The sequence below is a fragment of the Vicia villosa genome, linkage group LG1 (genome assembly GCF_029867415.1).
Source record: "Vicia villosa cultivar HV-30 ecotype Madison, WI linkage group LG1, Vvil1.0, whole genome shotgun sequence".
Lineage (NCBI taxonomy): Eukaryota > Viridiplantae > Streptophyta > Magnoliopsida > Fabales > Fabaceae > Vicia > Vicia villosa.
Genome location: NC_081180.1, coordinates 243,894,588 through 244,038,766, shown reverse-complemented (window position 1 = coordinate 244,038,766; position 144,179 = coordinate 243,894,588). Strand labels below are relative to the sequence as shown.

General features: G+C 36.3%; 3 protein-coding genes and 1 long non-coding RNA gene across 4 annotated transcripts in view; 2 read left to right on the top strand and 2 right to left on the bottom strand.

The window, feature by feature from the left end:
* Positions 1-49,598: 49,598 nt before the first annotated feature.
* Positions 49,599-51,026, bottom strand: LOC131598159 (uncharacterized). The gene has a single exon (XM_058870789.1). The coding sequence runs from the start codon at positions 51,024-51,026 to the stop codon at positions 49,599-49,601; it is 1,428 nt and encodes a 475-aa protein (XP_058726772.1).
* Positions 51,027-81,905: 30,879 nt separating this feature from the next.
* LOC131645061 (MADS-box transcription factor 23-like) lies at positions 81,906-132,500 on the top strand. The gene is made up of 8 exons (XM_058915715.1): positions 81,906-82,087; positions 131,204-131,282; positions 131,372-131,433; positions 131,580-131,679; positions 131,767-131,808; positions 131,897-131,980; positions 132,093-132,247; positions 132,333-132,500. Exons 1-8 carry the CDS (start codon positions 81,906-81,908, stop codon positions 132,349-132,351), a joined length of 723 nt encoding a protein of 240 aa, XP_058771698.1. The 3' UTR covers positions 132,352-132,500.
* Positions 132,501-135,606: 3,106 nt separating this feature from the next.
* On the bottom strand, positions 135,607-141,141 carry LOC131645058 (oligopeptide transporter 4-like). Its single transcript, XM_058915714.1, has 6 exons — positions 140,450-141,141; positions 139,466-139,563; positions 137,468-138,034; positions 136,879-137,131; positions 136,599-136,781; positions 135,607-136,505 (listed from the first exon to the last, which is right to left on the bottom strand). Exons 1-6 carry the CDS (start codon positions 140,972-140,974, stop codon positions 135,888-135,890), a joined length of 2,244 nt encoding a protein of 747 aa, XP_058771697.1. The 5' UTR covers positions 140,975-141,141; the 3' UTR covers positions 135,607-135,887.
* Positions 141,142-143,643: 2,502 nt separating this feature from the next.
* LOC131645060 (uncharacterized) overlaps positions 143,644-144,179 on the top strand; it is a 1,383-nt gene continuing 847 nt past the window's right edge. Inside the window, exon 1 of the long non-coding RNA XR_009296868.1 lies at positions 143,644-144,044. This is a non-coding gene — a long non-coding RNA (uncharacterized LOC131645060). The remainder of the gene's footprint in view (positions 144,045-144,179) is intronic.

The following is a 144,179-nucleotide window of genomic DNA, read 5'->3' as shown; positions in this document are numbered from 1 at the left end:
AAACGGTATCGAGAGGATACGTGATTGTATTAATCATGAATAAGTTCATATATATAATCATTAGAGTACATATGAAGCAAACTAATGAACACTAATCTTGACACAGTTTTACCAAACCGTTTTTAAACCCGAAGTTATTGTCTTTAATTTCTTTTCATGCTATTTATTTTTCATGATATTAAAAACATTCAAAACCTTAACTCAAAATACACTGAGCTGTAGAACGGCGATAATATCGCATCAATCCCTGAGGAGACGATACTAAGAATACTTATCCTAAACATTCTAACAAAATGGCGCCGTTGCCGGGGATTGGCGTTAAGATATTATAAGCATAGCAATAGTTTTTGTGTGTTTTGAGTATAAATATTATTATTATTACCTAGTCTTTGCTCACTTTTTGGTTAGTGTTTCAGCTCTGGTTTATGCGTGGGAGTGTCCCAGCAGATCAACTTCTTTTTGATCAAGAAATTGAAAGAACCGCAAGGAGATTGAACAGTAAAACCAGAAGAAGAAGGAAACTAGCCAAAGAACGAAGATTAGCCCAAGAAGCTACTACTTCATCAGCACCACAAGTTATAGAAGAAGAGATGGAAGGGCATGGAGAACAGGATCCACCACCGCCACCACCACCACCTCCTAGAGCACCATGTGCTAATAGTCCAAGAAGAGCAGCCCAGTTTGCAAGAAATGACAACAATGCAAGAAATTCTGAAATGAAGACTGGCATTCTTCAACTACTTTATGCTAGTCCCTTTGCAGGACTTGATCATGAGGACCCATATACACACTTGACAAAGTTCTATGAAATTGCCGGAGCAGTCGGAGCACCTGAAAGAGAGGAAGAGCAAGTGTTTAAAAGATTATTTCCTCACTCATTGATTGGTAAAGCAAAGGATTGGTACCTTGATCAACCTACTCAAACCATGACAAATTGGAATGAGTTAGAAGAAAAGTTTCTTGATAGGTTCTTTCCTCAGTCAAGGTTGCTTGAAGCAAAAACAGCAATTTCAGTGTTCTCTCAAGGTGTGAATGAAACTCTTAATGAAGCATGGGAAAGGTATAAGTCAATGTTGAGAAAATGTCCGAGTCATGGCTTTGATGAACTCACCCAGATTCACATTTTTCGTAATGGCTTACAACCACAACCGAAGCTTCTTTTAGATGCTACAGCTGGAGGTTCCTTAATGGCTAAGACAGCGGAGGAGGCAATAGAGATAATTGAGAAAATGGCCAGAAATGATCATCAGGTGCAACATAACCGAGGAGTTGTTCAAAAGAAACCGGGGCTTATTGAACTAGGAACCAATGATGCTATTCTTGCTCAGAACAAGCTTCTATCTCAACAAGTGGAGGAGCTTACAAAACAAATGGCAAGGTTACCTCAACAACTCAAGGAATTACATGATCCTAACAAGAACAAACAAGTCGCTTCGTGTGAGCTTTGTAGTGGAGACCACCCTACCGGATATTGTCCACCGGTGAATGAAGTAAATTATATGGCGAATCAAAATCAAGGAGGTTATCAACAAAGACAAGCTCCTTTCCAAAACCAAGGTGGATACCAACAAAGGCCTAATGCACCGCAATATGGCCAAGGGTGGAGACAAGATAATTATCAACAAAGACAAAGTCCTTATCAACAACAACCACCTTCTCAAGACAAGCCTTCAAAGTTGGAGGAGACTCTAAATCAATTCATGCAAGCATCAATGGCGAATCAAAAGAGTAATGAAGCGGCAATAAATAATTTAGAGACTCAAGTCGGCCAACTTGCAAAACAATTAGCCGAGAAGCAAATCGGACCATCATTCACGGCGAACACTCAAACCAATCCTAAGGAGCATTGCAAAGCGGTTGTAACTAGGAGTGGGAGGGTGCTTGAAAGTGAAGTGGAGAAGGAGGTTGAGGAGGAGGAAGTTAGGATAGAAAAGGAGAAAGAGGTAGAAAGTGAAGTAGAACCAAAGAAAAATGAGGGAGTCTTAGTTGAAAATGAGAGTGAAGAAAAAAGTGAGGAAGAAAAAGAAAAAAATAGAGAGAAAAAGAGAAAGATTAAAGAAGGAAAGAAGAAAGTTATGAGTCCTCCCGTTCGTAATTTACCTTATCCTCATGCTCCCTCAAAGAAAGATAATGAGAGGCAATATGCTCGTTTTCTTGACATATTTAGGCAATTACAAATTAATATTCCTTTTGGTGAAGCTTTAGAGCAAATGCCAAAATATGCCAAGTTTATGAAGGACATTCTCACAAAGAAAAGAAGTTACACTGAGCCCGAAACGGTTGTCCTAGATGCTAAATGTAGTGCCATCATTCAAAGTACTTTACCAAGGAAGGAAAGAGATCCAGGAAGAGTTACTTTGCCGGTTACTATTGGTGACATTCATATTGGAAGAGGTTTGGTTGACACGGGTTCAAGTATCAATTTGATTCCTTTATCCATGGTTAAGAGGTTAGGCATTGTTGATATGAAAAATACAAGAATGACACTTCAATTAGCCGATAAGTCTACAACTATGCCTTTTGGGATAGCGGAAGATTTATTGGTGAAAGTTGATAAGTTCTTTTTTCCCGTTGATTTTGTTGTCATTGATATTGAGGAAGATGTTGATACCCCATTGATACTAGGAAGACCTTTTATGAAGACGGCAAGGATGATGATAGACATTGATGATGGTTTGATGAAATTGAGGTTCCAAGATGAGGAAGTGTGTTTTGATCTCTCGGAAGCAATGAAACATCCAAATGATACAAGTGATTGTTTTAGAATTGATGCTATGGAGGAAGTTATCATGCAAGTTGAAAGTCGAGCTCATGTGTTCAATCCTCTTGAGAAAACATTAACCAAAGCTCTTGATGTTCTCAATGAAGAAGAAGAAAAAGAGATTGAAGAGTGTTTGCGAGATCTTGATGCTTTTGAAGAGATAAGTCCTTTTGAAGCAAAGATGGAGGAGTTGAAAGATGAGCCAAAGGTGGAAGAAACCAAATTAGAATTGAAGATGTTACCGCCCCATTTGAAATATGTTTTTCTTGAAGAAGGTGGTAAGAAGCCGGTGATAATTAGTGGTTCATTGTCTAAGGAGGAAGAGAAATTAATTCATGTGTTGAAAGCTGACAAGGAGGCGATAGGATGGGTTCTTTCCGATCTAAAAGGAATTAGTCCGGCCTATTGTATGCATAAAATTATGATGGAGGAGGATTTTAAACCGGTGGCTCAACCTCAACGCCGGTTGAATCCTACAATGAAAGAAGTTGTAAGAAAGGAAGTGGTGAAACTATTGGAAGCCGGAATGATTTATCCTATTTCCGATAGTGCATGGGTGAGTCCAGTCCAAGTGGTACCAAATAAAGGAGGAATGACCGTGATCACAAATGACAAGAATGAGTTGATTCCGACAAGGACCGTGACGGGTTGGAGGATGTGTATTGATTACCGAAAGCTTAACCAAGCTACTAGGAAAGATCACTTCCCTTTACCTTTTATGGACCAAATGTTGGAAAGGTTATCGGGTCAAGAGTTCTATTGTTTCTTGGATGGCTATTCTGGATACAACCAAATTTCGGTCAATCCGGAAGATCAAGAGAAAACGGCGTTCACTTGTCCTTTTGGAATTTTTGCTTATAGGCGAATGCCGTTTGGATTGTGTAATGCACCGGCCACTTTCCAAAGATGTATGCAAGCTATCTTCTTGGACTTCATAGAAAAGACAATGGAAGTTTTCATGGATGACTTCTCCGTTTTTGGAGCCTCATTTGATCTTTGTTTGAAGAATTTGGATGCCGTGTTGAAAAGATGTGTTGAAACCAACTTGGTCCTCAATTGGGAAAAATGCAATTTCATGGTTACCGAAGGCATAGTTCTTGGTCACAAAGTTTCTTCCAAAGGAATTGAAGTCGATCGAGCAAAAGTGGAGGTTATTGAAAAGTTGCCACCGCCAACAAATGTCAAAGGGATTAGAAGCTTCTTAGGCCATGCGGGATTCTATAGAAGATTTATCAAGGACTTCTCAAAGATTGCAAAGCCTTTGAGCAACTTGCTCAACAAAGATAAGTCTTTTGTTTTTGATAATGCATGCCTTTTAGCTTTTAATGAATTGAAACAAAGATTGACCACCGCACCCATAATCATAGCGCCCGATTGGAAACTTGACTTTGAACTAATGTGTGACGCTAGTGATTATGTGGTAGGAGCGGTGTTGGGTCAAAGAAAAGGAAAAAATTTTCATGCTATACATTATGCTAGTAAGGTTCTTAATGAAGCACAAATTAATTATGCAACAACCGAAAAAGAGCTACTAGCTATTGTATATGCATTAGAAAAATTTAGGTCCTACTTAATTGGTTCGAAAGTTGTTGTTTACACTGACCATGCAGCAATAAAGTATTTGCTTACCAAGCCGGATTCAAAGCAAAGGCTCATCAGGTGGATATTGTTGCTACAAGAATTCCACTTAGAGATTAGAGACAAGAAAGGAGCGGAAAACTTGGTGGCGGATCATTTGTCAAGGTTGGTGAATGAAGAGGTAACGAACAAAGAAGAAGAGGTTTTGGAATCATTCCCGGATGAAAAGTTGTTCATGGTGGAAGAAAGGCCGTGGTTTGCTGACATGGCTAATCACAAGGCATCGGGTTGGATGCCGGAAGATTGGAGTAAAAGTGCAACAAAGAAGTTCCTTCATGATGCCAAATTCTATGTGTGGGATGATCCATACTTGTTCAAAATTGGTGTGGATGGTGTGTTAAGGAGATGTGTGACAAGGGAAGAAGCAATGAGAATCTTGTGGCATTGTCATAACTCACCTTATGGTGGGCACTATGGTGGACAAAGAACGACGGCAAAAGTTCTTCAATCCGGGTTCTATTGGCCGACGTTATTCAAAGATGCCTACTTGCATGCACAAAGTTGTGACAATTGTCAAAGAAGTGGTGGAGTGAGCAAAAGGAATGAAATGCCATTGACAAACATGTTAGAAGTGGAAGTGTTCGATTGTTGGGGAATAGACTTTGTAGGACCATTTCCTTCGTCTTTTGGGTGTGAGTATATTTTGGTTGCGATTGATTATGTTTCAAAGTGGGTGGAAGCATTAGCGTGTTCAAAGGCGGATGGAAAGACCGTGATCAAGTTCTTGAAGAAAAACATTTTCACAAGGTTTGGAACACCAAGGGTTCTCATTAGTGATGGTGGCTCACATTTTTGCAACACACAACTTGAAAAAGTCTTACAACAATATGGTGTGAAGCACAAAGTAACAACAGCCTATCATCCACAAGCTAATGGTCAAGCCGAAGTTTCCAACCGAGAAATCAAAAGAATCTTGGAAAAAACAGTTTCTTCGTCAAGAAAGGATTGGTCACAGAAGTTGGATGATGCTTTATGGGCTTACCGTACGGCATACAAGGCACCGATTGGTTTTACTCCGTTTCAAATGGTTTACGGGAAGAGTTGTCATCTACCCGTAGAATTGGAGCATAAGGCATTTTGGGCCTTGAAGTTGCTTAATTTTGATCCTAAGGCAAGTGGTGAAATAAGAAGATTGCAATTGCTTGAGATGGAAGAATTGCGATTACAAGCCTATGAATCCAACAAAATTTACAAGGAGAAAGTGAAGGGGTATCATGATAAAAAGATTGTGGAGAAGGAGTTCAAAGAAGGCCAAATGGTTCTATTGTTCAATTCAAGGTTGAAGTTGTTTCCGGGCAAATTGAAATCCAAATGGTCGGGTCCGTTCCGAATCAAAGAAGTAAAAGACTATGGAGCGGTTGTGCTTGAAAATCCGACAACAAATGAAAGTTGGACCGTGAATGGCCAAAGACTCAAGCCGTATCTTGGTGGTGAAGTCGATCGAAATTCGGAATCCGTTCCGATTTTTGATCCATAAAGCCGCCTCGGACCGTCGAGCTAACCGACGTTAAACAAAGCGCTAGTTGGGAGGCACCCCAACATTGTAAGTATTCTCTGTTTTATGTGTTTTGGGACATTTGAAAAGTCGGTGGAGAAAGAATCGAGTGGAACAGACTGAGAAAAAACCAGAAAAATGCTGTTTTCTGTCATCCGCTCAGCGGACCCCCTCCGCTGAGCGGACCTGCTAAAAACCAGAAAAAAAAAGAGGCCCAATGGACCAAACCGGTCCAAAGGCCCACTTAAGAAAGAAGTCTGTGGCTGAGCGGGTTCAGAACCCTAACTCACCACAATTGTGAAACTCACTTGCCTCCACTTGCTCTCTTCTCTATCTCCACCATTTTCAAACCTTCAAGTCTCAATTTCTTTTCTATCAACTGCTGTATCTTGTTCTCTTCAGTTCCAGACAAGGTATGTGGTGTTTAATGTTGCAATTTTCTGTTTAAAGTATATTAGGGTTGCATAGATATGTTTCTTTTAGGAATCAGTGTGATTTAGTAGTAGAATTAAGAATAGATTGTGTATTAGGTTTGATTTTAGTAAGAAATTCTGTTTAGGTTTTAGATTTAGGTTAGATTAAATTGTAAATGTTAGGGTTCCTTGAATTGGATGTTAATATTCTTGTTTTCCATTGCTTATGTGCTTGCTTCCTTGTGCTTGAAAGGGGTTTGAAACCCCATGGTTGTTCCTGGCGCAGACCTCTGTTCTGTAGAATTTTTGATTTTCTGCGCAGGTCCGCTGAGCGGACCCCCTCCGCTGAGCGGACCCTGCTGAGTGCAGAATCTCAGTTCTGTTATCTGTGTTTGATGCAATGGTTTAGGGCCTGGTTTAACACTACCAATGGACATGTAATATGCTATAAATGTTGCTTTTGACGATGTTTGTTCGATGTTGTGTTGTTTTTTGTAGATGTCGTCAAGAAGTGATCGGGGAAAGCGAGCTAGGCAATTGACCGGTTCAAGCTCAGGAGCTGCTCCGCAACCACCCTTCGATTCACATAGGTTTCTAGGTCCAGAGCAGCAGGCAAGGTTTGAGAAATTGGTTGGTCGGAAGATTTGGCCAGAAAAGGTGTTTGACCTCCCACATAGAGGTAACTTTTATCAGTTTCTGGATAATATTGCGGAACGCCATTGGGAAGCTCTGATCTCTCCAGATACTCAAATCAATGCGGACCTCGTGCGTGAGTTTTATGCCAATGCGATTCCGATTGAGGGAAGGGTGTACACTTACACGTCCTATGTGAGAGGTAGGGGCATTTCTTTTTCAAGGGATGCAATTAACACTTTTTTGGGAAGACCGTCTCCTCGTGCTGCAGGTGAGAAGTGTGAGTATGCAAGGAAAAAGGCTGCAAAGACTTGGGATATGCAGGAGATTGCTGATCTGTTATCCTTTGAGCGCCGAGGGTTCACTCTTAACCCTTCCGGTTATATTCAGAAGATGGACAGGAAGAATATGACTCAAATGGCACAGTTGTACACAGTCTTCCTCCTGAACAATGTCATGCCGAGGAGCCACACATCTGACCTAACCATTGACATGTCTTGTCTTTTGTTTTGGATTATGACAGGTGGAGAGGTGGATGTGGCTCAAATCATTTTTGAGGAGATTAGGATTGTGGCTTCAAGTGGTACCAAGTCAGGGACAAAGCCTTCTGCTCAGCTTGGTTTTCCAAGTTTGATTATGGGACTATGTAGGAAAGCAGGTGTGGAGTTTCCTAATGTTGCAAGTATGAAATCCACTAGTGTTGTGGACACCGGGTATGTGCATAGGCATTGCTCTCCCAAGCTAGGTGTCCAGCAGCATCCTCAGCCACAGAACATGGCTCCTCTTGCTGGTGGTAGGTATAATGAAGAATTAGCTTGCAGGTACAATTGGGCGTATTTTGATGCCAACAGAAGATCGCAGGCGATGATTCATGATTCTCTGTGCAAGCTCTATCGCCACCAAGTCAACCCGGCGGATGTTCCCTCTTTTCCTACTAATGAGGATTATGAGGCTCATTGTGCATGGCCTGCGGAGAGGCCATTTTTCAGAGAGGGGGATGGTGAAGAGGAAGAAGAGGAAGGAGATGGTGTGGAGCAGGACGATGAGGAAGATTGAAGATATTCAGTGTTTACTTTTGTATTATTGTTATTTACTTTTATGTTGTTGAACTAGTAGCATAATTTCCTATTGTTTTTGTTAGTAACTACTTTTGTGCCATCCATATGAGGATGAGGTTTGTTGTACTTTGGTGGCCGTGGGTGCCACCCGAACATATTTTGTAGGCAACTTATGCCTTTGTTGATTAAGTATTTTGTTTAAGTAATGTGTGCTTGTGTGGGCAAGTTATGCCCTTGTTGTTATAATATTGTGTTTTAGTAGTAGAATAGTGTACATATATTATATGTTAAGGTGTATATAATTTTTTTTGTGTTTGTCTTGGAATAGAAGTGATGCTCGAAAGAAGAAAAAGTGATAAGGTGTGTCAACATCAAATACTTTGGATGGTGATGATGAGATTCTTGATGATGTTCATACCAAGGTAAGTATTTTGTTGCTTTGTAGATTATAAGGTGACTATGAACTAAGGGCTTTACACAAAGTTTTTGTCACATTGCATTTTAGAAATTTTGTTTGTGTTTGAATCAGAATTAGGACAAAACTAGATAAGTGAGTGGACTTCCATTGTGTACAAAAATAAGAGTGTTCTAGTGATTGATGTTAACTCAAATGATTCATGTTTAATCTTGCTTTGTATGAGACATTAGAGCTTAGAAGGGATCGAGGCAATTTTTTTTTAGTAGTATGAGAAAAACCACCTTAAACAAGGCTACCCGTGAGTGTGTGATCTTTTGTAACCAATTTTGAGCCTAAATTTTTGTTTTGTCAAGTGACTCAAAGGAAAACACAATGAATTTTGATAAAGAGAAGTGATTCGCTTGACAATTTCTTTGGTAAACACTTAACCCAATAGTACTTGAACCTTGAATGGAAAGCATTGATGTCTTTATAGATGTAAATGTTTAAAGTTGGGGAGAGATGTTTCTTAAAGAGAAAGAAAAGAAAGAAAATGGTGGTGCAATGCATTCTTTGAAAAAGGAAAATCAATGAAAATTTTTTTTTTGAGAAAGAATGAGCAAATGATAAAGGAAAAGAAAAAAAAATGTGTTAATGGTCTAAAGAAAAGGAAAGAATGCATTGTATGGTGAAAAAACAAAAGGGTAAAATATTATTAGTGTTGTACATAAATAATGCTTTCCATGATCATTCGCCCTTTTTGTTTCAATGGCCGTGTACATATAATATCACTTGTTTGGAACCCAGGCCAAGTTACAACCAAATGAAGTCCTCAGTGATCTTTGTCTCTATTGTCTCGTGTACATAGTATAGATGAATATATGAATTGTTTTGGATGTGCATCATTACTAGTGAGTGTGATTTGTCCTTTTTGCTATCATGGCAATTGTCCTTCAACTATTTTTGTGAAGTGAAACATAGGTGATTCATTCATGAACATTATCTCTTTAATGCAATTGTGTTGAAAGTTTGTGTTCAGAAAGTGGTTCATAGTCATGTTAGAATCTTGTACAAGCAAGGAAGACTTATCTTGTAGGTATGTAACTCAAGTTTGAACCATTCAATTGATGTTACTAACCTCATGTGATTCGATGATGTATGTTTTTGAGCTAGCTTTGTTCGAGGACAAACAAAGATCAAAGTTGGGGAGAGTTGTTAGAATCCCATTTGTGCATAGTTTGTATATAAGTTTTGTGGTATTTCTGAAACTCTTGTGCCAAATTTGATTACTTATTGATATAATAGTATGTAAATAAATAACTTTATGTTTATTTTCTAAATTAAGTTAGTTTATTAACTCTTGTTATGTTTTCTTTAGGTTTTAACAATTTTTGGACAAGATGGAATGAGAAGAATGATCAAAACAAGCTTGCAATGAGGATGGAATGCAAAAAGAAGAATTTTTGTGCAAGGAGGTCCGCTCAGCGGAGTCCAAGCGGACCCAGGCAGGGATGCAGCAATTTTTTCCATCAGCAAGTCCGCTCAGCGGAGCTGAAGCAGACATGGGCAGAGAAGAGCAGAAAATTTACCTCCGCTCAGCGGACCCTCTCCGCTCAGCGGACCTTGAAGACAAAACAGATATTTTTACTGCTCCGCTCAGCGGACCTACTTTTTCAACTTTTGTTCCTAGCCACATAAAATTGAAAAAAAAAGTGGTTTTGGAGAGTTCATATCATAACACTCACTGGAAAGAATAGTTAGGGCAAGAGAAGAAGAAAAAAACCATTTTTCTTAAGAGAAAATCAAGATTTCCAAACATCTTTCTTTGATCTTCTTGAGTTTGATGTCACTAAATCTTGGTTTGTTGCTTGTTGTTGAAGCTTCCATGGATATGGAGGGCTAAGTTTCATCTTGTGTCAAGATTAGAGGTAGTTAGTTTGTAAATATGTACTTTCTTTGATCTATTATGTATGAACTTGGTTAATGATTAATACATGGTGAATATCTTGTTATTTATGTTTCATTTGTTGTTTTGGATCATTATTGAGAGATATGTTTCAAAGCTAGATCTAAAAGATATTCATCTATCAATAAACAAACTCTAGATATAGATTTGTGAGTTGATAATCACAAGTATCAAGCTTTTAAGATTATCATGTTGATTGTCGGCATGAGAGATCATCTGACGGTGAATATGATAATAATCACGATATTGCTTTAGAGATAAACGGTATCGAGAGGATACGTGATTGTATTAATCATGAATAAGTTCATATATATAATCATTAGAGTACATATGAAGCAAACTAATGAACACTAATCTTGACACAGTTTTACCAAACCGTTTTTAAACCCGAAGTTATTGTCTTTAATTTCTTTTCATGCTATTTATTTTTCATGATATTAAAAACATTCAAAACCTTAACTCAAAATACACTGAGCTGTAGAACGGCGATAATATCGCATCAATCCCTGAGGAGACGATACTAAGAATACTTATCCTAAACATTCTAACATGGAGTCACGATAATTGAGTCACATATCTAATCCCGGTATTCAGTTCAGAAACAACCATGGCAATGAAGTCACGACGATGAAGTCACGGCAATCGAGCCACGACAATACAACAATGGAGTCATGACAATAGAGTCACTACAATTAATTCACTTCACATCCAGATGGCATCTATCAGATGGCATCTTTAAGCCTGTCTCATACATCTTTTCTAACACTTGGACGACATCTTTAAGCCTGTCTCATATTTCTATTTATTTGAATTTTATTCATTTAAATTGCAAATAAATCAAGTAAAATATCAAAAATACAAATTAAATTGTGAGGCTTTGGTTTGGATCATATAAAGGCCCAGGAAACTCATTAAGGACCATAAAATTTCGTGGTGCATGGTTTCAATAATTATTTTATTTATTCCTTGATTTTATTCAATTTAAATCAATGAAAAATAAAATAAATATCTAATTGATGCATGATTATATTTTTTCGATCAATAGGCATTCTTGGAACTCAAGCAAGTCATTCATATTTGATTGAAATAATATTTGGATGAAAATAGCAAGTTATTATGAGATTTTCAAATCAAATATTTTGCAATATTTCCAAATATTCAAACACATAATTATTTCCAAGTTTAATTGACCTAATGGGTTCTCTATAGATACCACAATGTAATCAGAACAAGGTTCACGAATTTTGAGCCTCCAAAACACATTCCACGATTTCAAAGTTTCCAAAGAGCTAGGGCATACGAGGTTTAAAATTCCAGCCACTCTCAGACAAAACCAATCACTCTATCATTCTCTTAAGGTATTAAGAGGTAGGTATCACTCAAAAGAAAGTCCTTTGATTCGTTATAATAGACATATCATATGCATCTATGTTGTTCATATGTTTGATTTCGTATACTGTGAACTATGGTGTTTTAACGTGGTTTGAATACATCAGCATGTTCCTATAGTAATTAAGAACAGGTATGAACCACCACATGGGGCCATGAACGTGAGAATCTCAAACTGCCATTGTTAGGGCAAGATTGCTTGTGTGTTTCATTCTCGAGTTACAGAGGGTTTTGGCCCAAACTAATCACACCAGAGGATTCGTATCATTCAAATTAGTAGGTCTGGGTTCCGTTTGCGTTTTGTTTGATCGTGTTTGCAGGTGATTGAAACATATGGCGCTAGCTGCGGAAAAATCCGCAAGAAAAATTGCAGCGATTTTCGTAAGAAAATCTGCAGGTGCTCTGGTGGAAGACAATGAACAGTATCTTGAACCTTGGCCTCACGCGTGGAACGTTTCTAGTGGCTAGTCAAAATCCAGTGCCTCTCTCCTCTTGTGTGTCCATTCAGCACTCGTTGGTCAGCCTTTCAACGGTCCTCTTCCCTTCTCTCATTGGCTCACGCAAAACGACAGGGACCCACATCTTGACTTTTCTTTTGAATTCCTATTCTTATTTATTTTTTATATATATTTTATTAAAGATATGTTATTGTTGATTGATACGCACAACTTAATTGGCAAGGCATTACATGGATAAAGTGCAAAACCCAGGTTCGAACCTGGTTGAAGACAATAATTTTTACACTTGCTGACTTCGCCGATTCAGTGCTATACACCTACGCAAGGCTACTGTGCGTCTTCTTCCAGCCACCATCGGATCTCCAACGTTTCAGATCCAACACACAGGATCATGCGGTTGCACCATGGACCATCATGAAGCTCTCACACCGAATCCCAGCTAAGTTTCTTTAATTTTTATTATTATTTTCAATTACATAAACCTTTTTTCTTTATTTCTTTTTTTCTTAGTTTTATTTATTTAACTTATTTTATTTAAACATTTATTATTATTATAATAATTCCATGTAGCCTTTTAATTCGTTTAATCGAAAGCTCGAGTTTTCTCATAAACATTAAAAATAATTGTTTCTAACAATAAAAATTATTATGTTTATATGTACTTTCAACTAATTAATTAGATAATTATTTTAGGTTAATTTAATGCCTTAAACCCCGATTTCATCATGATCACTAATCACTGTTATTGGTAGGTGTTATCCACTAACGCGTTTTAAGCCTTATAAACCCTTTTGGTCACAATAAGTTTTCTTTTAAGGTTTATAGATCATTCGTACACTAAAAATTCGTTTCTTTTGTGCAAATTTTCAGGGTTACCCCAGTATCCTCCGATTACGCGCCATATCGGATCAAAAGCTAAGTTTTTAACTCTTTTCCTATTTAAATATTATTTCACTTTTATTTTTGCCTTTTGCCCAAAATAGGGTTTGCTTCGAATAGTCAATGAATCCCTCATACACTCACCCCATTATTTTCTGTTAATCCTCAGATGATCAGAGTCAATCAAGGGTTCGAGGAAGATCAAGGCTCACGATCAAGATGATAAAACTAATTATTGATTCCTCTTATTCTTCCGCCTGTTAATTTCCCCCATCCCCGCAGGTGTTTATTGTAATAGCGTAGGAAATTTTATTTCTGCTTTTACTTTAATGGCGTGGTTAGTAATTTAGGGAGTGATAACCATGAATTGAACGTAGATCAACTAATTACAAGATAAATATAATCGAACCTAATCATGTGATTGTTGCACCCACACACCTTTAGAGTAATTCCTCTTGTTGCCTGTTGCCTTATTAATTGGTTGCCTTAATTTTGTTGCTTAAAAATAGTCAAGTCCCTCGATTCCGAGGATACCTAAAGCAATGTTGCCTTCAAAGTTATTGAAACTCCCTCGAGGTTGCCTCAGTAAAGATAATTGTCCCAATTGCTAAGGTATCCTCGCATGATGCCTGAAATATTAAATGACTATTATATCCTTCCCTTAGACTACCTGCCTTCTTTATGGCATGGGACAGTCTTATGGCGAACGATTATTCACGATGACCCTTAAACATCCAATTGAAAGACTTCCTGCCCTCTTATGGTGTGGATAGACCCTTTCGCCTGAAAAGCTAAAAGAACAAATTTTCAAACTTAGGGTAATTGCTACTAATTGCTTGCTCAATTCAAATTTAAAATTCAAATTACTTTTCACACCTCTTTTCAAAATCAAATTCAAAAAGACTACGCTTATTTACAAGCTAAAATTCTTCTTCGAAAATCTCTTTCAAACAAATCAAACATTTTAAACAAAGTGAGCTAAGCAATTAAGAGCCCATGGATAACCATGGATGCAAAGGGTGCCTTACACCTTCCCTTTGTATAACTTACCCCCCGAACTCAAAATCTTTCAAAGGTTTTCCCTGTTCTTTTAGCCTTTCCTAATTGGATAAAATAAAAGTCGGTGACGACTCTTGCTATCTGCACATTTCAAATAAAGTCAGTTCACCGTATTACATGTTATAACTGTAAAGTACTTGATATATGTGCAACACATTGCGATGTGATTTTCATGTCACAAATTTGTGACATGGTTTTCACGCTGCAAATAAGTTGTCACACGCTCTCCTACGGTGTATTCAGCCACGTCGCAAAAAACCTGTTGTGGCATGATTTTTCACGTTGTGACGTGAATATCACGTCGCTAATGAGCTTCTTTTTTGGAGTGTGCCTTTTGCATCACAGATATGGATCCAACTTGTTCCTTCAAACAAATTAACTCTGTTTTATTTCTTTTTCTTATAGATTGAATCTCTTACAATCTTAAAAAAGATATTGCAGAGTTTCATGGAATACACTGAAATTCCATATTTATGATATCATGTCGATATCTTTGAATTTGGAGAAATAACAAATTCTTCGAGGAGAGATTTCAACCCCCGTATAAGTCGATGGAAACAATCATGCATATGGTGAGAGAGATTGAGAATGGGAACCATATTCAAAATATTGGTTTGGTGTCGAGAACAGAGATCAGACAAACTCACTAACAACGTCTTAATACAATTGAATTAATCTCAATTGTGGTGATTCTTATAAAAGTTCTAAAACTCCATGGCTGGTTGCAAACGTTTATTCTGAGACACTTCGTAGAGTGGGGGTGAAAAGTTATGCTTAAAAAATTGGTGTGTGTGTGTGTGTGTGTGATGCTCTCATTGCTGAAACATGGGTGATGTTACATGGCCTGGAGTTAGTTTGGATAGACGATTTACAAATCTAGTGTTTGAGAGTGACTCTAAAATCTTGATAGATATGACGAATCAAAAGAGTTTGGATGATCAAAATTTTCCAAACTTAGTTCGTAGAATTAAAAAAATTACTCAAAAGAATTAACATATCAAATTGAACCATACTTGGTGTGAAGACCACCAGTGTACAAATTGATTAGTCAATTATAAGCTTAATTTGAACAATAACTCGTCATTATTCCATCTCCCCGACGAATGAGTTGAGTTTCTTGTTTTAGTTTATGATATATTTGAATTCATATTTCCTATTAGGGACGGACCTACACCATAGCTTGTGTAGGCATAAGCCCCCACTAAATATTTCAAACCCGCAAAACATATATGATATTATATATTTGTGTTATGTACATATTTATACATATTGATATTTATAGTTGTTATATTTTGTTGTATTAGGCTATAAATGATTTCTAAAAAATTAATGAATAGTTAATTTTAATAACAAAAATACTAAAACACTTCTATTTACTACATTCAATGGAGTTAAATTAAATAAATTAAGGTATATTAATAAAAATATAACTAATGATGTATTTATAATTTAATATGATAACTTTTTTAAGCTAAAAAAATATCGATTTGACCTTTTTTTTATGAACAAAATGATATTTTTATATCTCAAAATGTTATTTGTTATATTTTTAATTATATAAATTTATATAATTTTGCTCCCACTACATATTATTTCTGGGTCCGGACCTGTTTCCTATCCCAATTAGAATTTCTGGTTGGATTTCTTGTTTTTTCTCTAAGTCATTATACTCTCTTTTATAAAAATAAAAATAAAAAGTTAAACCTCTTTCTTAAGAGAAGCTTGAATAAACACCCTTTCTCTCTTATAAATCAATTGAATATATAATTTAAGTATTTCTCAAAAAAGAGAAGTGTAATTATTTACTCTGATAAGTTTTATATCACAATTTGCAGTGATCCTCGTACTAGAATAAGCCACAAATTAAAAGTAATTGGCTCCTTATCTATAAGAGACAATTCCTTCACAATTATTTACCATTATCATATTGCATTTGGTAATGTGAAGTCTAATTTTCTAACGGTTTATAATGGCAACAATTAAGGTACACCTATAGTATAAAAAACTCAACTAAGGTACATACTAGTATATTATAATAATATAAAATAATATTATATAACATAATTTAGATGTTAAATTAATCTGGAAATGTGGTTGAGTTGTTTAACTAATTATGGTAGCATATACTACTTATCAATGAGTGTTGATGATTGACATCTGGTTTCCCTTAGTTGGAGACGTTATGTCTAAGGCTTTCTTTATTCTATCGTTCATTAATTAATACAAAGTGGTTGAGTTGAGTGCACTTTGAATATAAATTAACAAAGTCCTTTGATTGTTTAAGGAAACAAGATATCCTCATTGGGCACATGAAAAATCTTTATCACGTGGGCTACAACCAATCAAAACCATGAGTTTCCAAAGACATGTTCATGCTAAATGGGAGAAGTATAAAAATAGGGTAATTGTTTGGGTTTAACTTTAGTAATAATGGTTATAAGATTCTCTTTATTTATCAAAAGAAGAATGAAAAATATGAAGTTTTGATGTCAAATGAGACTTACTAAAAATTCTCACATAGACACATTAGTTGAAAATGAGTAAGGGTGATTTTATAAGAAACTCACTAATTTATTCAAACTTATATGCTAAGTAACTAAAATAGGGCGGTGTTAAAACGGTGGTACTCCCTTAAATCAAGCTTTTAAACTAATCAATCCAAACATCTTCTTAAATTTGTAGAATAACTCAATCTTCAATGGTTTTGTAAAAATATCTGCAATTTGTTCTTCGATGGGACAATACTCTATCACCAATTCTTTCTCAGCTATCAACTCTCTTATCTTGTGAATTCAAATATCAATATACTTGGAACATCAATGAAAAATCAGATTCTTACCCAATGCAATATCTGACTTGTTGTCACAAGATATCTTTGTAGGACTATTCTACTTCTAATGTATCACTTTTAAAATTCTTCTCATCCATACTACTCGAGTAGCACAACTGGTTATTTCTTCGAAGACCATGAAATTGCACCTGTGCCCGAAAGAAATGTGCATATGACGTGATTTTTCTTGTTTCTATATCTCCAGTCCAATCACTATATGTGTATCCAACAAGCTCCATGTCATTATTGCTAGCATAAAAAATTCCATCAGTTAGTGTGCCTTTAATATAACGAAGAATCCTCTTAGCTACTTGCAAATGGCTAACACATGGTTCTTCCATGAATCTGCTAAGTAAACCAACTTCATATACTATATTTGGTCTTGTACCAGACAAAGTACAAATACAATGGTGAGATTGATCGCTTTAAACAAGGTTGGTAGCAAAATGATACATGCGAAAACTAGGTATTGATTACTTTGAGGTATTAAATCCTGTTGCAAGATTGGATACACTTCAAAGGGTTATTTTATCTCAACTCAGAATTGTCAAAAAATACATCAAATGGATGTTAAGTCTGCATTCCTCAATGGTAATCTAGAAGAAAATGTGTATGTTGATCAGCCTGTAGGATATGTAGTCAAAGTAAAGGAAGATAAAATCTATAGATTGAAGAAAGCATTATATAGCTTGAAGCACGTGCCTAGAGCCTGGTATACGAATATTGATTCTTATTTTGTGCAGAATGCTCTTTAGAGATGTCCGTTTGAGCACACGTTATATATATCAAATACATTGATCTTTGAGATGTCTTTATTGTGAGCCTATATGTTGATGATTTGATTTTCACTATAAATAATTCAGAGATGCTTACAAAATTTAGTGAGGCTATGATTAGACATTTTGAAATGAGAGATCTAGGCTTAATGGCCTATTTTCTTGGCATTAAGTTCATTCAACAAAGTGATGGTATTTTCATTTTCAAAAAAAATATGTAGGTGATATTTTGTAGAAGTTCAAGATGAAGCATTCAAAGCCAATTTACACGCATATGGAAGAAAAGTTAAAATTAACAAGAGAAAATGGTGGCAAGAGGGTAGACTCAACCCAATATAAAATTTTGATCGGAAGTCTAAGATATTTGATTGCCACAAGACCAGATATATTATATGGAGTTGGTTTACTTAGAAGATTCATAGAAGAACCATGTGTTATCCATTTGCAAGGGGCTAATATTATTATTCGTTATATCAAAGGTACTCTGACTGATGGAATTTTTTATGCTAGTAATAATAACGTGGAGCTTGTTGGATACACAGATAGTAATCGATTGGAGATATAGAAACAAGAAAAAGCACGTAAAGGTACATATTTTTTTGGGCACATGTGCAATTTCACGGTCTTCAATGAAATAACCAGTTGTTGTGTTTTCTACTGTTGAAGCTGAATATATTGCATTCAACGGTTGTGCTACTTAAACAATATGGATGATAAGAATTTTAGAAGTGATACATCAGAAACAGAGTAGTCCTACAGAGATATATCATGCCAACAAGTCATCTAATGCACTGAGTAAGAATCTGATTTTTCATGGAAGTTCCAAGCATATTGGTATTCAATTTCATAAGATAAGAGAGTTGATATATGAGAAATAAATGGTGATCTAGTATTGTTCCACCGAAGAAAAAAATTGCATATATTTTTACAAAATAAGAATCAATCTTCTTATATTAAGCTCTTGGTGCTTACTTCAAGACATATAATGATCTCCTCAATTTATAGACTTTATCTTCCTTTCCTGTGACTATGTATCCTTTAGGTTGCTCAACATACACTTCTTCTTCTAGATTACCATTTAGGATTGCAGACTTAACATCCATTTGATGTATTTCCCAACAATTTTGAGCTAAAATCGAAATAAGCATTCGAATTGTATCCAACCTTGCAACAGAAGCAAATACCTTAAAGCACCCGATACCTGGTTTTTGCTTGTATCCTTTTGCCACCAATCTTGCTTTAAAGCGATCAATATCACCATTGGATTTGAAATTTTTCCTGTACACCAATTCACTCCTATAGTTTTTTTTGGTACTAATTCTATCAGCTTCCATGGTTTATTCTTCTTAATTACATGGATTTCTTCATTCATGGCTTTTCTCCAATTTTCAACACTCGAGGTCTCTTCAAAAAGTAATGGTCCACAATCTACAAATAAAGAAAAGTTAATAATCTCTTCATCAGATGGTTTATTATCATCACCCAAAACGCAATATTGCAATCTGAATGGTAATATACGCGACCTTGTTTGCTGGATGTTTTTGGCTCATCAAGTGCTGGATTATGTTCATTCTCCTCTTTATAATCATATTAAGTCATTATTGGATAATTTTGTGACTTTAAGGAACAATCCCATATTCAACCTTCATCAAAAGTCACATCTCGAATGATAATCACCTTTTGTGTCTCTGGATTATAAAGTTTATAAGCCTTTGTGTTAGAACTGTAGCCAACAAAGATACATCTCTCTTATTTGTCATGTAACTTCTTTCTTAGTTGATTTGGTACATGAGCATATGAAATACATTCGAAAACTTTAAGGTTTCAGATTGAAGGTCTTCTTCCACTCTAAGCTCCTTCAAGAGTCTTTTCTTGAACATTTTTCGTTGGATACCTGTTCAAAATATAATTTGTAGTAGCCAGTACTTAGGCCCAATTTTTTGTGGCATTTGGTTGGCTTTTAGCATGCATCTCACCATATCCATGATTGTTCTATTCTTTCTTTCAGCAGCTCCATTTTGTTGAGGTGTGTATCTTGTTGTTAATTGATGCTCGATCCCATGTTATTCAAAGAAACTTATACCAGTGAGGTATTCTTGACCTTTGTCTGTTCTTAATGCTTTGATTCTTCAACCACTTTATTTTTCTACAAATTCCTTGAAAGTCTTGAAGGCATCACACCTTTTCTAGTCAGTGGCCAGTGTAAAGTTCAATCACTGACTATGCATGCGCTGGATTAAAGATAACTCCTATCATAAGAAAACAATCAAAAACTGCTTTGGAAAGAGTAATTGCTTTTGGAACTGTTTCCTAATTAATCGGTTGACCATTGAACAAGACCAAAGACCGTCGTTACTACCTATGATCTCAAATGGCTATAAATTAGCATCTTCGCAGCAGGCTTCAGAGATCAAATCTCTCAAGATATGTTTCATGTGTGTTCGTGTTGGGTGTGTGCAGGTTTGGTATTATGATGGGTTCATTTAGCAAAACATGTCCAGAAAAACACAAGGTGGAGATATCATGGGTCTCTACTGTAACACCCCACTTTCCCAACTTAGATATTCATAATAAAAATACACAGTTTATATCAGAGTATACTAGTAGGATGTCACATCTTCCAAAAACTCATAACATTTAAGTTCATTTTATTACTCCATTCATTCATAAAAGAATTTCTTACACAGCGGAAATATCATTTATTCAGTTTCATAGCACTACGGCTTAAAATAGCAATATCCTCCACAAATTCGTGGTCCAACAAAATATGAAGGTAAGATACGTAACAAATTAAACAAAGTAAAACATAACAAATTCCCAATCCCATGTTACGTATCAGAGCGACTCCTAAGACTCGATCGAGCAACAACTCTACATCCAAGCACTACTCAGGTACCTGAATATCTGTACTCCCGAAGAAGCACAGACACAACAACAGAAAGGGGTGAGAATTACATTCAATAAATACACGGTGAATTATCACATGCTAAGGAGTAGTATCTACACATATATACAATTATAGATCACACATCAATTCTCACACACAACATCATCAACAACACCATTCACAACATCAACAATACTATTCACAAAATCGACATTCAAATATATGAAATGCGATGCAACCAACGACATCTATATGCATGTGGTACCAACGGAGCATAAGCCCCCATCATAATGCCAGTTAAAAGGGCAACAACAAGGCATAAGCCTTCAGCATCAGAGCATAAGCCCTCAACAACAAGGCGTAAGCCTTCAGCAACAGAGCATAAGCCCTCATCAATGTATGTATGCAACATGGACGCACAATCAACAACAATCGTACCATACAAGGCATAAACCTTCAACAACATCGACATTGGTCATACGACCTACAACTCAAAATGTCCACATATCAGGACGAAACAACTCAAAACAATCAACTCTGGCCATCGGCCTACAACTCATATCAACAAATCAACGACATCGAAAATCAACAACATATCACAACAATACCATTAGCCAACAACAACATAATTCGATTACCAACACATTATTTAACGGCTTACTAGTCCATCATTATAACATATATGTACAGTACATCATTCATCAAGCAATAAAATCATGATTTAAAATTAATTTAAATTTACATCTCATTTCATCATTTACACATAGGTTATCTCGTAAGGTTCATCACGCTCGAAATGGCACTAAAAACGGAGTTACGGATCAAAAGTTACGCATCATTGAACTTTCGAAGAAAATCACAAAACAGAATTTTTACACACAGAAGCCATACGCGTATGGCACCTCCCATACGCGTATCACCCAAACCCATACGCGTATCAGTCATCCCATACGCGAATCAACAGAACTAAATTTACACTGAAAATTCCCATACGCGTATCAACAGACCCATACGCGTATGGCCTCATCCCATACGCGTATGCCAGAATTCCATACACAAAACGCCAGTATTTCTCCAAAAATATGCAATTTCGCACCAGTACTTTTTCCACTCGTTTTCACTCATAACAGGCTATGATTTTAAGTCTAAAACAACACTTTTTCACCTATTATCTCATACCTTTCATCTAGATTCATTAACCTATTCTTCTACATTCATTGTACATGATAACAACTCACTTTCTCCTCATCAATTAAACCTATATTTTCAGATTTGGGTTTTTAAGAGAAGAACACAACAACACATCAATTGACACAATACTCATATCACATTCATCAATCAAATCAGAATTTCACACAGATTCAATCAGAGATGACATCAAGCACACACAAAATCAATTAACATTCATTAATCAAACATCAAACCAAGAAATGATTATACACAAATCAATTCCAATTCATTCCTATAGAGGGGAAGGAACCCTCACTACCCTTTCATGTTTTAATCACCATTTAAAGAACCCATTCTCCCCCCTTACCTTAATTTTGAGCTTTGATCCTTCAACAATGGTGGAAGCCTTCCTTCTCTCTTGCCCTAGCCTCTTTCTATGTTTCTACGTTCTTCACAAATTAGCCAAAAACTTCCATATTCCTTCTATTTTCTTTATTTTATTAATCTCATACTAATCCTTAATATTGCTAATGGGCTTACTACACACCCTCCTAATTACTAATCACATACTTGGCCCAATTAACTAATTAACCATATTAATATATTATAGCTAATTACTAAACTAATAATAATATCGCATCATACCAAATAATACACAAACACACCACAAAATAATTAAGAATAAAAATATAACTAGTATTATTTCTAATATTTATTCTCCGGTTAACTGACTAATTAATCCAACTTAACCTCAAAACTCCAAACGACGAATCAATCCAATACGCCTCTTAGAATAATACTAATGAATCCCAACTTCGACCATTCCAATAAAATAATTCCTTAACTAATCTAATTAAATAACTAATCAAATTTAGGGCGTTGCAATTCTCCCCCACTTAGAATGTTTTTGTCCTCGAAAACGCACCAAAAGGAACGAGTCCATATACAACTCTCTCATCCACTCCTCACGCCTTCAGATCCATCCCTTGCCAAAAGGTCAAACATACACTACCCTTACTAAGGTAACTTTCTTGTTTTAGGCATCTACCGCAATTCCCAAGTTTGAATACAACACTCTCATCAGATTCAAACCACATCGCGGTTTCTACACTTCTTAACATACAAAGTATCATAAACGACCATTCCAACACATCGAATGGAAAAATCTCTCACTTATTTTAATCAACTACTAATGGTTATCTCAAGCACTCCTTTGTCTATGCACCCAAACTTTCAATAATTCTTCCAGAGATTAAATAACTCTCTTCCTCAGATCATCTGTCTACCGTTCATAAGAAGAATTCCCTCTGACTTAGTACTAATACAATCTGTGCTCCTTACCAAAACGTCAATTATAAATCCCGTATTTCAATCGAACACAATACTTTACAGAATATCACAACTTTCATAACCTTGCTGATATACTACCCATTAACTTTCTCCATCACATTCAACCGTGGAAACAATAGTTCATCAAATTATAATACATCTTCATCACCTCTATACTAGCAGTTTCAACCTTCAGAATGTTATTCTAATTAACTCAAAATTCGACGATATCCAATCTGAATTTGTTCTCACTAAACAACATACCAAGTAAACGATTCATTAACCCGGTCTCAAATCCTTTAGTCTTATCCAAACAATTCAAATTCACGACTTCACACATACAATTCTTATAGCAACATACCTATCTGATCTCATAATTCGAAATCCTCCAATTGCATGTCTCTGTACATGAAATAAATAACATGTCTATCACAGTGACTCTCATCACATCACTTCTTTACTCATGGAAACAAACATTAAAAACATTTTCTCACATCCTTTCACAATATCTTTATTTTCTTTACAATCATGAACTTAACTCCCAACAATCACCTGAATCAACACATGCGACCGGTATCATAACGTATATCGCATTATCCTTGACGTGTACGGACGCAACTATACCAAACATCACTACATCAATCTTAATTCATTCCTTAAATCTCAACAATAACATACATGAAATCTCATGAAGTCAAAACGTCACATCACTGCACCCACAACGCAATGACAATGGCATCCGCATTTTCGATCATACCAAAGCACCGTATAAACCTTCAAAAACATCCAATCCATTTAAACAGCAAATAATCATTTCCTTCCATGGAACATATTTTTATCAAAAAGTTCTCTGCGCTAGCTTTCCAACGCCTCGAACGACACCCAAAACGGATACTCAAAACTCAAGTTATGAATTTTCGAAGTTTTCAAAAATCATCCATAACATAGTTACGGGTTTGACATCTAGTTGACTCAAAACCCAACCAAAACTCTTCTTTGATTCCCCAAACTCTTATTTTAACTTAGTTAAACATATTAGGAACTATAGGGAACATAAGAACACAGTTTCATTCCGATCGATTCTTTCCCAAATTCCCAAAAACTCACTTCTCATCTCCAGCGTTAGTATCTAAACGACTCTTTATGAATCTATCCGTCTCTTCTCCATCAACATCGTTGTTTCCCACGCTTCACAACTCAATTCTCCCTTCCACAACCTCCTTACAACTGGAATCACCCGTTACTTATCAACATCTTCATCTTTCATGATGCCAAGATTACAATCCTTTTCATAATCTTCTTTATACCCTCGAGTCTCGACTTGACCTGTTCAACACACCTGCAACCTTCAACAATCATATATAAAATTCCAATGACAAGACTCTACAACACTCCACCATTCTCAAATTATAACATCACGCTTCATAATAATTCCACACGACTAACTCTACGAATAATACGCAGTCCTGAAAACATCGTAACTATCTGAGCTTCATCTTTTCAGACTCATCCCAACCGTTTAGCGACTATTCCTTCTAGACAAGAATCCGCATCTATTCATCAGAACAATCCGTAAGCACTTGGCTCAACTACAACCATCCTCCGATCCCACAATTTAAGACGAAAGACACGTCTATCCCATCCAACATAATCTCGTATGCTATCAACAAGAGACTAAGGGTGATCAGTTCCTTAATTTCTTAATAGACATCCGAAAACCATGATGGGGAACAAACCGTCTTTACCAACTACAATAGAGTTCAACCGCGCACCAACGGTAATTCCACACGCAACATCTCAGAGAAGCAAAAGCTTCTCCCCCACTTATTTTAGACTCATCCTCCTGCAATGTTAGAAGTAAGACAGAAGAAGTACCGATAGTGTTTTCACACAGATATCGCATACACACAACACGACTCTACAGACTCAACAACCTGGCCGGACGGACCGACTTGCTCTGATACCAATTGTAACACCCCACTTTCCCAACTTAGATATTTATAATAAAAATACACAGTTTATATCAGAGTATACTAGTAGGATGTCATATCTTCCAAAAACTCATAACATTTAAGTTCATTTTATTACTCCATTCATTCATAAAAGAATTTCTTACACAGCGGAAATATCAATTATTCAGTTTCATAGCACTACGGCTTAAAATAACAATATCCTCCACAAATTCGTGGTCCAACAAAATATGAAGGTAAGATACGTAACAAATTAAACAAAGTAAAACATAACAAATTCCCAATCCCGTGTTACGTATCAGAGCGACTCCTAAGACTCGATCGAGCAACAACTCTACATCCAAGCACTACTCAGGTACCTGAATATCTGTACTCCCGAAGAAGCACAGACACAACAACAGAAAGGGGTGAGAATTACATTCAATAAATACACGGTGAATTATCACATGCTAAGGAGTAGTATCTACACATATATACAATTATAGATCACACATCAATTCTCACACACAACATCATCAACAACACCATTCACAACATCAACAATACTATTCGACATTCAAATATATGAAATGCGATGCAACCAACGACATCTATATGCATGTGGTACCAACGGAGCATAAGCCCCCATCATAATGCCAGTTAAAAGGGCAACAACAAGGCATAAGCCTTCAGCATCAGAGCATAAGCCCTCAACAACAAGGCGTAAGCCTTCAGCAATAGAGCATAAGCCCTCATCAATGTATGTATGCAACATGGACGCACAATCAACAACAATCGTACCATACAAGGCATAAGCCTTCAACAACATCGACATTGGTCATACGACCTACAACTCAAAATGTCCACATATCAGGACGAATCAACTCTGGCCATCGGCCTACAACTCATATCAACAAATCAACAACATCAAAAATCAACAACATATCACAACAATACCATTAGCCAACAACAACATAATTCGATTACCAAAACATTATTTAACGGCTTACTAGTCCATCATTATAACATATATGTACAGTACATCATTCATCAAGCAATAAAATCATAATTTAAAATTAATTTAAATTTACATCTCATTTCATCATTTACACATAGGTTATCTCGTAAGGTTCATCACGCTCGAAACGGCACTAAAAACGGAGTTACGGATCAAAAGTTACGCATCATTGAACTTTCGAAGAAAATCACAAAACAGAATTTTTACACACAGAAGCCATATGCGTATGGCACCTCCCATACGCGTATCACCCAAACCCATACGCGTATCAGTCATCCCATACGCGAATCAACAGAACTAAATTTACACTGAAAATTCCCATACGCGTATCAACAGACCCATACGCGTATGGCCTCATCCCATACGCGTATGCCAGAATTCCATACGCAAAACACCAGTATTTCTCCAAAAATATGCAATTTCGCACCAGTACTTTTTCCACTCGTTTTCACTCATAACAGGCTATGATTTTAAGTCTAAAACAACACTTTTTCACCTATTATCTCATACCTTTCATCTAGATTCATTAACCTATTCTTCTACATTCATTGTACATGATAACAACTCACTTTCTCCTCATCAATTAAACCTATATTTTCAGATTTGGGTTTTTAAGAGAAGAACACAACAACACATCAACTGACACAATACTCATATCACATTCATCAATCAAATCAGAATTTCACACAGATTCAATCAGAGATGACATCAAGCACACACAAAATCAATTAACATTCATTAATCAAACATCAAACCAAGAAAAGATTATACACAAATCAATTCCAATTCATTCCTATAGAGGGGAAGGAACCCTCACTACCCTTTCATGTTTTAATCACCATTTAAAGAACCCATTCTCCCCCCTTACCTTAATTTTGAGCTTTGATCCTTCAACAATGGTGGAAGCCTTCCTTCTCTCTTGCCCTAGCCTCTTTCTCTGTTTCTACGTTCTTCACAAATTAGCCAAAAACATCCATATTCCTTCTATTTTCTTTATTTTATTAATCTCATACTAATCCTTAATATTGCTAATGGGCTTACTACACACCCTCCTAATTACTAATCACATACTTGGCCCAATTAACTAATTAACCATATTAATATATTATAGCTAATTACTAAACTAATAATAATATCGCATCATACCAAATAATACACAAACACACCACAAAATAATTAAGAATAAAAATATAACTAGTATTATTTCTAATATTTATTCTCCGGTTAACTGACTAATTAATCCAACTTAACCTCAAAACTCCAAACGACGAATCAATTCAATACGCCTCTTAGAATAATACTAATGAATCCTAACTTCGACCATTCCAATAAAATAATTCCTTAACTAATCTAATTAAATAACTAATTAAATTCGGGGCGTTACATCTACCAGTGGTGTTACAGCAATAACAACAAGAATGTTCCTCCTTATTCAGCCTTCAATAATAGGGTCATTCTAGTTGTGATTTGTGATATGAGTTGTGAATACAATTGTGATTTGTGTTCTGAGTTATGAGGAAGGATGGCAGAAACTCATTCAAGCTTCATCTTAGACCTCGAGCTAGAAGGAGTGGGTTTTCATATTGTCACCAATAGTCCTCGTAGACAAAGGCCATCATCCATCGTCCTCCTCATGTACGAGTGTTGCATGAAGGTGTTCAACTGCAAAGATATGACATTGGTTCAAGCTTTGTCATATTATGGCTAAAAAGGGGGAGAGATGGTACATAGCATGCTGATTTTGCTACTGTCAAAAGAAACAAAGAAAGATCTAAAGATAGAGTGAATTGAAGATGTTATGATGTGGTTAAGCAGTGAAGAACAGAAGACCCAATTCTGAGAAAGAAAAAGACTGTTCTTCTTGATGTCTTGATAGTTGAAGAATCTGCTCTTGATCTTAAATTTATTGTAAATGTAAGTTTTAGCCAAAATAAGCCAAAGGGGGAGATTATTGATGTTCTGCTCTGTAGAATTGTCTTATTGGCATCCATGCTTGGCTAAAACATAATAGCAGCTGAATGTAATATTGTATAAGTATTGCAAATATGAAAAGAACAAAACAGGTACTAACGCAAGATGTTATATGGAATGTCATGACTTCAACCATGACATCGCGCCTGCAGAATTGAGGAAGAAAGATTCAGTTTGATTTAAAACAGATACAGAATATTCTATGAGAATATTATGTAATCCTATGTGGCGCATATTTAAAGGTCAAAGAGTCAAGTCAGAATATTGAAGAATCAAATTTGAAGATTGAAGATTCTTAGGAGATAAATTAGGAAACTTATGATTAAAGACCTTATTTGTAACAGAAAAGAGTGATGTGATTTGTAAGCCCAAGTCCAACTGGGATCAGGTTATAAATAGAAACCTTTATAACCTAATTTTGTGTGCTGATAGCCAGAGCTAGGAAGATGTAGTCTCTAGGGTTAGCCGTGTATGTGAACCACCCGGTGTGTGGGATGGTCACTGATTTGTGCCTCAAAGCCTGTAGGTGAGAGGTTTATTTTAATCACTCAGAAGTTGTGAAGCAATGAGTGATGTTTTATTCTTGAAGAAAGCTTGTAAGCAACTTCAAGTTAACGTTGTGTTTATTTATGTTTAAAGTGTTGGGAATTAGGCTATTGACGCAGTGGCTGAGTTGTTGACTGCTAGACATCATTGCTATGATTGGGAGTTGAATGGAGATATTCCATATCTAGGGAGAACCTAGCTAGAGATTGCATTGGGTAGGGTTTAAGTGAGAAGTTGTAAACTGGGGAGTTTAGCTTCAAATCAAGACTACTAATAGTGGATTTCCTTCCTGGCTTGGTTGCCCCCAGAGTAGGTTAGTTAGAACCGAACTGGGTGAACAATTCTCTGTGTTGTTTATGTTTCTGCATTGTTTATTTTTTTTGTTCAGTTTGGATGTCATAACTTCGTGGATGACATTAGTGTGTTGCTTAATGACTGTGTTATCACAGAACCTCTGCAAAGCAGATTTATTTGTGTTAACTGAACTAACATGATCCCAGCACTCATGGACTTCTGCATGCAAGAAGTAATCAAAATTTGGGGGATCTGTATGTACTGCCTCAGCTAAGCTGATGACAGAAAAGGTGTCCTGACATTGTGTATGACATTCTGAGTCTGTCTTACCTAAATTTTCAAATGGTATCAGAGCAGGCATCCTGTCTGTTTCTAGATGAGATCCATAAGGGATACTTTCTTGTTGCTGAAGGTAGAAAATTGTTTGAACGGTCCTGTTCATATTGTATGGTCCCTAGAAGTGGAGGATGGACCTATGTGTGGTAGACTAAACCAATCTGACCAAAACAGGTGTACTCTCTTAGCAAGAGAAGATGGTGTTGCTGGATCCAAGAATATCCAAAGGCTTCATGTGGGAGTGAAGAATTTGTATTGCTCTATTTAGCATATAGCAAAGTACAGAAGAAGAGTATCAAAAACCTTCATGCGGGAGTGAAGTTAGTTATAAGGTAATCTTTGTGCTTATTTTTTTGGGTCAGAATATTGGTTAGGTCTCGTTGTGTTGCTTGGAGAAGAAGCAAGCATATTGTTGGATTGTTCAGCTTCAGTCCTTGGGTGTCATGCTTACCACCGGTTCGTGGAGCAAGCATTGTGTAATCTCTGTTGATATATGACTACTTTCCGCTACATAGCATCTGATGCAAAATCCTGTTTTTGAAAGAAGATGTCTAGGGTTATATGGTTTTCAACAGAGTTTGTAAGCAGATTTTTCAACTTTAGTGCAAGTGTCAAAGATACTTGGGATCTCTCTCAAGTACACTCATAACGACATGGTTATTAAGGTTGAAAAGGTTCAATTGATCATTGTTCCTCATATTCGTCTACAAAGTTGTTTGATGATCTTCAAGATTGTCAAGTGTTGTATGTTCCAAGGAAAAGGAACTGATGGTATACTGGTATGCAACTACCAGTTGAAGAACATAAGTTCTGGTACTAAACTAATGTAGTGTGAGTACATTCGTTTGGAACCTACTCCTGATCTGGGAGAAGAGACATCTGCCTTGTGTGTTGATTGGTCAGAATGCAATCAACTGAACCTTCCATCCCAATTGTTAGTTTATTTCGGGCATATATATGGGAATGTGGGAGTAAAGCTCAGTGCAAGTAAAAGGATTCATTCAGGTTTTTTTTAAGACCTATATGAGAATTCAAGATGAGCTTATATCTGGTATTTTCTTCTGATCAAAGGAACTAGATATGTGGAATGTTTTCTTAACCATAGAACAGTTAGTGGTGAAAACTGAATACTGTGTCTCTTTCGCAGTGAAATATGGTTTTGAATATTGTGTGATGACTTAAGGGAATCAGATTACTGTGAAGAATCTGAGTTGGTTTCAAGTGTTATGTCATAACTGAATCCATTCCAGAAACCTTGTTGAGGGAATCTCCTCGGTAGGTACAGATTGTGACATCCATTATCTCAAAATTAGAATGAAAGTCTGAAGAAGAGTTTATTGAGATATGATATATATTATCCCTTAATCATGACTGATGTGTAGCTGAGTTGATGGTGTGTGTCGTGCCTTCTCTGTCTTTCCTCAAGTGTCATAAAAAAAGAATGATGAGTGTGAGATCCTAAAAGCCTTAATGATGTCATAACAGATGTTGAAACTTCATTGCCAAGAAGAATGCTCTTATGTATAAAGAAGAAATCAGTTAGAAGGATCTGGTGTGAGCAGTAAATTCTATCTGAGTGTCTAATAGGTGCTTTGATGGGAGACTTAGTACTTATTGAATGTACAGCCTGAATACAAGACTCATATACTCTGTCGAGAGCTGAGTATGTGTATAAAGTATCCATGGTCTGGTTTGAACTATGTATCAATTATAGTTATGTGTTATCTTCTCTTAAGCATTAAGAAGGGAGATGGTTGGTTGGTGAGTTGATTCAAGCAGAAGTAACATATAAGAGGTGATAAATATCTTGATGGGAGCTGGATATTAACATCTATTATGTGATAATTTGAAGAAGAATATGGATATAATGCCTTGTCTATTACATCACAACTCTTGAAGACACCAGTAAAGATTAGGTTCAGACCTATCTGTTGAAGACATGTTTAGGGCTATTCAGAAGTTTCTTCTATTTCAAGGTACAAGAAGTGGCAATCTGGATCTTGTGTAGCAAGCAAACTAAGGATTCCAAACTTGGAAAGTGTGGAAAGTTCCAAATGAAGAATGCTTCAAGGGTAAGGAAAATCATTCAAAACATCCGTATGTTGTAATTCTCAGGGGGAGTATGAAGCAAGACATCAACCAGTGTAGGTAAAGGAACACTCAGAGGAATGGATGAGATTTTAAGTCTGATAAACTAATGTCTTGTGGGATGTCACAACACCACTATATGTGAAGGAAGAAGAAGCAATATTAATGTCTGAAGTGACAGTTCTGACTTAATGTGGATTAGAATGGGTAGATTCTGATCTTGGTGATTGTAACATGTTCTGGCAATACGTGTTTACTTTCATGTTGAAGACTTCATTAGTGAGTATGACTATGAAGACAGATGTTTGGTGATATGATCAACATAGCTGAAGATAAAAGAGGATTCTTCTAGTTCTATCAAGGAGGATTATAAATTATCTTGGCAGACCGTGAGCTGATTGAAACATGGCAGGGTTATGATCAACAGAGAAAGAAGTGGCAGTTCTTTATGTTGTGTCTGTGGCAACCTTTTCTATGAAAACATCTAGTGTCAAAGGGTCATCAGTTGATAATTTCAGGTGAAGATAAAGTGGTAGACTTGAATCTATTGCAGAAAGAGAAGTGGAGTTAGTGGAATGTACTGAACAACTCAGCTGTATTCTAATGCTATACAAGACGTTATAACGTCTAATTTCTGATGTAAGTAACATTTGTAGAGGAACAAATTTGCTATAGTGAGTGTGTTCAGCAGGATTGTTGAACAGAGAGTGCGACTCTTGAAGATATGAAGATGTGTCTTATATTTTCCATTCATCATTTCAAGCTTATTCCATTGGGGAAGCTCAGACTATCTCAGATAGGGGGAGTGACTTCTTAGTTCAAGATATAATTCTAGAAAATTATCTTGGTCTGTTATACTCTACCATCATAATGAAAATGTTCCAAGTCAGCAGAAGCTTTTTCAACTCAGTTAGAGGGAGTTTCTTATGAAAAGGTTTATATAACAAGTTGTAGCATTACGTTCAGTTATCTGGGAATGGTTGAATCCAACCATGTGCATCTGGTATCCACAATTCTTTATCTGGTCTAGTGACTGCATGCTCCAACAGGTGGTGGAAGGCTCTTCACAGTTGCAGTAAACAGTCTAAAGGTGATCACAACAACAGAAGTCTATGACTACTGAGTCGGTAGAGTAAGTGGGAGGTCTACTACTTGGTTCATAGGAGGATTTGTCAAAGTCTCCTAAAACAATCTTAAGCGGTGTGCTTAAGGGATGAAAGAGGGACAATGTCTGAGAGGATGTCATGACATAGTTAAAGACATTGATTCTTCAGGGTCAAACAAGGAAAACTGCATTGGGTTTATCTCTACTAGTCAGTGGCCGGTGTAAAGTTCAACCACTGACTATGCATGCGCTGGATTAAAGATAACTCCTATTAGAAGAAAATAGTCAAAAATTGCTTTGGAAAGAGTAATTGCTTTTGGAACTGTTTCCTAATTAATCGGTTGACCATTGAGCAAGACCAAAGACCGTCGTTACTACCTATGATCTCAAATGGCTATAAATTAGCATCTTCGCAGCAAGCTTCCGAGATCAAATCTCTCAAGATGTGTTTCGTGTGTGTTCGTGTTGGGTGTGTGCAGGTTTGGTATTATGATGGGTTCGTTTACCAAAACCTGTCCCGAAAAACACAAGGTGGAGATATCATGTGTCTCTACCAGTGGTGTTACAGCAATAACAACAAGAATGTTCCTCCTTATTCAGCCTTCAATAATAGGGTCATTCTAGTTGTGATTTGTGATCTGAGTTGTGAACACAATTGTGATTTGTGTTCTGAGTTACAAGGAAGGATGGCAGAAACTCATTCAAGCTTCATCTTAGACCTCGAGCTAGAAGGAGTGGGTTTTCATATTGTCACCAATAGTCCTCGTAGACAAAGGCCATCATCCATCGTCCTCCTCATGTACGAGTGTTGCATGAAGGTGTTGAACTACAAAGGTATAACATTGGTTCAAGCTTTGTCATATTATGGCTAAAAAGGGTGAGAGATGGTACATAGCATGCTGATTTTGCTACTGTCAAAAGAAACAAAGAAAGATCTAAAGATAGAGTGAATTGAAGATGTTATGATGTGGTTAAGCAGTGAAGAACAGAAGACCCAATTCTGAGAAAGAAAAAGACTGTTCTTCTTGATGTCTTGATAGTTGAAGAATCTGCTCTTGATCTTAAATTTATTGTAAATGTAAGTTTTAGCCAAAATAAGCCAAAGGGGGAGATTATTGATGTTCTGCTCTGTAGAATTGTCTTATTGGCATCCATGCTTGGCTAAAACATAATAGCAGCTGAATGTAATATTGTATAAGTATTGCAAATATGAAAAGAACAAAACAGGTACTAACGCAAGATGTTATATGGAATGTCATGACTTCAACCATGACATCGCGCCTGCAGAATTGAGGAAGAAAGATTCAGTTTGATTTAAAACAGATACAGAATATTCTATGAGAATATTATGTAATCCTATGTGGCGCATATTTAAAGGTCAAAGAGTCAAGTCAGAATATTGAAGAATCAAATTTGAAGATTGAAGATTCTTAGGAGATAAATTAGGAAACTTATGATTAAAGACCTTATTTGTAACAGAAAAGAGTGATGTGATTTGTAAGCCCAAGTCCAACTGGGATCAGGTTATAAATAGAAACCTTTATAACCTAATTTTGTGTGCTGATAGCCAGAGCTAGGAAGATGTAGTCTCTAGGGTTAGCCGTGTATGTGAACCACCCGGTGTGTGGGATGGTCACTGATTTGTGCCTCAAAGCCTGTAGGTGAGAGGTTTATTTTAATCACTCAGAAGTTGTGAAGCAATGAGTGATGTTTTATTCTTGAAGAAAGCTTGTAAGCAACTTCAAGTTAACGTTGTGTTTATTTATGTTTAAAGTGTTGGGAATTAGGCTATTGACGCAGTGGCTGAGTTGTTGACTGCTAGACATCATTGCTATGATTGGGAGTTGAATGGAGATATTCCATATCTAGGGAGAACCTAGCTAGAGATTGCATTGGGTAGGGTTTAAGTGAGAAGTTGTAAACTGGGGAGTTTAGCTTCAAATCAAGACTACTAATAGTGGATTTCCTTCCTGGCTTGGTTGCCCCCAGAGTAGGTTAGTTAGAACCGAACTGGGTGAACAATTCTCTGTGTTGTTTATGTTTCTGCATTGTTTATTTTTTTTGTTCAGTTTGGATGTCATAACTTCGTGGATGACATTAGTGTGTTGCTTAATGACTGTGTTATCACAGAACCTCTGCAAAGCAGATTTATTTGTGTTAACTGAACTAACATGATCCCAGCACTCATGGACTTCTGCATGCAAGAAGTAATCAAAATTTGGGGGATCTGTATGTACTGCCTCAGCTAAGCTGATGACAGAAAAGGTGTCCTGACATTGTGTATGACATTCTGAGTCTGTCTTACCTAAATTTTCAAATGGTATCAGAGCAGGCATCCTGTCTGTTTCTAGATGAGATCCATAAGGGATACTTTCTTGTTGCTGAAGGTAGAAAATTGTTTGAACGGTCCTGTTCATATTGTATGGTCCCTAGAAGTGGAGGATGGACCTATGTGTGGTAGACTAAACCAATCTGACCAAAACAGGTGTACTCTCTTAGCAAGAGAAGATGGTGTTGCTGGATCCAAGAATATCCAAAGGCTTCATGTGGGAGTGAAGAATTTGTATTGCTCTATTTAGCATATAGCAAAGTACAGAAGAAGAGTATCAAAAACCTTCATGCGGGAGTGAAGTTAGTTATAAGGTAATCTTTGTGCTTATTTTTTTGGGTCAGAATATTGGTTAGGTCTCGTTGTGTTGCTTGGAGAAGAAGCAAGCATATTGTTGGATTGTTCAGCTTCAGTCCTTGGGTGTCATGCTTACCACCGGTTCGTGGAGCAAGCATTGTGTAATCTCTGTTGATATATGACTACTTTCCGCTACATAGCATCTGATGCAAAATCCTGTTTTTGAAAGAAGATGTCTAGGGTTATATGGTTTTCAACAGAGTTTGTAAGCAGATTTTTCAACTTTAGTGCAAGTGTCAAAGATACTTGGGATCTCTCTCAAGTACACTCATAACGACATGGTTATTAAGGTTGAAAAGGTTCAATTGATCATTGTTCCTCATATTCGTCTACAAAGTTGTTTGATGATCTTCAAGATTGTCAAGTGTTGTATGTTCCAAGGAAAAGGAACTGATGGTATACTGGTATGCAACTACCAGTTGAAGAACATAAGTTCTGGTACTAAACTAATGTAGTGTGAGTACATTCGTTTGGAACCTACTCCTGATCTGGGAGAAGAGACATCTGCCTTGTGTGTTGATTGGTCAGAATGCAATCAACTGAACCTTCCATCCCAATTGTTAGTTTATTTCGGGCATATATATGGGAATGTGGGAGTAAAGCTCAGTGCAAGTAAAAGGATTCATTCAGGTTTTTTTTAAGACCTATATGAGAATTCAAGATGAGCTTATATCTGGTATTTTCTTCTGATCAAAGGAACTAGATATGTGGAATGTTTTCTTAACCATAGAACAGTTAGTGGTGAAAACTGAATACTGTGTCTCTTTCGCAGTGAAATATGGTTTTGAATATTGTGTGATGACTTAAGGGAATCAGATTACTGTGAAGAATCTGAGTTGGTTTCAAGTGTTATGTCATAACTGAATCCATTCCAGAAACCTTGTTGAGGGAATCTCCTCGGTAGGTACAGATTGTGACATCCATTATCTCAAAATTAGAATGAAAGTCTGAAGAAGAGTTTATTGAGATATGATATATATTATCCCTTAATCATGACTGATGTGTAGCTGAGTTGATGGTGTGTGTCGTGCCTTCTCTGTCTTTCCTCAAGTGTCATAAAAAAAGAATGATGAGTGTGAGATCCTAAAAGCCTTAATGATGTCATAACAGATGTTGAAACTTCATTGCCAAGAAGAATGCTCTTATGTATAAAGAAGAAATCAGTTAGAAGGATCTGGTGTGAGCAGTAAATTCTATCTGAGTGTCTAATAGGTGCTTTGATGGGAGACTTAGTACTTATTGAATGTACAGCCTGAATACAAGACTCATATACTCTGTCGAGAGCTGAGTATGTGTATAAAGTATCCATGGTCTGGTTTGAACTATGTATCAATTATAGTTATGTGTTATCTTCTCTTAAGCATTAAGAAGGGAGATGGTTGGCTGGTGAGTTGATTCAAGCAGAAGTAACATATAAGAGGTGATAAATATCTTGATGGGAGCTGGATATTAACATCTATTATGTGATAATTTGAAGAAGAATATGGATATAATGCCTTGTCTATTACATCACAACTCTTGAAGACACCAGTAAAGATTAGGTTCAGACCTATCTGTTGAAGACATGTTTAGGGCTATTCAGAAGTTTCTTCTATTTCAAGGTACAAGAAGTGGCAATCTGGATCTTGTGTAGCAAGCAAACTAAGGAATCCAAACTTGGAAAGTGTGGAAAGTTCCAAATGAAGAATGCTTCAAGGGTAAGGAAAATCATTCAAAACATCCGTATGTTGTAATTCTCAGGGGGAGTATGAAGCAAGACATCAACCAGTGTAGGTAAAGGAACACTCAGAGGAATGGATGAGATTTTAAGTCTGATAAACTAATGTCTTGTGGGATGTCACAACACCACTATATGTGAAGGAAGAAGAAGCAATATTAATGTCTGAAGTGACAGTTCTGACTTAATGTGGATTAGAATGGGTAGATTCTGATCTTGGTGATTGTAACATGTTCTGGCAATACGTGTTTACTTTCATGTTGAAGACTTCATTAGTGAGTATGACTATGAAGACAGATGTTTGGTGATATGATCAACATAGCTGAAGATAAAAGAGGATTCTTCTAGTTCTATCAAGGAGGATTATAAATTATCTTGGCAGACCGTGAGCTGATTGAAACATGGCAGGGTTATGATCAACAGAGAAAGAAGTGGCAGTTCTTTATGTTGTGTCTGTGGCAACCTTTTCTATGAAAACATCTAGTGTCAAAGGGTCATCAGTTGATAATTTCAGGTGAAGATAAAGTGGTAGACTTGAATCTATTGCAGAAAGAGAAGTGGAGTTAGTGGAATGTACTGAACAACTCAGCTGTATTCTAATGCTATACAAGACGTTATAACGTCTAATTTCTGATGTAAGTAACATTTGTAGAGGAACAAATTTGCTATAGTGAGTGTGTTCAGCAGGATTGTTGAACAGAGAGTGCGACTCTTGAAGATATGAAGATGTGTCTTATATTTTCCATTCATCATTTCAAGCTTATTCCATTGGGGAAGCTCAGACTATCTCAGATAGGGGGAGTGACTTCTTAGTTCAAGATATAATTCTAGAAAATTATCTTGGTCTGTTATACTCTACCATCATAATGAAAATGTTCCAAGTCAGCAGAAGCTTTTTCAACTCAGTTAGAGGGAGTTTCTTATGAAAAGGTTTATATAACAAGTTGTAGCATTACGTTCAGTTATCTGGGAATGGTTGAATCCAACCATGTGCATCTGGTATCCACAATTCTTTATCTGGTCTAGTGACTGCATGCTCCAACAGGTGGTGGAAGGCTCTTCACAGTTGCAGTAAACAGTCTAAAGGTGATCACAACAACAGAAGTCTATGACTACTGAGTCGGTAGAGTAAGTGGGAGGTCTACTACTTGGTTCATAGGAGGATTTGTCAAAGTCTCCTAAAACAATCTTAAGCGGTGTGCTTAAGGGATGAAAGAGGGACAATGTCTGATAGGATGTCATGACATAGTTAAAGACATTGATTCTTCAGGGTCAAACAAGGAAAACTGCATTGGGTTTATCTCTACTAGTCAGTGGCCGGTGTAAAGTTCAACCACTGACTATGCATGCGCTGGATTAAAGATAACTCCTATTAGAAGAAAATAGTCCAAAATTGCTTTGGAAAGAGTAATTGCTTTTGGAACTGTTTCCTAATTAATCGGTTGACCATTGAGCAAGACCAAAGACCGTCGTTACTACCTATGATCTCAAATGGCTATAAATTAGCATCTTCGCAGCAAGCTTCCGAGATCAAATCTCTCAAGATGTGTTTCGTGTGTGTTCGTGTTGGGTGTGTGCAGGTTTGGTATTATGATGGGTTCGTTTACCAAAACCTGTCCCGAAAAACACAAGGTGGAGATATCATGTGTCTCTACCAGTGGTGTTACAGCAATAACAACAAGAATGTTCCTCCTTATTCAGCCTTCAATAATAGGGTCATTCTAGTTGTGATTTGTGATCTGAGTTGTGAACACAATTGTGATTTGTGTTCTGAGTTACAAGGAAGGATGGCAGAAACTCATTCAAGCTTCATCTTAGACCTCGAGCTAGAAGGAGTGGGTTTTCATATTGTCACCAATAGTCCTCGTAGACAAAGGCCATCATCCATCGTCCTCCTCATGTACGAGTGTTGCATGAAGGTGTTGAACTACAAAGGTATAACATTGGTTCAAGCTTTGTCATATTATGGCTAAAAAGGGTGAGAGATGGTACATAGCATGCTGATTTTGCTACTGTCAAAAGAAATAAAGAAAGATCTGAAGACAGAGTGAATTGAAGGTGTTATGATGTGGTTAAGCAGTGAAGAACAGAAGACCCAATTCTGAGAATGAAAAAGACTGTTCTTCCTGATGTCTTGAAAGCTGAAGCAGCTGCTCTTGATCTTCAATTTATTGTAAATGTAAGTTTTAGCCAAAATAAGCCAAAGGGGGAGATTGTTGATGTTCTGCTCTGTAGAATTGTCTTATTGGAATCCATGCTTGGCTAAAACATAATAGCAGCTGAATGTAATATTGTATAAGTCTTGCAAATATGAAAAGAACAAAACAGGTACTAAAGCAGGATGTTATATGGAATGTCATGACTTCAACCATGACATCGCGCCTGCAGAACTGAGGAAGAAAGATTCAGTTTGATTTAAAACAGATACATAATATTCTATGAGAATATTATGTAATCCTATGTGGCGCATATTTAAAGGTCAAAGAATCAAGTTAGAATATTGAAGAATCAAATCTGAAGAATTGAAGATTCAACGGTTTCTAATTTAGGAGATAAATTAGGAAACTTATGATTAAAGACCTTATTTGTAACAGTAAGGAGTGCTGCGATTTGTAAGCCCAAATCCAATTGGGATCAGGTTATAAATAGAAACCTTTGTAACCTAATTTTGTGTGCTGATAGCCAGAGCTAGGAAGATGTAGTCTCTAGGGTTAGCCGTGTATGTGAACCACCCGGTGTGTGGGATGGTCACTGATTTGTGCCTCAAATCCTGTAGGTGAGAGGTTTATTTTAATCACTCAGAAGCTGTGAAGCAATGAGTGAAGTTTTGTTCTTGAAGAAATCTTGTAAGCAACTTCAAGTTAACGTTGTGTTTAAAGTGTTGGGAATTAGGCTGTTGACACAGTGGCTGAGTTGTTGACTGCTAGACATCATTGCTATGATTAGGAGTGGAATGGAGATATTCCATATCTAGGGAGAACCTAGGTAGATATTGCATTGGGTAGAGTTTAAGTGAGAAGTTGTAAACGGGGGAGTTTAGCTTCAAATTAAGACTACTGATAGTGGATTTCCTTCTTGGCTTGGTTGCCCCCAGAGTAGGTTAGTTAGAACCGAACTGGGTGAACAATTCTCTGTGTTGTTTATGTTTCTGCATTGTTTATTTGTTTGTTCAGTTTGGATGTCATAACTTCGTGGATGACATTAGTGTGTTGCTTAATGACTGTGCTATCAAAGAACCTCTGCAAAGCAGATTTATTTGTGTTAACTGAACTAACATGATCCCAGCACTCATGGACTTCTGCACGCAAGAAGTAATCAAAATTTGGGGGATCTGTATGTACTGCCTCAGCTAAGCTGATTACAGAAAAGGTATCGTGACATTGTGTATGACATTCTGAGTCTGTCTTACCAGAATTTTCAGAAATTTTTCATGTTGATTTTTTAAAGGAAAAAGGTGGTTCGGTGTCATTCTTAACTTTGTGATAAATATATCATTTCTATCAATCAACATGCAAAAACCATTGTGAATATGCATGTTGTAACCTTTCTCTGACAATTGCCCCATGCTAGTTATATTAAGATGAAGTCCATAGGCATATAAAATATCACCAATATAATTTTTTATGATCCATCTTCCAACCTGATAGAAATTCGGCGTTTCCCCAAAATTGGAATATTTGACTTGTTTCAAAATTTTACCACTGACTTTGTTGTTTCATCTAGAGGATAAAATAACTCCCTTTTCCACAAAAATGATTAATACATCCAGTATCCAAATACCAAATATTTTCTTCTTTTGAAAAATATATTACTTGCCAAAAATAAATTTTGTGGATTTTTACAGTACTTATCGGTGTTTTGCTACAAACTTTCTACCACATTTACATGATGTTTGTATCTATAATAAGCTGCTTTATGTCCAAACTTTTTATAGTGATAACAACTATAATTTGTCCTTTCTTGATTGTAGTTACCTCTTCCTCTACCAATATATGTAAATCCCAAGCTATGTTCACCTCTTCCTTGACGCGCTGGAATGAAGTTGTTGTCTCTCCATTGGTTGAAGTTCCCATATCATGTTCCTCCATAATTTTCTCATCCTCTGCCTATGTAATTTCCTCTTCCTCTGTTGTTATAATTATTTTGACCCCTTTCTTGTACACTACGACTTGATTCAAAAGTGTTGTTAAAATTTACCTGACTCTTGAGTTCTTCTTTTACTATTTTCTCTGTTGTTTATAATATTTTGTTGACATTAATTTCAATGCTTCCCTGTAACTAAGCTACCGACAAAGTGTATGTATCGTGTGTCGAAGTATGCCTTAAAACCTTTGTTGATGAAGAGAAAGAAAATATATTTTGAAATTGCCAGAAATCAGAAAACCAAAAAGTAATCTGGTTCGAGCGAGTTACGGGGGTCGGTCGGTTCGGTTTATTGATCCATTCATTAATGTTAGAATATTTTATATTCATTTAGAGATCATATAAATTAATATAAAAGAATATTATAAGATATTTATAATATTCTAAAAGATATTATAAGATATATATTTGTGAAATTCTAAAAGATATTATAAGATATATATTTATAATAGTCTATATATTATAAGATATTTATAATATTTGAAAGATATTATAAGATTATAATAATATCTTTAATTCTAACAATTAAAGAGATATGTTTTGCGATTTGTTATGGATTTTTTGGATTTTGGCTATTATAAATATGTATCTCTTCTATTATTATAGTGTGACAATCTTAGAGCTTATAGCAATAAGGGTTTAGGGAATTCCAAGGGAAAACTTAGAAAGACAAAGTTTTTTTGGGAAATCTTTTGGAGTTATCTAAGGGGATTGGAAAATACTTATAAACACCTTGGGTTTGAGTGATTCTTATATTGAGGGTTAGAGAGGTTAGGAAACACTTGGGTAGAAAATGATGGAATAAGGTGTGACACAACAAGGGGGGTTGGATTGTGTCCCTTTTAAAATTTATCTTAGTATTTAAAAAGGTTGCCTTTAATAAGAAGAAAGTGATTAGTAATGTCTTTAGAGGTTTAAATAATTAGTGTTAATGTGTGTGATAAAATATAGTGTATGGATAATATAAGAACAAGACAATAAATAAAGAACACAAGAAAACTTATCCTGGTTCACCAACTTGGCTAGTCCAGTCCCCACACCCTGTGAGATTATCCTTTATCAAATACTTCTTACAATGGATTTTTCTTCTATGTATTCTTAGCCTCACCAGGCTTACACTTCTGAATGGTATAGCTTACAGATAGCTTACAAAATGATTGGTTTGTATATCTATGATATACTTTGTGATCTTAGTAGGTTTACAATAAGTTCCTAAATACTCTCCATATGGCACTGAGTATTTAAATATAGAATGTGTATGATAACTCTTAATATATTTTGATCACAATATGATAGTGAGAGCTAAAGATAATATATAGAGAGTATGATTGCTTTGTGAATAAAGACTTTGGTTTTCTTTGTATGCTTGTGGATATTTTTGGTGCATAAGAATGACACATAAGTCTTGTATTTATAGAGCAAAGCAAAGGAGAAGGAAGTGCCGAGAGTTTCTCATGAGAAGTGCTGGCAGCTTTGGACTTGGTCTTGGCTTGACTTGGTACTGCTGACAATCTGCAAGTTATGACATTTGACCATTTCAACAAAGACTTATTCTTGGCAAAGTAAATCTGGAGGAGTAACTCTGGGACGAGTAACTCTGGGACAAGTAACTCTGGGACGAGTAACTCTGGGACGAGTAACTCTGGAACACGTAACTCTGGGACTAGTAACTCTGGGACGAGTAACTCTGGAACACGTAACTCTGGGACTAGTAACTCTGGGACCATGATTCTGGAGAGTAAATCTGGGACTGTCATTCTGAAGAGTAACTCTGGGACCATAATTCTGGAGAGTAACTCTGGGACTGTCATTCTGAAGAGTAACTCTGGGACCATAATTCTGAAGAGTAACTTGTTTAACTTCTGAGAATCCATATGTTCTTAAAGCTTTGTTCTTTGTCAGCTCAATCTTGAATCATCATTTTAACTCTTTGTTTGATAGAGACCATAAATTATTTAGATGATTAATTGATGAAATCACTTTGGAGTTTCTTTAGATAAAATAGTTTGTAATATTCAAAACATTAACAGAATATGTTTCAACATTCTCCCCCTTTTTGAATGGTGACAAACTTTTTATTTTAATTTCTTTGAGTAAGGACTTTGAAACTCCCCCTGAAAAGATGCATACTTTCAAAGGGCAAATGCTCCCCTTCAATGTTAGTTCATATATAGCAAATAAATTTATCAGCATTTGAAACACATGTTGATTAGATAGCAGTTTTTGATTAATGTTTGAGGAACAATATATTAATTTTACATTAATATTTTGATACACAAACACAAAAAAATCCTAGAGGATTACTGCTAAATATAATGCAAAGTCCTAGTGAACTAAAGATAAATAAAGTACAAAGAACTTAAACAAGACAAAGCTTTGGTCAAAGCTTGTTCTCCCCCTTTTGTCAAACATACAAAAAGAAAGGGGGCACCAAAAGATAGAGGACGAGAAGATTAAGAACCAGATTGTTCATCATCAGATGTTGCCTCAGAAGATAATGGCAGAAATGGAAACTGAATCTGAGAGGGATCGGGAGGAGGCATTCCTGGAAACCTCGGGCATACTTGTTCAGTGACATAATCAATCCAGAATTTTTGGTAAGCCATTAACTGCTTTTGGAGAGCTGTGTAGGATCGAAGGTTGACGCCCTGATGGGGGTTAACCGTTTCAGATGAGGTTGCAGATCGAGGATAAACGGGAGGACGATTACCAATGTTGGGGAAGTTGTTAAAAAATGAGGATGTGATGGAAGTGATGGGAATCTGAGGAAGGGTATTGGAATTATCGATGGTGTTTCTAGGAGGTGATGAGTCATACCTCGGAGCAAGCAGTGTTTGAACATTAAAGGAGTTATCATCATCTTCCTTTGGAGAAGAAAATATTGGAGAGTTTGTTTGGAAGACATAAGGATCAGGTTGTGGAATAGAAGGCATGGCGTGTGATTCTATAGGATCATCTTGTTCAGATAGCTGAACGGAGTTATTAAAAAAAGATTCAATCTGAGCAGTGAGATCATTGGAGTCTGTATGATTGATGGAGGAGAGTTGAATTCTTCTAGGAGAAGGTTCTTTGTAAGAATTTGGAGAGTTCAGAGGTGAGGTCGTGGAGAGAGGATTTGTTGTCATAGTAGGGGAAGTGTATGTGGCAACATGGGGAATAATTGAAGTTTGTTAATTTGAAGTGGGTGGAGTTAATAATTCAGCCTCAAGCATGGATATGAGTGAGGACAGCTGAGCTGAAGCAGGAGTGTGAGGAGATATTGATGAGGGTGGTTGATGAGCTGAAGCACTAGGAGGACTTGAGAGAAGGTTTTCAAGAGCGAAAATGTTGATCATGTCAGTGTTAGAAGTCTCTAGGGTTGGAGGACTTGAAACATTTGAGAGAGTTTCAGTTTGGAGAGAAACTGGAGCTTGAGTGATGACAACTGTTTGTGGTGAGGATTCTACTGGGATTGGTGATGTAGATGTGAGGTCAATGCATTGTGTGGTTTCAGGAGATTGTTTATCTGTTTCCTTTTGGTTTGGAGATACGGATTTAGAGGCATCAGGAGAGATTGGTGAATATTTTTGTGGAGATTCTAGGTCAGCAGTGTTTGGAAGAGCTACAGATAGTGGAATGGGGGAATTTGTGGTCAGGCTGTTTGGAGAGTTAGGAGAGTCAGTACCTGTTGTTAAAGGCTCAGTTGGAGCATATTGTTTGACAAGACGCCTGCGCTTGGATTTGGCCTCAGGTTTAGGTGATGGTGCACGCTTGAGGGAAGGAATTTTCATGCGCTTCAACTTGGAGGCATCCAGGATTTTGTTGATCTCGAAGGAGTCCTCATCATCCAGAGGAACATTGAAGTGCTTGAATATTTTGGTAAGAAGCATACCATAGGGGGCGCTTCTTGCTCTCAGACCAGTGTGTTTGAGATAGTTGAGCACCAAATATCCTATATTGAGAGGGATTTTCTTTGAGAAATGGTAGATGACAAGTAGGTCTTTATCAGTGACTCGTTCCATACTTCCTTTTCTTGGAAGGATAGTTTGAATGCAGAAGTTATGAATGATATGGCTGAGGGGTTCAAGGTTGGCAGACACAAAACGGTGAGTTTGATGTTTGGTGATGGAGAGTCTGTAGGATTCAATGTCTAGGTCATAAGATGAGGGCCAGTCATCATTAAAGAGATGAAGTCCATTGTTTGGGACATGCAAAATATCACAAAGGAGCTCTGGGGTTAGGGTTATTTGATGACCCTTTACAGATGAGATGAGCTGTGTATCACTTTCAGAGGGTTTAATAGCAGCAAAAAAATTTCTAACTAGTCTAGGGTAGAAGACATCAGAGAGTTGGAGAAAGTTGGTCCAACCTGTGGCTATTGCAAGCTCGTTTATGTCGTATCCCCAGATAGAGTAACTATCCAAGTTGACGGTTTTGCCGGCCACGATAGGAAGGGAGCGCCATTTTTCATTATAGAGAGCACGAACATCATCATCAGATATGAATTCGTTGGTTGAGATTTCAGATGGATGGTCATAGGCTTGGAAAGACGATGAGACGAGAGAGGTTCCTTCGCTCGATTGAGTGGAAACGTGTGAGGAGGATGGTTTGGTGGGTTGAGGAGCAGAGACGATCTGGGTTGAGGGAAGAAGATTAGGGTTTTGAGATTCTTCTGTAGTTTGCTCAGAGGGAGTTGGATCGTGAGAGATGTTTGCATGTCGAGCTGAGCGACGGGTGGGAGTGGTGGGTGTTGGTCGAGAGTCAGTGGTTTTCATGGTGGTTTTTTGTCGAGTGGTGGTGGTGCGGCGCTTGGTGGGTGGTTTTTCCATGGAAAGGGTTTTCTGTGTTTTGGACGGAAGAGAGAATGTGGTATCAGCAAATGGAACAATGATAGTTATAAGTTTGAATACCATTTGAAAGGTTTAAGAGAAATTAAGTTGAATCATTAGAGATTATTGGGAAGAGCAAGGATTTGATGGGAAGTTGGTAGAGGGTGTACTGATTTGATTGGTATGGGAAGAGGCAGCTTTTTTGTAATGATGAAGAGATATAGAGAAACGAGAAAGACAAGGAGAAACACACGTGAATTTCTGAAGGCTCTAGTATAGGCCTTATTTTGATTAAAAAAAAAGAACTAATATATATATTACTAAGAGCAAAAAAATGTATATGTACTCAAGAAAAACACACGTGATATTATTAATTTTTTTTGTTTTTATATTTGTTATTTTATTACCTAATATAAAAAAAAAATATTTACTTAGGTATTTTGATAATAGATAACTTTGATTTTAGAAAATTAAATCTATCTTCCACTAGAGGTTTGGTGAAAATATCTGCTAATTGATTTTCTGTATCTACAAAAATGAGTTCTATATTTTCTTTCTGAACATGATCTCTAATAAAATGATGTTTTATTTCAATGTGTTTAGATCTCGAGTGTTGAATAGGATTTTTTGACAAGTTTATAGCACTAGTATTATCACAAAAAATTGATACCTTGGAGTATTGAAGTGAGTAGTCTTCTAGTTGATTTTTTATCCATAAAATTTGTGAGCAACAATTTGCGGCAGACACATATTCTGCTTCAGTTGTTGATAGAGCAATTGTATTTTGTTTTCTGCAAGACCATGTAATAAGAGCTTGTCCTAGAAATTGACAGGCTCCACTTGTACTTTTTCTTTCTATTTTGTCTCCAGCATAGTCAGCATCACAGTAAGCTATTAAGTTGATGTGATTTCCTTTTTCATACCATAAACCAATATCAGTGGTACCAACGAGATATCGAAAAATGCGTTTGACGGCCGTTAAGTGTGATTCCTTAGGGTCAGTTTGAAAACGTGCACAAAGACCTACTGAAAAGACAATGTCAGGTCTACTGGCAGTTAAATATAATAATGAACCAATCATACCTCGATATTCCTTTTCTGATACAGATAGTCCTTGTTCATCTTTATCAAGATTTGAAGATGGATGCATAGGTGTTACCATAATTTTTGCTTCATTCATTCCAAATTTTTTTAACAAATCTTTAATGTATTTTTCTTGACATATAAAAATGCCATTTTTGAGTTGTTTTATTTGTAAACCCAGAAAGAAGTTGAGTTCACCCATCATACTCATTTCAAATTCACTTTGCATAAGTTTTGAAAAATCATCACACATTTTTTCATTTGTTGACCCAAATATGATATCATCAACATAAACTTGAACTATTAGTAAGTCATTTTTGTGTGATTTTTTGAAAAGAGTTGTATCAATTTTTCCTCTGAGAAAATCATTTTTAATGAGAAAAATACTAAGTCTTTCATACCAAGCTCTAGGAGCTTGTTTAAGACCATATAATGCTTTTGTTAGTTTAAAAACGTGATTAGGATGAGAATGTTTTTCAAAACCAGGTGGTTGATGAACATATACTTCCTCGTTTAGGAACCCATTTAAAAATGCACTTTTTACATCCATTTGAAAGAGTTTAATATTTTTATGAGCAGCATATGCTAAAAGAATTCGAATAGCTTCTAACCTTGCCACTGGTGCATATGTTTCATCATAATCTATACCTTCTTGTTGATTATAACCTTGAGCTACGAGTCTAGCTTTGTTTCTGATTACTTTTCCATTTTCATCAAGTTTATTTCTGAACACCCATCTTGTACCAATAATAGTTTTATCTTGAGGGTAAGGAACTAGTTTCCAAACTTGGCTTTTCTCAAACTGAGATAATTCTTCTGTCATGGCTTCCATCCAAGATTCATCTTTTAATGCATCATTGATATTCTTTGGTTCTACCTGAGATATCATTGCCATGTTATTAGAGTTATCTTTAAAGAAATTTCTAGTTCTTACCTGATCAGAGGTGTCTCCTATTATTTGTTCATGAGGATGATCAGTTACACTTTTCCATCCTTTTGGAGGATTTGTTGTAGGTTGTTCAGAGTTGTTTTTAGCTTCTTGGATAGTGTTGCTTGTATCTATTGGTTGAGTGTTAGGAATTGCTTCTAAATCGGTTACTTCATCCTCGTGAGAATTTTCTAAAGCTGCAACATTTAGTTCATCAAACATAACATGCATGCTTTCTTCTACACATTGATTTTTCAAATTGTAAATTCGGTAACCTTTTGATGTTGAGGAATAACCAAGAAAGATGCCTTTGTCAGATTTTGAATCAAATTTTCCTAGAGAATCTTTGTTGTTAAGAATATAGCAATAGCATCCAAAGATATGAAAATATGAAATATTTGGAGTTCTACTTTTCCATAGTTCATAAGGAGTTTTCTTCAAAATTTTCCTTATGGTTACTCTATTTAAAACATAGCAAGAAGTATTGATAGCTTCAGCCCAGAAATATTTTTCAACATTTGATTCATTTATCATAGTTCTAGCCATTTCTTGTAAAGTTCTATTTTTCCTTTCTACAACACCATTTTGTTGAGGTGTTCTTGGACAGGAGAAATTGTGAGATATACCATTTTCATCAAAGAAGGTTTTAAAGGAAATATTTTCAAATTCTCCTCCATGATCACTTCTTACAGCAACAATATTTGAGTTTCTTTCATTTTGAACTTTTTTGCAAAAGATTTTGAATGCTTCAAAAGAGTCATCTTTATTTTTTAAGAAAAGTACCCATGTGTACCTTGAGAAATCATCAACAATGACAAAGCCATATCTTTTTCCACTTAGACATGAAGTTTTTACAGGACCAAATAAATCAATATGAAGGAGTTCCAAAGGTTTGTGTGTTGACACAATATTTTTTGAATGAAAACTACTTTTGACCTGTTTGCCTTTTATGCAAGCTTCACAAATTGAGTCTTTTTCAAAATTGAGTTTGGGAAGACCTCTAACAAGATCTAATTTTGAAAGTGTTGAAATATTTTTCATACTTGTATGACCACATCTTCTGTGCCATAGCCACTTATCCTTTTCCCTAGATAAAAGGCAAGATTTAGATGAAAGATCATCTAAATAAAATGTGTAAAGATTTTTGTGCCTTTTTCCTAGAAAAAGAATTTTGTCAGAAGATGGGATTTTTACAATGCATGAATTTTGATTAAAACTAACTTCATAGCCATCATCACATAGTTGACTAATGCTAAGAAGATTGTGTTTTAATCCTTCCACATATTGCACATTGTTTATAAAGATATTACCTTTTTAACCTATGGAACCAATACCTTTGATTTTTGCTTTATCATTGTTTCCAAAGGTTACAGTTCCTCCTTCTTTATTTTTGAAAGAGACAAAACTTTCCCTATCTCCAGTCATATGTCTTGAGCAGCCACTGTCCAAGTACCAAGGCTTTTTCTTGAGGGTCAGAAGACATTCCTGCACTATGTGTTAGTAATCTTTTAGGTACCCATATTTCTTTGGGTCCTTTGTTGTTAGAAATATGATCATTTGATATATTGGTTTTCTTTTTGAAATAACAATGTTTTTCAAGATGATTGGTTTTCTTGCAATAACAACATTTTGGTTTGATAATGTTTTTCTCCTGTAAAATAGTTTTTTCTTTTGTTTGAGTCTTGGTTCTATTTTTATTTGGAAGAAAAAAATTCTCATAAATCATTTGATTTTCAGATTGTTTAAATCCTAATCCAGCTTTATCAAAGACCCCTGATTGAGATCCCATTATTTTTGAAATGTTTTAGTAGATTTTACAAAGGAGGTTATATCTTTGGTGAGAGTTTCTACTTGATTTTCAAGACTTTCAATTTTATCTTGATTGTTAAGAGGTTTGATTTTTTCATTAATAACTTTCTGATGTAATGACAAATAAGAATATGCCTTTTGTAACTCCTTAATGGTTTCTAAATGTTTTAAGTTGGATTTTATTAGATCTTCTTTTTCAGTTTTAAGAGTATGAATTTGTTCTTTTTGAAATAAGCATTTTTGAGTTAAGATATTTGAATCTTCTAATAGGTTGTCAAATAAAATTCCTATTTCTTTGCAAGTATAACAGGAGTTTAGTGTACTTACCTCTTCAGAATCGGAGTTAGTCATCAGGCATAGGTTAGCTTCCTCATCTTCAGCTTCAGAGTTAGAGTTCTCTGAGTCATCCCATTGTGCAAGCATAGATTTCTTTTTAGAGGAAAAATTCCTATGAGTTTTGAGTGGGCATTCTGTTTTGAAGTGTCCAAGTTTGTTGCATCCATAACATGTAATCTTGCTTTTATCAATCTCAGGTTTCTGGTAATCTTTCCTGGGTTGAAATGACTTTCTGTTTTGATTTCTTTTTAAAATCATTTGTTGAATTCTTCTAGAGATTAAAGCCAAATCATTTTCATCCTCAGATAGAAATCCGGTCTCTTCTTCAGTTATTCCTTGTGAGGTGGAGATTTGAGATGCAGAATTATGAGAGGTTTTAAGAGCTATCATTTTACCTTTTCTTTGTGGTTTATCTTCATTGAGGATACTTTCATGAGCACGAAGAGATCCTATAAGTTCTTCAACTTGTAGAATCTTTAGATCTTTTGCTTGTGAGATAGCTGTTACCATAGGTCTCCAAATCTTTGGGAGACATCTTAGAATTTTTCTAATTCTTTCATGAGCAGAATAAGCTTTTCCCAGTGATCTTAGTTCATTGACAATTATAGTGAATCTAGAGAACATTTCATCTATGGTTTCTTCTTCCTTCATCTCAAAGGTTTCAAATTTCCTGACTCCTAGATCAATTCTTTCTTCTTTAACATGATTTGTTCCTTCATGATGTATTTTGAGAGCATCCCAGATTTCTTTGGCAGTTGTGCATTCTTCTATCCGGTCGTATTCTTCCCTGCTAAGAGCACATGATAATATAAATTGAGCTTTAGAGTTTAGTAGTACCTTGTCGTTTTCTTCTTTTGTCCATTGTGACTGAATTTTTGGAACTGACGCAACTGTGTCTGTTGCAGTAGTCATTGGTGTGTAGTTGCCATTTTCAACCACAGACCACATGTTGTTATCTTGAGATAGTAGAAACAATCTCATCTTACCTTTCCAGTAGTAGTAGTCAGAACCATTAAAGTAAGGAGGCCTATGTGATGATCCTCCTTCAGCTATAAACTTTGTATCAGCCATTTCCTGTTTGATCGATTAACTCTAACACGGTTAAGTGTTCTGTATATTCAGAGCCCGGAGCTCTGATACCAATTGATGGAATAATGTGTGACACAACAAGGGGGGTTGGATTGTGTCCCTTTTAAAATTTATCTTAGTCAAGGTTGTCAAACTCGCGAGTCTACTCAGACTCGTAAAGGGTCCATAAACTCGACTCACAGACTCGACTCGCAAACTCGTACGAGTCTATGGAAAGTTAAAAATGGATTTCAAAAACCTGTAAGTGACACATATATGATCCACTTATATATTTTTAAATTTGTAAGTTTCTCATATATGACACAAATATGTATCATAGAACACCAATTAACATTAAAATTAAAATTTCATACTCCATAAAATTGTTAACAATAACATCATATTGCTCAACATTAACTTTAGTTTGCACATTTTCTTTATTAGGATCTTCAGTTATCCATTCATCATCTAAATGAATATCTTTGAATGAAAGAACAACACTCTATGCTTTTCCTTTTCTACTTTTCAGCTTCAAATTGCACATGATATAACAAAAAATTTATACTTTTTATGCAACATATTTCTTCTCTTTGAATGAATTTGCAAAGTAAATAATAATTCAACTAAATGTTTGTAAAAAATTAAAATCAAGTCTATAAGCAAAAAAATAATAATTAATTACCTTTTCAAAATAACTTCAATTCCGTTCACAACCAGAGGAGCTACAAGTTATGCTTTGAATACGAATTGCGAACCTCTTTAATTTGGGACTCATATCTTCATAGAAATCTCTTACAAAAGGCTAAGATAAAGACTTTCTAATTATTGTACAAGAACAAAATAAGTGTTTTTTTAAAATATAAAATAAAATCTTTTGGGGAATTTGGATATTCTTTGGTTAAAGAAACAAAATTAAACAAAAAACTTATAGACTCGTAAACTCGTGATAGACTCGCGAGTCTATACTAGTTTGTGTGAGTCTACCCGAGTCTACTCGAGTCTATCAAAAAATGATTCTATGCGTGAGTCTACTCGCTAATGCTTCATAGACTCGTAAACTCGTACGAGTTTACGAGTCTACCCGCGAGTTTGACAACCATGATCTTAGTATTTAAAAAGGTTGCCTTTAATAAGAAGAAAGTGATTAGTAATGTCTTTAGAGGTTTAAATAATTAGTGTTAATGTGTGTGATAAAATATAGTGTATGGATAATATAAGAACAAGACAATAAATAAAGAACACAAGAAAACTTATCCTGGTTCACCAACTTGGCTAGTCCAGTCCCCACACCCTGTGAGATTATCCTTTATCAAATACTTCTTACAATGGCTTTTTCTTCTATGTATTCTTAGCCTCACCAGGCTTACACTTCTGAATGGTATAGCTTACAGATAGCTTACAAAATGATTGGTTTGTATATCTATGATATACTTTGTGATCTTAGTAGGTTTACAATAAGTTCCTAAATACTCTCCATATGGCAGTGAGTATTTAAATATAGAATGTGTATGATAACTCTTAATATATTTTGATCACAATATGGTAGTGAGAGCTAAAGATAATATATAGAGAGTATGATTGCTTTGTGAATAAAGACTTTGGTTTTCTTTGTATGCTTGTGGATATTTTTGGTGCATAAGAATGAAGCATAAGTCTTGTATTTATAGAGCAAAGCAAAGGAGAAGGAAGTGCCGAGAGTTTCTCATGAGAAGTGCTGGCAGCTTTGGACTTGGTCTTGGCTTGACTTGGTACTGCTGACAATCTGCAAGTTCTGACATTTGACCAGTTCAACAAAGACTTATTCTTGGCAAAGTAAATTTGGAGGAGTAACTCTGGGACGAGTAACTCTGGGACAAGTAACTCTGGGACGAGTAACTCTGGGACGAGTAACTCTGGAACACGTAACTCTGGGACTAGTAACTCTGGGACGAGTAACTCTGGAACACGTAACTCTGGGACTAGTAACTCTGGGACCATGATTTTGGAGAGTAACTCTGGGACTGTCATTCTGAAGAGTAACTCTGGGACCATAATTCTGGAGAGTAACTCTGGGACTGTCATTCTGAAGAGTAACTCTGGGACCATAATTTTGAAGAGTAACTTGTTTAACTTCTGAGAATCCATATGTTCTTAAAGCTTTGTTCTTTGTCAGCTCAATCTTGAATCATCATTTTAACTCTTTGTTTGATAGAGACCATAAATTATTTAGATGATTAATTGATGAAATCACTTTGGAGTTTCTTTAGATAAAATAGTTTGTAATATTCAAAACATTAACAGAATATGTTTCAACAGAAAATAGGGTTTGTTCTTTGAAAACTGTGAAGGCTATTTTATTGTAACTCATTTGTAATCTCCTGTAACAACTTTCTGAGTATAGTGAATTGGAGAGCTGCTCTCTCCCCTATAGTAGATCGTTTGATCGAACTGGGTAAACAAACCTTTATCTTTTTCTCGCCTTATTCTGTTATATATTATCGTTGTACGAATTATTATTGTTGTAGACCATTTATTTTGGTTGCTACTATTCTTTGCCTCCCAAGTTGATATTGAATTTTGTCTTAATTCACAATAAGATTCACAACAAGTGGTGCGGTGAGCGTGGAGCAAAGAGGTATGGTTTACAAGTGAGCACCATGGTTATATGGGAGATCAAGAAATTTTCCGGTAACAACGACTTCGTGTTGTGGAAAATTAAGATGCAATCAATTTTAATTCAAGAGAAGTGTATTGATGCTTTGAAGAGTGAAGCATTGATGCCTGTAGGGCTTACACAGGTACAGAAGACCGAGACGGTGGATAAGGCTAGGAGTGCCATTATCTTATGCCTCAGGGATAAAGTTCTAAGAGAAGTCTCCAGGGAGAAAACTGCGGTTGCTATGTGGGCAAAACTTGAATCATTGTATATGAATAATTCTTTGGCTCACAGGTTGTGTTTGAAACAACAACTTTTTTCATTCTGAATGGTGGAGTACAAATCCATAGTTGAACATCTTATAGAATTTCACAAGATTATTGATGATCTTGAGAATATTGAAGCGAAGATTGATGATGAGGACAAGGCTTTGCTCCTGTTAAGTTCATTAACCAGATCCTTTGAGCACTTTAAGGATACCCTTCTTTATGGTAAGAAAGGTACTATTACTTTGGATGAAATCCAGACGGCGGTGAAATCCAAAGAATTTTCAAAGTCGAAAGATTTGAAGATTGAAGATAGTGGTGAAGGTTGTCAAGAGGAGAAGGTGAGCGTAAAGGGATGTCCAAATCAAAGAGGTCCAACAAGTCAAAGGTAAAATGTTTTAATTGTCAGAAAATTGGTCATTTTAAAAGAGATTGTCCTGAGAGAAAGTGTTAGAATCCAAAATGTGGATAGTTTGGTAATTACTTTTGTGGTATTTTGATAACTCTTTTCCTTACTTCTGATTCAATTACATTTATAATCGTGTAAATAAATAAAATCGAGTTTTAGTAGTAAATATGTAATTTACTAGTTTTTCTTATATGTTTTGAAGGTATTTTGCATTTTGGGAAAGCTTTGGATGATAGTTGTGAATGATGACACATTGGAACAAGTTTGGAGGCATTTTGAAGAAGTGTTGATCAGAAAGCTCTGCTAAGCAGCGGTCTAGTGCGTTATCTAAGCGGCCTTCCAGCGGGCTTTCTAGAGGTCAATCATGTTTTTAGTTCCGCTTAGCGGCCTCATTCTGCTTAGCGGCCTCATTCCTCTTAGAGGCCTCATTCCGCTTAGCGAACCCTTCATGGAAGAAGATTTTTCTCTAGTCCGCTTAGCGGCCCTCCGTGTGCTAAGCGGTATTACTTTTTAAAGGATATTACGTTTAGACACTTGGAGATATTTTAAGAGTTAATCCTTATCTTTTTTCTCATTCTACCAACCAACAACATTCTAAGGCAAGAGAAGAAGAGAAAAACTCATAAAGTATTCAAGATTTTTCAAGCATATTTCTTCATCATCTTTGTATTCTTATGCTAGAAAATCTTGTGTTGATGTTTGTTGTTGAAGCTATGGAGAGCTAAACTTCTCATGTGTCAAGATTAGAGGTAGTTAGCTTGTATAGTATGTATTTAGCTTGATCTTTTGTGTATAAACCTTGTTGATGATTAATATATGGTGAATATCTTTGTTGTTCATGTTAATATGTTGTTTTGATGCACTATTGAGAGATATGTTTCAAATCTTGACCTAAAGGATATTCATCTATCAATAAACAAACTCTAGAGATAGATTTGTGAGTTAATAATCACTTGTATCAAGTTTTAAAGATTATTATGTTGATTGTCGGCATGAGAGATCATCTGACGGTTAATATGATAATATTCACGATATTTCTTTAGAGATAAACGTTATCGAGAGGATACGTGGTTATATTAATCAGTAATATGTTCATATACATGATCATTAGAGTATATACAAAGCAAGTTAACGAAAACTAATCTTGACACACTTTTACCAAATCGTTTTTAAACCCCAGTTTACTATCTTTAACTACCTTTCATGCTTTTTACATCTTATGACACCAAACCCTTTCAAAACCTTAACTCAAAATACACTAAACTGTAGAACGGCGGTAGTATCGCATCAATCCCTGAGGAAACGATAAAGGAAATACTTATCCTTTTAACAGAAAGTTCAATGGAGATTCTGTTCAAGCTGCAGTTGCCTTAGGTGAGAAAAGTTATGAGGATGTCGATGTACTAGTAGTATCGAGTTTGGAAACTAAAGATAGTTGGGTCATTGACTTAGGTTGCTCTTATCACATGTGTCCAAGAATAGAATACTTTGAAACTTTGAAGATGGTGCAAGGTGGAGTTGTTCGCCTTGTTGATAATAAGGCTTGCAAGGTTCATGGTATTGGTACGGTCAGACTTAAAATGTTTCATGATCGTGAACTTCTTATTCACAATGTGAGGTATGTTCCAGAACTCAAGTGAACTTTGTTATCTATAAGTATGTTTGATGGTCTAGGCTATTGTATTAGAGTTGAACATGAAGTGTTGAAGATTTCTCGTGATTAATTGATTATTGCTAAAGGGTCTAAAATATGTGGTTTATATATTTTAGAAGGTTCAAATTTTGTTATCCATTCATCATTAACTAGTGGAGGCTTTCATGACAAGGAAGAACTATGGGATTTGGATTTAAGGCGTTATGAATGTCTTAAGAAAGTTTCAGAGGAGTATAATGAATTTTGCAGAAATCAAGGGATAAAAATGCATGTTACCGCTGAGTTGTTATTGAGTTTTAGGGGAAAAGCTAGGGTTAAAACAACTTACTTGGTTGATAGTGAATTTCTTCAGAGGGGGAATAGTGAAAACCAAGGGAGGAACCTGGTAAAAACTATAACGGAGAAAATTTAGTTTGGGGTGCAGTTTCCTAGTATGGATACTAGTAGTAGTGAGGTTATTGTAGCATGATAAGATAAGGAGGTTATTGTAGCATCTCAAAGGGAAGGTTATGCTAGCCTTGGATATTATGTTTTTAATGTGACTGAAGGAGTATAAAATAAAAGAAGAAAAACCTTCGTGAAACATTTGAAAATAGGTGGAGTCAAGGGTGGTTTAAAAATCATACTTGTAGACTTGTGAAATTACATAAGAAGAAAAGGATAATTGGAAATAAGTGGATGCAAGTAGCAAGATCAAGATTCAACGGTTGTTTGAATTTGATCAAGGTTATTGATTAGAGTTTCAACTTGGTAGAGAGCACCAATGTTGATGATTGTTAAATTGATATCAACACGGGTTAAAGTCAAGGTGGAGATTGTTGAAGTATGCCTTAAAACCTTTGTTGATGAAGAGAAATAAAACATATTTTGAAATTGCCAGAAATCAAAAAACCGAAAAGTAATATAGTTCGAGCGAGTTATGGGTATCGGGATCGGTCGATTCGTTTCATTGATCCATTCATTGATGTTAGAATATCTTATATTAATTTGGAGATCATATAAATTACTATAAAAGGACATTATAAGATATTTATAATATTCTAAAAGATATTATAAGATATATATTTATGACATTCTAAAATATATTATAAGATATATATTTATAATAGTCTAGATATTATAAGATATTTATAATATTTGAGAGATATTATAAGATTATAATAATATCTTTAATTCTAACAATTAAGGAGATATATTTTGGGGTTTGTTATGGATTTGTTGGATTTTGGATATTATAAATATATATCTCTTCTATTATTATAGTGTGACAATCTTAGAGCTTATAGCAATAAGGGAGAATAAGGGTTTAGGGAATTCCAAGAGAAAACTTACCCCTCGATAACATAATTTCACAATCATTAATTCATTTAGTTTCAACTTATGTCTCTTCATAATTCACTTTACCTTCTTCATCATCCATATTAACTAGGTTATCTTCCATATTGACTTCAACTTCTTGATCATTAATGAAAACTTTTTCATATAATTTTGAAATAAGATTCACTTCATAAATATTGACAACATCCACGACTTCTTCTAGTATAGGCCCATCAAAGAACCCAGGCTCTGATAGTTGATGTTGTACAAATATTTCAACATTCAATGAACCTTATATAAATCAAAAATTTCTTAAGCACCTTTGTCATCGATCCAAATGTTGACACCATATGTAGGATCCTTATACCATGTAATATTGACTTCTTTAGGTCACAGTTATTTCACAATGCCTAATTCTAAAAGTAAATCTATTTATTAGAATCACAATTCTACACCAATACTCCCCATTCATACTTAAACATTTCTTATTCTTCAAGCAACACTTTGTGATGAATCCAAATGCCAACCAATTCTTCTATTGATGCGCTAATAACAACAGAATCCTAAATGATTATGAAACACATAAAAAATTATAAATGGTACATAAACACAATATGAATCCTAAATTATTCAGAAGTCTCATATTGGAACCCTAAGTTATATTAACCCTAGAAATGTTACAACTCATTATTTCTTAAAAGCCTCAATCTATACCTAATCTTATTATAAACCCTAAACAATTAGAAATCCGTAACAATAAACCTTAAATGTGACACCACAATCACAGTCAAATACTTAAAAAATTATAACATATTTACCTATAATGGAGCACACATTATTTTTTATTATCTTGATTTTGTTTGATCATTCATTTATGCCGCATTGATCGTGTTATTCGTTCATGTTGTCTAACTGCGCGTTTTCTTCAATCTCTCGCATGGCCTTTTAAAATGCCTAATTTTGCAACTTTGGATTTTATTTTCTTGAATCTCCTTATTGAACAATTGAAGGACACAAATGATGATTTAAAAAATTATGAGACCAAAATGAATCATGAAGTCAAGCTAAGGACCCAAAAAGCAGTTAAGCTTAAAATATGTCTTTACGGGATAGACAATTCTACATTATCTTGAAAGTTCTATTCATTTTCTGTTTCATAGGTCCAATTTATAAGGACTTGTAGTAGGTTCATTATAAGAAAATCTTTTAGTAGCTACGATGAAAGCCACAAATAATTTGTATGTAATCTCTATCAAACATAGTTAGTTGGAAATTAGTTGCGGATTAACTACTATATATGTTGTATCATGGATTGAAAGACTAATCATGTAGACCATGATATTCATTAGTGATATATAAAATATGATATTTGTTAGTTTTGGATAATTTGTGTTTGGGACAAAAAGTTGCCCATGGTTTGCTAGAGGACAAAAATTCATGTTTTTGTCCAGTCCCCTGACACATATTTTTGTTGGAATTAGACTATCAGACCTTTGAGTAATTCCTTATCGTTAAAGATGACAATGAAGAGAATTAGAACAAAACTAGGATTAGGGTTTGCGGAAATTAAAAGAGAAGAAGAAAGTATTTTCTGCAGAATTTCTCTCTGCCCACAAACTGTGGAAATTCTGTTATTCACTTGCAACTGCAACTTCTGTGAATACAAGATAATGACTTGATTACAAATAATGAGAGTTACTCCCTATTTATAGATTTAGGTTAGCCTTCTCTCTAAGCCAAAGCCCAAAACTATAAAAGCCCAAAATACATATTTTGGAACTAAATCAAATCTAATCTATTTTAAATCTAAATCAAATCTATCTAGATTTAAAAACAAACTTATGTGTAACAAACTTGTTACACACTTCGACACACCTTGTGTCGAATAACAACCTGCCTCGACACAAGGAATTATAAATTAACACACCACCTAATTCATTGTGTCTAAGCTATCCACATTCATCATAGCTCTTAGTCTTCTGAATATTTCGAACAGCACTCCCTTCGTCATGATATCTGCAATCTGATTCTCACTTCTGCAGTGTTCCAAATTCATGTTCCCTTTAGCTACCTGCTCTCGAAGATAATGGAACCTCATTTCGATGTGCTTGCTTCGAGTCGGTGTAACCCATTAATTTGCATTCTTTTCCCTTATCAGCTGCAGGAAACAGAATGCCATAGTCGAGAGTTCCTTTCAGATACCTCAGTATCCTCTTCGCCGCTGCTAGGTGCGATACCTTTGGCTTCTGCATGAATCTACTTATCATACCTACACTATATGCTAAGTCAGGCCTTGTGTGACAAAGGTATCTCAATGACCCAATAAGTCTTCTGTATTGGGTTGGGTCGACATCCTCTTCATCTGGGTTCTTCGACAGTTGCAATCTTGTTTCAGCAGGTGTCGAAGTCGAATTGCATTCTTCCATCTCAAATCTCTTGAGAATTTCACTTGCATATCTTCTTTGATGCATCATCAAGCCTCTACTACTCTTGTAGAATTCGATGCCAAGGAAGTATGAAATTTCGCCCAAATCCGACATTTCAAATTCCTTGCTGAGATCACCTTTAAAGCCTTCGATTTCTTTCTTGCAGCTACCTGTTATCAACAAGTCATCGACATAGAGACATAGTATAAGCAATTCACTCTTTCTTCTTCTTACATATACCCCATGTTCAGTGGTGCACTTCACAAATTCTTTCTCCCTTAGGAAACTGTCGATCTTCTTATTCCAAGCTCTTGGAGCTTGCTTCAGCCCATACAGGGCTTTATGCAGCCTGTACACTTTTCTATCTTCGCCATGTTTCACAAACCCAACTGGTTGTGCAACATAGACTTCTTCGTCTAAGGGTCCATTCAGGAATGCACATTTAACGTCCATCTGACACATGTGCCAATTGTTCATGTTCGCCAGACCAACAACCAACCTTGTCATACCCCAAATTTGTCCTACCCTTAATTCCTAACTGGCTTAAAGTTTCACATCCATGTGCATATCTCCACTAGGTCATTAACATAACTTATTCATCATTAACCATAAAATCCAACAAAAGATTGAGGATCTTGGAAGCTAGGGTTTTTGTATGGTCATTCATGATGGACTTCTTTCTCCTAAAGCTACGAGGTTTTTCTCTATGAAGATTCATCAAAGGCAAGAAGAATATGGTTCTTATGTGCAGTGTCTACAATCGTTAATTCAAATGAGATTCAGTGGTTTTCAGGTTAAGGTGTTCTTATGTGCTCCAATCCTTATCTTCCTCAAGAATTCCTCAAAGGAATTTTGTTATGTCAGGTTGAAGTACAATACATATCAAGATGTGAGAGTTAGACTTGTGGGTTTATTGTGTTCAAGGCGCCGCTATACGTAATTGATTGGTGGTTTGGTTTAAATCGAGGAATTGAGGTTGAATTAGAGTCACAATGATTTGAGGATGAATTTGATTCGATGATATGATTGATTCTACTATTCTAATTTCTTTCAAGACAGTTGGTTCGAGCTAAGACACACGGTGCAAGAAATGAGGTTGTGAATTGTCTTCGATCAAGGGATTATCATTTCTCCCGATTATTTGTTGATTGCGATACAAGGTGAATTATATTGGAGATTTAATTCAGGATCATTTGAGAATCGAAATAGCATTCAAAGTTTCTCACCGACTTCATTCATCAAGTCCAAGTCGCCATGATGCAAAGTCGTAAGACATGGCCTCAAGATGCATAAGTTCATTCAAAATACAAAGGAAATGTCACTCAAGTCAACATGGTTCAACTTCATATATTCACTCATAATTCAAATATCCCACAACTGTATTCAAAATTATCATTCAAAAAATACTTAAGCAAGCACTGTTGCGCTTATTACATTCTTACACAAAAAAAAAGGGAAAAATTACATGGATGATTCCAATACCAAAAGAGCTTATGCAAGGTCCCGATTACATCACAATCTCTAAATTATCATACCAAGTTTCATCACAATTCCATAAAATACTAAAGGGTATTATTATGCAAGAACAGTATAAGAAAGTTACAAAATTTTGATCACAGGAACCTATGTCCAGCTTGTAAGAAAGGTTCTGCATCCAACACGATAGGAACCGAGCCACGTTCGAAAAGCCTAATACAGGCAGCCAAACTCTTGCTTATGCGATATCATCATTCCAAGTCCATTCTCCAAAGTTCTCGTCCCGTTCCAAACAAGGTTCAAAACCGGCTGCAATATACTTCAAACCACAAGAAAAACCGGAGTTGCTTAGTCTTCAAACCGTACCTGCCACATTTCAAACCAAGATCCAAAAACATTCAAAAGTCAGCATTCGTACACAGATAACTAACTTCTAACTGTTATAAACCATAGCCAATTACCAACACTTTCTACTAACCGAAACCACCCCATAAATACCTCTTAACAGTCCATAACCAATCCTCTTACTAATTTCCAGTCCAGCCTAACAAAATCAGTTACATATACTAACCACCAAACCATTTTCTATACAACCTTTTTCCAACCTTCAAACAGAATCCAATAACAAAAAAATCAGTTTTTCACCAACAGTTTTCTAACTAACCACTAACTGATTTTCACATAACAATCCTTTTACTAACAGAACCAACAGAAAGAGGAGGAGGAGAAACCGAACTAACAGAAAATAAGAAAATCAGAAACAGAAGGGTAACTAACCTCTCTTCCATCAACCTATATAACAGGGGTCTTCTTCATCGATTCATTTTTTTTTGGAGGCCATTCTTTCACACACCATTCCCTCTTCACTTCTAATCTTCACTCTTCTCTCCACTTCATTGATCATCTTCAAATCTCCCTCTGCTCTTCTTCAACCTCCCTTTCCCATTCATCTTCACCACCATAAACACTCTTCAATCACCATAAAACAAACTCTGAAAAAAAACAGAAAGAGGGGAGGAGACGCATAACAGAAGGTAACAGAAAATTAACAGAAAAAAACGGAACAAACTCACCTCACTATGGATCCTCTTCAAGAATCTCCACGTTCTTCACCATGGCCTATCTCGTAGAACCTGGCCTTCGTTCATCCACCACCATCCTTCATCTCAGCATCATCTCCATTACACCTTCATTCTCTCTGCAAAATCATCATCAACTACTACGAGCTTCATTCTTGATAATCATCATCTTCATCTCGCGATTCAAGTCCACAATCTGTGCACTGCTTCGTCAACAACGCAACAGAGACGTTACTATCGCAATCGCGTCAATAGCGTGAAGATATGTAAGCCGCGAGGGAAGAAGAAGATTGAGCGAATGGATTCTTGAAGCATGTTATGGATTCCTTTCTTCGTCTTCAATCAAATCGAAGACTCGCTGGACTTTTTCCGGTAGGCTTGAAGTTAGATTGAGACAAGAGGTGGGGAGGTCGAGGTGAGAACAGAGTTAGCGGCTGAGAGATTGATCAATAAGGGGAGGATCACCGCCGCAGCATTTCGATCGGAGGAGATTGGGATGAAGATTCCGCCGCCGTCGCCGTTTGTACGTTGAAGAAGAGGAACATTGCTTTGAAACGCAAAAGCTACCAAACAGGTAACCTAATCCCCTTTCTGTTTTAATTTTTTTTTTTAATTCCCTTAATCGTTACTGATCATAAATTAATTGATACAAAAATCTGATTAGTTGGATATAAGCGTGATTAATGGATCAAGTTTAGGTTAAGTAATTGAAATAGCATGGGGTTTGATTAATTTGAATCTGATTAAGAGAACCTGGATTAGGATCAAAACAAAAGAACCAATGAAACAATCTGCATGGGCCTTCTACGAAATTCTGAATGCACCCCCGTGGCCCATGTCCACTTTTTTGTGCTGATCAGGATTTGAATAAAAACAATTCTGGGCCAATTCCCATTGGGCCCTGCGTAGCATCTCATTTTTCACACCTTAAATTCAATTCTCACCCTCTGTTTACATTGCTATTTTTAGGTTCTACTAGTCTTTTTTCCATTTTCTTTTAGGTAGTAAGAACACCAATTTTTCTCCTATATTTTTAGACCTTAGTACTAATTTTGACACATAAAAAACGCAATAAAAAATATTAGCTTCTTAATTAGGTTTTAGGTTAGTTCAATTTTGACTTTTAATTGATTCCCTTAACACTTAAAAAGCTTATAAAAAAATAGTAGATTTTCTTAGGTTAGTTCTGACATTTAAGATCTTTTATAAAAACCCATAAAAATAGTAGTTTTAGGCTTATCGTTTGAGTCTTCTTTTTACTTGATTTAGAGTCCATTCCTCTTTCATAAAAATCAATAAAAAACAATAGTATTTTTTAGGCTAATTTTGGCGCTATTTTTGAATCCTTTTATTCCATGCTCTTATACTATATTCCAAGCCATTTCAATTCAAGTTTTGTACTAATATTGTATCATTTTTGACCTATAATTTTGTGATATCTTCCGTATGCTTCTGTTAGAATCTATCTCATGTTAACATTAGGATTTAGACTTGTATAGACAACTTAGACTAGAATTTAGGATTAGTTCCCGTTTGCATTCTTTTTCTTTTCAACTTTTAAAACACTTAATAAAAGGAAGATGCGAATCACATTAAGAAAGTGATAGAGAAATGAGTGGGATTCATTCCCTAATCTGTCTCTCAATCACTTAGTGGCATAGAAACAAGTGGGATTTATTCCCTAATCTGTTTCTCGGTCACTACCTAATGGGAGAGAAATGAGTGAGATTCATTCCCTAATCTGTTTCTCAAACATTATATAATGGGATGGAAGTGAGTGGGATTCATTCCCTAATCTGCTTCTCGATCATTATACATTTTTATGTGATTCGAATCGCAAAGTAAATTCCCTTAAAAAAAACACCAACCAAAAACACTTAAAACACCTAACAACGGTTTAAATTCAAAACAAAGTAGAGAAAGTGGTGAGTGGCCCGGTATTGGGAACTGTTCATCACTCATCTATCCTAAAAGACACCAACCAATCATTTCTTTTTCTTTTGCCTCGTTGGCACCTAAGGGCACTGTTATTTCCGCTCGTACGCATCGTAGGCGATCCCTTATGCAAGAGCGCGAACGTTAACTCCGCCCAACTAAAAAACACAAAAACAAACAGAAAAACGTGAGCCGAGCTACGGTAACTCTGATTCCTGAAAAGGATACGTAGGCAGCGGGGTAGGGCCCGTGCGAGTACAATTCTTTCTTTTCCCTACATTTTGCATTCATTTCGCATTTAGATATAGACATAGACATAGATATACACCCTTTAGATAGAAACAAACATAGGTGGATACCATCGAGTACGATGGGCGTGAGGGGTGCTAGTACCTTCCCCTTGCGTAACCGACTCCCGTACCTTGATTCTCTGGTCGCAAGACCCTGTTCCTTCCCTTGTTAGGTTTTCTGATATTCCTTTCCCTTATGGGATAAATATATTAGTGGCGACTCTGTTCATTTTTCGCGAGCGTGCGACAGCTGGCGACTCTGCTGGGGACGTTGCTAGACCTGTTGCTGGTCCATCCTTAGTGAGTCAATCCTAGCCTGCGTTTGTTTGTTTATTTACTGGGTGTTTATTTGTTTTTATGTCTATACCTTGTATATATGTTTGCATGTTTACTTTTCTGCTTGCATATCATGTTTATTTCTGTTTGCACATCATGCATATGGATTATATTCTGTGTTCCTTGGGGTCTTCTGTTCTGTTTTGCAGGTTGGGTGGGATGTTTTATGAGGTAAAAGGCCCAATACCCAGGCCAGAGTGACACATAGGATACCTAGGATAGAGTGGATAGTCATGACGCCAACAGAATGTCAGGTTCTGTTGATTGCGATCATGAGACCCACGACCAGTCGAGGTTCAAATGAGATACCGTTGTTGGCATGTATTTGCGACAATGATGGTGTTTCAGGAGAACTGATAACGCTGGAAGCCATTGACCTACCTTGACCTAGATTCACCTGTGAGTGGGGTGGGATATACATGACAGGTACCGTTGGTGACTATTCTGTTCTGTTGGTGACTATTGGTTTTCCTGGTATTCAAAAAGGTGTCGGACCTTTGATCCTGTGACATTTGACCTGTATCAGTTATTCAGAGGATTGTACAGTGGTTACTAAGATTATATGGACCTTGATCCCATGCCTCTGCATTGCATAACATCATTGTTTTATCCACTCCATTTATGAAAGATCCTAAAGTCTATTTCCAAAAAAGAAGGAGAAAAAGAAAAAGGAAATAGAAAAGGAAAAAAGAAAAGAAAAGATACTCTATACCAAAAAAGAAGCCTTGATTCCAAAAAGAGATAAAAAAGAAAGAAAATGAAAGATTGTGAAAAGACTTTAGGATCTCTCATAAATGAAACATTGCATTCATATTATCATGCATCTCATAGTTCTATCAGAAGCTTATTGGGGTCCTCTTTCAATCCAGATTTCTGCTTCATCAACAAATTTGACTTCCCTACATCCGTATCATACAAGGATTAATCAGAGGATAATCATGGACCGTCTTGAACAAAATCAGGTTGAACTCCGTAAGGACATGGATACTATGGGGGAAAGGATGACCCAACTCTTGGAGACTCTCCATGTTGTTATTCAGGGGCAAGAGGAGCTAAGACAAAGTGTTGCTAAGTTGGCTAATGGTACTCCGACCACTGTTGCTAATGGGGGGTCAAAACCTGTGCTCGTGGAAATTCCTAATAAGGAGGATTCACATCATGAGAACGATTCTGAATTTGAAGCTTTCAAGTTCCCAATCGAGGAAAATGAGAGAAAATTCCATCTCCTGGAAGAAAGATTGAAAGCTTTAGAAGGTCGAAGCTCCTCCGGTTTAAATGCTATTGATTTGTGCCTAGTGCCTGATATCAAGATTCCTGTTAAGTTCAAAGTCCCCAGTTTTGAGAAATACAAGGGTACCACTTGTCCGATGAGTCACATCAAGGCATTTTGCAACAAGATGGCACCATATGCAGAAAATGATAAGCTTCTCATGCACTTCTTTCAGGATAGCCTCAGTGGGGCATCCCTTGAATGGTATACACGACTTGAACGAACCCAGGTCCGCACATGGGATGAACTAGCAGAGGCTTTTCTAAAGCATTACAAGTATAATAGTGACATGGCTCCTACTAGACTACAACTCCAAAGTTCAACTCAAAAGGTTGATGAGTCTTTTAAAGAGTATGCACAAAGATGGAGAGAATTAGCTTCCAGAGTCCAACCTCCTCTTTTGGAACGAGAGCTTGTAGACATGTTCATGAACACCCTGAAAGATCCTTATCTGAACATGATGATTGGGTGTGCTTCCTCCGAATTCTCAAGTTTGGTTGTCGTAGGAGAACGAATTGAAAATGCTTTAAAGATGGGTAAAATCCAAGATATGGTCAATGTTCCTGAATTCACTGAAGAAGAGAAAGGTGAAACAAATGCAACTTCAGAGAATGGAGAAGAGGAACTCCCTGCCTATCCTCAGGTTCATGTTCTTAACTATCACCAAAATTACCAACAACAAGGTCCACGAAGGCCGAGAAGACCACCAAGAAAGATTGACCCGATTCCTATGACCTACAGCCAACTGCTCTCCCATTTACTCAATGAATCTTTGGTCGAACTAAGGGAGGCTAAGCCCCCTCCAACACCGATTCCTCAAGGATATGACTTAAATGCAAAGTGTGAGTACCATTCTGGGACATCTGGACATTCAACTGAGGATTGTATTATTTTGAAACACAAAGTCCAAGATCTCATTGACTCCAAAGCGATATCATTCACTCCAAATGGTCTTCACATAAATTGAAAGGTTCATGGGGCTCCCGCACGAGGGGTAAGCAAGACATACTCTTATCTTGAGCATTGCGTCACTCGCATTGCTCGAATCCCTAAAGTAAGGCAAAAGTTTACAACTCTTGGGTGACTTCGTCGGAGTTTTCTTTTGAAGTAATCTGAAGTGTTTGTAAGGAGCTGCAAAAAGTATTCAAGATCAACAAGTCCAGACGGAGTCAAGCCTCCTCAACTATGGCAATCATCAATTCAGTTTTGCATTTTCATTTGTAATTTTCCTTGTTTTGTTAAGTGTTTCTTCCATGTAAAACTTGTTTGTTTTTAACCATAATAAAAAATGCACTGCATATGCTAGTTTCAAATCAATCCATTCGTGTTCACTCATATATTTCTGTCTATCGATATCAAACTCTTAATTAAGCAAAAAAATATCAAAAGGAGAATGATGAAAAAATAATAAATGCAAAATCTCTAATTGTGTGCTTTTGAATAAAACCCCGCTGAGGATGTACAGGCATTGTTTCTAATTCCCAAACACCGGAGATATAAGGGAGATAGACCCTCGTTAACCCCTTTGAGCCTTGAAGTAGGAGTTTCTTTTCTATACAAAAAAAAACCCTCACATTTAACCCAGGGGCAGGGTAGCGTTCAATTAACCTGACCGAGCAATCAAAATCCATCAGGAGTATGCATCTAAGGATACGATAATGGTTATCTTTCAAAAGGTTGAGGAAAGTCAATATCACAATGATAATCCCTCATCAATCAAAGAATGAGGCAGTCACAATCACCTCCAACAAATCAGAGATTCAGGATCACACGACTTGTTCAAAAAAGAAGTGAATAAAAAAAAGCCCGCTAAGTCAACAACTAGAAAACAAGTGACTTAGGCAAAAATTAGGGCATCCCGCTGGACTCCAAAATAAAATTCAAAAGAATTTGTCTAGGCAAAAGTTAGGGAAACAAAAAACAAAAAGGAAAAGCGAAGCAGAAGCGAAAAACAAGGATTAAAAGAACAAAGTCGTGTGATCAGACACCAAATTGAAAGGTAACGTGACTGCCATGTCCAAATACTTCATTGATTCTTCAATCATCTCAAACTCCCCTTGAAGGATGGACACTCGTATCAGGTTAAGTTGAACTTAGGACTGGAGAACATCACGAAGAATGGGTGGGTTAGGTTAGACTTTGAGCCTTAAATCCTTTCTTTCTAAAACCGTGAACCAGGCCACGTTACAACCCTTAAAAGACCTAATTGAAGCAGGGTTATTTCAAAAGCATACCACACCAAGTTGCGTAAAACTGACTCCCAGATGTTTGCTTACCATTTATGGTGATATCGATATGACAAATAATTCAAACACTGAATGTCACAACTTTGTTCAATAAACTTTGATTTCGAAGCTAGCATAAGCATTGCATTAATATTAGCATCTTCAAAACAAATATCTTTTACTTGTGAATAGACACTTGACATCAAGGAAGATCCAACAACGAACAACTGCAGAAAAAGTTGATCGATTCCATGAGCCATTCACTTCAAAGACTGATTACTCCAAGGGGCAAGTTGTGTGAAAACTCTGTCAACTGAAGCATCCATTCACTGTTGGTCAATCTGGGGAAATTGAATCGAGGTTCGACCTCTCAAATTCAGCATATCTGGGGCAATCAAGTCGAGGAATCTCTCTTGGGTTCAACCAATCTGGGGCAGTTACGTCAAGATTTGACAAATCTCTCCAAGGATCCTTTGGGGCAAATTCCCTCGTAGTTCATGAAGCTTGGGGCACAATCTTCTGAGCCTTATTGTCTATCCCCAATCATAGAAGTTTATTTCTCCTGGAACTTTGGTCTCTCCTCAAACACATGAGTTTATTTCTCATGGAAGTTGTTCCACTCTCCCAACCTGGTCTCCTTATCTGGATTTCTCATCCCCATCATGGTGAATCGAGGGAATCTCCTCAAGCTCACAATCCCCAAGCAATTTAAGATGTAGGGAAAGTCAGACGAAGTCACTTCCTCCCCAACAAAGCTACATTTCAACCCTCAGCGCAGTTTCCAATGATCTATGGCACTGTAGGGTTTCCAATACCGATTCATATTGGTAGCTCAAGACAACAAGCAAGGGACTCCAATAATCATGCTTCTCTATCACTCTAATGCCTTTATTTGGCACTCTGCATATAGTTTCCATTGCATATAACATTGCATCCTCAAAAGCGTAGCATATCCATCAAAGTGGAGCATTACGCCATAGAAAATTCAAACATGCATACAAAGCATAAGCCAGATAATACAAATCAACACTCAATCAAGACGACGATACATCCCCACAGAAAATGTTATCCTCACAAACTCCGATTGATATCTGCTACTACATCACAAATCTCCTCAAACCATGGTGCCAATACCTGGTATCTTCAATCCCCAAAAGAAGTCTCATGTTCTCTCCCCAATGTGGATCGGATACAATGTCTTTCTTCGTCGGAATCGTTGTCTCCGAGGTTATTTCCCGTGTGCTGCGTGAAGATTAGAGTGCGAATGAGGGTGGGCATTCAACCCATCTCATTTTTCAATCGTTTGAATAACCATACTTGGTGTGTGGCAATTCGAACGATTGCCGCTCTTGAAGAGTTACACCCCGCCTTCGGCCTGAGGGATTAATGTAATCCTTATGCTTCGCAAGCATCAACATCTTCGTGATTCTTCAATGTTTACCGATGTCTCTTGTCGAGTCTAGTCGTTACTAGTCTTCGTGGTCCCTTTCCCTCGTATGGGAAAACTTTTAGATCCAACCCCCGTGTTGTGTATCCTTTGCCTTCCGTCCTGGCAAACCATTTCAAGACTAATTTCCAACCTCAGTGTTGATATTAATTCTTTCTTCCTTGACCTCAGTGTCGATACCTTTCTTGTCCAACCTCAGTGTTGATGCCTATCATTCCTTCTCCGACCTCTGCGTCGATGCCAATCGTCAATCGCAACCTCAGTGTTGATGTTTATCTTTCCTTTCACAACCCCAGTGTTGGTCCTCGACCTCAGTGTCGACGCCTTTCCTTTCACAACCTCAGTGTCGACGCCTTTCCTTTCACAACCTCAGTGTTGATGTCCTCGACCTCAGTGTCGACGCCTTTCCTTTCACAACCTCAGTGTTGATGCCCCCAACCCCAGTGTTGATGTTTATCCTTTCTTTCAACTCTTGTGGATCGTAGGTCCGTTGACCTTATCCTCATCTTTTCCAATTCTTGTGGATCGTAGGTCCGTTGACCTTATCCTCACCTTTTTCAATTCTTGTGGATCGTAGGTCCGTTGACCTTATCCTCATCTTTTTCAATTCTTTTGGATCGTAGGTCCGTTGACCTTATCCTCATCTTTTCCAATTCTTGTGGATCATAGGTCCGTTGACCTTATCCTCATCTTTTTCAATTCTTTTGGATCGTAGGTCCGTTGACCTTATCCTCATCTTTTTCATTTCTTTTGGATCGTAGGTCCGTTGACCTTATCCTCATCTTTTCCAATTCTTGTGGATCGTAGGTCCGTTGACCTTATCCTCATCTTTTTCATTTCTTGTGGATCGTAGGTCAGTTGACCTTATTTTCATCTTTTTTCAACTCTTGTGGGTCGTAGGTCCGTTGACCTTACCCTAGTTTCGAGTCACGGATCGTGGGTCCTACCTTTCCATCAAACCCGTATTTTCCAACCACAGTTTCATACAACAATCATTTCCATTGAGAACCTTGTATTGGCGCCTTGGCTACGTTACAAGCTACCCCATTTCAACCCCTTACCATAAACTTTCCCATCAAAAAAACAAAAATTTCTCTTTCCCCAGCAGATATCAAAACGAAAAAAATAAGAATAACACTTACACCATCTTCTCTCTAGGACAAATTTCTGGTACTTTGATATTTAATCTTCTTTTACCTCGAATGTTCGAAAGGCTAACGCCAATCTCACCTTCAGGTTTAAGACGATTAAATAGGGGCAGCTGTCATACCCCAAATTTGTCCTACCCTTAATTCCTAACTGGCTTAAAGTTTCACATCCATGTGCATATCTCCACTAGGTCATTAACATAACTTATTCATCATTAACCATAAAATCCAACAAAAGATTGAGGATCTTGGAAGCTAGGGTTTTTGTATGGTCATTCATGATGGACTTCTTTCTCCTAAAGCTACGAGGTTTTTCTCTATGAAGATTCATCAAAGGCAAGAAGAATATGGTTCTTATGTGCAGTGTCTACAATCGTTAATTCAAATGAGATTCAGTGGTTTTCAGGTTAAGGTGTTCTTATGTGCTCCAATCCTTATCTTCCTCAAGAATTCCTCAAAGGAATTTTGTTATGTCAGGTTGAAGTACAATACATATCAAGATGTGAGAGTTAGACTTGTGGGTTTATTGTGTTCAAGGCGCCGCTATACGTAATTGATTGGTGGTTTGGTTTAAATCGAGGAATTGAGGTTGAATTAGAGTCACAATGATTTGAGGATGAATTTGATTCGATGATATGATTGATTCTACTATTCTAATTTCTTTCAAGACAGTTGGTTCGAGCTAAGACACACGGTGCAAGAAATGAGGTTGTGAATTGTCTTCGATCAAGGGATTATCATTTCTCCCGATTATTTGTTGATTGCGATACAAGGTGAATTATATTGGAGATTTAATTCAGGATCATTTGAGAATCGAAATAGCATTCAAAGTTTCTCACCGACTTCATTCATCAAGTCCAAGTCGCCATGATGCAAAGTCGTAAGACATGGCCTCAAGATGCATAAGTTCATTCAAAATACAAAGGAAATGTCACTCAAGTCAACATGGTTCAACTTCATATATTCACTCATAATTCAAATATCCCACAACTGTATTCAAAATTATCATTCAAAAAATCCTTAAGCAAGCACTGTTGCGCTTATTACATTCTTACACAAAAAAAAAAGGGAAAAATTACATGGATGATTCCAATACCAAAAGAGCTTATGCAAGGTCCCGATTACATCACAATCTCTAAATTATCATACCAAGTTTCATCACAATTCCATAAAATACTAAAGGGTATTATTATGCAAGAACAGTATAAGAAAGTTACAAAATTTTGATCACAGGAACCTATGTCCAGCTTGTAAGAAAGGTTCTGCATCCAACACGATAGGAACCGAGCCACGTTCGAAAAGCCTAATACAGGCAGCCAAACTCTTGCTTATGCGATATCATCATTCCAAGTCCATTCTCCAAAGTTCTCGTCCCGTTCCAAACAAGGTTCAAAACCGGCTGCAATATACTTCAAACCACAAGAAAAACCGGAGTTGCTTAGTCTTCAAACCGTACCTGCCACATTTCAAACCAAGATCCAAAAACATTCAAAAGTCAGCATTCGTACACAGATAACTAACTTCTAACTGTTATAAACCATAGCCAATTACCAACACTTTCTACTAACCGAAACCACCCCATAAATACCTCTTAACAGTCCATAACCAATCCTCTTACTAATTTCCAGTCCAGCCTAACAAAATCAGTTACATATACTAACCACCAAACCATTTTCTATACAACCTTTTTCCAACCTTCAAACAGAATCCAATAACAAAAAAATCAGTTTTTCACCAACAGTTTTCTAACTAACCACTAACTGATTTTCACATAACAATCCTTTTACTAACAGAACCAACAGAAAGAGGAGTAGGAGAAACCGAACTAACAGAAAATAAGAAAATCAGAAACAGAAGGGTAACTAACCTCTCTTCCATCAACCTATATAACAGGGGTCTTCTTCATCGATTCATTTTTTTTTGGAGGCCATTCTTTCACACACCATTCCCTCTTCACTTCTAATCTTCACTCTTCTCTCCACTTCATTGATCATCTTCAAATCTCCCTCTGCTCTTCTTCAACCTCCCTTTCCCATTCATCTTCACCACCATAAACACTCTTCAATCACCATAAAACAAACTCTGAAAAAAAACAGAAAGAGGGGAGGAGACGCATAACAGAAGGTAACAGAAAATTAACAGAAAAAAACGGAACAAACTCACCTCACTATGGATCCTCTTCAAGAATCTCCACGTTCTTCACCATGGCCTATCTCGTAGAACCTGGCCTTCGTTCATCCACCACCATCCTTCATCTCAGCATCATCTCCATTACACCTTCATTCTCTCTGCAAAATCATCATCATCAACTACTACGAGCTTCATTCTTGATAATCATCATCTTCATCTCGCATCAAATCACCGAATAATCAGCACCAATCGAAGCTTCATCTCCGAATCACCTTCAAGTGTACACGAACTTCGATCATCATCACAATTGCATCGATTCGGAAAACATCTTCTCCCCGCAAGCAACTTCGTTCAACTTTCATCATCGTCATCGACGCGATTCAAGTCCACAATCTGTGCACTGCTTCGTCAACAACGCAACAGAGACGTTACTATCGCAATCGCGTCAATAGTGTGAAGATATGTAAGCCGCGAGGGAAGAAGAAGATTGAGCGAATGGATTCTTGAAGCATGTTATGGATTCCTTTCTTCGTCTTCAATCAAATCGAAGACTCGCTGGACTTTTTCCGGTAGGCTTGAAGTTAGATTGAGACAAGAGGTGGGGAGGTCGAGGTGAGAACAGAGTTAGCGGCTGAGAGATTGATCAATAAGGGGAGGATCACCGCCGCAGCATTTCGATCGGAGGAGATTGGGATGAAGATTCCGCCGCCGTCGCCGTTTGTACGTTGAAGAAGAGGAACATTGCTTTGAAACGCAAAAGCTACCAAACAGGTAACCTAATCCCCTTTCTGTTTTAATTTTTTTTTAATTCCCTTAATCGTTACTGATCATAAATTAATTGATACAAAAATCTGATTAGTTGGATATAAGCGTGATTAATGGATCAAGTTTAGGTTAAGTAATTGAAATAGCATGGGGTTTGATTAATTTGAATCTGATTAAGAGAACCTGGATTAGGATCAAAACAAAAGAACCAATGAAACAATCTGCATGGGCCTTCTACGAAATTCTGAATGCACCCCCGTGGCCCATGTCCACTTTTTTGTGCTGATCAGGATTTGAATAAAAACAATTCTGGGCCAATTCCCATTGGGCCCTGCGTAGCATCTCATTTTTCACACCTTAAATTCAATTCTCACCCTCTGTTTACATTGCTATTTTTAGGTTCTACTAGTCTTTTTTCCATTTTCTTTTAGGTAGTAAGAACACCAATTTTTCTCCTATATTTTTAGACCTTAGTACTAATTTTGACACATAAAAAACGCAATAAAAAATATTAGCTTCTTAATTAGGTTTTAGGTTAGTTCAATTTTGACTTTTAATTGATTCCCTTAACACTTAAAAAGCTTATAAAAAAATAGTAGATTTTCTTAGGTTAGTTCTGACATTTAAGATCTTTTATAAAAACCCATAAAAATAGTAGTTTTAGGCTTATCGTTTGAGTCTTCTTTTTACTTGATTTAGAGTCCATTCCTCTTTCATAAAAATCAATAAAAAACAATAGTATTTTTTAGGCTAATTTTGGCGCTATTTTTGAATCCTTTTATTCCATGCTCTTATACTATATTCCAAGCCATTTCAATTCAAGTTTTGTACTAATATTGTATCATTTTTGACCTATAATTTTGTGATATCTTCCGTATGCTTCTGTTAGAATCTATCTCATGTTAACATTAGGATTTAGACTTGTATAGACAACTTAGACTAGAATTTAGGATTAGTTCCCGTTTGCATTCTTTTTCTTTTCAACTTTTAAAACACTTAATAAAAGGAAGATGCGAATCACATTAAGAAAGTGATAGAGAAATGAGTGGGATTCATTCCCTAATCTGTCTCTCAATCACTTAGTGGCATAGAAACAAGTGGGATTTATTCCCTAATCTGTTTCTCGGTCACTACCTAATGGGAGAGAAATGAGTGAGATTCATTCCCTAATCTGTTTCTCAAACATTATATAATGGGATGGAAGTGAGTGGGATTCATTCCCTAATCTGCTTCTCGATCATTATACATTTTTATGTGATTCGAATCGCAAAGTAAATTCCCTTAAAAAAAACACCAACCAAAAACACTTAAAACACCTAACAACGGTTTAAATTCAAAACAAAGTAGAGAAAGTGGTGAGTGGCCCGGTATTGGGAACTGTTCATCACTCATCTATCCTAAAAGACACCAACCAATCATTTCTTTTTCTTTTGCCTCGTTGGCACCTAAGGGCACTGTTATTTCCGCTCGTACGCATCGTAGGCGATCCCTTATGCAAGAGCGCGAACGTTAACTCCGCCCAACTAAAAAACACAAAAACAAACAGAAAAACGTGAGCCGAGCTACGGTAACTCTGATTCCTGAAAAGGATACGTAGGCAGCGGGGTAGGGCCCGTGCGAGTACAATTCTTTCTTTTCCCTACATTTTGCATTCATTTCGCATTTAGATATAGACATAGACATAGATATACACCCTTTAGATAGAAACAAACATAGGTGGATACCATCGAGTACGATGGGCGTGAGGGGTGCTAGTACCTTCCCCTTGCGTAACCGACTCCCGTACCTTGATTCTCTGGTCGCAAGACCCTGTTCCTTCCCTTGTTAGGTTTTCTGATATTCCTTTCCCTTATGGGATAAATATATTAGTGGCGACTCTGTTCATTTTTCGCGAGCGTGCGACAAACCTGATAGTTTCGATCCTGACAACAGGTGCAAAGACCTCATCGAAGTCAATTCCTTCCTTCTAAAGAAATCCTTTTGCCACAAGCCTTGCCTTGTACCGAGTCACTTCACCTTTGGGATTACACTTCACCTTGTATACCCACTTCACATCAATTGCCTTCTTGCCTTGAGGCAATTCGACAAGTGACCAAGTATTGTTGTCTTCGATGGACTTCAATTCTTCATTCATAGCTTTCACCCACTTCGAATCCTTCAATGCCTCAGTTGCATTGACAGGTTCGACATCTGCGTAGAAAGCGTAATGTACCAGCTCACCTTCATCATTGACTACATCATCTGATGTAATCACACATTCTTGTAACCTTGCAGGCATGTGTCTTGTTCTCTGAGGTCTGCCTGAGCCTGCATCACCTCTGACTTCTTCTTGTCGAACTTCTTCTCTTTCGACTTCAGTAGCTGGTTCGTCATAAAGAATTCTCACTGAATCCTTCTTGACATTTTCAGTCCAATCCCATTCTTTAAGCTCATCTATGATCACGTCCCTGCTGATCACTACTTGCTTGTTCAATGGGTCGAACAACTTGTATCCTCCAGTCGAATGATATCCTATAAGTATCATTTGACTCGACTTGCCATCAAGTTTTCTTCTCAACTGATCTGGCACATGTCTATGTGCTATAGATCCAAATACCTTCAGATGGCTCAAGCTAGGCTTCACACCAGACCAACATTCTTCTGGAGTAATTCCTTCTAGCTTCTTTGTCGGACATCTGTTTAGAATGTATGTTGCAGTCGACACTGCTTCTCCCCAAAATTCTTTAGGTAAATGCTTGCCTTTTAACATACTTCTTACCATATTCATGATGGTTCGATTCTTCCTTTCTGCAGTTCCATTCTGCTGTGGAGTGTAGGGTGGCACCACCTCATGCACAATCCCTTCTTTTTCACATAACATGTCGAAGTCTTTCGACACATATTCTCCACCACCATCAGTTCTCAAAACCTTGAGCTTTCGACCACTTTGTCTTTCGACCATAGATTTGAACTTGGCAAATACCTCGATCACTTCACTTTTCTTCTTGATCAGGTAAGTCCATAGTTTTCGACTAAAATCATCTATGAATGTAACAAAGTATTTGTTACCTCCATTCGAATCCACCTGGATAGGACCACATACATCAGAGTATATGACATCAAGGATTGCCTTCGACTTGCTTCCTGGATCCTTGCTGAAGCTATTCTTGTGCTGCTTCGCCTGCACACATTCCTCACACACCTCGTTTGGAATGTCGATTTCTGGCAGTCCTAAAACCATATTCTTTCTTTTCAACTCTCTGATGTCATTGAAGTTGAGATGGCCTAGTCGATAGTGCCATATCCATTCATCTCTGCTAGCTGCAGTTTCAAGGCACTCGTGCTCCATCACATTGAGTTCGATCTTGAAGGTTCTATTATGTGACATATGAGCCTTCAAGATTAACCTCCCATTTGCATCGACAACTCTCATCATCTTATCTTCGATCGAAACCTTGTAGTTCTTTTCGACCAACTGCCCAATGCTGAGTAAGTTGCTCTTCATGCCTGGTATGTACAACACATTGGAAATTACTGACCTCTTTCCATCTTTCCTCGTAATCATTACATCACCAATACCTTCAGCTGCTAGAGTATTGTCATTTGCAAATTTCACCATGTTCTTTATTGAGGGTTTTATGTTGACAAACCAATCTTTCCTTCCAGACATATGTGATGAGCATCCTGAATCCAAGTACCATTGGTCCTTGAATTTATCTTCATCTTTTGTTGTGACCATCAGCAACATCTCTTCTTCTTCTTGTTTTGCAAGCTTTACATCACTTTCTTGACTTTTATTCTTTTCTGGACAAACTGTCGAATAGTGACCATACTTCTGACAGTTGAAACATTGAATGTGACTCTTGTCGGGCTTTCGACCACCACCTCTTCCTCTACTTGCAGCACCACCTCTCTGGTTGCCTTGATATGAGGGTTTTCTCTGATTCGGCCAATTTCCTTCTTGCTAATTTTGACTAGTCGAATTGTTGTAGCCACCTCTACCTTTATTTCCAGTCCAGCTTCCTTTACCTTTCTTTTCGTTTGCTGACTGAGCCTGCAAAGCCACATCGCTCTTCGACTTGCCTGCCGCTCTTTCAGCCATTCTTTGTTCATGAGATTCAAGCGTCCCTTGAAGCTCTTCTTTTGTTAACTTTGACAAGTCCTTCAACTTTTCTATGGCTACCACGATGTGGTCGAACTTAGGGGCCAAAGATCTCAAAATCTTTGACACAACAGCTCTTGTTGTTAATACTTCTCCACATATCTTGATTTGATTCACTAGTTTCGTAATCCTAGTGAAGAAATCAGTTATGCTTTCGCTATCTTCCATCTGAAGCAATTCATATGTTCTCTTATGAGTTTGTAACCTCACCTCTTTCACTTTTTCTGCACCTCCAAAAGATTTTTCAAGAATCTCCCAAGCTTCTTTTGAAGATTCTATATCACTAACCCTTTCAAAATTATCTGGACTCAGACATTGATGGATTATAAAGAGAGCTTTATAATCTTTCTTCTTCAATTCTTTATAAGCAGCCTTTTCTTCCTCCTTCGCACCTTCTGCAAGCGGTTCTACCCCTTCTTTTACAAGATCCCAAAGATCTTAACAACAGAATACAACCTTCATCTGCTTGCACCAATTCTCATAGTTATCTCCTTTCAGAATTGGTAGTGTTGTTGGAAAATGCCCATTTGGATGATTCATTGCCATCGCCATTCTTCTTGCCTTGAATCGATTAACCAGAGCTCTGATACCAGATGTTGGAATTAGACTATCAGACCTTTGAGTAATTCCTTATCGTTAAAGATGACAATGAAGAGAATTAGAACAAAACTAGGATTAGGGTTTGCGGAAATTAAAAGAGAAGAAGAAAGTATTTTCTGCAGAGTTTCTCTCTGCCCACAAACTGTGGAAATTCTGTTATTCACTTGCAACTGCAACTTCTGTGAATACAAGATAATGACTTGATTACAAATAATGAGGGTTACTCCCTATTTATAGATTTAGGTTAGCCTTCTCTCTAAGCCAAAGCCCAAAACTATAAAAGCCCAAAATACATATTTTGGAACTAAATCAAATCTAATCTATTTTAAATCTAAATCAAATCTATCTAGATTTAAAAATAAACTTATGTGTAACAAACTTGTTACACACTTCGACACACCTTGTGTCGAATAACAACCTGCCTCGACACAAGGAATTACAAATTAACAATTTTGTCCAATCCCTTCATTAATTTGTTCATCAATCAGGGTACAAGAAAAATTGTTTTGTCCAGTCTCTCATTTCTTAGCAATTCAAACGCACTTTTTAGCTTACTCTAAATCATAGGCTTTAAATTGAATATAATCTAATGATTAATTAACATTTTTACTTAATTAATCATTAAATTAGATTCAATTTAAAGGTTATAATTTGAAGTAAGCTAATATATATTAGAGTTAAGGTAATCACTATTAGAAAAATATCTGACTTTAAAATAGTGTTTTAAAGCCAGGTATTTTCTTAATAGTGATTATCTTAAAATGGAACTCTTTATAAAGTATTGAGGAAAACTCTTGTCATCTATTCTTCCAGTGTCCCAAAAGTATTGAGTGTTGGAAAAAAGTGGGGTTATGGCCTATGTTGCAACAATGTAGTAACAACGGAGGGTCGTTTGCTTTTGTATTTTTTTCTTTTTTGCAGGTTTCAAATCATGACCATCAATCGATTTTCTCCGTAATTCTATGGAGCATTTGGAAAGGGAAAAATAATCATATTTGAAATTTTGTGGAAGAACCGACGGGTGTAATATGTCAGCGAGCATCTCAACTTTTGGTCGGATGGAAAGATGCTCAGCAATATCGCCCAAACAGTGACATTAATACTCCTCCGTCAACTGTTACTAGGTGGTGCAAACCATCGACTGGTCGACTCAAGTGCAATATTGATGCTTCATTTTTTCTTAATAAGGTAGGCATTGGTGCCTATATTAGAAATGACGCAGGCCATTTTATTGCAGCCCGAACAAAATGGTTTTCACCTTGCACTGATGTAGTTATTGGAGAAGCTATAGGCCTTCTGACAGCTATAAAGTGGGTAATTAATCTGGGCTATGACAATATGGATTTTGAATTAGATGCAAAGCGAGTTGTGGATAATGTGAATTTTGTGAAGCCTAATGACTCGGGTTTCGGAGCTATTATCGACGATTGTAAAAGGCTGATTTCTCTCTTCTTTAGGAACTCTCGTGTTAAGTTCGTTAGAAGACAAGCCAATGAGGCTGCTCATACTCTTGCACGGGTGGCTCCATCTCTTGCTAGTTTTCATAATTTTATTGATATTGCAACATGTATTCAGAATATTATTATTAATGAAATCATCTAATCTTTTCCCGTAAAAAAAAAAATATATTTGTCCATTCCCTGAAAATAAAAGTTTTTGCAATTCAGCACTTGTTACTCCTATTATAAAGCTTGGTCTTAAATATAAGAAAGCTTTTTACTATATGAAGTATCAAATCCAACCATCATTCTCACGAATGTAGTGAGGTTACACCAGTAATACCTACTTTCAAATAGACTCTGCAACATGCATTTTAGTAGTACAAAATAATTATTAATTTCCATTTTAGAATATTAAAAGGAACTCTATAATAATAAGATGGTCCTTTATTTTACAATATTTATTATATTCCCCCAAATTGAAAAGGACAAAATTGCCAACAGTGCAATATAAAAAATTAAAAAGAAGAACCGTTTTTGACGCAAACCTTAAAACAGGGAAAAAATAGCGCACTCGGTTTTCGAAATTCCACGTGTCAATTTCCCATACGTCACATAGGATTCCTGGATTCCCATGTTGTACTAGGGTAAACTATTCCACGCGCACAGTTCTAACGTTTTCACCACTCTCCTTCTCAATTCGAAACGTGCCTATTTTACTTAACGTAATAAGCGAGTATAAAGCACGCGCTTATCTCATGTACTTGGTTCAATCAAACCAGACAATGGGAAACCTTAAAACCAGTGTTTTTGGAAAACCACTTTTAAGGTTTGCATCAGAAATACTAAGACCATCCCCATCTGCTTGCTGTGTACAAAGATATAAAAAAAAAAGTATTTCTATTTAGAGGCTTGTTATAAGTACATCAAAAAATATACACCATTCATATTCATGTACACCTTATCAAATATACCATATGAATATAGCATAAGTATATGCATTATTGTGTTAGAATAAAGAAAAATTAATAATTAAATATTTTTAAAAAGTAAAACCGTATAATATTACGGTGTAAATGTTAGTGTATAAATAACATTTCTCTTCTATTTAATAAAAAAATAATAATAAATATTAAAGTTTCACACAACTGTTACATTCAAATTTGAATCTTGATGTTAATCTAAAATTGTTATAAAAATTATTCAAATCGGAAATAATTTAATTTAATTATTTTAATTGACATACAAAATGATAATATTTCAATTTAAAATATTCATATTTGTCTATTAAAGTAACTCTTTCATATATTATAGGTAATTTTTACACGTGTTCTGGAAAATGATCGAATTTAATAGCTCTGATTAAATTGGAAAAGACTCCGCCATCTCATTAAAGTGTTCCCGGGTCATTTTTATTTTTGAAGAGGCCAAAAAAAAAATTGTTGGTAATTTTTTATCAAGTAATATTAAAACATAATACACTTATTACCTTTCTTTTTCTACGACAGATTCTCATTAATATTGGATTCCTATAAATAGAAATAAAATGAAAATTATATAAATATGGTAATGACTTTTGTCTTAAAGCTCCTTAGTGTTTCCATATAAAGAATAAAACTGCATCAAATACCTCTTTCTACAAATCCACACCAACATCTATAAACTGTTTCTCAACCTTCTTCATCTTCTTCTTCCTTTCCTCCTTACTCCTATACTTTTCAAGTAAGTCACCACTTTTTCTTCTCTATTTTATCTTCCACAATTTTTTTCCCTTTTTTAAATTTTTTTTTCTAATAAAAAATATTGAATATCCCTTGGTCATGGATCTTAATAAGAAGAAGAGTATTTGACTACTGATCTAGCAGGTGAAAAAAACCCTAATCCATATATTGAGATGGGAAGAGGAAAGATTGCGATTCGAAGGATTGATAATTCAACAAGCAGGCAAGTAACTTTCTCAAAGAGAAGAAATGGATTATTGAAGAAAGCCAAAGAGTTATCCATTCTCTGTGATGCTGAAGTTGGATTGATTGTTTTTTCAAGCACTGGAAGGCTCTATGACTACTCAAGCACAAGGTATTAATTAATTCTTTTTTTTTAGTGATCTGAAATCCCAGTTTTTTATTTACTGAAGAGAAAAAAAATTAATTTATAAAGTAGAAAATTAAATAAAATAATTATATATATGTTTGTTGTGATTATTCTGTTGCATTATTAGGAGCTTTTTAGAGCATTAATATATTATGATCATATAATAAAACATATATATAGGTATTTATCTTCCTGACTCATGAGTTTTATTTTATCCTGATCTGCACCTTAACTATAATTAGTAATTACCATTTCAACTTCTAAAATGAGAATAATCATATACTTAGGACTATATATTATATATGTATCTATAAGTTAAGGTAGTTTAAAGTGGCACAAAATCTTATATTGTACTATAAACATTATATAAGGTAATGAAGTATAGTTTGGGAATCTAATTTCTGTACTGAACACTATCAGAATGCCAGAATGCAGGTGCATACCTTTTCTTTTGAAATTTTCAAAGCAGTGTTAGTATTATTATGAAGTAGCAAAACTTTAATATATGTTTTTTAATCCACGCATGCATTGTCCCTAATATGAAAAGTACAAAATCTACAAGTTAAATATGCACAAACAGAACAGAAAGATGAGAAATGATAGATTTAGAATGTCAGAATTTGCTATGATTTATCTGACTCTACTATTGTTCCTATTACCCTAATCTTTGCTAGTTAAGTTTAGGGGTATATACTACTACTACATTACTTAATTATATGCTTAACCTTATTGAAGATGAATAATCAGATGTGATTGCATTAAACCAGTAAACTAACTTCTTTTGGCAGATCATATAATTATATATTTAAATTTATGGGAGATGATTTTTGTCCCTAAACTTGAAGAGAGATTTTTATCCTTAGTGCTACAATTCAACAATAAGAAATATCTTGTGATCGTGGTGGAAAGAAACAATTGGAGAGAGATAGTTAGTTGGGTGGAATGAAATGAAATGAAATGGAATCGAAGTAAGAAGGTGTTTTATAGTTTGTTTGAAAGCTATGGACATCTATAAAGGTTCAAGGGTAAGGTGATTTTGTATTGAAGTTAATATTGAAGATTTTAAAACATATGCTTAGAGAGCTACCATAGAGGCTGCAAATACATGTTTGGCATTTGAAATGTGAACATAGTAGTTTTATACATGGAGGAGGAGTAAGAGATAGAGTTTGTATTTCCCTACTTTGTTGCTGTATTCACAAGTACGGGTTCGATATGTTAGAAATAATTCAGATTCAGTTTCATTTTAACTTGTATTTGCAGTTGAATTTGAATTGCATTTTGATTGCATTTTAAGTTTGGTTGTATAAATACTGAAATTTAGTTTTCAATTGTGTCTGTTTTTCAATTGAGAGAAAGTTTGTTACAAGTTTGTTACTCTCTCTCTTTCTCTCTCTGCAATTCTTTCTCATCTTCATCTGCATCTTCTCAATTCTTGTGCATCAACGGAGGTTTAACTCCAACAATTAGTATACAGAGCTTCGGTTCAGATTCAAGAAAGGGAAACACGAGTGTATGTGAGGTGTGTAATTAATTTTGTTTCTTGAATTCACGTTGAATTAAAATCGAAATTGAACATAATCAAATTGGGAAACACAAGTGTTTGTGAGAATTGAGTAATTTGCACAAGATCAAAGTTAAACGGTGGAAACGGCAGCTTGAACACAAATCTTCTAGTATTTGATTGAAACGGCAGCTTGAACACAAATCTTCTAGTATTTGATTGAAAGAACTAGAATCGGTGGATGATTCAGATGTGTGTGTTGTTTAACGCTTAAGATGTTCTTGATCTCGTAAATGACAGTTATGTGTCGGTAGGAGCAGATACAACAGAAGCACAAAGAGAAATGAGGAATAAGGATCATAAGGCGTTGTTCTATATCCATCAGTGTGTTAATACAAATGTGTTTGAGAAGATTGTTGATTCAACGATGGCGAATGCTGCATGGGACACGCAGGTACGGTGCTACGGTGGTGATGCATCAATGAAGAAGGTGAAGCTTCAGAGTCTACGTAAGCACAATGAGAATGTACTAGATTACATCTCCAGAGTGATTTTGGTCGCTAATGAGATGAAGGCTTGTGGAGAAACGCTCTATGAACAAGTATTATTAAGAAAGTACTGAGATCACTTACTCCTCAATTTGATTACATTGTTTTAGCAATTGAACATTCTAAGAACCTCAGAACGACGAGATTTGAAGAACTGCAAAGTAGTCTAGAGGCACAAGAGTCGTTGGCTGAGAGAAACTCTAAAAGAGAGGTATAGTAGACTCTGAAAGCGTCTTTTGGTAAGAATAATCAGAAGCAGTCTTTGTCATAAGCCAAGAAGAGACATGGTGGTTCTCAGAAGTCATAAGCCTCTAACTCTGAGGAGAAGAAACATCATGAGTGAAAGGAGAAGTGTGACAAGAGAAACGTTCAGTGTTACAATTGTAATAGGTTTGGTCATTTTGCTAAGGATTGTTGGTCAAACAAGGAAAAGAAGTCAGTAGAAGCATACATAGTATGAGGAAATTCTAATGATGAACCTGTGTTATTGATGGCTTCTGAATTCGATGGCTGATATTTGGTAGACTTGTGGTATATGGATACTAGCTGCTCAAATCACCTAATTGGAAATAAATAATGGTTGATTGATTTTGACTCTAGAAAAAGGACAAAGATCATATGGGCTAATGATAAATACCTTAATGCTGAAGGAATGTGAATTGTTAAAGTCAGAGTGAAGAATGGAAGAATTGTTCTAATCAAGGATGTTTGGTATGTTCCTGATATGAAGAGCAATTGATGAGTGTAGGTCAGCTAATTGAGAAAGGTTTCTCAGTAACTATGAAGAACAATCTCTTGAATTTGTATGATTTTGATCAGAAGCTGATTATGCAATTTGAGCAGGGAAGCAACAGAACATTCAAGGTGAATGTGGAGACATTTGAAACTAAATACCTTAGTGTAGAAGGTGACAATGAGTTGTGGCATAAGAGATTAGGACATTTGAACTTCAAAAGCTTAGAGCATCTTTGTTCTATGAAGCTGGTACATGGTATTTTAAAGATTGTGAAGCTTGAGAAGTCATGTGAGATATGTATGAAAGGCAAGCAACCTAGATTTTCATTTGCATCAAAAATGGATCTAATAGCAATGCATGTGGGCCATTTGAAGTACCTTTACTTGGAGGAAACAATTACTTTGTGTCTTTTGTGGATGAGTTCACAAGAATGGGATGGGTAGCACTAATCAAGTTTAAGCATGAGGCGTTTATTGAGTTTCAAAAGTCCAAAGTGAATGCTGAAAAACAGAGTGGTCAAAAGCTGAAAGTTCTTAGAACTGATGGTAGAGGTGAGTACAACTCTATAGAGTTTAAGAAGTACTGTGAGGAGAATGGAATTGAGCATAAGGTTACTGCTCAACACACTCCCTAACACAATGGTCTTGTTGAAATAAGAAATAGGATTTTGCTTGATATGACAATGAGCATGCTAAAAATGTGAAATGGAGTATGTGGTTTATGTTCAACATACTTGTGAAAGAAATATGGTTCTAGTGTGTCTCCATGTTGATGAGATATTGTTAATAGGGAGCTGTACATATGAGATAGTCAAGTTCAAGAAGATGCTGATAACTGAGTTTGAGATGACTGATTTAGGAAACATGGTATATTTTTTAGGGATGGAGATTTTGTACTCTAAGAAGGGTATAATTTTGCATCAGCTGTATGAACTTGAACTTCTGAAGAGATTTGAGTTAACAAATAACAAATCTGCAATCACACCTACTGAAACAAATCATAAGTTGGATTCTTATGTTTAGGCTGATAATGTAGATGCTACAATTTTTAAATAGTTGGTTGGCTCATTGAGATATCTCTGTAACACCAGACCTAACATCTACTATGCAGTTGGAATGGTGAATAGGTTTATGAACAAACCAAAGTGGTTACATTACCAAGCTGCTGTCAAGATACTGAGATATATTAAGGGGACTTTGAGGTATGGAGTTTAATTCTCTTCTAGTGGTAAATCTGATTCAGAGCTGATATGTTATTCAGACTCTGATTGGTTTAAAGACAGAGTTGACAGAAGAAGTACTTTTGGATATTTCTTCAAGTATCTATGAAGTATCATTTCTTGGTGCTCCAAGAAGCAACATGTAGTTGCCTTGTCAACCTATCAAGCTGAATACATAGTTGATGCTTTGTCAGCTTGCCAAGTTGTTTGGCTGATGAATTTATTGCAGGATTTGAAGATCAAAGTGAGCAAGCCCGTGAAGCTGATGATAGACAATAATCTGCCATACGCCTTGCAAAGAACCCATTGTAGCATGGGAGAAGCAAGCATATAGAGACAAAATTCCATTTTTTGCGCAATCAAGTTCTGAATGGAGTGCTACAAGTTGTTCACTGTAGTACTCAGAATCAACTTGCAGATGTTCTAACTAAAGCTATCAAGGCTGAACACTTTATCCCCTTGAAGGATAGAATTGGTGTTGTTAGTTTTAATTAGTTAAATATGAATTAAGGGATGGTGTTAGAAGAAATTCAAATTCAGTTTTATTTTAGCTTGCATTTTCACCTAAATTTGATTTGCATTTTGGTTGCATTTTAAGTTTGGTTGTATAAATACTTGTCATACCCCAAATTTGTCCTACCCCTTTACTTCTAATTGGCTTAGGTTTTGCATTCATGTACATACATCACTTAGGTCATAATCCATACTCATGCATTCATAGCATGGGTGCTATCCAAAGGCTAGCAAGAAAAAGCTCTATTGCAAAGAATTTTGATCAGAGAATAAGGAGACTGAGGTATGATCATGTGGTTCTATGTTCAGGGAAGTCCTCCTGGATTGGGGTTTCTCTTTGTCTCAAGTCAAGGCATTGATTGAAGGATACTGGCTTGCAAATCGTCCGGTTCTTTAAATCAGGGTTTCTTTGACCAAAGTCAACCAGTTGACTTTCTGGTCAACATTCAATCAGGAACGAATTCTATAAATGAGAAGCTCTCATAATGACTATGTGGATGTGTTTGTTTGACTGGATTTGACTGGAAGGGGTTTAATCGGGAATTCCATCAATAGTCGGAAAAATCAGAACAGTTGACTTTTGGGTCAAAATCAGAAGAATTATTCAAATATTGACTTTTGGTGGAAAATCGGTCAAGAAAAGTCAAAGAATGGATAAAATCGGGAGTTTGATAAAAGGTTGCAAAAATAGAAAAATAACAAAAGTGGAAAGCTTTCATACTTAGAAAAATTTTGGCATTGGAAATCTTGTTGAGCAGTCCACTCCACCATCAGTTTACACGTGGCAAATGACATTTTTTGGGAAAATTCTCAACATCAAAGTTGTTCCTCTCATGGAGGAGAACAACTTTGTAGTTGGACACTTTTTCATTTGAAGCTTGTATGAAGAGTTAAAGTGGTGTGAAGTTGCTGAAAACTCATTTGAACCAAGTCATAATCCAGGTCACAAGTCAGGTCATGACCTGGTATTTCAACAAACACATGGCATGCCAAATCTCCAGCCATTTTCAGAGCTCTACAGAAGTTCCATGAATGCAAACGTGGTATGTATCTCTTCCTTGCCATGCCCTCTATTCATTGAAACAAGAAGTGAGTCAATTGGACGAACATTGAATAAATGGCAAGCCCCCAAAGTCATGCCCTCACACTGGACAGAATGCAGCATAAGGCTTGGCATAAAATTCTGGGCACGCATGCATATCATCAAGCACATGGTGGGCTAGATTCAGATTCGAATTTCTTTCTCCACAAGTCTCCACCTCGAGCAAGATTGATCTTTAAATGTTCTATGTCATGCCCTCTACCCAATGAGATCAAGATCATTAATTTTGGACAAGAGGGGAATGAGAAAGAGGACTCCAAAGTCAGGCCCTGATCAAGTTGTTATTTTGCCAAGGACCACGAGCCAGAAGCCAAGACACGCGCGTGGATAATGTGCAGTGGCGTACCCTTACTTTGCAAGCAATTTTTGAATAGGTTACAAGTGTGTCCTCCCAAAACTTCTTACATGGGAATCATTCTATGCCATGCCCTCTTTAATTTGACACCAAGATTGTACCATGTGAGGAACTATGGCTGGAGTTATAAGCACACAAAGTCACATACATGAGCATGATCCACTTAAAGGTGTTGCACTTCAATTAAAACCATGCAAATACACAACACACTCCCACAATTTTCATGCAAGAGGCCATGTGAAAGCTTACACTCAGCCATTGCAGTTGTGTACCATGGTCCCACACTCATGATACAATCTCTCATGCACCACACCTCACCATATATATAGCAAAGCTTTCCACACTTCACGGACTTCCATTTTTCATTTTTCAGTTTCATACTCTTCTCTCGGTTTTCAACTCTCTTCTTTCTCACACACTCTCATTCTCTCACTTCATCTCTCTCTCCCTCCATAACAACAACTTCACTTCTTTCTCTCTCTCTCTCTCTCAACCTCCATAACAACCATAACAACCTAACAAACCTCTAACCGCTTCTGAAAAACTCTTCAACCGAATTGCTAACAATCCTCCATGAAAATCATCACACTCTTCTCTTCTCACCCTCGGATTCTCTCTCCCTCATCTCTATCTTCATCTAAACACCATAGCGACTTCTCTGTAATCTTCATCAATGAATCTTAACGAACTTGCAACAAACTCATAACTGTTTCTCAATCTTCATCATCACCACTACCACGACCATCGCGCCTTCATCCACATCATGCTTCCATGAATCTTATCATCTAGTCGGAATCATCATCATTGTTATCACGCTGTTACAAGTGCGAAGCAAGATTCAAGAACAAGCAGTGGAGACTTCCTTTCCAACAATTCAAGATCTCGTTTAGGTACGATTTCTAATCCTTCTGAACATGATAGTAACACACGAGTGAGTTCTATGAATTACGTGCTGCGTATGTTACTTTGTATGTTTGAATCTTGAACTTGCTCCTTTTTTGTGATGAGACGATTTGTTTGAACGCTGGAAAGACATATTTGGTTACTATGCGTTGTAAGAATCACGTTGCTATGCTTGGAGTTGTGTTTAGTGAGAGTTCTTGTTGTTTAGGGGCTTTGTGATTGCTCTCGGTTAGGGGCTTAGAGGCATCTGATGAAGAAAGAGAGGGCGGATTCGTATTCAGTGCGCAAAACCGAGTGGGAGCAAGGTCTCGTTTTTCATTTTCCGGGAGCTCCCACGCCGGTGCCGTCGTGACTACCGCTTTGGCACGTCGGAGAAGACGGTGAATAGTTCACGTGAGTAACACATGCATGCTGCTCCTCTCTTTCACGTTTTTCTTCCTAATTTTCTATTGCAATGAGTGTGACGTGTCACAATGTGATTGGCTGATGCGTTGTTTTGTCTTATCCCACTTAAAACACTACTTGACCAGTTGATGAAAGTTTGGGAGAATATTTTGGTCACGGCTACACATAATGCGTGTGATTAATGACTGAACTGGAATAATAAAAACAAATAAAGTGAAATGAGTGGAATAACAACAAATGGCTAAAAAAATGAATTAGAAATGAGGGAATTGGACAGCGTTGGGCCATAACGCTTTGGGCCCCATAACAATTCTGGAATCACACCCAATGCCTTGCTGATGCACCACGCGTGATGATACTGGGCCTGAATGGTAATGCTCCCCCCACCCCCTGAATTAGGCCCGTTTTTATCCATAACTAGTTTTAGTTCACATTGGAATTACTGACACACCTCCCTCCTGTTTAGATTTCAATTTTATTTTAATCTTGTTTGCTTTTAACTTTTGTTTCATAAATCATTTTAATTCAAATTAAAAATACATAAAAAATGATTTTAGATATTTTAGGGTATGTAAATAAGTGTCAAATTTTTGTTGAATTTTCTTAATTGTTTTAGTCCTTTAATAAATCTTTTTTCACAATATAGTTGAATTTCCTTTGATTAATACTCCCTTGTAAATAACTCTTCAATAGACTTAGGAATTGATTTTTTTAGTCTCGATTTTTTTTGTATAGAATTAATGGATGTATGTGTGCTTGTGAATAACGTTTGTTTGTTATAGTTCTCAATTTCATTTGTCGCATATTGATTTTCCTTTGCTTATTCCATGTATAAGTGTATAGTTCTAGTTTTATTTTAATTCCCTTGTATAAGACAACTTAGACTAGAATTTAGGAATAGTTCCCTTATCATTTTCTTTTTCTTTTCAACTTTTAAAATACTTAATAAATACTGATAAAGGTCATACCGTTACTATATTTCATAGTAGGAAAGAAATGATGAGGGCGTAGGCCCCGATGTATGTTCTTTTCCACTTAGCGGAGAAGAAATGATTGAGGTGTGAGGCCTCGATGTATTTCTTAGCCGTTATTTAGAGAAACGATTGTGGCGTAGGCCTCGATGTGCATTCTCTAAATATTCAAAATAACTCCTTTTTGTATTTCTTTTACTTAGCGGAGAAGAAATGATTGAGGTGTGAAACCTCGATGTATTTCTTAACCGTTATTTAGGGAAATGATTGAGGTGTGAAGCCTCGATGTATTTCTTAACCGTTGTTTAGAGAAACGATCGTGGTGTAGGCCTCGATGTGCATTCTCTAAATATTCAAAAACAAACAAAAACTCTTTTTGGTATGATCTAAGTCACAAACAAAATTCCCTTAAAAAACACCAACCAAAAACACTTCAAAACACCTAATAAATGTTCAGACTTAAAACAAAAGTGAGGAAGTGATGCGAGACCTTGTAGTGGGTTCTCGTCATCATGGAATTACCCTTAAAAGATACAAACCAATCTCTTTTTCTCCTTTCTAAGGGCAAGTTATCTCCGCTCCATTGCATCCTAGGCTGTCCCCTTGTGCAAGAGCGTGAGCGTTAACGCCGCCCAACTAAAAAACACAAAAACAAACAGAAAATCGTGAGCCGAGCTACGGTAACTCTGATTCCTGAAAAGGATACGTAGGCAGCGGGGTAGGGCCCGTGCGAGTATAATTCTTTATTTTCCCTACATTTTGCATTCATTTCGCATTTAGACATAGACATAGTTATACACCCATTAGATAGAAACAAACATAGGTGGATACCATCGAGTACGATGGGCGTGAGGGGTGCTAATACCTTCCCCTTGCGTAACCGACTCCCGTACCTTGATTCTCTGGTCGCAAGACCCTGTTCCTTCCTTTGTTAGGTTTTTTGATATTCCTTTCCCTTATGGGATAAATATATTGGTGGCGACTCTGTTCATTTTTCGCGAGCGTGCGACAGCTGGCGACTCTGCTGGGGATGTTGCTAGACCTGTTGCTGGTCCATCCTTAGTGAGTCGATCCTAGCCTGCGTTTGTTTGTTTATTTACTGGGTGTTTATTTGTTTTTATGTCTATACCTTGTATATATGTTTGCATGTTTACTTTTCTGCCTGCATATCATGTTTATTTCTGTTTGCACATCATGCATATGGATTATATTCTGTGTTCCTTGGGGTCTTCTGTTCTGTTTTGCAGGTTGGGTGGGATTGTTCTATGAGGTAAAAGGCCCAATACCCAGGCCATGAGTGATACCTTAGGAACTAGGAATAGAGTGGCCATGACGGACAGAAGACGTATGTCTGATTGATCCGATCATGTATCCACGGACAGAGCTTGGTTGAAAGAGGCAATATCGTATGATTACGCCTACTTTCAATCCTCTGTTGGCTTTTTTGACCTACCTTGACCTAGATTCACCTGTGAGTGGGGAGGGATATACATGACAGGTATCGTTGGTGACTATTCTGTTCTGTTGGTGACTATTGGTTTTCCTGGTATTCAAAAAGGTGTCGGACCTTTGATCCTGTGACATTTGACCTGTATCAGTTATTCAGAAGTTTGTACAGTGGTTACTAAGATTATATGGACCGTTGATCCCATGCTTTTGCATTGCATAACATCATTGCTTTGTCCACTCCATTTATGAAAGATCCTAAAGTCTATTTCCAAAAAAAAAAAAAGAGAAAAGAAAAGAAAAGAAAAGATATGTAAAAGAAAAGGAAATAGAAAAGCAAAAAAGAAAAGGAAAAGATTTTATACAAAAAAAAAAGAAAGAGAAGCTTTGATTCCAAAAAAGAAAAACAAAAGTGCGAAAAGACTTTAGGATCTCTCATAAACAAAACATGCATTCATACTATCATGCATTTCATGGTTCTCTCAGATATTTATGGGACCCTTTCTCTTCAGATTTCTAGATCAACAACAAATTTGACTTCCCACCGCCACAACTCCAAGATCAACTATGGAACAACTCCGTGAGGAAATGGATGAGATGAAGGAACAAATGGGTCATCTTATGTTGGAGATGCGAGACTTGATCCGTAATCAGGATGCACTAAAAGAAGAGAATAGTCAGTTGAAGACGCAATTGAGCTTGGTCATGGAAGTTCTGAAGACGGTATTAAGGAAGGAAGAGGATGTTGTCCCTACTGCGGCAACAGAAGTTGTTGATCCCTTCTCTTCAATAGGATCCCGTCCCACTCATGGAATACCTCAGGAAGTTCCTTCTCAACTCCATGTGCCATTACCTCCATGCCAATCTGTTCTTCAAGGGGGCCAAATGTGTGGGAAAAAGCCTAAGATACCTCAGAGAATTCTCAATCCTATCCCGATGCCTTACGCTCAGTTACTTCCCTGTTTGCTGGAGCTTCAGTTGGTTGAGCTACGAGAATTGGCTACGCCTGAAAAGCTTCCCCCCAACTTTGATGCCAATGCTCGATGTGAGTTCCATTCTGGGGCACCTGGTCATGATGTTGAGCATTGTAGGGCACTGAAACATCAAGTTCAAGATCTCATTGATTCAAAAGTGATTTTGTTCACCCCTGAGGGTATGTTTGTTCGAGGAAATGGGGTTCCAATTGCGATGGAAGAAAAGGTTGATTCATACTTCTATGTCAGATCTACTTCAAATCAGAAGCATAATGCACCATCTTGGGTTCCAGGTTTCCCACCTCATCAGTCTCCATTTGTTTCACAGCCAGGTCAAAAGAGGAAGACACCTGAACAGAATGGGTACTGGAATCATTGCCATCAGCAGGGTCCACAAATGCCAAGGAGACCACCAAGAAGGATTGACCCAATTCCTATGACCTATGGTCAGCTGCTTTCTCATTTGCTCAAGGATTCTTTGGTCCAATTAAGGGAGTTTAAGCCCCCTCCAATACCAATTCCTCAAGGATATGACTTAAATGCAAGGTGTGAGTACCATTCTGGGACATCTGGACATTCAACTGAGGATTGTGGTATTTTGAAACACAAAGTCCAAGATCTCATTGACTCTAAAATAATATCATTCACTCCAAATGGCCTACGCATAAAGCGAAGACTTCATGCGTAAGTGAATGCCCGTATTCCAGAAAGTATCAAAAAAAAAAAAGAGAGAATAAGCCCAAATGGGGTCAAGGCTCCTCAACTATGGCAATCATCATTTCACTTCTGTATTCTCATTTTCAGTATTTCCTGTTTTGTAGAAGGCTACTTCCTTGTCTGAACTCGTTGGTATGGTAATAATGAAAGCACCACAAATTCTCGAACAACTTTGTCAGAATCTTCTTTCCAAGAGGTAATCAAGAATTTCCTGTAGAAGCACCTCTCATTCTCAAGGTTCTTGTGCTCAGTTGTATCCGTGGAGGTTGGTGTTTCAGTTGGTGTTTTGGTCTTCCCTTACAACAGATAACGTCTCTAAGTTTGATGACCACGCAAGGTTCCTCCATGTTTGATAGCAAATACTTCTTCAATGAATATGCTTGGGGCTCCCGCACGAGGGATAAGCAAGACGTACTCTTATCTTGAGCATTGCATTATTCGCATTGCTCGAATCCCTAAAAGCATTACGAATTCCTGGGTGACTTCGTAAGGATCTTCTTCCATGTGATAATCAAGAGTGTTCTTCACGATGCTACTTCATATATTAGTTGCCTTTTCTCAGGATCTCCTTCTCAGTGGCCATGCTAGTTAACAGAGACAAGAAGAATATGAGAAACAAATTGATGTGATTCTATTGCCTTGTGCCCATTCACTTCCCTGTTTGTTGGAATTTCAGTTAGTAACTCTCCTGAGTTTGATGACCGTACCAAATTCTTTCCACTTATAATGGCGATTACTACTCTAGCAACTATGCTTGGGGCTCCTGCACGAGGGATAAGCAAGACGTACTCTTATCTTGAGCATTGCATCACTCGCATTGCTCGAATCCCTAAAGCAAGGCAAAAGTTTACAACTCATGGGTGACTTTGTTGGAGTTCTCTTTTGAAGTAATCTGAAGTGTTTGGAAGGGACTGCAGAAAGTATTCAAGCTCAACAAGTCCAGACGGAGTCAAGTCTCCTCAACAACGACATTCATTTAGTTTCTTACTGCATTCTCATTGTAATTTTTCCTTTGTGTGTTTAAGCATCGATAGCATGTAAAAACTTGTTAATTTCTGAATGAAAATCATAATACATTGTTTATGTTTGTCTTGGAGTAATCCATTCGTTTTCACTCATAAAATGCTTTTGGCATTACGATACCAACTTTATTAATCACTTGCTTAGGCAAAAAGCTGAGGGAGAATGATGAAAAATAAAAATGCAAAATCTCTAATCATGTGTTTTTGAATAAAAAACCCTACTGAGGATGTACAGGCATTGTTTCAAATCCCCAAACACCGGAGATATAAGGGAGATAGACCCTCGTCAACCCCTTTGAGCCTTGAAGTAGAAGTTTCTTTTCTAATCATTAAAAAACCCTTATTTTAACCTTGGGGCAGGGTAGTGTTCATTCAACTTGATTGAGTGTTCAAAACTCACCAAAAGGGTATGAATCTAAGGATACAACAATGGTTATCCTTCAAAAGGTTGAGGAATTTCAAAACCGCAATGATTATCCTTATTCCATCAAGAGGTCAAAAGAGGACGATGCCACAATGGTTATCCCTCATCAATCAGAGAATGAGGCAGTCACAATCTTTCAAACAAATCGAGAGCAACGCGATATCACACGACTTGTTCAAAAAAAAAAAAAGGAGAATAAAAAAAAAAGAGAGCCCGCTAAGTCAACAACTTGAAAACAAGTGACTTAGGCAAAAAGTTAGGGCATCCCGCTGGACTCCAAAATAAAATTCAAGAGAATTTGTCCAGGCAAAAGTTAGGGAAAGCAGAAGCGAAAAACAAGGATTACAAAATAAAAATCCTTATCAAAGGAACAAAGTCGTGTGATGATCAATCAGAAGAATAAGAAAGTGAGCGACTGCCATGTCCAAAGAACCTCATTGATTCCTCAACCATTTCAAACTCCTTGTGAGGGATGAACACTCGTGTCGAGTTAACTGAACATAGGAATGGAGAACATCACGAAGGGGGTGGGTACAAATAATTTTGAGCCTAAAAATCCTTTGTTTTCTAAAAAAACGTGAACCCGGCCAAATTACAACCCTTAAAAGTCCTAATTGAAGTAGGGTTTGTTTCGAAAACACACTCCGATGAGATAGTGTTTAACTGACTCCCAATGAAGCGAGACTCATATCCATGTTGGTATCGTATGTTTGCTTTATCTTCCACATGCAAAAATCGAGGTTGTGTCAACTAGTGATCCATCCACAAGAGGTCGCAACCTCATTTCAATAAAAAAGTTTCTTTAAACTTCAAGACTAACATACACTTTGTATTAGAATTATCATTCCTAGAATTAACATTCTTTGGCATACAAACATCTGCTTAAACTTCAAAGAAATTTCAGGATGAGAATCAGTGAGCAACTTGATCATGTCAAAGTACAAGAGACTTGGGAACTCCGAGGAATAAAGGCTAATCATTTCAAATGTTGACCATCAAGGGGCAGATTCTCTAAGAAATCCGTCGGGCATGAACAGTTGATGCGTTCTTTGATTACTCTATGAGGAAGAGTTTGAAGACTCCGTTGAGCGTGGTAAAGTTGTTTCCATGTTTGTTTAACTTCAAAACAATGAAGGCTGGAGGATTCTAGTCCGATGTACCTAATCAGGGGCAATCAAGTCGAGGAATCTCTCTTGAATTCAGCATATCTGGGGCAATCATGTCGACAAATCTCTTCGAGCCTTGATCAATCTGGGGCAATCAAGTCAAGGAATCTCTCTTGAGTTCAACCAATCTGGGGCAATCAGGTCGACAAATCTCTTCGAGCCTTGATCAATCTGGGGCAATCAAGTCGAGGAACCTCTCTTGAGTTCAACCAATCTGGGGCAGTTACGTCGAGATTCGACAAATCTCTCCAAGGATCCTTTGGGGCAAATCCCTCCATAAGTCACGAAGCCTGGGGTGAGTTTTTTTGTCGCTCCATGACCATAGGAGTTTATTTCTCCTAGAAATTTGGTCTCTCCTCAAGCATAAGGGTTTATTCCTCCTAGGAGTCGTTCTACTTCCCTAATCAAAGCTCCTTATCTGGATTTCTCATCCCCAACATGGTGAATCGAGGGAATCTCCTCAAACTGAAAATCCTCCAACCAGTGGCACATGGTGAGAAGTCAGAAATCATTCTTCAAGTCAAAGAAAAGTGCATCTTACAGATCAAAGTCCAATATCTATTGGCACCTCCACATGGTCCTTAACACTAAGGGGATTTTCCCTGGTGTTTACCTCACTAATGCCTTTATTTGGCACTCTGCATATAGCGTTCACTGCATATAACATTGCATCCTCAAAAGCGTAGCATATCCATCAAAATGGAGCATTACGCCACAGAAAAATTCAAACATGTATACAAAGCATAAGCCAGATAATGCAAATCATCCCTCAATCAAGACAATGATACATCCCCACATAAAATGTCCTTACAAACTCCAATTGATATCTGCTACTCCATTACAAATCTCCTCCACCCACGGTGCCGATACTTGGTTTTACCAATCCCCAATCCCCAGTCTAAGTGTTTTTCAATAATCTTCTTGTGGATCGTAGGTCTGTCAACCTTATCCTCATCTTTTTCATTTCTTGTGGATCGTAGGTCTGTCAACCTTATCCTCATCTTTTGCATTCTTGTGGATCGTAGGTCTGTCAACCTTATCCTCATCTTTTGCATTCTTGTGGATCGTAGGTCTGTCAACCTTATCCTCATCTTTTGCATTCTTGTGGATCGTAGGTCTGTCAACCTTATCCTCGTCTTTTTCATTTCTTGTGGATCGTAGGTCTGTCAACCTTATCCTCATCTTTTGCATTCTTGTGGATCGTAGGTCTGTCAACCTTATCCTCATCTTTTGCATTCTTGTGGATCGTAGGTCTGTCAACCTTATCCTCATCTTTTGCATTCTTGTGGATCGTAGGTCTGTCAACCTTATCCTCGTCTTTTTCATTTCTTGTGGATCGTAGGTCTGTCAACCTTATCCTTACCTTTTTCAATTCTTGTGGATCGTAGGTCTGTTGACCTTATCCTCATCTTTTTCGTTTCTTGTGGATCGTAGGTCCGTTGACCTTATCCTCGTCTTTTTTCATAAGTTGGATTCTTATGTTTAGGCTGATAATGTAGATGCTACAATTTTTAAATAGTTGGTTGGCTCATTGAGATATCTCTGTAACACCAGACCTAACATCTACTATGCAGTTGGAATGGTGAATAGGTTTATGAACAAACCAAAGTGGTTACATTACCAAGCTGCTGTCAAGATACTGAGATATATTAAGGGGACTTTGAGGTATGGAGTTTAATTCTCTTCTAGTGGTAAATCTGATTCAGAGCTGATATGTTATTCAGACTCTGATTGGTTTAAAGACAGAGTTGACAGAAGAAGTACTTTTGGATATTTCTTCAAGTATCTATGAAGTATCATTTCTTGGTGCTCCAAGAAGCAACATGTAGTTGCCTTGTCAACCTATCAAGCTGAATACATAGTTGATGCTTTGTCAGCTTGCCAAGTTGTTTGGCTGATGAATTTATTGCAGGATTTGAAGATCAAAGTGAGCAAGCCCGTGAAGCTGATGATAGACAATAATCTGCCATACGCCTTGCAAAGAACCCATTGTAGCATGGGAGAAGCAAGCATATAGAGACAAAATTCCATTTTTTGCGCAATCAAGTTCTGAATGGAGTGCTACAAGTTGTTCACTGTAGTACTCAGAATCAACTTGCAGATGTTCTAACTAAAGCTATCAAGGCTGAACACTTTATCCCCTTGAAGGATAGAATTGGTGTTGTTAGTTTTAATTAGTTAAATATGAATTAAGGGATGGTGTTAGAAGAAATTCAAATTCAGTTTTATTTTAGCTTGCATTTTCACCTAAATTTGATTTGCATTTTGGTTGCATTTTAAGTTTGGTTGTATAAATACTTGTCATACCCCAAATTTGTCCTACCCCTTTACTTCTAATTGGCTTAGGTTTTGCATTCATGTACATACATCACTTAGGTCATAATCCATACTCATGCATTCATAGCATGGGTGCTATCCAAAGGCTAGCAAGAAAAAGCTCTATTGCAAAGAATTTTGATCAGAGAATAAGGAGACTGAGGTATGATCATGTGGTTCTATGTTCAGGGAAGTCCTCCTGGATTGGGGTTTCTCTTTGTCTCAAGTCAAGGCATTGATTGAAGGATACTGGCTTGCAAATCGTCCGGTTCTTTAAATCAGGGTTTCTTTGACCAAAGTCAACCAGTTGACTTTCTGGTCAACATTCAATCAGGAACGAATTCTATAAATGAGAAGCTCTCATAATGACTATGTGGATGTGTTTGTTTGACTGGATTTGACTGGAAGGGGTTTAATCGGGAATTCCATCAATAGTCGGAAAAATCAGAACAGTTGACTTTTGGGTCAAAATCAGAAGAATTATTCAAATATTGACTTTTGGTGGAAAATCGGTCAAGAAAAGTCAAAGAATGGATAAAATCGGGAGTTTGATAAAAGGTTGCAAAAATAGAAAAATAACAAAAGTGGAAAGCTTTCATACTTAGAAAAATTTTGGCATTGGAAATCTTGTTGAGCAGTCCACTCCACCATCAGTTTACACGTGGCAAATGACATTTTTTGGGAAAATTCTCAACATCAAAGTTGTTCCTCTCATGGAGGAGAACAACTTTGTAGTTGGACACTTTTTCATTTGAAGCTTGTATGAAGAGTTAAAGTGGTGTGAAGTTGCTGAAAACTCATTTGAACCAAGTCATAATCCAGGTCACAAGTCAGGTCATGACCTGGTATTTCAACAAACACATGGCATGCCAAATCTCCAGCCATTTTCAGAGCTCTACAGAAGTTCCATGAATGCAAACGTGGTATGTATCTCTTCCTTGCCATGCCCTCTATTCATTGAAACAAGAAGTGAGTCAATTGGACGAACATTGAATAAATGGCAAGCCCCCAAAGTCATGCCCTCACACTGGACAGAATGCAGCATAAGGCTTGGCATAAAATTCTGGGCACGCATGCATATCATCAAGCACATGGTGGGCTAGATTCAGATTCGAATTTCTTTCTCCACAAGTCTCCACCTCGAGCAAGATTGATCTTTAAATGTTCTATGTCATGCCCTCTACCCAATGAGATCAAGATCATTAATTTTGGACAAGAGGGGAATGAGAAAGAGGACTCCAAAGTCAGGCCCTGATCAAGTTGTTATTTTGCCAAGGACCACGAGCCAGAAGCCAAGACACGCGCGTGGATAATGTGCAGTGGCGTACCCTTACTTTGCAAGCAATTTTTGAATAGGTTACAAGTGTGTCCTCCCAAAACTTCTTACATGGGAATCATTCTATGCCATGCCCTCTTTAATTTGACACCAAGATTGTACCATGTGAGGAACTATGGCTGGAGTTATAAGCACACAAAGTCACATACATGAGCATGATCCACTTAAAGGTGTTGCACTTCAATTAAAACCATGCAAATACACAACACACTCCCACAATTTTCATGCAAGAGGCCATGTGAAAGCTTACACTCAGCCATTGCAGTTGTGTACCATGGTCCCACACTCATGATACAATCTCTCATGCACCACACCTCACCATATATATAGCAAAGCTTTCCACACTTCACGGACTTCCATTTTTCATTTTTCAGTTTCATACTCTTCTCTCGGTTTTCAACTCTCTTCTTTCTCACACACTCTCATTCTCTCACTTCATCTCTCTCTCCCTCCATAACAACAACTTCACTTCTTTCTCTCTCTCTCTCTCAACCTCCATAACAACCATAACAACCTAACAAACCTCTAACCGCTTCTGAAAAACTCTTCAACCGAATTGCTAACAATCCTCCATGAAAATCATCACACTCTTCTCTTCTCACCCTCGGATTCTCTCTCCCTCATCTCTATCTTCATCTAAACACCATAGCGACTTCTCTGTAATCTTCATCAATGAATCTTAACGAACTTGCAACAAACTCATAACTGTTTCTCAATCTTCATCATCACCACTACCACGACCATCGCGCCTTCATCCACATCATGCTTCCATGAATCTTATCATCTAGTCGGAATCATCATCATTGTTATCACGCTGTTACAAGTGCGAAGCAAGATTCAAGAACAAGCAGTGGAGACTTCCTTTCCAACAATTCAAGATCTCGTTTAGGTACGATTTCTAATCCTTCTGAACATGATAGTAACACACGAGTGAGTTCTATGAATTACGTGCTGCGTATGTTACTTTGTATGTTTGAATCTTGAACTTGCTCCTTTTTTGTGATGAGACGATTTGTTTGAACGCTGGAAAGACATATTTGGTTACTATGCGTTGTAAGAATCACGTTGCTATGCTTGGAGTTGTGTTTAGTGAGAGTTCTTGTTGTTTAGGGGCTTTGTGATTGCTCTCGGTTAGGGGCTTAGAGGCATCTGATGAAGAAAGAGAGGGCGGATTCGTATTCAGTGCGCAAAACCGAGTGGGAGCAAGGTCTCGTTTTTCATTTTCCGGGAGCTCCCACGCCGGTGCCGTCGTGACTACCGCTTTGGCACGTCGGAGAAGACGGTGAATAGTTCACGTGAGTAACACATGCATGCTGCTCCTCTCTTTCACGTTTTTCTTCCTAATTTTCTATTGCAATGAGTGTGACGTGTCACAATGTGATTGGCTGATGCGTTGTTTTGTCTTATCCCACTTAAAACACTACTTGACCAGTTGATGAAAGTTTGGGAGAATATTTTGGTCACGGCTACACATAATGCGTGTGATTAATGACTGAACTGGAATAATAAAAACAAATAAAGTGAAATGAGTGGAATAACAACAAATGGCTAAAAAAATGAATTAGAAATGAGGGAATTGGACAGCGTTGGGCCATAACGCTTTGGGCCCCATAACAATTCTGGAATCACACCCAATGCCTTGCTGATGCACCACGCGTGATGATACTGGGCCTGAATGGTAATGCTCCCCCCACCCCCTGAATTAGGCCCGTTTTTATCCATAACTAGTTTTAGTTCACATTGGAATTACTGACACACCTCCCTCCTGTTTAGATTTCAATTTTATTTTAATCTTGTTTGCTTTTAACTTTTGTTTCATAAATCATTTTAATTCAAATTAAAAATACATAAAAAATGATTTTAGATATTTTAGGGTATGTAAATAAGTGTCAAATTTTTGTTGAATTTTCTTAATTGTTTTAGTCCTTTAATAAATCTTTTTTCACAATATAGTTGAATTTCCTTTGATTAATACTCCCTTGTAAATAACTCTTCAATAGACTTAGGAATTGATTTTTTTAGTCTCGATTTTTTTTGTATAGAATTAATGGATGTATGTGTGCTTGTGAATAACGTTTGTTTGTTATAGTTCTCAATTTCATTTGTCGCATATTGATTTTCCTTTGCTTATTCCATGTATAAGTGTATAGTTCTAGTTTTATTTTAATTCCCTTGTATAAGACAACTTAGACTAGAATTTAGGAATAGTTCCCTTATCATTTTCTTTTTCTTTTCAACTTTTAAAATACTTAATAAATACTGATAAAGGTCATACCGTTACTATATTTCATAGTAGGAAAGAAATGATGAGGGCGTAGGCCCCGATGTATGTTCTTTTCCACTTAGCGGAGAAGAAATGATTGAGGTGTGAGGCCTCGATGTATTTCTTAGCCGTTATTTAGAGAAACGATTGTGGCGTAGGCCTCGATGTGCATTCTCTAAATATTCAAAATAACTCCTTTTTGTATTTCTTTTACTTAGCGGAGAAGAAATGATTGAGGTGTGAAACCTCGATGTATTTCTTAACCGTTATTTAGGGAAATGATTGAGGTGTGAAGCCTCGATGTATTTCTTAACCGTTGTTTAGAGAAACGATCGTGGTGTAGGCCTCGATGTGCATTCTCTAAATATTCAAAAACAAACAAAAACTCTTTTTGGTATGATCTAAGTCACAAACAAAATTCCCTTAAAAAACACCAACCAAAAACACTTCAAAACACCTAATAAATGTTCAGACTTAAAACAAAAGTGAGGAAGTGATGCGAGACCTTGTAGTGGGTTCTCGTCATCATGGAATTACCCTTAAAAGATACAAACCAATCTCTTTTTCTCCTTTCTAAGGGCAAGTTATCTCCGCTCCATTGCATCCTAGGCTGTCCCCTTGTGCAAGAGCGTGAGCGTTAACGCCGCCCAACTAAAAAACACAAAAACAAACAGAAAATCGTGAGCCGAGCTACGGTAACTCTGATTCCTGAAAAGGATACGTAGGCAGCGGGGTAGGGCCCGTGCGAGTATAATTCTTTATTTTCCCTACATTTTGCATTCATTTCGCATTTAGACATAGACATAGTTATACACCCATTAGATAGAAACAAACATAGGTGGATACCATCGAGTACGATGGGCGTGAGGGGTGCTAATACCTTCCCCTTGCGTAACCGACTCCCGTACCTTGATTCTCTGGTCGCAAGACCCTGTTCCTTCCTTTGTTAGGTTTTTTGATATTCCTTTCCCTTATGGGATAAATATATTGGTGGCGACTCTGTTCATTTTTCGCGAGCGTGCGACAATACTAAAACTCAGTTTTCAGTTTGTAATTGTCTTTCAATTGAAAGAAAGTTAGTTACAAGTTTGTTACTCTCTCTTTCTCTCTACAATTCTTTCTCATCTTCATCTTTATCTTCTCAATTCTTGTGCATCAATGGAGAATAGAGGTTTAACTTCAACATGATATTCAAAATATGAGTACATCTATAAAAAAAATAAGAAAATTTTTATAAAATGAATTGGTGGAGAACTAAATTGTTCAACTCATAATAAAATATTCTAATAATATTAAAATATTTACACACCCACCTCTATTCTTAATCTCTCGTCACAACTACCTTATTCTAAGGTCTTCTACCCTATAAATCACATCATAGCACATATAACGCACCACATCACATATTTTTAATTATAAAAATTAATACGATAAAAACGGGGCGTTACAACTCTCCCCCACTTAAAAGATTTTTGTCTTAAAAAATTACCTGCTACGAACAACTCTGGATACGACTCTCGCATCTTACTCTCTAACTCCCACGTCCTACTCTCTTCGGTAGCTCCTCCTCATACTACCTTCACAAGAGGAATCTCTTTGCCTCTCAACGTCTTGATTTCCCAGTCTTTGATCCTCACCGGTAACGTCTCAAGCATAAGTTTATCCTGCAATTGCACATCGTCTACTGGTATCACATGAGATGGATCCGAAATATATTTATGCAATTGCGACACATGGAACACGTCATGCAAATTCGACAGGTTAGGTGGTAAGTCCACCCTATACACAACAGTTCCTACTCTCTCCGAAATCTGATACGAACCAATAAAACGAGAAGTAAGTTTCTTAGATTTCACGGCACGTCCAACATCGGTTAATGAAGTGGCCCTCAAAAACACATGATCTCTCGCTTCAAACTCAAGGTCTTTTCTCCTCTAATCGTGATAACTTTTTTATCTACTCTGAGAAATTCTTATCTGTTCTCGAATCAACTTCACCTTTTCCGTAGTTTGTTGAACAACTTCAGTTCCAAGTACTACGCCTTCACCCGACTTATACCAACACAACAGAGTCCTACACCTTCGATCGTACAATGCCTTAAATAGTGTCATTCCAATGCTAGAATTTTAACTATTATTATAAGTAAACTCAATTAGTGGAAGATGATTGTCCCAAGCACCTCCTTGTTCAAGCACGCAAGCTCTCAACAAATCTTCCAATGACTGAATAGTTCTCTCTGTCTAACCATCAGTCTGTGGATGATAAGCGGAACTCAACCTCAACTTAGAACCTAACGCCTCTTGCAAACTCTTTCAAACATTTGATGTAAACCTCGAATCTCTATCTGACATTATACACAACGGTATACCATGCAACTTCACAATCACTCTAATGTAGATTTCAGCCAACTTCGACACATGAAAACTAATATTGATTTGGATAAAATGAGCTGACTTCGTCAACCTATCAACTATTACCCAAATCGAATCATGTCCTCTCTGAGTGGTTGGTAAACTCGTTACAAAATCCATCGATATACTATCCCACTTCCATTCTGGAATCTCTAGCGGTTGCATCAATCCTGCTGGTTTCTGATGTTCGACTTTCGATTTCTGACAAGTCAAACACGCATACACAAACTGTGCCATATCACATTTTAATCCGGACCACCAAAATAACTTCTTCAAGTCTTGGTACATTTTATCTGCACCCGAATGAATACTCAAATTACTTCTATGACTTTATTCAAGAATCATCTTCTTCATTTCAGAGTCATCAGGAATACAGGTTCTACCACATAATCTCAATACACCATGTCCGTTCACTTTAAAATCACCATATTCGATCTGATTACCTCCAACCATCAAATCTACCAATCCTCAACATCCCCAACTTTACACTCTGCGGTTTCAATTCACAAACCAAACTCATATCTCTGAACTGATCTATCAATTCTAATTCCTTAACCATCATTACAGACATATGCAACGTCTTCCGACTCAAAGCGTCAGCAACAACATTAGCTTTACCAGGATGGTAGTTTAAGCCAGTGTCGTAGTCTTTCAACAATTCCAACCACCGTCGTTGTCTCATATTCAGCTCTGTCTGGTCAAATAAATATTTCAAGCTCTTATGATCACTAAACACCTCAAATCTAGAACCATATAGATGATGTCTCCAAATTTTAACACAAAAACCACTGCAACTAGTTCTAGATCAAGGGTAGGATAATTCCTTTCATGAATCCTCAATTGTCTCGAAGCAAACGCCACCACTTTATCATTCTGCATAAGTACACCACCTAACCCCAACTTGGAAGTATCACAATACACCACAAATGAGTCTTTAGGATTAGGTAATATCAAAATCGGAGTTGTCGTCAATCTCTTCTTTAATTCTGTAAAACTTTCTTCACACTGAACATACCACACAAATGCTCGGCCTTTGCAATTTAACTGAGTTAGCGGAAGTGCTAACTTAGAAAAACCTTCAATGAACCTTCTGTAATAACCAACCAAGCCTAGGAAACTTCTAATCTTCGTTACCGTCTTCGGAGCTTCCCATTGCAACACTGCATCCACTTTGGATGGATCTATAACAATACTATCACCTGAAATAACGTGACCAAGAAAACTAACCCTTTCTAGCCAGAATTCAGACTTTGACAAATTTGCGTAAAGCTTCTTCTCTTTCAACACTTGCAATACGATCCACAAATGTTCGACATGCTCTTCTTCGGACTTGGAATGTATTAGAATATCATCAATAAATACTATTATGAACTGAGCCAAATAAGGACGAAAGACACTATTCATATACTCCATAAATACTCCTGGCGCGTTAGTAACACTGAAAGGCATCACTGAATACTCATAATGTCCATACCGAGTCCTAAAATCCATCTTCTGAATGTCTTCATCTTTTACTCTAATTTGATGATAACCCGACCTGAAGTCGATCTTGTTGAATACACATGCACCTACTAATTAATCCATCAAATCGCCTATTCTCAAAAGCGGATACTTGTTCTTAATCGTAACTTTATTCAACTGTCAGTAATCAACATAACGTCTCATACTACCGTCCTTCTTCTTTACCAACAACACTGGAGTTCCCCAAGGCGACACTCTTGGTCTCACAAATTTCTTCTCAAGTAGGTCTTCTAATTATTTCTTCAACTATGCTAATTCACATGTCGACATCCTCTATGGTGCCATAGAAACAGGTGTTGGAGTGGTAAAGCGGCAAGCAATAAAAGTTTTGGAAATATTTATCCGGGAAATTATCGTCTCCACAGGGATTAGTGGTATTGAATTTCCGTTCGACGGATTCTTGCGTTAATGAGTTTGGGATAAAATGGTTTAGAAATAAATGCGGGAATTTAACTTATGAACAAAAAAAAAAAAATTCATTCTTCGGAAAGGAGAGAACTCTCGGGATTGCATTTTTTATACCCGTTAAATACTTAAACTCGTCACTCAGTTGTATTCAACCTAAATCACTCGTCAATATCATCACGTACCACTCACACAAAGGTTATGTCTAACACAAAGGTTATGTCTAACGCAAAGTGAGAAATCAATTATTTTGCTCGCGTCGACGATCTCTCAGCACAACACGAACAACACTGACGCATTAAGCTTCGATACCCACAATGATTACTAAGCCTAAATCTATCTTTAGAGTCTAGAACCATGCAAATATTCATCCAAGAACAAGATTTGAGGAGTTTATCTCTAAAGCAGCTCAAATCCAAGCACAAAGCAAAAATAAAGATGAACATCAACATTGATTTGTAAAAGAGGTTTTATACAACATCATGAGTAATCAATATACATACAAAAAAAAGTATACGTACAAACAAACCCCAAAAAATGAAGCTTACAAAGAGAAGAATGGAGAAGAAACCAAATCTTTCACGGTGTCAATCACGAGCAAAGAAGCTTCGACTCCGGATCATCCGATTACAACCTCCAAATGTTGTTTTCTAAGCTCTAACCTTAGAAAAATGAAGGTGATGACTTTGGAAACAAAAAACCCAAAGCATAAACCTAAAAAATCTGATTTTTTTCCTATTTAATGACTTTCCAAACTGCCCAAAGCGTGCTACACCAGAACTTGAAATCTTATTTTGGGCATAACTTGAGAACCATAACTCCGATTTGAGTCCAGTTTGAAGCATTGGAAATCTTATTAAATTTCCTATCTAATTATGAATAAATATCAACAAAATTGATGGATTTTCTCATATTTGTTTTGAGCCTTATCCGTTGACGAGATGCTCAAAATCGCGCATTTGAAGTCGTGTCTTGGACACTTTATTGCCCGTGCTACAAATATGCATCAATACCTAAGAAAAGACACAAAAACTATCAAACTGTATAAAAGTATATGAAAATACAACTATTCACCAAGTATACGGATTTACAAACAAAACGGAGAATTATTCAAACGGTATTAACAAAAAGAATCGATAAGTGCAACAAATTATATACACAAAATAACGATATTTTTACACTTATCAAACTCTCCCCAACTTAAACCTGTTTTACCTCAAACAAGGCCAAACACTCAAAGAATCAAAGATAAAAATTCAAAGAATCAAGAATCAACAAAGTTTAGAAAAACCGAAACAATTGCACAGTTCAAACAAAAACACACAAACAAAGTAAAAACTTACCACAATCCTACAAAGACACATGAAAATGAAACGAATCCTAAATACAAAAATCATACAAAAAATTCTAAACAAAACATGCTGAATCACGAATCACGCCTAGCAAAAACTCTTCGGTAGATGAAAAACACCGAAAGGTAAGGACTTTGACACACACCCAACAATCTTCCAAACAATAGACAAAATTATGCGTTCATCCAAAAATAGTATTGAAAATGAAACGACACGAATCACAATGGCTTTCAAGGTTGTAATGCGTCTCGGTTAACAAACAAGTGATAAGTCTTAAAGCTAATCGAAACAAAAACTTGCCTAAACCTAAGGGAGTGATCATTCCACAAAGTTCTATGCAATAAAATCTCGATCAAACTTCTTCTCTATCACAAGTTGTCAAACCAAAACTTTTACAAAACTTTTTCTCTTTTTTCTTTCTTTTTCTTTTTTTTCTTTTTCACATTCTTTTCTTTCTTTTCTTTTTCTTTCACATTTTTTTCTTTCTTTTCTTTTTCTTTTCAACCTTATAGGAACAACTAAATAAGTACATAATCAATTCTCTCCCCAACTTGAATTCAACCAACATTAATGTGTGAATGATCCCTACTTTCTAAGGCAGGGTAAAAATTTATACATCAACACAAAGTTGAGGGCTCGAGAAACAAAGAATCAACATCCATGCAAAAATTGAAAACCATACACTTATAGACAAGCATTTAGCAAAAAAAAAACATAGACATTGACAAAAAGGCTCAAAAGGGATTATGAATGATCACACACTCACAAGGTTAATTGACTATTTCGCTATGGTAGTTGTGCTCAAAATGGAACAAAAATGGCCTTGATCACTTTCGTGCATTCACAAAATTAATACAAACGAAAGATTAAACATAATAACATCCAGTTAAAACAAGAAATGTCGGTCTCTCGCATATATACACAATGGAAAGGTACCTCACATTTATGGTAAAAAAGGGGGAAACTAATGTGATTCAAATCATGAGCAAGTTATGCAAAAAGAATGAATGATATAAAAATTATACAAATGAAAAGTCTCCTAAACATGATATGCTATAGGAAGCGATAAACAAATACCTTGATACGTACAACTTTGAACAATATCATTACCGCACAATTGGCATGTTGTATCTATCAAAATCGGAGAATTTCCAAATGCGACTCCAAGTAATCGGGCAAAAATTCAAGTCCAAACAATCAACAAAAGAATGAGAAAAATTACTATTAATTACTAATATAAAAGGCTTTGGTGGAAGTGGGAAAAAGGAAAAACCAAGTGAACAATTAAAAAGGGGGTCATTGGTTCTACAAAGCAGACCGCGCTAAGCGCGGTAAAGCGCACTACACCAGAATAGACCAAAAACAGGGGAGAAATAGGGGTTCAGGTGCAGCCTCCACTGTACACCTAAAATACCTCAAAAGTAAATATAAAGAGAATTTACAAAGTGTTGGGGTGCCTCCCAACGAACGGTTGTTTTACGTTGTAAGCTCGACGCCTTTATTGTGCTCGAATAGTAGTTTCCTCCACGGCACACCAACGCTTTCGCCCCAAGGCGAACCTAAAGAAAGTGTCTTAACCACACACGAACAAACATTACGAAACAAGAGAATATACAACAATACGTAAAAAACATGTATTAACAAACATGTAACGATAAGAAAAAACATAATTTTTATAAAAGTTTGGTGAAATTAACTAAACAGGTTAAAAATTGAAGATTTGAAATTAAAGAACTATCCGAGTTCAACTTGTTTAATAAGTCCACCCAACAAACTTAAAACATGTATCTATACAATCCACTATACAAAAGTATAAAAGTATTAGGGAGTTCACAAATATATGATATTTACAAAACTCAAAAACAAAGAAACTATCGCTATGCGAATTCAATAAAAATATCAATCACTGACAACGGCGCCATTTTGTTGGAGCGGTAAAGCGGCAAGCAACAAAAGTTTTGGAAATATTTATCCGGTAAATTATCGTCTCCACAGGGATTAGTGGTACTGAATTTCCGTTCGACGAATTCTTGGGTTAATGAGTTAGGGATAAAATGGGTTTAAAGTAAATGCGGGAATTTAACTTATGAACATAAAAAGAATTTCATTCTTCGGAAAGGAGAGAACTCTTGGGATTGCATTTCACATACCCGTTAAATGTTTAAACTCGTCACTCAGTTGTACTCAACCTAAATCACTTGTCAATATCATTACGTACCACTCACACAAAGCTTATGCCTAATGCAAAGTGAGAAATCAACCGTTTTTCTCGCGTCGACGATCTCTCAGCACAACACGAACAACATGGAGGCATTAAGCTTCAATACCCACAATGATTACTAAGCCTAAATCTATCTCTAGAGTCTAGAACCTAACAAATATTCATCCAAGAACAAGATTTAAGGAGTTTATCTCTAAAGCAACTCAAATCCAAGCACAAAGCAAAAACAAAGATGAACATCAACATTGATTTGTAAAAGAGGTTTTATACAACACCATAAGTAATCAATATACATACAAAACAAGTATACTTACAAACAAACCCCAACAAATAAAGCTTACAAAGAGAAGAATGGAGAAGAAAACCAAATCTTTCACGGTGTCAATCAGAAGAAAAGAAGCTTCGACTCCGGATCGTCTGATTACAACCTCCAAATGTTGTTTTCTAAGCTCTAACCTAAGAAAAATGAAGGTGATGACTTTGGGAACAAATACCCCAAAGCATAACCCTAAAAAATCTGATTTTTTTCGTATTTAATGACTTTCTAAACCGCCTAGAGCGCGCGTCGGGCGCTAAGCCTGCTTAGCGTGCTACACCAGAACTTGAAATCTTACTTTGGGCATAACTTGAGAACCGTAAATTAGATTTGCGCCCGGTTCGAAGCGTTGGAAAGCTTGTTAAATTTCCTATATAATGATGAATAAATATCAACAAAATTTATGGATTTTCTTTTTTTTTTAGCCTTATTTGTTGATGAGCTGCTCAAAATCATGCGTTTGAAGCCTTGTCTTCGACACTTTATTGCTCGTGCTCCAAATACGCATCAATACCTACAAAAAGACACAAAAACTATCAAACTGTATAAAAGTATATGAAAATACAAATATTCACAAAGTATTCGGATTTATAAACAAAACGGAGAATTATTCAAACGGTATTAACAAAAAGTATCGATAAGTGCAACAAATTATATACACAAAATAATGATATTTTTGCACTTATCAAGAGGTCTAGCACCACGGACAAGATCAATAATAAATTCCACTTCTCTTTCTGGCGGTACATCTGGAATATCATTTGGAAAAACTTCGGCAAATTCTCGCACTACTGGTAATTCATCAATAGCAGCCTGCTTCTCAATGGACAAAGAGGCCATCAAAGCAAATACCTAAACTTCATCTTTCGTCAACTCATGCAACTGCCTAGCAGACATTAACTCATGTTCCTTCTCCTCATCGGGAGTAGAAAACCGCATTGTTTTTTATAACAGTTAATATGAACATAGTTGCATTCCAACCAGTTCATACCCAATATCACATCCTGACAAATTAGATCCACAACAAAGTCTCTATCGAACATCGATAGAGGACACTTCAGACATACAAGAGAAGTAGTCACCGACCCATTAGCTAGAGTATCCATAACCTTCTCTCCATTCATAGAGGATAAAATAAGACCCAATCTTTTCACACAACCAACAACAATAAAACAATGAGTATCACTTGTATCAATAATAGAAATTAAAGGAGTATCATTAATGAAGCATGTACCTCTAACCAACTGGTCTCCGCTAGATGTCTGGTTCTCAGCTAAAGCAAAAACTTTCCCTCCAATCTGAGCTCACTTCGGTTTTTGAAACTGAGTACTAATGTGTCCTTCCTCGCCACAAGTGAAACATACGACTGCTTTGGACTTACAATCAGCTACCTCGCGACCGACTTTTCCATAACGAAAACACCTCTTCAATTTAGTAGTACGCTCATTACTCTTATGACTCGGCTTACCACATATGTAATATCTAAGATTAGCAGGAGCGCCTTCCCCACTAGAATTCTTCCCATCAGCAACCCTTGGTTTACCTTTATCTGCTGGAGCAGTGTAAGGCTTCCCACGGTTCTGATGTTGCTTGCCCCTTTTATCACTCATAGCCTTGTAATGAGCCTTACTATCCTCTTCGTAAATTCTGCAGCAATCCACCAATTCTGAAAACTTATGGATCTTCTGATATCCAATCACTTGCTTAATTTTCGCGCGCAACCTGCTCTCAAACTTGATACATTTGGAAAATTCAGCATTTGACTCATTGTAATGAGGATAGAACTTCGCCAAATCTATGAATCTAGCAGCATACTCTGTCACCAACAACTCCCTCTGCTTCCATTCGAGAAATTCTATCTATTTCTTCCCGCGGATATCTTTCGGAAAGTACTTTCTCATAAATTCCCTGGTGAACACCTCCCAAGTAATAACCTCACTTTAAGCTTCCAACCTATGACGAGTCTCGAGCCACCAGTCATCAGCCTCACTAGCCAACATATGGGTCTCAAACCGCACCTTCTATGTTGCAGAGCAATCCATAACTCGGAAAATTTGTTCCATCTCCTTGAGCCCCTTCAGGATCATACTTGACATTGAAAGTAGGCGGGTTATCCCTATGGAAAGTTGTCAAGTTGCGTGACTCATCAACCACGCCAGTGTTAGGCTGATTCTGCATAGCCTGAGCCATCGCATCCAAGGCAGCATCAATAGCAGCATCATTTCTTCCAACCATCTTCTGCTTTATATCAAACAACAAACAACGGTTAGAAACTAAATCGATAGTACTCGACTGTCACACTTCTCTACTAACTCGACAACTTGGTCAAACGGACCGACCTGCTCTGATACCAATTGTAACACCCTATTTTCCCCATCGATAATTAAATAAAAATCAGAGTAATTAAAAATTCAAATCAACGTCAAATAGGATGTCACATCATTCAATCATGCAAATTTCGCAAATATTTAACAAAGGGATACATAACACACTTTTTCGGATGAACCGACGTCGCAATCATCATGGTGTTCAACTTCACTTTATTAATGCAATGGAAACGAATCAAAATATATATATATATATATATATATATATATATATATATATATATATATATATATATATATATATATATATATATATATATATATATATATATATAAGTCATCATCTCCAACAACTTAAAAACCAACATCCAAATAAATAAAAGAGAGTTTACACTACTCTCAAAATCTTTGCAAAAAAAACTCATAACTAAATATAACAAACAAGCGTTCATCCCGGTATTACGTATCAGAGCAAGACCCGACTCAACTATGCAATACGAGGCGCACTTCATACCTTAAGCAACTCTAATCCTTGTCACCTGTGTGTTAGCCACGTAGAGGCAACATTCAAACAAAATGGGTGAGAAATCATAAAAATATAAACGAAATTATGATAATGAATATATAAATCATGGCATACATAATTATAGTATTCATACTTCGTACATCAACACCAATACATATCACAATTTCAACCGTGACACGCAACAATCATATAAATCACATCTTTTTCACCAACAACATTACAAATTCAATGAGACCGACTTCACTGACTATATGCATGTGGTACCATAACACGTCACTTTTTTCCATATAAGGCCACATTGTCATTCGCCATTTAGGCCACATCGCTATTTGCCACTTGGGCTACATCGTCGCTTATGAACATGCATGCAACCCTAATATGTTACAACCACTTATGCAATAACACGAAACACATCAAAAGAATACGCCAACACATGCCACCATTTGCACATCACTATTCATACATTGTCGCAACATTATCACATCATGAAATCTCATCAGTTACATCATCATATTCACAATTCCGCATTGTATCAAAATACCATAATAATAAAAAATTCTAGAAAATTTACTCATATTGTTTCTAAATTATTTTTATTAGGTAGAAAATATTTTTAACTTCCCGTAGGTTCAAACGACACGTCAAACGGGCACCCAAGTCAAAAGTTATGATTTTTCAAAGTTTCCAAAAATTATCAGTTTCAATGGTAACCGATTACCCTTTAGTGGTAATCAGTTACACTACTGTAACCAAAACACACGCTATTGTTTTTTCTGCTGTAACCGGTTACCCACTTATGGTAACTGGTTACTCACTCACAAAATTCCCCCATAAATCAATTTTTACACGCGGCAACCGGTTTCCCCCAAGTGGTAACCAGTTACGACTGTTGATTTTTCAAAAATTCTGCAACTGAAAGGTTGTGATTCTGCTATCCCATAAACCTCAAAAACTCCCTAATTTGACAACAAAACAATATCCTTTACTCTACCAATTATGCACCCAATAGTATACATCAATCAAATTCAATTTATATTAACAATTCCAAAGGATCCGACACAAAATCATCATCAACATTCATATTATTACATTCACATCAAAAACCCAATTTCACACAACATGAACATACAATTATATAACCTCACTCTACCATAACTCATCATCATATAATCTATTAAAGTGTTAGAACCCCACCCTTCCCTTGGTTGATGATTCTCTACGAAGTTTCCTTGCCCTAAATGTGGTGTTCTTCCCCTTTTCCTCGTTCTCTGTTTTCTCTGGTTTTCACGATCCAAAATAATGAATGTGTTTCTCTCTTCCTTGTTCTCCCAATATTAACCCTCGGGCCTCTAAATTGAAAATCCAACATTACCCTTTCATATTTTTAATTATTTAATTAATAAATTCTAATTTACTTAATTACTTACTATATTATTATTACTATTAAAATAATACTAACAATAATAATTCTAATAATACTATAATATTTACACACCTACCTCTATTTTTAATCTCTCATCACAACTATCTTATTCTAAGGGCTTCTACCCCATAAATGACATCATAGCACATACAACACACGACATCACATATTTTTAATTATAAAAATAAATACGATAAAAACGGGGCATTACACCTCACTGTTTAAGCAGTTTTTCACTAAGGAGCATTGATGTGGGACGTTCCTTTGAGCAACACACCTTTGTGGGAGACACACCACTTGTCCACCTAAAACCTTAGGGTTTTAAGTGGAGATGTGGCGTCTCCCTCTCTTGTGGTCTTGGAGCATTTGTCTCATTGGTGATCCCGACTCTCCCGGACTCCCCAATAGATTCACTTGAATTGTAATGGTGTGTACAAATAATTATATAGGTCAGTTCTGGCATCAAATGGTTCCAGCCCCCTTCCGATCGTAGCTGCGGGGGATCGAGCCATGGTCCTCCCTACCAAATTCAGCGTCAATCACCACTGAACCAACTAATGATTGATATTAAGTTCATCTTTTTTAACTTTTAGACCACCATCCATATTTTGTTAATACACTTCTGATTATTTTACCCTAGATTTAAAGTTAAACAACCAAAATCCATATCTTAATTGACACTATTGAGATCTAATTTTTTAAAACAATCCGACCCCTTAGACCAACCTACTCATTTCTCCAAACCCTCGGTCTCGGAAAAATGTACTCAAACAAAGTCAGTCAAGTAGCCAATTCATGTGGATCATCTCTAATTGATAAGCCACAATACCTAAAAAACAGCACTATATATATTATCTTAAAGATGATATTGTTTACACCATCTCGATGAAGGACTTAGTAAAATTCACCTTAATGTATGAAACCAATTCAAAACACATAAACAGTTCCTTTATATCTCGAATAGTTTTCATTAATGCCTCATGAATTATAAGTTTATAGTCAGGATATTAACGATTCAAAACTACTCATTTTGATGAGCCAATTAGAAACCCCTTAAAATAATTCAATTGACAGTTTTATTTTCAAAGTCCAACTCAAACCCTTCACTATCAATATGAAAATTAACTAAGAAAAGAGATCATCATGTTTCAATTCTTTGAACAATCACCTCCCTTGTAATATGAGAAGCATGAGGTACAAGAATCTAACTTCTCATCTTTGTATTAAATCCAAATATGAGAAGCATGAGGTACAAGAATAATATTGAAAATATTAGTTTGAGTAGGGATGGAACCAGCCCAAAATATCATGACAAAAGATGATAGAGTCCTCACTGCCCGTGTCTTTTAACAAATCCCCAATAAACCAAGTCGAGCTGAAACTTATTGGTGAAAACACCACAAGAAAAACTTGTTTGTTTTGAATATTTTAAAATGAGGCTTCCTAGGTCATAATTGACTTTCTCTTCTATTGAAGCAGATTACTCAAACCGCAAACATTCAAGACCTTCAATAATCTTGATCCAATGATTTTGCTAGACACAATAATCATGTTCCAAACTTCTATTCTACAACAACCGTTACTTGCCTCTATTGGTTTATTGTCTGAAAGAATGTTCTATCCAAGAGAGATTCGACAACATCTAACTTCTGTGAGATATTGGATCGAACTCTAGTATGGTCGAAGGGTAGCTTCTTGGTTCGACAGGATTAAGCATGAAGTCGAAGGTTGTTCACATGCTTGTGTCGAAGATGCTAGGGTTGTTAGCATGTTAAATTAGGTTTTAGTGTTTAAACCCTAATTTGTTAAGTTAGCTTGTTTATTAAGTTGACTTGTGTAATGGGCCTTGTGAAAAAAGCCCATTAGTTAGTATGTTAGGTTTTATTATAAATAGCATACTAGTCTCTCATCATTGCTAAGCTGCAAATCTTGATTTAGGGTGAGAGAGGTTATTTGTTATTCTTGTAAACTTGTAATCTTATTTTAAGAGAAAGTGAAAGAATAGCAGTTATAACCAATTCTTGTGTTCCTCTTCTTCCTTGTCCTTTATTCATCCCTTATTTTATACTTTGTTCGTGGCATTGAATTCACAACAACTTCCTTATACGATAACCTTTACTTAGTTCAACTCAATTCTTCTATAGAGTATAGAAAAATTCTTCTCTTTACAAAGAGGCGATTCTTTACACACAAGGTTGAATAAAGGAGAAATAGTGTTTATGAATGGAGAAATTCTCATAGTTTTTCTCAAGCTTTTGAAAATATGGATTTCGATCTAACTAGAAACCCACTCTAGAAGAATATCATTGTAAGACTTCTTTTTTTGATTGAACATCCTTGGGTTAATTGAAAAGAACCAATTCAGACTGATCACCAATTGTCCTTTTTAAAAAAAAAATAATGATATCTCGCAGAACTGGCACTAAATGGATTTAAATATGTGCTAGAGATTAGGCACAAAAAGGTGAAAAAAGAACAAAATCATTCTAGTTAAATCATTAGATTATCTTTGCAAAGGACAATATTCGGGGAATACCGAGTTCGATTCCTAGCAGAAACAACGCTTGGCCAGTGCACGTGCCTCCGTAGCACGAGCGGATTAGTCGATCTACTATGTAGGTCGGAACCGGTGCGAAAGCGCAAAAAAAAATCATTAGATTATGATTTGAATCAAAGAGATAGTGACTTGAATCAAGGTAGTAAAATGAGGCATTTGATATTTTGATTTGAATCAAGATTGGTGTTTAGGAATCGAGTCAAGCTAAGGTATGATTCGAATCATAGTTGAATTTTACAAGTTTCTGATATGTCATGATTTGAATTTAAAATTCTTGTGATTTGACTCATGGAGTGTTGTGATTCGAATTATATATATCCATGATTCTGATTTGGATGACATAACCAAATTTCATATTTCTCTTGATGTTTGATCTTAATCGCTAGAAGGTATGATTCGATTCTAGCTTCAAACCTTGTTTTAAGCTTTTTTTAACTTGTGATTGAAGCTATACTCAACATATTGACTTACACTAATTAGTTTAGGCTAAAAACACATTGTCATGGGTCCAGAACTCAATTATTAAATGTAAGGGTGGCTCAAAGGCACAAATCTAATTGAATAAGTGAAATAACAAAATTACAAGCAAATTACAAATAGCGATAAATCAAATTACACACCGATCAACATTAAACAGAACATCAAAATAAAAGATGATATCGACTTCAATTTCAGTCTCCCTCTTTTTGATATTTGGAAAATTTGAGATATTAATAATTTGATTTGAACAAATCATTTGATTCAGCAATTTGAGACCTTTGAACATCTCTGGAGCTCTCAAGCTCCCTCCTGAATTAAACATTTTATGTGTGTAAATACAACAATAATATCTCGCAATCTTCTCCCCCTTTTGACAAATATCAAAAAGTGAAAGGAAACAACCAATAATACGCACACAGATGAACTCATAAAATCGTGGAAAACCATTCAATATGTCATGCAAAAACAAACTACTTTAAAACCAGAAAATTAAATACGAGCATGAACATATAACGCAATTTTAGAAGATACGCAAAATATGAAAGATTCTTAGACTAAAAATATTATGAAACAGAAGACAATCATCAAAATAAAGATGAAATGGTTAAATACATGTCATACTAACATAACCCACCAAAAAGACTTAAAACTCAAATATCCATAAAATAGCATAAATCCTAAAATTCCACAATAAAGATAAATAAGACATGGTATGATGCTATAATGAAAATGATATGCATGATAAAATATGGTAGGTTAGATGGGCATGGATCATGAGGGGAAGAGAAATCTCTAAATTCAAATTAGTTGCTCGAACCTTTCTGAGTGGAGAGAGCTTCTTTAACAACAACCAACTGAACCATCAACTTATAATCTCTTGCCCTTACTTCAGCAGCGCCAGCATCAAGATAATCCAACAGACGTTGTTATATCGCTTGAGATCCTATCAACACAGACATCTAGATACACTTTCATTGATGGAGGTAGTATTAACAAGAGATGGAGGTGGTGAAGATGCAGATGCAACCTTTCAAGGAACGTAACCCTCCCGAGTCTTCTCATATGGAGCAAACTTATCGTCATATATCCTAGCAAACTCATCCTGATAATAGTAAACACCATTTTTGTCTCGGTGATACCTCATCCGTTGGACAACATTATCACCAATTTTTTAGCACTTTCTCAAGATTAGATTCAACCTGACAAACACCATTATATTCAAGGATATACTAAATGAACGAGGTGTAGAACAACAAATGCTTCATCTTTGACTTACATATACAAATTTGATACATGATAAACTTGATCCAATTCACTTCTATTTTTTAGTTAACAGAAGCCACATAAGTTACAAGTCTTGGTCATCGGCCCTTTCCCCAATCTTTGGTTTCCAGTAGAGAATGATAGGAAGATTTTTCTATCAAGACTATGAAACTAGGGTTCCTAAATTAAAAGGGGAAGAACATTAAAATGACAAAATAAAATAAAAGGAATAAAAGACTTTTTCATTTGATTCATTGTCTAATGTCTCAATGAGACTACAATATATAATGCTTCTAATGGATAATAAACTTAAAAGCCCAAATACAAAAGGAGCCCAATAACACTAAAAATAAAAGAATGACTAAGTTAATATTCTAACTTAATTTATATCTCACTCTTTTGTTTAAGTGCAATTTTACTCTCTATCATTACTCATCCCTTTTAAAACAACCTTGTACTCAGGGTTATAGAGAGAAAAAAATTGTTGATGGAATATTTTTCCCTTAAGTAAACACACCATACACAACTGTTGACTTTTGTTAAGTTGGTCCATATGAGTAAACACACCATAAAAAGAATACCACAAAACCTGTCCAAGATTCCAAGCATGAGTGAGATGTATCTCAATAAATATAACAACACATAATACCAATAAGGCTGACAATGAATTTTCTCTTCCTTCACGATTGAATAGGGAGGTGTAGAGGACTTTATTGCACCATGTAAGAGAAAGCATAAAAACGATTTCCAATTGCAAAACAACTTAAAATTCACCCACTTAACAGTAACAAGACAATTTCAATTATTAATACACTTTAACAAACTGCTTGTGCCGAGAACAAAATGTAACTTTCCTGTATCCCACTGCTTGAACCAAAAAGACTTGGAAATTTGTGCAATTTTCCAATAATTATGTTTATAGATCTTTGACAGATCTTTCTTTTTTGGTGTTATAGCTTCATTCATCACATGCATCGTATCCGCAATATATAGTTCCAACCTTTCAGCATACCTTTTGTACTTCTCAACTTCTTCCCTAAGCACATCCAGACAATACTTAGAATCTTGGAACCTCAATGATGCATCTTCCCTCAGTCCATCCAAATTTTGGTGGAAATCGAACCACGTGCGAGTCCAATCAGAAATCAACATCCTTCCCTTGCGTGAGATCCCATTTGACTCGAGGTTGTCAATTTCTTCAAACAACCCTGACAGGTGTACTACAAGAGTATTACCAATAATACTATATGTATCTTCATTAAGGATACCAGAAAGAACAAGATGAAGGGTGAACTTTTCCCCCTCTGCATTACAATGGTATGCCCAGCATTAGCTCCACCCTGAAATAGAGCAACAATTTCAAAATGTTGAGATAATATGTCAACTAGTTTTCCCTTATTTCCACCAGTAACCACAACAATTGTTTCCTTATACCACCACCTTGCTTGTGTTGTCTTTCTTCAGATGTGTAACCTTGAGCAACCTTTAACATTATTGTAAAGCATAACTTTGGAGCAATACGAATTAGCTTCACCTAAAGAGAACAAAAGAAAATCTTCAATGTTCCTGTAGATTGAATTGGTAATGCTCATTGTGTCTTCCGTCAATGTCAAACCATATCCAAAACGGCAATGTCGCGGATGGCGTGGTCCAGGGTCAAAAACTAGAGTAGCAGTTAGTAGCAGATTTACAAAGTTCAGACAAAATTTCTTGAGCTCAACCCCCATGAGATGTGTTCAATTGGACATCATGAAAATGATATTTGCAAATGTTTCACTAGAACTAACAAATGTTTCACTAGAAGTTGTAGTTACCGAGTGAACACTCTTGTACTCAGATACTATCCCATTAAAATAGTTCTTTGAGGACGTTACTTCAACAGTATCAAAGCCAAAATGTGATAATTCCATCAGTGTTACTTTTAAACTATGTGATTGCAAGGCACCAACTTCTTTCTGTGAACCAAGCTACCAAATCCATACCTCTGCCACAACAGTAGATTGGACCTTATATGAAGAAACAATAAGCTTGCCCTTATGTTTACTATATAGAGAAAATAACTCATTTCCATGAATTTGTAAAATAGATGAAGGCATTTTAGCAAACAGGTGGAGGGCGACAATTGAGAACCGAGTTTGAAAATTTCCAACAACAATAAGCTTCGAATGGTGCAGTCCAGGATCGACGATTATAGTGTTAGTTAATGGCAGGTTTGCGGAATTTAAATTAAGCTTCTTGAACATAAACCTTAAGAGAAATGTCAAATCGGTGAAAACGAGATTTACAATTAAGTTAGAAGAAGAATACCTTGTGAAAAGCATTGTTGTGGCTATAAATAGAGGTTTGGGTGGTCCTGGGACGTAAGGGATGGTGTTTAACGGTAGTGCTTCTCCAATAGTGGTGGTAAAGCCATCGAGGATTTGAAAGGGATCAGAGCAACAACCATTATGGTGAGAAATGCGGTGAATTCCGATATTTGAAAAGACATTGTTGGAACGATCGGCTACCCACCTCGCAGAGTCGAGATTTATGAAAAACCTAGAAACAATATCCTTCAATTGATCTATGATAGATGAGGATAAATTTAAAATGATGTTAGCTTCAAACTCAGATTTCTCAATATCAACATTGTTGACTAGCAGCTCTGAATCGAAGTTGGATGAGGTTAAGATCGAAACGAGGGTTTGAGTTGCAATCGGATCTAAAATTGGTAGTGGCTGTATTTCGCTTTGAATAAAGGAAAGTTTCTTTGAGTGAAATATGGTAGTGGCTGTGGAAACCCTCACAGGTAATGAATCTGGTGGTTTTGGTGGAATGGTGAACTTGACACGGTCGTTTAAACCTACGAGCTTAGAATGAGACTCATCCACACAAGGGAAATAAATTGGTTGATGCTTTAAATTTGGTAAAGGATTTTGAACCCTTTCATTAACAACTCGATATATAGCAACAAAATCTTCGTGAAAGGAAGTTTTCTTGATGAATTTCATTGATTCCTGATCTGCCTCCACATCTTCTTCCTCTTTGTCATCTTCTGCCTCCACATCCTCTTCCTCATTCAACAGTGGTAAAATTTCTCTCCATTCCGGTTTAAAATGCCATAACAGTGTTGTGGTAATGGTATCCCAAGTAGATCCACGATGAATATGAAATCACCATATCCACCATTCGAGAGCAGAACCTCTCAATGCTCCAACAACTTTCAAAACCTTCCATGACTCGGGTGTTTCATGCTTCTTGAAAAATTTCTCAAAACAAAGGATCCACCAATATGCATCTTCTTTCCCATCAAACAATAATACTGTCATGAATTCAAGCGGAAGTGAGATAAAAAATGAAAGTACCAATTGATAGGAATATTTTCCTTTCAAGACTATGAAACTAGGGTTCCTAAATTAAAAGGGGAAGAAAATTAAAATGACAAAATAAAATAAAAGGAATAAAAGACTTTTTCATTTGATTCATTTTCTAATGTCTCAATGAGACTACAATATATGATGCTTCTAATCTATAACAATATATAAAGGCAAAACATGGTTTTGGTGTAGCCTATTTTTCTTCCAATTATACCCTTTTCAGATTTTTTTAACTTCAACTTCCCTTTAAGGACTGCTATATGACAGTTTTTATTTCTTTTTCATTCTATTTTTTTTATTTTATAAATAATTAAATAAAAAAAATCAACACATGAAAAAATATTGTTTATATTTTTATCCGCTTGCACACCGAAGAAAGCGGACAGACGGGCACGTCGCTAGTGGATAATAAATTAATATTCTAACTTAATTTATCTCTCATTCATTTGTTTTTTTTTTGTGTAAGCAAGAATTTAATAACCGGAGAACTAAGGGTTCTCCAACCTTGTTACACAGGATACGGATTAACACCGACAAAAGTCAATATTACAAACCAATTATAATTACGACATAAAAGACACCGGGTCCTTGACAAAATCGTAAAAGCAACAATTGGGATGAGCAATATCGCCTATAGAAGACCATCTCCATATCAAGATCTTGATATTCCAAATCATATTATTTACATTCCAAGTCTCTATCAGATAATCTTTACAGTGACCCAATGAAGCATTATCATTTGACACTTCATTTGGCTTATAGAAAAGTTTGCAGTATCCAGATGATCCTTAAACAGAGACTTAGAAATTGATTCAATGAACTCAGCACGCTTGAACCCTTGAAATTTTGATTGAAAGATTTTCATTCCTTATACTCAAGACCAAAATGGTTACAAAAATCTTCATGAAAGAAAAAAACCAATTTCCACGAAATTGACATTTGAGATCATTCGAAGTAACCTTGACCTTGTAGTAGAATGCCTGACATGGTTTGGGGTTAAACTTCTTACTCAAATCTAGAAACTTCAACGACCCATGATTCTTAAATGATTTCAAAAACAATTCATTCCAATGGCGTTTTAGCTTCCTTAGTGACATAGTATTTAACTTCAATAGGTTTGTTCATAAACTCCTCAACATTTTTTTGAGGTCTTCCACAAAAATCAAGTGGCTCACTCTCTAAACCAAGGATATGAGACTTTGGGAAGAAGAGGAAGCAGAGGTAGATGATGGATTACCCGGTTCAATTATCTTGATCTTTTGCATAGGCGAATTATTGTGAGCTCTTACCTTGGTATGTTAATCCTTGGGAACCTCATCAAGATTTGATGATGGAATTTGACTTTTGCCTCTTTGTTTTTCTAATGGACTTTCCATGATAATTGATGAAGATAGAGTGGAAGATTTAGGCTTAATGGTGAGATGATTTAAGAGAAAATGATTTAGGTTTGAAATGAGATGTTTTGAGATAAATGTTTTTGGTTTTGAAATAAGGTGAAATGAAATGAATGATTGAATGATAATGAAACGCGTGAGAAAATAAGTGTAATGATTCATGAGAATTCAAATATGAAAAAGATGCGGGTTTTAAAAATATGGAACTAAACATGTTTGATTTGAATCATAAGTAATATTGATTTGAATCATAAAAGGGATTTTGGATTTGATTCGAGTCAGACCTTTGTTTGATTTGAATAAGAGATCCATAATTTTTAAACAACCTTTTCTAGTTTGAATCAGGGTGTGGTGTGATTCGAATCAGGTAGAGGCCAAATGTAAGAAAATTGTAACATTTTATTAGAGTCGGGGAAGATGGTTAATTCGAATTAGAGTCTTAAATCCCTCTATGATTTGAGTCAGGGTTCTTGGTGATTCGAATCATACACCAATTTTTGAAAATTTTAAGAAATTTTGAAAAATGTTTTTAATGCATAACAAACAATTAATTCTAACAAATATTTTAATGCACATCATTATAATTTGATGAAAAATCAATGTCAGTTGAAACTATATGATGCAGATGAATGATATGCACAGATGAATAAGATACACAAATGGATGAGATATGTCATGCAGACATAACACACACATAATTTAGAAAAATAACATAATAAACACATAAAATTAGGTACAGCTACGAGAAGATAAAGGAGAGTTGAACTACCGTACCAATTTTTGCTAGCCTAGATCGTCAAATGGGTTACTATGAAGTGAACCAATCTTACTATGAAGAACGATCTAGGCTTCCTTCATGATTACCTTGGAAGAGTAGGTCTTAAAGGAGATGATTCTTCTCTCTTCTCGCATTTCTTTTGTCTTTATAGTTTTAAACATAGATACTACATGGTCAGATGAATCAGATTTACAAATAATCATGATGTAAAAAAATTCTTTAAGCTATACAGTTAGGTTTCTGGTTACCTATACATAACTCAAATCTTTGCTATCCCAATTCTGGATGTATAGAGTTACTATGAAATTCTATCAAATGATTATAGAATAGTCTACATAATAAGATTATATTACTTCAAATAACTCTATGTCATTTAAATTGAGCACTACAAGCCCAATGCTTTAGCCAACACATATCAAAATTGACCTTACATTCTATTGAAGTAGATTACTCAAACTATAGACATTCAAGATCTTTAATATCTTGATCCAATGATCTTTCTAGACATAATATTCCTGCTCCGAGATTATTTTCTACAACTACCTTTACTCGTCTCTACCAGTTCCTTGTCTGGGAAACTATTCTACCCAAGAAAGATTAGACAACTTCTGACTTTATTCTTCGGCAACCTTTACTCACTTCCATTGAAGTCTTCTATATAGTATAGAGAAACTCTTCTCTTGTTTGATGATCACCGCCAAATACGATAGACATAAAGGCAATTCTTTTTTGTGATACACACAACAAAACTTAACAAAAAACATTAGCTTCCCTAATAAACTTGGGCTCTACCTCTAATACTTGATATTTAGAGTTGAGTACTACAATAATGGTTCCTTGGAACAAGGATATCTAAAATATATCACACGACACGGGATCTCACAATATCAACATTCTATGAAGTTTTTCACAAGGATGAATCAATGAGAAAGAGTGTTTGTGAATGGAGAAACTTTCATAGTTTTTCGGTTCATTGTGAATCTCATTAGATCTCACTCTAGATAATCTCATTGTGAGACTTCTTCTTTTTTTTACTGAACATACTTAGGTCCATTGAAATTAACTAATTCAAATTGATCACCAATTGTCCTTTTTTTAAAATAATGATCTCTCGCACAAAATGGCACATAACGAAGATGTTGAAACATCCAGAATCATCTGGTAGTACCTAGGTTTTCATGTTTTGTGTTTTTTTATTTATGTTTGTTGTACTGTTTTATGCTATGTTTATCTTTGAATCATGTAATCTCCAAAATATCATGCAATAAATAAGTACGGTAATAATAAGTCTGTGTCACAAAATATACATATAATACAAACAAAATATAATATGTCTACATAGCCCCCCCCCCCCCCCCCCCCCCCCAAGGGCTATGTCAGTTACCCAAGATAATCATGTAAAAACTCACCATTCAGGTTTACCAAACCCGTGAGGTTATCTGCAAGAATAACAATCAACTAGAGACGGCTATCTTGATCTCCTGCGGGAGGTGGAGGTGGTGGTGGCATCGGCCCTTGTGACGCAGTCGGAAGCCCTAAAGGAATAGCAAGCGCTAAACCTTGAATGAAAACAGGGTTGCAAGCACAAACCTATAGATAAGCTCTGGAGTCTACCAGGAATAAAGAAAACTTTGGATTCTATTATAATGAAAGATATAATCCTTATGGCCATGCCAAAGGTCTTTAAATACATGAAACAAAAGAAATCCTAATGGGCCTTATGGGCTTTTAATCCAAAACAAAATTAAATAAAACAAATAAAATAGAAATTGCTTAAATATTAAAACTAAAATTGCTTAAATATTAAAATGCTTTCCGACATGCAGTTTCTTCTTTGATACGCACAATCCTCCTACATCAGTCTCCTTCACTTCTAAATAACTCGACCCTGAGTTCTCTTCTTGATAAATAGCTTCATCTGACAGCTTGCTGTAACTGTAAGTACCAACTGAAAACCTCTCCTTACGCCGAAACGCCATCACATCTTCTCCCATATTGAAAACTTTAACTTCCATGCGTTTATCTCGCATAAGAGACAAATCGTTTGCCAGCTCATCTACGGTCAACTCTTGAAATCCTTTAGGATCCCTAGCAGTTCTTCTGGAATTGTTGTTTCCTCCTTTACAACATTCATCATCCCTTTGATCACCACTGGACAGAAACATTCAGTTTCTTTTACAGCCTCATCAAGCTCCTTTTCACTCTGCATCATCATCAAGAATATAGACTTGTTTCCTCCTGGATTCTTATCAAAGTGAAAAACAGGAGTCATAGCAATTTTATGTGTGCCCCACGTAAGCATCATCACGTTATCCCGTCCTCGATAAGTGATATCATTATCAAACTGCCAAGGCCTACCAAGTAAAATATGACAAACATCCATATCAACAACATCACAAAGTACCTCTTCTCTATAATATTTTCCAATGTAGATAGGAACTCTGCAGGTTAGTGTTACTCGAACTTGGGAGCCCTTACTTACCCAACCGAGGTTGTATGGCTTCTCATGTGGTTTTGTGGACAACTTCAAATAATCTACCAATTTTTTCGACACTAGATTCTCCATGCTGCCACTATCCACAATTAGATTACGCACTATGTTCTTGATAGAATAACGTGTCTTGAACAAATTCTTGCGCTGTCCTTCGTCTTTAGATGCTAGTAACATTCGCTGCAACAAAAAATTTATCCTTTCATCAGATTCTTCCACCGCAAACTCAACATCGGCATACTCATCGTTCTTACTGTAGGATCTTTTCTTTCTTCATCTTCCTCCCTTTCTTCCACAACAGCAGCGACTCTCCTTGTTGGACAAACATTCGATTTGTGGCCTCTTCCGTTACAACGATAACATGTGTCTATAGCGGGTCTAGCATATGGATTATCCGGCCTCTGAATTGGTGTTTTACCCTGCTGCACACTGCTAGAGCTGCTAGCCCCCTTATTCCCAAGGTTGGAATCCCTGGGTGTTGCATTCTTTTCCTTGTCACCTGCTGATTCACAGTTACTTTGGGGTGAGTACCTTTCAATAGACGAGAAATTTCGAGGGGATTTCTCCATCAATTCAGCCTTCAAAGCCAAACTAGATGCTTCAGATATGGTCCATACAGTCTGTAAACCCATCTTCTCCTGCAAGGATCCCTTTAGGCCACTGATGTATCGAGCCACTTTCTGGCTTTCTGATTCTCCCAATTCATTGCGCTCAGAAAACCGCAGGAACTCAGCTGTGTATTCAGTCACAGTTCTCTTTCCCTGAATACACTCGATGTACATCTTATAAAGAATCTGCTCATAATCCTCCGGTAAAAAACGCTCCAGCATCAATTGTTTCATTCTTCTCCAAGTTCTGACTGGCCCCTTCCTTTGTCTCTGCCTTTGAACAACAAGTTTATCCCCCCAGACAGCTGCAGTACTCTTAAGCCTGATCGCAACCATCTTGACTTGCTTGTTCTCAGGGACACCCATAACATCGAAGAACCTGTCGATGTCGATCTGCCAATCAAGAAACTCCTCCACTCCCATTGTTCAGTAGAACAGTGGAATACCAGCCTTCACTCGATAGTCATGGTTGTTCTGTAGATTCTCACGATTATCCTCTTCACTGTAAGGTTCTTATTCATCAGATCTCGAATCTTCAACACAGTTTCCACCCCGTAGAACCCTAATCGGTTCCTCTCTCTTGTCTCTTCGCCGATTCCCATTATTGTTGGCGTTGTTCGCCTGATTTGCTAAATTTTCCATCTGTTCATTCAAAGCAGTTAGAGTCGCGGTAAAAGTCGTGGTAATTCCCTCAAGATCTGCTTTGGTCACCAGTTGATCCGCCATAGTTGTCAAGTTACGAAAAGAACAGGAGAAAACCTGCTCTGATGCCAACTGACGCAGTCCGAAGCCTTAAAGGAATAGCAAGCGCTAAACCTTGAATGAAAACAGGGTTGCAAGCGCAAACCTATATATAAGCTCTGGAGTCCACCAGGAATAAAGAAAACTTTGGATTCTATTATAATGAAAGATATAATCCTTATGGCCATGCCAAAGGTCTTTAAATACATGAAACAAAAGAAATCCTAATGGGCCTTATGGGCTTTTAATCCAAAACAAAATTAAATAAAACAAATAAAATAGAAAAAACTAAAATTGCTTAAATATTAAAATGCTTTCCGACATGCAGTTTCTTCTTTGATACGCACAATCCTCCTACATCAGTCTCCTTCACTTCTAAAGAACTCAAACTTGAGTTCTCTTCTTGATAAATAGCTTCATCTGACAGCCTGCTGTAACTGTAAGTACCAACTGAAAACCTCTCCTTACGCCAAAACGCCATCACATCTTCTCCCATATTGAAAACTAAAATTCCCTCAACGCATAAAGGAGTGCTCCATATGGTGTCCAAACGAAATCATCTAATGTCAACGCATAAAGCCTCCTCCTATACTCCATAACACCACCACGAACCGCCTACATGCCCTTCCATCTCCTCTCCAGTGGAGCACTCGTTGGGACACACTGCAGTCTCCTATCATAAATATGGGGAAAATGCTCGTATATCCAGCACTGAACAAATAAAAAATGATTAATATGATATCCAATAAATAACTAATAGACTCAAAAAACAATGTAAAAATAAAAAAAAAAATTCTAGTATACCAGTAATAGGCTCAAGTAACTAGCTAGTTGTCTGGTCTTAGGCTAGAAAGCAACTCCAAGTGTCGTGTATCGCATATTCAACGCCGCCACACCCCAAGCCCAGTTTGAAGTGTCTAGGTTACTGAACAACCAAAGGTAATGAACATCTATATAATCATCATACTTGTCCTCAAAGAGAATACATGCCATTAGATGTAGCATGTACGCCCTAGCGGCAGCATCATACCTCTTTTCCGCCACAAGCTCACCGTACCTCTCCCTCAGCCAAGACATCCGAAAATGCAAGCCTCTGCTAAAGGCAAACTCCTCAAGCACCACACCATTATCAACCTCCAGATCCTCCACAGCCTGTGCCAGCATAGTCCCTTGGTTAATATCATGATCAGTGAAAAAAGTACCAACGATGGGAATATGAAACAACGATGAGACATCATCTAATGTGATAGTCATCTCTCCATATGGAAGATGAAAGGATGGTGTCTCAAGGTGTCACCGCTCAGCAAAAGCTGACACGAGGGAGGCGTCGAGCATGGTAATTGAGCACTCGGCGAACTCCAGCAGGCTAAAGTCGGTAACAATACGCCTGACCTGCTCAGGCATCTCCCCCTCTGGGAAGTTCTTCAACTTTGAGCCATGGGATGCGACATTCAGCGTCAGACGCTCCTGTAAGAAACAAAATTAAAAAATAATCAATAAACTTTCAGATAGTCAATCGAGCCATAATAAATAATTTGCAATAAAATAATATAACATACACCTCGCCCTTCCATATAGGAATGTTCATATCATGTGACCACGGACCTGTCGGTAGGTCCTCCTGAAAATCCTCTATCAGTGTAAACTAATGGCTCTATAGACTTACGTGTCGTGGCGTCTCTATCAGTAGGAGACACCTCATCAACTGACGCATGAGCCTCCTAAACAACCACCTCCACAACGAGTACCTGCTCCTCCACATCGGCTACCACATCCACCACAGCGGACACCTCCACAGCTAGCTCCTCCACATCGGGTACAGTTGGCTCCTGCACATGTACCTGCTCAGCCACAGCCACAGGTACAGGTGCCTCCTCCGTAGTAGCAACTCTAGCAGTCTGGCGTCAGGGTGGGTGATACTGCGTCTGCTTAGCCAACTGTTTCTGGTGAGAAATGGTCGGAGGATGTCTTTCAACCCGTAGTTGGGAAGCCTCTGCCTCATCCCTTCGGGCCTGAGCATCGTCTCTACCCCTAGTCCTCACTAAAACAAGTAAAAAAGGCAAAAAAAAGTGAGTTAAAATTTGAACTATCGAAAATTATGAAATATCCGATATTTTTTCAAAAAAAATGAACTATTGGAAATTTTAAAATTTCTGGTACAAATGTCTCTAAAAAATATCGGGAATTTCGCAAAATAACCGGAAATTCTTAGTGTTTCGTGAAATTTCCAGTAACCGCCTCCAAATTTCCGGTATCACCCTAATAATTTAGAATTCTCGATAAACTCGTGTAAATTTTATGAAATGGTAAAATTTTTGGTTTGGGTATTTTGATATTTTCATATATTTTGGGGTGCCTGATAAAACTGTCTGGGGTGGCAGGTTAATTTTCTCCATACCTAATGGTCCCATTGGTTTTTACAAAAGACCAACCTTGATCTTGAAGGGGTGTGAGAGATGAGCAATTAGAGGCTTCCATTACCAACTCAACATAACTAACTTAGTTATGACTAGATGTAGGATAAGATATTTATATAAATCTTAATCTCTTTGCAACAAACTCAGAAAATCAATAATAGAACTTTCAAAGTGAATGATTCAATTCTCTCTCTTTTCTGTTCTCTTATTATAATAGGTAGTATTATGAATGCTATGGTATGTTCTAAACTTCTCATGTTATTAGTGTCACACTAGCACCTTTATGAAAAAATCTAAAAAGGTTTATTAGGAGGAGTATTGAGATATCTGAATAGAACTCAAAACACTCGTTTGGTCTAATTCTCAATTGAAACCATGCTTGAGGATCAAGATGTAATTCTCAAATGTATATATTGGATTTTAAACGTTAACAGTTGCAATTGTGTATTTATTGATTACTCCTCTGAATCTTATTCATTAAAGTTACACCAACTACATTACAAATAACTAACTAAACAATTTATCACATTAATAGTCCTATTTTAATCATAAATAGTTGTCAATGCTTTTTATTAACTCTGTACATTATGGCAGCATGAAAGCCGTTATCGAGCGCTTTAACAAACACAAAGAAGAACAACATCAACTAATGAATCCTGCTTCAGAAGTCAAGGTTGCTAATGTTGTTGGTCTTTGAGTTCTCTACATTACAGTTATTGTGTTTAAACATATTTGATATATATCTGTGTTTCTACTTGCTAGTTTTGGCAAACAGAAGCAGCTGGCCTGAGACAACAACTGCAGTACCTGCAAGAAAGCCATAGGTAAATTAAATCATGAGCACTTAGCAGTTGCATAATTGTAACCTTTTTGGTAAAAGAAAATTTTGGTTTTTCCAATTTCTGTTATAAGTAAAACAAACCAATTTCAAATGAAAATGTAAATTATACTTTCTTTTGGGTAAAAGCAGGCAATTGATGGGTGAAGGACTTACTGGCTTGGGAATTAAAGAACTACAAAATCTGGAAAGTCAACTGGAGATTAGTCTCAAGGGTGTTCGAATGAAAAAGGTATCTGCCGGATCAATTCAATCAATCAGTTTTAATCTTTTTTACGCCAAATTATCGACTGTTACAGTACCGTCTATTTCCCTGCAGGATTACATTTTGACTAATGAAATTAAAGAACTACACCAAAAGGTACCGGGACGAGTCTGGTTTTCTCGCTGTATTTAACTAGCAGGCTTTCTCGCAAATTTCTGACCAATTTCCATTAATGCCTTTGTAGGGAACTCTTGTCCATCAAGAAAATGTAGAACTCCACAAAAAAATGGACTTCATCCAGAAAGAAAATGCAGAGCTACAGAAGAAGGTAAATGATTAAAAAACACAACAATTTAAGATTTCGTTAATCAAGCAAAACTTAGTTTTCATTAGGCTTCGAATTTTCTTGTGCTAAAACTAAACAGAAGTTTGGATATTAGGTTTATGAAGCAAGGGTTACAAATGAAGAAAATGTGGCATCAAATCTATCATGCACTATCAGAAATGGATATGATTTACATGCACCTATCAGTCTCCAGCTAAGCCAACCACAGGCTCAATACAGTGAACCAGCAATCAAAGCCATGAAATTAGGGTATTCTCTCGAACTAATAATGTATCGCATATAGATCCGATCTACGCTATTTGTTTAGAAACTAAAGACTTAAATTATGCACCAGATTACAGCTGCATTCCTAACAAGCTGCCATGAACCAGTTCAAATATATAATCATGCTGCTATGTGTGATGGATCTTGTAGTTCAACAGCCACATTGTTCAATTCAACAGAATAGGGTATGAGATTGTGTATCAAGAAACTTAAAATTGGTCTTAAAGATCAGATATAATGACTGCCTTTGTAAATTTTATGCAATAAAGATATCAATGGTTGTGCCTGGTGTTGTTTTTTATATGATTTCTATATCTCTCATGATCAATTAAATGGAATTTGGAACACAACTTCCTGTGCATTTCTATGCCTTTAATATGTGATTCGCGAGAGAACGGAAGCTGTGTAGCTCATGCTGACACAGTAACTATTCTATTACTCTCGAGGGATAAGCATGACTTGCAATTGCCAACAATAATGAGGGAACAGATATTAGGCATCCCTATATCACACTCAATAATCTTGTATCTATCAGGCTCAGCCAATGTTCAAGAGCAACATGCAAAAACTTCTGATTGCAATTGCATGATTCATTGACAGGAGGGATCTAATGAGAATACATTTAGTACAACTAAACTAACTACATACAAGCGACCATGAAAAAGCTGTAAAGCCTGACCAAGGGTCATTCAGATTGATTTTGTATGGTATAAAATTCTATACTGGTGAGAGATGGACAGTGCTTTGATACCTGACAAAACACCCATCAGCCTTCCGCTTCATCTTGAAACCGGATTTTTTGCATGGCAGTTCACTGACCCTCCTGCCTACCATCTCAACCGATTCCATTTGCTCAAAACCATGCTGTGAGAAAACGAAATCAAGAGAACAAGATATAATAAGGGTCTATTTGATTTCCTAAAATAGTTTCATTTTTCTGTTTTTGCTTTTATTTGCAATGCAGCAACTTTTTTCACTTTATTCCTGGTTTTCAAATATTTGTAATGGAAACTAAGAAAATAAGATTGAAAATAAAAGGGAAAACAGGAAATGAAAATAAAAAGGTCTTCATGAGTCAATCAGACGATAAAATTTTACAAATTTATTTTTCATAAAGAATGTGTTCCAAACAACACAAGCAAGCCTCTCAAGACTCAACAGAATCAGTAATGATTTAACTAGTTTGAACAAGTTGATACCCAATTGCTGCCACCGGCCCACATCGGCTATTTGACAATTCCCTATGAGTTATATCTTCAAGCATCAGCATTCATATATACCTTTGTAACTTGTATTCTTTTCTTAATTTGGATACCTTTTTTTTTTTTTTTTGATGGACTTAATTTGGATACCTTAGTTGTAGGTTGTAGGTTTTATTTTTTTATGGAGCTGTAGGTTTAATTGTTACTCTCTTCTTAATTAGGATAAATGTAGATATGGAAGCTATTTAATTTATTGGGCCAAGAATCGGATTTTCTTCGATATGTTCGTTAAAATACAAGACTAAGAAACATTTGAATAAATAGTGTGTATTGAAAAGCACTATAGAGACTTTATATATATATATATATATATATATATATATATATAGATTATAACTAATTACATGATATAGTCGATGTGGGACTATTCTGTATACAAATATCAACACTCTCCCTCAAACTTGAGCATATAAGTCAAAGGCACCAAGCTTGCCACATATATAATTAGTTTTGGGACAAAGCTTGTGACGATGTCGCCTGATTCAATCTTCTCTCTGACAAAGTGACAGTCTATTTTAATATGTTTGGTCCTCTCATGAAAGACTAGATTTAAAACAATGTGTAATGCAGCTTAATTATCACAAATAAGTGTTATTGGTCTTGCTTCTTCAATTTGAAATTATTTGACAACTGTTTTAATCAAATGTGTTCACATGTTGTCATTGCCATGGCCCTATACTCTGCCTCGATGCTTGATCTTGCAACCACGTTTTGTTTCTTACTTTTCCAGGATATAAGGTTTCCTCCAACAAGTACACAATACCTAGAAGTGAATCGTCTATCAATGGGTGACCCTGCCCAATCAGCATCAGAGTATCCAATTATTTGAGTGTATCATTTATCTTCATACACTAGACCTTTTCCTGGAGCACATTTGATGTATCTCAGAATCCGGATAACATCATCCATATGTTCCTGACAAGGGGAATTTAAGAACTGACTTACCACACTAACTGCAAAAGAAATGTCCGGACGAGTGACTGTGAGATAATTCAACTTTCCAACCAATCTCCTATACCTTCTTGAGTTAGATAGAGGTTCCCCCTGATTGGGTAGCAGTTTGATACTTGGATCCATATGAGTATTAGTTGGTTTAGCATTCAACAAACTAGTTTCTTCCAAGCATATTTCCGCTGAGAAATCACCAAACCATCTTTAGATTGAGCTTCCTCAATACCCAAGAGATAGTGGAGTTTACCAAGATCATTTGTTTGAAATTGATTAGAGAGATGTTGTTTCACCTGGAGTATTTCATGTTGATCACTACCAGTTATGACAATATCATCTACATGCACAATCAGATAAATACACTCTTGGGTTGAGTGACGATAAAAAACATAATGGTCAGCTTCTTGGAGATTGCTTAAGACCATAAAAAGACTTGATGAATTATGGTGTACTAACCTATGAAGCACAGACTCCGACACGGACACCGGGACACGACACGACACGGACACTCCGACACCGATAATGTTGAAAACATAGGACACCGACACCGCTACATATAAGTTAATATTTGAGTTTCATTTATCCATATATTGATCAAAATTAATGTCTTTAATTCTTTATTGATAACATTGTTTCAATACATGTTTAACCCTTTTTAGATGTGTGTGAGATCTGTCCAAAAATATATATAAATGTGTGTTGAGGCAAAGTAAAAAGATAAATTTTTGTTTGAAACATTTGTCTGAGTTGTCGGACATATGTGGTATGAGTGTCGTACGAGTGTCGGACACTCATTAAAAGAGTGTCGAAGCAAAGAAAAGAACCATTTTTTATGGGACACTTGTCTGACTTTTCCGACACTTATTTGACTTTTCCGACACGTGTCGTACGAGTGTCATACAAGTGTCGGACACCGACGCGTGTCGGACACCGCGACACGCCTACTCCTAGAGGTGTCCGTGCTTCATAGGTACTAACGTTAGGAGTCTTCTCATGTGTTGATTAGTTTTTTAAGTTGGATTCTTTAATTTGGAGTATATCAAGTGTATGTGTCTTGAGATTAGATGAATTATGGTGTACTGTCAAAACTGAGTACAAACACTCTCTTTTTTTATCCAATCTTTGCTTCATTACTTTGAATAATAAAATGAGTATTCCTGCTTAATACCTCAAGCATAATAAAACCATACACCAGTGAATTTTTTTTTACTAGTACGAAATCAACATGGTACCCTGAGGTCTACACCACACACTTTGTGTAGTAATCATTTGCGTTAGACTTAGACCTCAAGTTACCATGTAACACTTACTATTTACATGCAAACATAGTTTTATGAATTACATTTTGAATTTCTTAAGACATGTTTTTCCATGGTTTGAATTGCAATTAGTGAAACCATTAAAATGGCATAGAATCACAAGTTTGTTGGGCAACCAGGAACCGATATGCCTTTTGCAGTCGGACAAGATGCCAATGGACAATGTTCACCGTCAGTTCCCCACCACGTAATACTTCTATTTTCCAAACTCAGTGAAAAGTAAAGCAGAACAGTCATAAAAGCTACTCCGGTGTCAAGTGCTGCTGATAGAACATAGTTGTATCTCTGCCACCAACTTTTTCGGTAACGGAACACAAAGAAGTTGAAAACCGTTCCAAAGAAAATCCAAGCATTGTAGTTCAATGGTGTTGCTGGTGGCATCATTCCTGTAGCTCCGAGGAGAACTGGAAGGTTAATCAAAGGAATCCATGATTGTTTAGGAAAGGCTTTATGAAATAGCCAAACAATTATCGGTCCTACTGCACCTCCGAGGAAAAACCAATTCATTACACTGTAGTTTCCTTGTGAACCAAATATCCTTTTTGGTCCTACCAGACCCCAAATAACCGAAGCATCGAAGAAAACACGGTCACCTGGGCATGTCCAAGGACTACCTTCTGGAAGGAGATCATCATGACATATATTCTCGATAGAGTTTAGCAACCACCATGCTACCCCAATGTTGATGGTTCCAGCAAGCATTGTTCCTATGAACTGTACATGTATGAAAAAAATTGAATGCATCAGAAGAAAACTATGATTTTCTTTAACGAAATTTGTGGTAAGATGAGTGGAAACATAATTTACCTGAACTAAGAACATGGATCTTGGAGGGATTTTCATGTAGTGTCCAAGCTTGAAATCACTAAGGAAGGAGACTGCTTGTGCCATGCTTATGTAACCGTAGGTTTTGAAGCATACATTTGCTATTGGTCTTCCAGGGTAAATCAAACCGAAGACATACTCGGTGATGATATTCAATCCAGGTGTCTGTATTCAGAAAGAAAATGGTTCAGTTAAAATGAAATTTCAGCACAAGGTAGAGTTAGATAATGCAAAAGGAATGCAAAATTTTCAAGATCTTAACCTGGTTTGTGGTGGCAGTTATGATGCTAATAGGGAGAGTAAACACAAAAGCTAAAGATGCGGCAAAGAGAAGTCCCCACCAAGGCATCTGAATTTGGTCATTGAGAAAGATGCATAGCACGAGAGAAACAGCAAGAGTCACAGCCAACAACGCGTAAAACCACCAAGAAGGTATGTCTTTGTATCTTTTCATCAATCTTGTGTGGATATCTTCTTTACCCTTTGAAGAAGCACGATACCGCTCCATAATTTCCCTGCATATTCAGTTTTACATCAAACAAATTGTAACCTTTTGAATGAGATAGCTTATAGCTCAATAAAAGTATAAGTTGTAAAGTAAAGTAATTTAGTTTCTCATGTTCAACTATATATAGTGTAAACATCTTAGAATGTTGCATATGAACTCTTAAGAGAGTTGTGACAAAAAGTCGTCTTAAATTTAATTGTTTCTTTCAATAGTCTCACAAGCTCCCAAACAGTCTCGGAAGTACTTATTTCAGGAGATAAACTCAAATAAGTCAGCCCAAACATATTCTAAATTAAGTAAGAAATAAAACATTAATTCTAAATAATTTGGATAGATTTATTACCTTCCATAGAAGCAAGCAACATGCGAAAGGGTGGATGCTATGGTTGCAAATCCAAAGCCATAAGTGAGAGCGAAAAACACACTTAGATGAATTCTACCTTGCTCTCTATACTTTGCCTCATCTAGCTCAAACTTGTCATTGACAATAGCAGATATGTTGTATTTTTGACCTTCAGCAGTGAAAAGGTGAGAGGAGAAAATTGGAAACCTTTTAGCATTGTAAACATCTAGGACCCAATACGCAATGGGAATCACGGTATAGACTATTAGTGCATAGCCCATAAAAACATTGACAATGGCAAAGAATGGTGAGATAAGAGGGCTGAACAAGAATGATGCCACAGCAGACCAATCAAGTGTAATGGCTCCAACTCCAAGACCTTTCATGCCTGAGCCTATTTGCTGAGCTGTGACTGACTTGGAGAATACCCAACAGACCCATGATATGCTTGTGAGTGTTGTGAACAAGTATCCTGGGATCACATACCATGAAAAACTGCATACTAGTGCAATACAGAAAAACTTTGCCCGTGGCATTCGGTGGTCGTTATCTTTCTCATGCAAAGCTCTGCATACCAGCAACAGTTTTTGCATCTAATTAGTGTTAATATGTATATGGTACATAAGATACCAACATTAATTTAGAGTCTGCATACAATTTGGTTGATTTTGTGTGGAATATTATAGTCATCATGTTTGTTATGAAATGAGTCGTATATTTTTCAACTAAATTTCAAACGCAAAATTATGTGAATTTAGCACATAAGAGGTAATTAAGTTATGAGTCAAAGAAAAAACTAACACATAAGAGGTAATGTTAGCTGGTAATAAGCATCATATCCAATGTGGCACGTTACATGCCACTTATCGTGCCGTCCGCATAAGTTTATTAATATAAGAACCAAATTGATTTCAGATCAGTTTTTACATACTTTTGATGCATTTGATTTACTGGTTTTAAGACTAATGTTTCCAACACTTACACTTTTAAGGACAAACTCACTTTTTCAATGTTATTAAATGATGCATTAGCAACTACTCATGCACATGTTTTGCTTGTTGCATCCCTTTTTTCACAGAAGTAATTATAAGGTTGCTAATTTTAGTTTCATTGATCTCTCCCAACATATAAGGACTACAAGACTGTCCTCACTCCTAGTTATCTCCTATATTTGCATACAAGAGTTGCTAAATTGTCACAATCAAAGTCAAATGACTTAAGGTGAGAAAAGAGCTCAATATTAGTATGAAAGGAAACAAGTCTCATGGGGGCACATGCTGTAGTGTGGACCACAAAGCCATTAAGCCAACCAATTGCGGGTCAATTCTTAATCTAATAGAGACTTGTATAACTTAAGAATGATCACATATATTTATATTTGCCGTATGAAAACAAATCAAAATGTTTGACATCAACGTTCTTCTGGCTGGCTAGTAGCTAGTATTGAAGTCAACTGTGTTGAAGTCTTAGTTGCATATGGCCCAGCTGGGCCATCTCAGTGTTCTTATTTCAACAAATACATTCCACACGTATTCATTAATATATCTATCTCCATAATTTATTCCTCACTAAATGCCTACATATGAGGAAAATTATTAAGATAATTTTTATAGATTTATATTCATGCATGATTATCTCTATTTCAACTCAATATCTTATTAAGTACTACTTAAGAAATACACGTTAAATGATACTCTATGATACAGAGTATATTTAGAGACTAAACTAACAAATCTGGTGATAAAATATTTTTATAGTTTTGATCAAAGTCATTTGTGAGAGTGTGCAAGATGAACTACAATCTAGAATTTCAAATTTGGCACAGATAAATTGTAGCAAAATACAATATCGTAATAGGTTTGTCAAAGTTAAAACATGACTATATACGACTCCTAATTATTTTATCACGGTTAAACCATGACTAATCACATGGTCTCAAAAAATTTTAGACGTCTGGTTTTGAAATTCAGAAACTTAAGCGATTAAACGATTGTTTACCGGAAAAGTGAGACCTGGACAAGGGTGCTGGGCCACCACATGTGGGCTGGCTCCACCACATACTTCCTCAGCAACCCAGCCCATCCATATCCTAGAACCTGAAAATTCATCATGCAATCAAAATGAGTAGCTCCTTGAGTGTAAAATATAATAAATATATTATTTTAAAATAAATTCACTCAAATGATTAAGCAATACTTAATATTACAACTTGTTGTCAACAAAACTTTTGTAAGTATAAGATTCTATTAGAAGTCGGACTTTTTTCATGATTCCCAATTTTTAAAAAATAAACTAACTCAAGGAATATGTTCGACAAAACAATAATGAGCTAAAATACTAATTAAACTTTCATATAATTATTCTGAATCATTGCTAAATCTATATTAAGATATTAGAACTCAAATTTAACAAGGAAGGTAGAAATGAAATTTAACTAAAAGAAAATAAAAAGGGACGCCTGCAATTGTAAACAAACAAAGGAGATAACGGAAAAGCAACTTTTAGTGTGCTTGGTTTTAAATGAGTTAAAATTGATTTTTATAGAACTAACTTTTTTTTTTAAACTTTAAGCAAATAATTGATTTAAATATTAATTTAAATATTTTATTATATTCTATAATTTTTTTTAAATTTCAAAAAATTATTTAAATTTAAATAACTTTTCATAAAAACTATTTTAATGATATATAGTTTTTTGAAAATATGTAATTTTGACAGTATTTTTATTTTTAATAATAAATATTCAAACTATTGGCAAAGTATGCTTTTAAGTGAAATAATGTGAGGATGACAATGAGTCAATCATGACATCGCCATGAAAAGGACAAACAACCAGCAATATTTTGTAATTAACGTCTCTAATCATAATTTTTAATTAAATATATTAACTTTGTACATATCAGTTTATAATAATTTCGGTAATAACTAAAAAATTATTGCTGAGAGAAAAAAAAAAAGTGTGTTGAGAAAAAGAAACTTGACCTGAGTAGTAATAATGAGAAGCCAAGCAGCATGAAAAGAAATACTCCTTCCATAAAACGCTTTAATAATATTCACAATCCCAACCGCATAAGGCGACCCGGATCCGAACGCGCTTCCCGCATTTGCAAATATAGTAATCAACACATGCTCCTTCATGTTAAACGGACCCGGGTTAAACGACACCATTTTCGACCCGAACCCGGGGAGAGTAAACTTCGTCGACGGCAGAACCGCCGCCATGAAGTGCCCGATCGGAAGCGTCGCGACCTGAACGGAGATGAGAGTGATGATGAGAGGCTCCGTTCGGTACGCGAAGAATTGGTTGAGGAAGGAGAGGATTGAGCATGAAATGAGACCGAGAAACCACATGCGGAAGGTCCATACCGGTTGAGTATGGTCGTCGGTGTTTGTTACGGTGAGACGGACTTCTTCGATGGGAGATAGCTCATCTTCGTCTTCTTCTTCTTCTACTTTTTCGTTTTGGTTTGATATCGGTGCTACTTTCTCTGTATCGAATGTGTTCATTCTGTTAGAGTTTTAGAGAGAGAAAGTGATGAGAGAGAGTGGTTATATGGTGGCGAAGGTTTTGAAGATTTGTTACATTGGAATTAAGGGTTGTTAGTTGTTACTATTATATAGAATTTGCTGTAAGTTGTTAGTATCTTCTTCTGTTAGTGGCTTTTTTTTTCTCTGTTCTAATCAAGTAGAATCTAATTGATTCTTTATCTTGTATTTTTATTGGTGTTTTAGTATTTAATTTATAAAAATGTGTTATTTGACATATTTTATTTTTTATTTAGTGGTGAAGATTAATCAACTATTTTGAGTGGAATGATAATTGAGTTTTTGTATTATAATAATAATAAATATTAAAATATTTATTTATAATGTTTAAAATGATTGATTTTACCATTAAAAAAAAAGTAGCAGTACTGTATAAATTTTATTATATTTAAAATTAATTTTTAAAAAAAAATAAAAATTGTAAAAGAAAATAGGAATTAGTTTGAAGCAATATTTTAAAAACTAGACTAATCGTATGGTTCAAAAGAAAACAGAAATTTCGTCGATTCGGTCTCCAATCTAATTTTTAAAACATTAATTTAAAATTTTGAAATTTAAGCACCAAGTAACTAGTCAACAAGTTTTGGACTTCATTATGATAAAATTGACTTAAATTGATATTGAGTGCAAATTTGGTTTTAAATTCAATAGATTAATAAAGAAGAAGAAGAAAAATACAAAGTCTTAATGTGAAATGGATTTGATAGGAGAAAATCGGATTCATACTTCATCGTTAAAAACTACTAGATCCATTTATACGCATTAATTGATCTGAATTATCTATTTTTTTTCAACCATTCACATTATATATTCGTGAAATCAAATCATGTTTAAATAATGCAGACAGTTTAGAGTATGAAACAAATATGGATAGATGATGAGAAGAATATTCAAAAATTGATGCAGGCTGTAGAGTATGAAAGATCCCAAGACAGTGTTTTGGTTTATCTGTTTGATGACATGGCTGTCATGATGACGTTGGCGAGATACTAGTGGTAAATCAAGTTGGTTATAAATGTGCTGGCTGGCACATGTATGTATATTTGTGTGAAAGCTTGACTTGATTTGTTTTCTTTCTCATAGCGACGACTCCTTTTGAAATGCACGAAAGTGGTCCACCAGATCTTAAATCAGGCTCTGGTATCATGTTAAGAAATATGGTTAGGTCTAACTCAATCTTACAAAACCGACTTGTAGGGTGAGGATGGCCCCCAATTATAAACACATGTTCAAATCATATATTGTCCAATGTGGGACTCTTAACATCTTTTATAATTTATACAAAAAATCGATGTGGGATTTAATTCTCTACTACTCTTTCCGTCTCAAAATAAAAGTCGTTTAAGATTGCTACACACAGATTAAGAGTCAATAAAAATAATATTTTAAAAAAATTATCATTAATTACTATTGTTTGTTTTATATTGTCATGACTGGAAAAAAATTGTAGATAAAAAATAAAATTAGTAAAAATTAATTAAAAAATAAAAAAAACAATTATTTTAAGACAATTTTATAAGATTAGAAAGACAATTATTTTGAAATTTCTTTTCAACACCTTTTATATATGCACTGAGCTTTATATTGGAAACTGATTTTCTTTCCCTTGTCTTTCTTTTCACGTGTGTGTATTACTGTGTTTATCTCTTACACTTTTTTGCTTCTCCTCTTTCTTTTCACTATCCTTGTTTTTAATATAAAAAAAAACAAAAACACCACAGACACAAACACTATGTTGAAATGGATGAGAAAAAGGTGGTTGTGAAATGGACAAAATTAAGATGAAGCATGCAAGTGGAACTACAATGAGACACATTAAAAAAAAAAAAAAAACAATCTAGTAAATCAACAATCTTGGTTGCATGCAATGGTGATATCTCCGGGGAGAAAAAAGCAATTTTTTCTTTCTTTTTTTAACAAACCGTTTAAATCCAACAGATATACATGTAGTGTATGTTTGGTTTGATTTTTGGAAGGGTCAAAAGCAATTTTAGAAGTATAGAATTGATTCGGGGTGATTTTAAGATGTTTGGTTAGGCAGAAGTAAAATTGATTCTACTTGAAGCTAAAATTTGTAGCTTCTGCCTTCAAAATTGATTATGGATAATTTTTATACAGAAATTTATTGTTCAACTCACTTTTACATAAATGTATCCAAACATAAATCAATTTCGCTAAACTCAATTCTGATAAAATCAATTCTACCAAACTCAATTCTACTATAATTAATTTTGTCCACCATCAATCCAAATACACATGTAGTCTGTAAAAATCGTGAACCAAAAAAATCAAACAATCAAATGGTAGAAAATGGATTGGAGTTTTACATTCGATGGTTTTCTTCAGAAGGGGTTTTATGACCCGGAGCTGATCAATGTCCACCCTAGGGGTGGACAAAATGCCACCAACCGCAGGTAACCGACCGGCCCATACAATCCGAATGCTTTCGGTCAAGTTCGGGTCTGCGGGTCAAACGGTTTGGTCCTACGGTTTTAAGTGGGTAGCAGCGGTTCGGTTCGGTTGGTCTAATCCAATCCAAAAAAAACCGAACCCGACCGACTTTTAATATTATTTATATTATTTTGTTTAATATTTATATTTATATTGGGCTGGATTGGACTATTTCTTAAGCCCAATAAATATCTCATTAACCTAACACAAGAAAACCCTAGCCGTCAGTCTTCTCCTCTTCCCATCTTCGTCTCTATCTCTCTGCTTTTCTCTCACGGTTACAAACCCTTATGCATTCTCCTTCCCCGATCTCTCTCTGTTTCCTCTCACAGTCACAAACCCTAACTACTTCACTTCTGCTTCTATTATCTCTTTATGATTTCTCTTTCAACCACAAACCTTTTTTCATATGTAATTTTTGAAACTTAATATCATTATAATCTTCTTTTTAACTAACAAATGTTTATTTTGTAGTTTGCAGGTTTATCTTTATCATTCGCTATCATCTTTTTTCCTGCAGTTGGATGGATTCAAGGCTACATTAGAGAAATTTTATACGTTTTATATCAGTAATCAAAAGGTTAGTAGTTGATTTATGTGATTTATACACTATTGTGATTTAGAGAGTGTTTGTTTAAATTTAAGGTTTGTGTTTGTGTTTTTGTTTAGTTGTCAATCTCTAAAAGTGATTTAGGGTTAAGATCTTTTATTATGT

Bases quoted from the DNA above. Each gene is read 5' to 3' on its own strand.
- LOC131598159 (XM_058870789.1), bottom strand. From the start codon at position 51,026: ATGGCTGATACAAAGTTTATAGCTGAAGGAGGATCATCACATAGGCCT.
- LOC131645061 (XM_058915715.1), top strand. From the start codon at position 81,906: ATGGGAAGAGGAAAGATTGCGATTCGAAGGATTGATAATTCAACAAGC. The intron at 82,088-131,203 runs GTATTAATTAAT...ACATTATGGCAG, and splicing joins TATGACTACTCAAGCACAAG to CATGAAAGCCGTTATCGAGC. The intron at 131,680-131,766 runs GTATCTGCCGGA...ATTTCCCTGCAG, and splicing joins AGGGTGTTCGAATGAAAAAG to GATTACATTTTGACTAATGA.
- LOC131645058 (XM_058915714.1), bottom strand. From the start codon at position 140,974: ATGAACACATTCGATACAGAGAAAGTAGCACCGATATCAAACCAAAAC. The intron at 136,782-136,878 runs GTTAAGATCTTG...TTCTGAATACAG, and splicing joins TAACTGCCACCACAAACCAG to ACACCTGGATTGAATATCAT. The intron at 136,506-136,598 runs GTAAATTATGTT...ATACATGTACAG, and splicing joins GATCCATGTTCTTAGTTCAG to TTCATAGGAACAATGCTTGC.